The sequence below is a fragment of the Protomyctophum parallelum genome, assembly GCF_964188405.1.
Source record: "Protomyctophum parallelum genome assembly, chromosome: 6".
Taxonomy (NCBI): Eukaryota; Metazoa; Chordata; class Actinopteri; order Myctophiformes; family Myctophidae; genus Protomyctophum; species Protomyctophum parallelum.
The window spans coordinates 30,490,805-30,610,198 of NC_139701.1; the positions used below are offsets into that span (position 1 = coordinate 30,490,805).

General features: G+C 40.9%; 3 protein-coding genes across 6 annotated transcripts; 1 reads left to right on the forward strand and 2 right to left on the reverse strand.

The window, feature by feature from the left end:
- Positions 1 to 3,093: 3,093 nt before the first annotated feature.
- ano8b (anoctamin 8b) lies at positions 3,094 to 46,041 on the reverse strand. 4 transcript variants are annotated; one of them, XM_083767107.1, is made up of 20 exons: positions 45,718 to 46,041; positions 27,772 to 27,882; positions 27,012 to 27,144; positions 20,212 to 20,350; positions 19,739 to 19,835; positions 15,875 to 15,991; positions 15,449 to 15,576; positions 13,441 to 13,602; positions 13,190 to 13,342; positions 12,647 to 12,773; positions 11,006 to 11,061; positions 10,806 to 10,880; positions 10,442 to 10,573; positions 7,999 to 8,246; positions 7,623 to 7,764; positions 7,060 to 7,470; positions 6,551 to 6,742; positions 6,158 to 6,289; positions 4,992 to 5,102; positions 3,094 to 4,580 (listed from the first exon to the last, which is right to left on the reverse strand). In XM_083767107.1, exons 1-20 carry the CDS (start codon positions 45,884 to 45,886, stop codon positions 3,876 to 3,878), a joined length of 3,540 nt encoding a protein of 1,179 aa, XP_083623233.1. In that variant the 5' UTR covers positions 45,887 to 46,041; the 3' UTR covers positions 3,094 to 3,875. The 4 variants fall into 4 exon arrangements, with proteins under 4 accessions (XP_083623233.1, XP_083623232.1, XP_083623235.1 ...); XM_083767106.1 differs by having other exon boundaries at positions 7,605 to 7,764; XM_083767109.1 differs by having other exon boundaries at positions 7,605 to 7,764; positions 45,640 to 45,751.
- Positions 46,042 to 48,776: 2,735 nt separating this feature from the next.
- gtpbp3 (GTP binding protein 3, mitochondrial) lies at positions 48,777 to 84,731 on the forward strand. Its single transcript, XM_083768176.1, has 11 exons — positions 48,777 to 49,064; positions 49,396 to 49,664; positions 51,687 to 51,773; positions 53,700 to 53,782; positions 56,320 to 56,439; positions 66,910 to 66,982; positions 71,513 to 71,656; positions 74,964 to 75,129; positions 79,754 to 79,884; positions 80,058 to 80,244; positions 82,526 to 84,731. The coding sequence occupies exons 1-11, from the start codon at positions 49,003 to 49,005 to the stop codon at positions 82,755 to 82,757; spliced, it is 1,554 nt and encodes a 517-aa protein (XP_083624302.1). The 5' UTR covers positions 48,777 to 49,002; the 3' UTR covers positions 82,758 to 84,731.
- Positions 84,732 to 89,504: 4,773 nt separating this feature from the next.
- On the reverse strand, positions 89,505 to 96,339 carry plvapb (plasmalemma vesicle associated protein b). Its single transcript, XM_083767189.1, has 8 exons — positions 95,815 to 96,339; positions 95,359 to 95,544; positions 95,005 to 95,095; positions 94,500 to 94,701; positions 94,120 to 94,339; positions 92,499 to 92,648; positions 91,759 to 91,899; positions 89,505 to 90,373 (listed from the first exon to the last, which is right to left on the reverse strand). Exons 1-8 carry the CDS (start codon positions 96,016 to 96,018, stop codon positions 90,260 to 90,262), a joined length of 1,308 nt encoding a protein of 435 aa, XP_083623315.1. The 5' UTR covers positions 96,019 to 96,339; the 3' UTR covers positions 89,505 to 90,259.
- Positions 96,340 to 119,394: the final 23,055 nt, after the last annotated feature.

Here is a 119,394-nt window from a genome sequence, read left to right on the forward strand (position 1 = left end):
TTGCATTTCAAATTGTTTTATTATCTATTTTTCAGGTCTTACAAAAATATGACAAAATAAATTAAAAGAAATAAATAATCCCATTTCCCAGAATAATTTTTCTTGAAAGTTTTTCTTTTTTTTTGTACAGTGGTACATTGGAAGAGCATATGATGGACTTTCAGTAAGTGAGGCTTTCATTAGATGTCTTATTTTTTGTTTTGAGGTTAAGGTAGGGATTCTTAACCACAGATCTATTAAGATGAAAAATAAATAAAAAATATTACCTATCACTAGTCCTTCATTGATTCCACATTACAATTGTACAGTAGTACTTATGACTAGCCTGGAATCCACCCTGATTCGCTACGCAGTGTGGATCCCAGGCTAACTTATGACAAAGTTGTCCTTGGATAAACAATGGCATTGATAAGTTTATGCACATAACCTACATCTCTATAGGGAGACTGCCAATCCCTAGTAACAGCTGAACCAAAGTTATCCTTATAAGGTGTACCCTGATGCCCCAATTGTTAGAGAGGCCTATGGGTTGCTTGTGCAATGTATTAGTCTAATACATTTCACAAGCACCGTCTCTAACATTTGGGGCATCAGGGTAAGCACCTTATATTTTGCATTTGTACATGTTTGGAGCCCTAAGGTCTCAGCTGGTGTCCGTCCTTCTCCCTCAGGGAAATTAAGCCTTAGACTCTCGTAAATAAAAAATCAATCTATAAAATACATCTACGAGAGTCTAAATCTTAGGCTAACTGTGTAGATCAGTGGTTCTCAAAGTGGGGTTTGGGGACCTCCAGGGATACCCAGCTAAAGTTTAACCACTTTAAGCCTATATACATTGGTTATTTAAAAGAAATAGCATATCTACAAGCTCACAAGCGGCGTGAGCTTGTATCTATATGCTATTTTCCAAAAGTCTTGAACAAAAAGTAATATACCGGATGGGGGTCCGTGACCGTGACAATGTAAAGATTTGAGTACCACTGGTGTAGGGTATACCTGCACAGGGGAGAGTTTGATGTAACTGATAGATGGGTTTTGAAACTTTTGATAGATGCATTCTGATTTGGATGACAGACTTCCCACAGGTTTATGATTTTCTTGGGGGAGGGTTAGACATTCATTTACCTCAACTGACACCTGCTTTGATGAACATTCACCTACTCTAATTATCTGTACAATCGGGCAGATTTGTTGCTATGTTCAACGATCCGGCTTTGAAAGGAACAAGCACCCGTTCCACTATAGTTTCAGAAAATAATGTAGGTATATGGAGTGGATTGCCTCAAAGAATCGCCCATTCCTTGAAATCCAAATGTGTCAAAAAATGAACGAATATGCTCCTTTCTGCTTTACTAAGCCAACAAGCCATCTGCATGAAAGCCTCAAGCACTACTAAATGAGCATAATGTTTTACAGTGGAACGTCCCTCTTAACAATAACCCGCCTATGAGAATGATATTCTAACATGAAGACATAGCCTTGCCCTAGTCATTTTACATGAATGAGTTATGGTTTACAAATGAGCAAAAGAGCCTTCTTAACATGAAAGGACACAGTATGACAGTAAAAATGCTCCCACATGACTTATTCCTTATTGCATTTTACAAGTTATTTTTGTCAATCTGTGGAAGTACATTGTTTTTAACAATCTTTTTTTGTTTAACCAACATAATGGCATAGTTTTACTTTTATTGTTAGGTTGTACTGCTATTAATACACACAGTACATAATGAAAGAATAAGTACTAGTTGATGTTACGATCCACTCCTGTCCATATTTTGAGTAGCCTACTCACAGCGATAGGTGAGGGAACTTACAGTATGCCATCTGTGAGTAATAGTCTAAACATGGAGAAACTCTTCTGGAACTGCCTGTCTAATAGTTTCCTCATATTAGACAAGAGACACAGGTGATATATATAAATTAGATCCAGTCTATATTGAAGAGAGAATAAAAAGCTTACAGTGACTGTGGAAATGAAAGGTGCCAGGTAGAAATACTGTTGTGTGTTGACAACAGGGGCATGGTGCATAGAGTTCAGTTAGGGATAATGCAGCGTGAGCGACTGACTGTGCAAATTGCACAGGTCTAAACTAGATTACTACTCGTAATGTTATTGCAAAGCTCCTTGCTAGAGGTGATGGCATGAAGATGCATAGTTAATGTTTCAATTTTTTCACCTTGACTGCTAAACCCTGCAATGGTGTTATGCAGTGCTGTGCAACATTTCTTGGTGCTGTTCATAAAGGCGTATGTGATCAATCTAAATACCCAAGACATTCTGTAGTGATGGTAAAATGTGTTTCTTCCATTTGGTAGCCACTGTCCAGCCCAATGATTGGGGACGGAACTAAAGCGATAAATCTGACCCACTGAATAAGACAAAAGAAAAAGGTCAATCAACAGCTCTCTGACACCACCCTCTGGAGTCCCTGTGGTAATGAAATAGTATGTTACTGTTGGGGTTGTTTACACAAGGACACAATGTGCAGTGCACTATAAACATCCTTGATATCGATGCACATGCGTAACAGCATAATCTGTGTAGATCACTCGGGCTGACAGAAGATTCAGAAAGGTACTGCTTTGGTTAATAAAGGAAACTTCCCTCAATCACACAGGGTTGTAATATAATACAGCCAAAGCTTCACATAAACAATGAAATGTTGCTCAACATAAATCTGGGCAACTACTGTACATGAATACCTCATCTGAATGACCGGGACCAGCCCTCAGTTAACGAGCAGGAAGGGGTGAAAAAACAGTATTTAGTGTGAAATGGTTAAAAGAAATAAAAAAATCCAGCTTTTGCATAATGTAATGAGGCAGGCTGGTGTTGGCCCTCTCCCCTGCTGAAAGAAGTGTTTCTATGCAGGGTGTTAGGTTTTTAGTGCAAATGTTACTTAAAAAGAAAACAAAAAAATCTCTACTCTCGTTTCCCCAAGACTAGTTGGAGCTGTGCGTGGATGCGTGGAACAAAGTCCATATCTAACAACACACACGGAGGTTTGAATGCGGATTGATACTCAAGTTAGTTCCCCATATAAGTCCACATCTGCCCTTCTTGCTTTCACTGTATTGGTATACTACAACTTGCTCTCCTCTTTCTTCAAAATCTAATATCGAGAATCAATGTCCAATGAATATTCTATTGCCATCACGATAGGAGGGGAAAAAAATCAATAATGATCTGATGTCACCTCTGCTTTGAAAATAAAGCTGGTGCCATCTCAAGGTGCTTTTTGAGGGCATGTTCATGAGATGACAGATTAGACTTTTGGTGCTGTTTGTAAGTAAAACACTGATTGATATTGCTCAACTTCTCCAATCTTTCCACTTGATGTAAATGTTCCAAATGAAGGGCCGAAGAATCCCTCCACAATGAAATGAGGCATATCTAATGATCAATCTTTTTTTGTGATGGCTGAGAATGCACTCAGTAGCTAACTGAAGAAACTTACACCACTGTTGGCCACCAAGATGCTTACAATTTCTGACTAAAATAAATCAAGAAATACAGCTCCCCACTTTAAAGGCTTAAAAGTATCAGAAACGCAGCTCATGCATTTCTTTTTGTGTATTGCAGACAAGGAAGGGTTTGTTTGTTTGTTTGTTTGTATGTGTGTTTTGTGGCATGATATGACGGCATATGTCTTTCTTTAAAAGCCTGTATTTTGGTTCCCCGCAAAAAAGACCACAGACCACGGACTGAGTCAACAGCCGGCAATATTCCTCACTTTTATCTTTTCTTCACTCTTCTCCATGGCCACATACACATGGCCTGTGACAGCACGGAAGAGGGGAGGTCAGGCCTTTTCCTCACAGTAAATGCCTTACTTCTTCCATTAAGATAATCATTTTCTTTCTGGCACTATTTAGACTTTGTGGTCAAAATCTGTTGGATGTCCGTTCTCAGAGTCTTCCCTTCTAGGAGAGGGGATCTCATCGGGAACCCCGTTCAGGTCAGACCTGGTCAGCTGTCTGTCTGATATCAGTGATGAAGATCCTTCACCAGGCTTGGGCATCTGAGCCCCATTCACACATGTCCCCCCCTCTGACTTGCCAAAGTTAAAGAGTTTCCCGGGATTAAAGGCTTTGCTGGGTGATTGGGAACGTTCCTGGGAAACGCTACCTGATGATGATGATGCTGTCGTCGTAGTGTTGGCCACCACTTCCTTCTTGTTTTCCGGTGATTTGAGGAACTTGAAGCTCAGGAACCCGGGGAGCTTGGCCTCGCTACCGGTGGGCGACTGAGGCGATCGGGCGCCGCCCGAGGAGAACTTACTCTGAAGCGGGATGATCTGTTTTAGCTTCATCACATTGTTATTGGCCAGCAGAGAGCTGGGTCTCTTGGGCTTGTCTGAGCTGCTGCCCCCTACTCCCCCGCCACCCCCGGAGCGTGATTTGCTACCGTGAGCCTTGTCATGGTGGTGCTCTGCAGAGGATTCGCTTGACTTGGCGTCCTCTCGATCCCTCTCTCTGCGGGCCAGGTGGTGCTCCACCTGCCTCTGTCTCTCCTCCTCCTCCCTCTTCTTCCTCTGCAGCTGCTGGTAGTGCTGCTGTGCGTGCCGCTCGTGCTTCTGTAGAGAGGAGAGAGGGAGAATGTTACATGTACTGAAAAGAATCAGCTCTAAAGCCTGATTTAACTTTGTTGTACACCTATGTTGCGTGCCGAAAATAGCCAATCTCCATGCTCAGAGTCACAATGCGTCGCATCATTAAGCATAACCCCGGATCACCATTCACAATGCTGCAGTGTTAGCTACCCCCCCCGAAAAATCTTGCACTATTACTGCAGGGGCCTGTGCAGACCTTTTCAAGAAAGCCACAGGGCAGCAAATACAGCAGTAAAAATGGAACCTTCTTGTAAACTTCTGCATACAGTACATTTCCATAAACTGAATTGTCGTGATGCTGACTCACCTTTATCTCTCAATTTGCAACTAACATTATGACATTATGTAAAAGAGGATTGCAAATGCAACCTTTACCTTGAAAGCCTCCCTGCGCTGATACTCCAGTTTAGCCATCTCTTCTCCAACCCAGGTAGGAATGTCAGGTATGGCAACATGAATGATGTACTTCAGGAGGATAGCAAAGTGCTACAGACAGACAGATGAAATGGATGGGGTAAGAGAAACGGGTTAGAAAAGGTCACATCCATCTATAAATGCACCACGTCTCTGTACGTCTGTGTGTACGTCTGTAATCCACGTAACTCGAGAACCGTTCGCCCCACCGACTTCAAATTTGACACGCGTTCCACACCACCACAGGGAGTGCAGTGGGATATTGTACCGTAAATGCAGAATATGCCTAAAAATTCTCTTTCAGGGATTTTACCTGAGTTGATGCTTGCACAACCGTATTGGGGTCACACCATTCTCTCTCTGCCAGGCCCGACTTCATTATCAGGCCAGGTCAGAGCTGTAGGCTGTTTTACCTCCATCTGAATATAGACTCAAAGCTGTATGTCCTACACGGCACCACTACTGACAGTAGTTAAGTAGTGTCTCAGTATATACAAACCACAGTGTGTTTGACCTCTGGAGGCTTTCATGATAAGTAAAATACATCTCAAATATCAGAAACCCTTTGTTAACAGTTACATATACAGTTAGAGTATGTCTATTTACTCTAGCACTCCAACAAAACTGGCCCAATGTTATCTTACACCCGGGCCCTGGAGCAGGGATGCTCATACATCTGAGCAGATCTGAACAGCCACAGATACATAGGCCACTTACACATGTACACTGCTCATTAATATATCATCTTTCAGCACCAACAGAAATATATATAAAACTATGCTCTTGCTATCATCTCTTAACCTGCTACTTATCCATATATCAATTACGTAATAAATGTGACCTTATCATTCACATAAAGCTCTCCAAAGCAAGGATGCTCAATATCACATTGAGTTGAGATGTTGAACTGAAGCCTAAATAAATACAAGGTGATGCAAGGTCTAGTGCATTGGTTTGTGTCTATCTTCAATTGTGCTAGTTAGACGGCACATTATCTGGGTGCAAAGTAAGGCGCAAAGGGGTTGTGTCATGTGTTGTGTTTAGTCAAATTACATTGACACTGTAGAGATTGTTGAGATGCCTGGTGTGACCAGACAGAACATCTCAACTTGTGTGTGCTGTAGTACCTCAAGAATGACGATAGAGATGATGGCCATCTCAGGACTGAGCCAAGGGAAGAGACGTTGTAGTTGACCACACTGACCAATCAGGTAACAGTTGACTATAATTGCAATCAGGCCCATTGTTTCCATAGCAGTCTGCACAGAGACAAACATTTATGTTTATGTTGAAAATGACAATTTTATAATTTCACAAAAATGTAAATATCAAACCACCACTTCTCTCTAATTGCCTAATAAACTATTGGGAACAAAAGTGGATAATTAATATATATGACATGATGGAATACTTGGATGTTTTAACAAAACAAACATTCCAATGCAACACACAATTTTCACTGGATTTCTAGAAACAAATATTTGGAGCCCCTGCTCAGGTGTATGTAATGTGCCTCTGACCTGCCACTGGCCGATGCTCTCTACCCTGATTCCAAAAGGTCGCTGCAGGCCAGTGCACAGCTTGAAGGCATCACTGCGGATCTCAATGATGTTGTTGATGAGAGCACACATGGCAGCCAGTGGGAAGGCTGAGGAGAAGAGCACCACGTAGCCAAACTGGACAAACATCTCCTGGTAGTCCTGGAAGGTGTCCTGAGAGGGGGGGGGGGGAATAACATGGGGTACCCACATGATTATTTATTTTCTTTTGTAGGGTGCGGGGCGGTGCGGGGCGGTGGGGGGCGGTGCGGGGCGGTGCGGGGCGGTGCGGTGGGGGGCGGTGCGGGGCGGTGCGGGGCAGATGACAATGAAGTGACAATTTAAGGACTTAAGACCTCCCCCAACCCCACAGTTGTGACAGGATCAGGACAGGATGTCAGTTTCAATTCACTGGATAATTGATATCACATGACATGACAAAGCCAGCTATTAAAACAAGACTTGTTTGTTGGTGCATTGGTACGCCCTACCTCGTACGGCTGCATGCAGCTCTCTATCTCGGCCTGAGTGAGGGTGACGCTCTCTCTCTCTTCAGGCGGGTCAATCCATGAGTCCCTCTTGGATTTAGGCTCCACCCTTTCCAAGCTCCTGCCCCTCCGTCTGTGTCGCATGGTCGTGGTGCTCTCTGACCCAGAAGGCAGCAGGGCGGCGGTGGCTGTGACGGTGGCCGCGGCAGCAGCGGTGGTGGCTGCTGCAGCCAAGCCCTGAGACGCCGCTGCCGCAGCTCCAGTACCAGACTCCTTCATCTCCTCGTCATCGTCGTCACACATCTCGAAAACGGAGGCTGGGTCCATCCCTTTCTCTATCATGGTGGGGCTGCCCTCCTCAAGGAAGCTGTCCTCTATTGGTGGGCCGCTGCAGGCCGCTGCCCTCCTGTCCACCTAAAAAAGAGGAAGAAGAAAGACTTTCACTCATATAGCACTTTCCTTAAAAGAGTGTTTAGATCAACATCTTGAGAAATGTACCATATTCACATGGTGGCCAGTTTGCTCTTATGTCATGTGACACCATGTACCTTCTCTATGAAGCTGACCTTTCTCAACTTCAAACCACAGTCAATCACACTCTCCTCCTCCGTCTCTCCTTCACTGAACCTCCCACTGTCGGCCTCGTCCCTCTCTCCTCCCTCCTCGTCGTCAGGGACCCCACAGCCACCATTTAAACACTTCTTTTCCCTGAGATGGAGAGACAACTGGTTTGGTCTGATTCATTGTTAAGACAACCATAGCCTCTGAAATATAGTACTGTACATACTATGTCATTATTTGGTGTGTTTATTACTTGTTAATAATTTGTCATTAATAAATGCATGCTTTTATGTCCTAGCTAGGACAAGGAGTGTAATGGCAGCATTTATTAGCAAATGTATAAATGATATATTCGTTTTCATTGATTTGCATTATCTTCACCTCCTGTCCGGCTGTCCCAGACCAGGTCTAGTGCCCCTCAGGCCAGGCCCTGGCATGGTCTGGTCGGGGGTAGACGGCTGGGCTTTTCCTGCCGCCAGCCGGACATATTTGAGCAACGCCGACAGGAGCAGGTCCCACACGGCGCGTAGGGTGAGCTCACCCAGCTTGTGGCGCTCATACAAGTAAGGCTGAAGCACCTCCTTCACGTTCTGGAGAAACTGGCGCATGATGAGCAGAGTGGCCAGCATCTGACATGGCGAAGAGAAAAACAGTAATGTGATTGTGAAGACAGAAGAATGTACTGTGTGACAATGAGGACATCCAAAATAAAGTATTGTCTAAAGAGCAACAATGTAAACTCAAGGTCATGGAACAGGTGGATGGATGGTCAGCATGACAGAGAGAGGACAGATGACAAATTCTCACAGGGCAACTCACAAATGCAAATGCGGGGCACGACAAACCAGAACACACTGCATGTAAACTCAAGTCCAAGAAAACTACAGGCAACTGACATCAACATCTGACATACTGTAGGTGAACATGGATGACAAAAAACTGCTCAAAATAAATACAGTACATTAGTTTAAGACAACCTCCCAAAGAAAACCCTGGGGTGAGAACCCTTTGAACACATAATGTAGTACTTAAGTCATGCATTTTACAAAATTGCAGACAAAGTAATAGAGCTTTGCACAGTGCTTAGTTAGCCTCTTTCTATCATGCTTGACTGACATAAAACTCCAAACAATTCCTTCCAAGGCAAACAATACTGACACACTGTACAGTGTACACACAGTACACACACACACACACACACACACACACACACACACACACACACACACACACACACACACACACCACTGAGATAGGTCAACCCAGTTAACACAGCTAGCCTTGAATGAACATTAAAAATTATATAATTATTAAACCAAGAGTAAACAGAGTAACATTAAGACAATAAAACAATAGCAAAGAGCATAAAAACAGCCGCAAATCAGGCAGATCAATGAGTACATGAAAAAGAACACAGAGGTTTTGCCTAAGTCACACTTTTAAGGTTTTCACAAAGAAGAGGAAAAAAATCACTTTCAGCGTAAGTCATCTAGGTGACGTAGTCGTAGGCAATCACGAGGACAAAAACTTATTTTTTATATCTGCCTTTATTTATATCTGCCTAACTCTACTCTCCTAACAATGCTTATTCATCCTGCCTTATTGTCTATGTTCTCAGCCGATCAGAATGCTTTCTAAAATGCTTTTCTAAAATTAATTCAAAAAGTTCACTTAAAAGCAGTTTCTGTCATTTTGAAATGTAGGCTGAGGACAATATTGGCACAATCAATGAAGCAGCAGTGAGTACACACTCAGTGAAGTCAATAGGCAGAAGTCAATTTGGACAAAAAAGTATGTAGGCAATTATGCTATGAGACTAACGATATGAGTTGATGATGCAATTCTATTTTTGCTATCTACTTGAACCAACTGGTCCAGTCACCACACAGCACAGAGCTCAGACAAACCCCGTCGGATTACAGACACATAAGAGCATTAAAGTGTCAGCGCTATGAAGGTACATTGGTAGTGTTTCAGATTTGGGGATAGTAACAGAGATGGCAGGTATTAAAAGAGTGTTAAAGAAGCTGTGAGAACACAAGATTGAGTGTTTTGCAAAAACAAAAAACACAAGCAACGATAAAACAAAAACACAGAAAGAAGTATCGTCAAATCCATCTCGGCTATTAATCAGAGGTGAATTGGAACGCAGTCAAATACTTTTGGATGACGCGCATGGAGATAAAGTGAATAATAGATGAACAGATTAACAGAAAAACACTGGCAAGTGAAGTGTGGTCAAGACACAAATAAAGCCATACAAGCTAAAACTGCAAAGTCGACAGTACAAGATCCAGGCGGGCTGTATTTTCTGCCCGGCGCAGGAGAGCAGGACAGCGCCAAGTGGCAGCGCAATTATCATTGCTATTTTCCAAATCATGCAGTTGTAATGTTCATGCCCAGTGCCCATGTTGTATAAAAATACCAAATGATCTTGTGCCTATTTAGCGCCCCTGGGTGTGTCGGTCTTAAAACACCTGTCTGGGCATAGTGCTATCTTACACATAGAGATAAGAGTTTGCACTAAGACTAGCTTTAAGTTAGTCTTAACCAACAGCACAGAAATGTACTATTTAGAGACTGCATATACCCTAGCCTACTGGCAAAACACTAACTCACTAAGTTCAATTAAGTGACATGAACGTTTTAAATTCTGTATTGTATCCAACAGGCCACATATGCACACAAACGGGAAAATGTAGCAAATAGAATACACATTTGAGACATCGAGCCACGTAAGGCCAACATCATGCATGAGTGCTGGGGTGCAATGGAATAGACCTCTGACTTCCCACGCTTACAGACAGAGCGACCGGGGTCATACTTTGGACCTGAGAAAGTCCCTGATGACCCAGGGTGTGACCAGCAGCAGCTGGATCTGGAGGAAGAGATATGGCAGCAGGTTGTCCCTGAGCTGCCTGAGCAGACTCTGACACAGAGACAACACCAGCAGCATCTTCCATGGATGGATGGAGAAATGGATGTGTGGGTGGGTGGGTGGGTGGGTGGGTGGACATCATGTATGTATACAGTATGGATGCATGGGTGCATTGATGGAGGCATGGATATGTGTAGAACAGAGTGGAGAGAAAACAATACATGAGGAATGATTTACAGGAGCTGAGATAGCAAAATGATGGAGGTGAAGATGTATTTGTGTGGCTGTATAGGACCTTGCTGTTTCTTACCTCTTTCAGTCGCTCCATGTCTTTGAGGTAGAAACCAATGTAGAAAAGGCTGAGATAAGAATTTACAAACTGAAACTGTGACAGAAAATAAGTATTAGCTGCGATGGACAAAAGGCACTTGGTGAAACATAATTTTGAAACTTGAGTTTGGTTTAGTAATTTAGTTTAGATTTCACAGGTGCTTAATAAAGATCACTCACAAGGACCATTTTGATGATGAGATTTTTCTCATAGGCACTCTGGAGTCTGTAGTTTTCTGTGGAAGATATATTACAATAAACCATTGAGTCAGCAGTTAAGCATTACCAGTAAGACGCCCTGAGGGCGAGAAGCGTGCACGCATTCGCTTGGGTGACGGGAGACTGCTGGGCGAGCTAGATTTTTAATGGACAGGTATCAGTCAATAGGGAGACATCAAATATATGTACAGTAGATCTAGGTGATCATCCATCTTCTCCATGTATGGCTATCCAGGGTTTGCTGAGGTCAGTGTTGTGATCTTCATATATGGAGACGGCCATATTTGGAGCGTGTCACGAGGTGTGATGGACTGACGGCCATATATGGTGGCTTGACTGATGGAGCGATAGGTTTTGCAGGTTTTCATAGTAATCTGCGACCTATGGTCCCAATCACGGTAGTGTGCAGTAGCCAGTAGGCATAACAAACTTAGTGGCACAGCTGCGTCACAAATACAAAATAATCAGCTGTGCCAACTCTCTTGTATCATACCACAATATTTCTGTAAAAATACTTGTATAGACAGAAGCTGGCTAAGCCTGGCTTACAAGAGAGAGTAGAAGTACAGTAGTAGTAGACAGAAGAGCCATTGAGTTACGGCAGTGGTTTTCAACCCTTTTCGAAAAAATCGGTTACTAAATTGTGGGATAAAAATCTAAAAAATAAAACAAATATTGTTTGTTTATGCTTATACCATACTTATGGTTCATATATTTATTCTGGATATCAGGGTCCATATAGTCATTGTTATATTTCACTTTGGAGACACTTTGTTCATGACCTGAGGATTAAAAACATCTTCGAATATCTCCCTGGCACTTACCCTCAGTATGGAAATATTTCTAAGTGGTCTGTGTGTGATTGTGATGACTGAAGCCCATCACACACCGTCTGCGACCGCCGCGTGTCAAAACAGCCGCCTCCATTATTTTCAATGAACCTATCACACACCGGCTCCGTCCACCGCGTCGCGCCGCGTTGCCTGGCGCGCCGATAGAACCAGTTCTATTTTCCAGGCGGCGCCGCGCGGCAACGCACCGCGCCGCGTCGGACAGCCGGTGTGTGTTGGGCTTGTTTGGTGCCACACCAAACTCATACAGAACGTTAGTAAACCTTGTTGCTAGGCCCGGACGGTTAGCTCAACTGTCTGGTTAGTAAACCTTGATGCTAGGCCCGGACGGTTAGCTCAACGTTAGTAAACCTTGATGCTAGGCCCGGACGGTTAGCTCAACGTTAGTAAACCTTGATGCTAAACCCGGACGGTTAGCTCAACGTTAGTAAACCTTGATGCTTGGACCGGACGGTTAGCTCAACGTTAGTAAACCTTGATGCTAGGCCCGGACGGTTAGCTCAACGTTAGTAAACCTTGATGCTAGGCCCGGACGGTTAGCTCAACGTTAGTAAACCTTGATGCTTGGACCGGACGGTTAGCTCAACTGTCTGGACACCTAGACTGCTGAGCCAGCCTGACGGCGTGCCGTGGGTTCGACTTCCGATCACGACGGCCTTTGCTGCGTGCGTGCCTTCCCCCATCTCTCTCCCCATTTCCTGTCAGTCTACTTTCAACCTATCAAAAAAAAACCTTGATGCTAGAATCTCACCCATGTCGTTGAGCCAGCAGGCGATTTTCCTGTACACCTCGTCACATGCAGTCACAGTGATAGCTAGCATAATTTTGGGGATGAAACGCGCTAACCGAGGCATTTCCTTGATCCCCATCACGAACTCCTGCAGAAACACAAAAATGGACGTTCATGGGTCACTTCTTCCCCGGTACAGGATAGATTATTACAGTACAACTACTACGCAGTACATTCCTGTGTTAATTAAGGTATGGTACGGTATACTTTCTTATCCACTAGGGAAAATTTGTCCTCTGCATTTGACCCATCCTAAATGGGCAGCCACAGTGAGCAGCCACAGTGCAGCGCCCGGGGACCAACTCCAGTTGTAAATGACAGTACCTAGGTCAAGGGCAAAGGCAGGAGTGTAAACTATGTCTTCGTGTGAGAAGAAACCAGAGCACCCGGAGGAAACCCACACAAACACAGGGATAATATGCAAACTCCACACAGGGTTGCCAAGGTTTGAACCAAGAACTTGTGACAGTTCTATATGGACTGTTCTCCAGATTTGTGACGGACCTGCAGCTCAAAGCAGATGAGCATGGCGAGGAAGACGAAGCAGAGACAGAGGATGCAGATTGGCAAGCTGACCAGCCACCTGAACACACGCCTCCGCCATGGAGGGTAGTAGAACTCCTCACATCCTGTTATGGGACTGCAACGCTTCACTCCCTGCGTGGGAGAGAAGGGGAGACAGCACAGGCCATGTAAGAACAGAGTAGAGGGGAGGGGACGGGGGGGGCGAGGGGAGGTCATGGGAGGGGACTCACCCTGAACTGTGGCCGTGGTTCCTCCAGGGATTCGGCGGGGGTGTCCAGTGTTCCCCACTTATAAGCCAGCTCAGCCCCCCTTCTCTTCCAGCGCTCCAGAAACAGAGTGGCCCACACCACGTTGAACAGTGCAAACACTACACAGCAGATGTCACGGCTTGTCTGAAGGACCCCCCACACGCACGCAAGCACGCACACGCGCACGCGCACACACACACACACACACACACACACACACACACACACACACACACACACACACACACACACACACACACACACACACACACACACACACACTTTAGATAAAAATTAAGCCTTGGATCAAGACTATCATAGTATGTATTATCGAGTTTGACATTTGCTTACATATATATGATGTCTTGGTCTCTCTTGTTCCCTACAGAAAAAGTCATGCAATGCCTGTACTTCTCCGTACATGTACAAATGCAACATATAAAGTTCTGACCCCAGCACTGATGTTAACTCACCAGGAACTTCCGACACAGACGGGATTAAAACTATTATTTATTGAAAAATATGGACTAATACAGTGCACACAGGTTCCGATGGCAAGTTAACAGCGGGGCTAAAGGGCCAGTGCTTGATACTGTATGTTATTTATTTTTACATATACGAAGAAGTACAGGCTTTGACTATAGGGAGCTAGAAACCAAGACTATCAGAGATACAAATGTCTGATAGTCTTGATCCAAGGCTATTTTGATAAAGCACAATAGAGATTCAAAATTCAAAGCTGAGCACATGAATGCACTTCATATAGATCATCATATACAAAGCAAGGCGATATTGTTAAGATACTAAAGGCTCAGCTGCCATAAATAAGGCAATCTTTCACATTTCTTTATTGAGAGATGTCATAGCAAAGAATGTCACTTATTGCATGTAAACCTTTATGGGTGTATTTGGGTCTCTTAATTTAACATTTACCTGTGAATAATCTTGTTGGATAATCGTCAATGGTGAATTTCTGAATGTCTGACTGCAGTGACTTTTTTGGTCATTTTATTTTTAAACGGAAGCCTGTATGTTTCTGAACCAATCAGAGCGGCCCAATCCTTCAGGCTATGGGACGTTAAAATCTCACTCATTGCACCGACCTGTGTGTAGCAGGTGTACCTATTTTAGCATGCTGATTAAGTTTTAAATTAGTAATATACTGTACCAATTTTAGCATGCTGATTAAGTTTTATATGAGTAGCCTAATATACTGTCTGGATGTCATCTTGAATGAGATTTAAAATGGAGTAGTTCTGTAATCAAGCTGTTTGAAGGAATGTGAAGCTATGGGAATCAAACAGGTGAATGAAATCAAGACTCATTATATTCATAAGTGTAGCAGTATGTCATCACGCAGCCACGTGGAAGTGGTTCAAATTGGCTTTTTATAGACAGATAGAAATAACACAAAAATGTAGACAGAGGAACTGCTGTTTTCTTTACATGTGTACATTTACTAACAACACAAAGTACTGCAATGCTTTTTAAACAAGTTTATTTATTGTGTGATAAATGTGTGACTGTGTGAGGAAGGGGTGGAGGAGTGGTTGTTCATGGGTTAGGTTAAATCTTTTTAGTGAGTGGCGCACCATTTGGAAATTGTTTTGTAAAACAGTGTAATTGTTTAAGAAAACGTATGGGCCGTGGTTAGCCGTGTTTTGAGTTAATTGAATTGCCATTTACTCATTATGTTTTTCTTTGGTCCACCTGCTATATTAATATTATAGATGCTGGAAACGTTGAGTTCTGTTTTGGCTTGGGCTAGCTAGTAGACAACTCCATGGAAGAGCTACCAGGGCCAAGGTTAGAGTTGTTGGTTTGTTGTTTTTCTTAGTTTAGTTTTCATATGTCCATGTCTACTGCACGCACGGGAACTATTTGTGTTTTGGAGGTAAAATAAATATGCATTCTTGGACTTTGTCAATTCTTTGGAGACTGTTACAGAATGATATTTGACTTGAACAGTGAAGGTGTGCAGTCTGGTCACCTGGTCTGATTCAGTGAGCATCCAGAGGACAAAGCCAATGACTGCTGGATACAGCATGGAAGTGGTGTAGAAACCCAGCCAGGCAAAATACATAGCAATCTTCACCCCAAAGTAGTCACAGATATCATCTGTACACACCACAAGAGAGGAAGGTAAATTACAACAAGGACATAATTTATAATAAGTAAAGATAATAAAAACAATATTGAGGAAAGGTTATGAAGGATGACAACATTTCTCAGTTGAGTCCTAGTGGTTTATTGACTTTAGGTTGAATCAAGCTATTGTAAGTAAGATTGTGAATATGTTTACATCTATGTGAGAGAGTGTGTACGTCCATGAGTGCATGTGTGTGTGTGTGTGTGTGTGTGTGTGTGTGTGTGTGTGTGTGTGTGTGTGTGTGTGTGTGTGTGTGTTCCTACTGACCTAAAGGCTGCTTCTCACACACAGCCTGGACCCATGACTTCATCAGCTGACTGAGGATCCTCTGCTCATGTAGAGGAAACAGCTGCTGGATCACTCCCCGTGCCATCAGCTCTGGGACTAGAGGAAACAACCATAGAGAAGGAGAGGTAAGGAGAGAGACATGCATGCATGCAGAGGAGAAGACAGCAAGAGACAGAGATGAAACAATGACTCTCAGACATAACTGCCAGGTGCAACAAGCTCTTGTAGCGCCCGTTTTCGTTCGTTTCTGACGTTCCGTTTGTAGGTTCAATTGCTGTGTTTTATAATTGTTGTCCTCTAGCTCCAGTTAGCTTCTCATACCTCTCGCTCTGCGTTGCAGCATTCAGAGTATGGCTTTTTTGCCGTTCAGACTATCATTGGTTTAGGAGGCAGCCAATCATGACTAGGTCATCACTAAAGTCGCCACTAAAGTTGTCTTTACGATCGTCAGTGGTATGTGCAAATGTAGTCCAAGTGCTTTGCAAGCACCTGGCAAAAAACAATAGGGCTGTCCCCCCATATGTTTTTAATCGATGCATTTTGGTCTTCGATCACCAATATTTTATTCGATTAATAATGCGCATACGTCAATAGCCACTATTAGCCAGTAGCCATCAGTGTTCAGTCCTCAACCTCACCAACCTGAAAAGCCTTGTCTCTGCATGATCTAAGCAATGTAGGTATTAAAAATGACTGCTATTAATTGGTATCTGGTCTGACATTGACTGACAGTATACTATGTTTATTATAGATATTATAGATTTCCTAATATATATTATTAGTAATTTCTAGAGCTGGGACTCGATTAAAAAAATTAATCTAATTAATCAGAGGCTTTGCGATTAATTAATCTAGATTAATCGCATTTTAATCGCATATCAATATTCAACCCGAGAACAGCGAGAAAACTTTTTTTTTAATGTTTTTTGGTATCCCAGTGAATCAACGAATAGTGACTACAGGATACCACTCATTTTCAACATTTTACTGTCATTAATATAGCTGTTGTGGAAATAATAATAAAAAGTCACCCCATTCTGTGTTGCCTAGAACTGGAGGTCTGAAAAAAAAATTGTAACAGTAACAAGTACATCTAAGTGACATCACAAAGCTGTACTTACTTCATATTGTTACTGTTTTTTGTCAGACCTCCAGTTCTAGGCAACACAAAATGGGGTGACTTTTTATTATTTCCAGTTTTCAGTACTATAGAAAAGCGCCCAGTGAGAAACGTTCCGCGGTGAAAAAAAAGGTGCGATTAATTTATCTGTAGTTAATCGCGATTAATTTTTCTGTAGTTAATTAATCTAAATTAATCGCAATTAGTCCCGGCCCTAGTAATTTCTGCATTATTCATGTATCATCTATAAGGAAAACAGGTTATTGGGAACACAGGATTCAAAAATATAATAGTGTACAGTTATAAAGTCAAGTACATCATCCTCATCATCATCATCATACTATAATTAAGCCAATGTCTGTCTGAATGAATGTCTGTCTGTGTGTCACAGTGACTGCCGTAGCTCCTCACTGCCTGCACCAATCGCTCCCACTTTTCACACGGGCATTGACCATAATAATATGGAGGTCTTATCGAAGCCCTTTTTCCAATTTAATAAATGATAAATTAATAATGGATTTATTAGTGAATAAAAAATGTGAAAACGCACACAAGGCGCAGTACCTCCCGCGGCCACAGGGAGCATTACCCCCCCCCCACGGCCACAAGGCGGCAAGTATTTTGGGTAAGGGCTAGTAGTTATAAAGTCAGGCTAACTAGTTAAATGTACATGATGCTGAAGTTTGGTAGAACTTTGTTTGTATAACTACCTGGGCATGACATAAGTCCAAATATTGATCACAAATGCAAACAAAGCCAATTCCAGCAATATATGAAAAATAAGTCACTCCCTGTACTTAATTTAGACGCCTAAGGGCAAGGTCACGCGCACACATCCGCCTCTTTGACGGCAGATTGCTGGGTGAGCACTGGCACTTTGGCATGGGGGGTCAGATCAACATGGAATTAATTCTGTACTGGCCATATATGGAGTGTGTCTTGAGTGTACAGGGTTTGATGCGGTCAGATCAATTATGGAATGTCAGAACAGGAATCGGAGCGGCAGGGGCGGTATTGCAGTCTACTGTACCGCACTGTTGTGACGAAAAGAGAGTTGAGCCAGAAGGCAAAGCTCTCTGTCTACCGAGCAATCTTCGTTCCTACTCTCATCTATGGTCATGAAGTGTGGGTCATGACCGAAAGAATAAGGTCACGAATACAAGCGGCTGAAATGAGTTTTCTTCGACGGGTGGCTGGGATCTCCCTTAGAGATAGGGTGAGAAGTTCAGTCACACGAGAGAGACTCGGAGTAGAACCGCTGCTCCTTCGCCTGGAAAGGAGCCAGCTGAGGTGGTTCGGGCATCTGGTTAGGATGCCACTCGGGCGCCTCCCTAGGGAGGTCCTCGACGCATGTCCCACTGGGAGGAGACCCCGGGGCAGACCAAGGCGCAGTTGGAGGAAATACATCGACTCTCTGGCCTTGGAACGTCTCGGAATCCCCCAGGAGGAAGTCACTAATGTTGCTCAGGAAAGGGAAGTCTGGAGCTCTCTGGTGGAGCTGTTGCCCCCGCGACCCGACTACGGATAAGCGGTTGAAGATGGATGGATGGATGGATGGAGAACAGGTCAGCTCCCTATATGGAGATCTAAGGGTGGTAGCGGGGACATTCTCTTTAGTGTACAGGGTTTGATGAGGGCCCAGGTAGGGCCGGGTCTAAAATTTCGGGCCTGTTGAGAACTCTAGTTTTTGTCAGTTGCCAGGCACGGCTGCACTAATAACTTTGGGGCAGGCCCGTCTAGAGTTTGAATGGACAGTTAGTTATCAGTCAAAAGGGAGACATCGAAGAGGAAGGATGGATGGGGAAGGATCAATATATGGAATGTCAGAACAGGTTCTGAAATATATCCATACAGTATAATTATGGAAATTTAAGGGTTTGAGATTTGAGGTCAGATGTAGAGTTGCTGGTCAATATTGATGACATCTCCATCCCTGATGATGTCACATGATGTCATGAGACCATCTATGGGGATAATAAGTGACTGACTGAAAGGAAAAGGACATTTCATAGTAAATGAAAAAAGAAAAAAGAAATAATGAAAAATGAAAGGATTCGCTTTTGAAATGTTGGAAGAATCGGTTTTGTTCGTGTTTGTTTATGTGTGTCTGTTTCACCATACAATGACACTGAATGTAATTAAAGAAGCACTATTCTGGTTCATCACTCATACAGGCCAAACAGATAAAACAATAGAGGTTCCAAGGGGTTTGCGGAAGTTTTTCTATATGGAAGATTGGGTCATCTTAAAAACGTCTCATATAAGAATTGTGGTCCAAAAATAAACAAACTGTATCTCTGTACCGTTACAACAGTCACATTTGATACAGTCTGTTTCTAGCGAAGATTTAACTAATTCGACAGCAGTAACATTAGCATTTTCTCTCAGTCGGTTGATTCTTCATGTCCATATGAGTGAAACCGCCGGGATGATTTGTTTATTTTTCAAACACAGTTCTTATATGAAGTGATCTAAGATCCCCCTATGGGGATTATAATACAAACAAATAAATACACCAACCCGTGGGCTTAGCGCCCTCTAGCGATATTTACGTCAGACTTCGGTGCTCTATATTCAGACTACATATTATGGCCAAATATAGTTTTACAACCCACGGTTTTACATCACTTTAAGCCAGCAGGGTGCCCATTTCACACATGACAACTGTAATAACGACACGCACACATCAGCTGTGGGACACGTTAATGTGACATGATGCTTACTGATTGGCTGGCCCTCTAGGAAGTTGATGTTATGCAGCGTCTCCCCTTGTTTGGCACGTAGATTGTCCATCCAATACTTGATGATGCTCTGCCTTTCCTGTGGAGAGCAGGAGAAAGAGTAACACTGTAAGCTGCGTGCGTGCGTGCATGTGGCCCCCACATTTTGCTGGTCCTCACTTTTCACGGTTATTTATAGTTAGAGTAAAACTGGGCTCAGGTTGAGGTTAGGGCAAGGGTCAGAAATGTAGTGACGAGGGTTAGGTGCTGGGGAATGAATATAGTATATACTGCAGTCAGTGGACATCAACAAGTTTCTCAATCGATAGTACACAGAAAAATCGAATGTAACATGCATGCTGCCACTCACACGCACATATGCGCACACCCACACACACACATACACACACACACACACACACACACACACACACACACACACACACACACACACACACACACACACACACAGTCACCTGTGAGGTGAAGAAGCACAGCTCGCTCTCAATGTTCTCATAGATGTAGTCTTCCTCACAGGAGAAGCTACGTGCGCCTCCTCCGAAATCGGACTTGACGGCCTTCCTCAGACCCATCTCCTCAGCACCTCGTAGTAGACTGCAGGGTCATGCAAAGAAACATTAATATGCATGCACAGATTGCACATACATGTGCTCATAATATACACACTTAAGTAAACCCCAATGAAATATTTGGCACCTTTGACACTGAACAAATACATACAGTAAGTATAACCACTGACTGTTGCATACATGTAAACGTGTGTGCAAGACAATAATGAATTAACACACACACACACACACACACACAAACACACACGTCTCAGGCCTCTTTTAGACGGCGACCATCTCCATATAACACGTCAAAGTCCCGTTGCGTTCTCATTTTTTCTTACCCTTTACACGAGAATGCACACGTTATGATATAATGTGCTATTATGCTATACTGTCGCTAGGTGGCGATAACGGGCTGCCAAATAGACAGCTGGTCACCCACGTACAAGAAGAAGACGCAAGCGGCGCAACACTGCTCTGGGCGCTACGGGATGATATATATTTATTCAATAAACGCTGCTGCCGCGGCTGCCGTCTATCACAAGGCTTTTTATTTACATCATGGTTTTACATCACTTTGTAGGCGAGGAGGGAGGCTTGTTCAGGAACTCCATTATATCATAATGATATTGCTCTGCATCAATGTAATAAACATATGCGCTGTGAGCCAACGTGAGCCATGATGTCATAAGTTTTGCGGATTCACCGTTTTGCCTGTTTATATGGAGACCATAGGAAACGGCGTTCTCAAAGATTTCCACTCTGGGAGGCGGTTTCACTTCGTTGCGTTTTCACCTCCTGAGAACACGGTTCTCGTCTAAATGACAGCAGCAAACGATACTTTATTTTGACGTTTTATATGAACACCATCCTCGTGTAAATAGCACCTCAGTCTCTATGCTCCTTGTCTTGCCTCTCTCAAACTAAGGGGAAAAGGAGAGGAGAGATGAAGAGATAGAGAGAGTTATGATGTTGTAGTTTGAAACTACAACATCATAACTCTCTCTATCTCTTCATCTCTCCTCTCCTTTTCCCCTTCATTCCTCATTTGCACTCTCTCTCCCATCCAACATTCACCACCCGTCCTACTTTGACTTAAGTCTCCTTCTCTTTCCTTCACCCTTGCCCTTCTCCCCTCCAGTCCCTTCCTAATCTCCTCTCCTCTCCTCTCCTCTCCTCTCCTCTCCTCTCCTCTCCTCTCCTCTCCTCTCCTCTCCTCTCCTCTCCTCTCCTCTCCTCTCCTCTCCTCTCCTCTCCTCTCCTCTCCTCTCCTCTCCTCTCCTCTCCTCTCCTCTCCTCTCCTCTCCTCTCCTCTCCTCTCCCTCTCCCTCTCCCTCTCCCTCTCCCTCTCCTTCCTGGTTTATCATTATAATTTCTCCTCTCCTCCCAGAGGCTGTGTGCTGAAATCACAGTAATAATGCAGGGCCACACCCTTTGGTCCCTGCAGACTGACAGCTCACGTCTCTCTTACGCACACACACACACACACACACACACACACACACACACACACACACACACACACACACACACACACACACACACACACACACACACACACACACACACACACACACACACACACACATACACACGCACAGGGTCATAAATACACACACTGACGTCAGCATAATTGTGCACAATCACATTCGCACACACGCATGCACGCAAGCCCAGGCCTGTCTCTGTAGCGTCCATCCATCATACAGTCATAGCCACCAGTACAGTGAGCTCCACTGAACACAGTAATGATGGATTGCAGTAGGAAAAGTGTGCTGTAAGCTTCTACTATGCCATAGCTGGATACTGCTTAGCCTGCAACCCCATAACGCGTAAGAAAGGTCCTTGTAGGAATAAAAGCAAGGCTGTATCCATTCAAACCGAGTGTTTAGTGGCTTTCACAGGTGTGCCAGGAATCTTAATAAGCCAACACCCCCACTCACCCCCGTCCACCCAAGAACACCCACTCTGGCTCACAAGCCTTCATTTAATCACAAATTGTATTGCTCTTTATTTCCTCCCCTGTTTTCTTCTTCTTTTTATTATAGTCAATTGTCTTTATTTAGAATGTTTATTTTGCACTCACTCTCTTAACGGTCTGTCTAAATGTCTTCATGCTTAATGTTTTACATAAAGCACTTTGAGCACCCCCAACCCCCCCCCCCACCCCCTCCCTCTCTCTCTCTCTCTCTCTCTCTCTCTCTCTCTCTCTCTCTCTTTCTCTCTCTGTCAAAGTGGTCAAGAGAAGAAGAAAATCTTATGTGAGTGTCTGATACTGCTTGGGAGAGGTATGGACCTATAGTGAAAAAGCCACACTGCGTTTATGCAAATTTAGTAAATAATTAGTCCTAATGCAAAATTCAGCACAGCACAGAAGAAGAAAGGGCAATGTCAGAGACAGGTGGAATGTGGGTTCAGGTCTATGACCTGACCTGGACGGAGGCCACTGGTGCGTACATAACTGTATGTCGCTGAGTCTGATGTGGGCCAAATGAATGTGCTTACAACAAGTTTTCATAGATAGAAATGGAAGCAATGTGCCTGCTAATTTAAGTCCCCCTATAACTTGTGTACTTCAGGCCTACTGTTGTTCCCATCCTTGTTGGAAATGTGTGTAAAAATAATTTTCCACGTACCCAGCCTTTTACCCTGGGTGAGGGGAGTGATAACGAAGCTGTATCAGCGAATAACTGTGACCAAATTAAAGCTCAAAATATACAGCCATCGTGCACTGAACAGTAAAGCCTAATTTATACTTGTGCGGCAGTGTTGCCTAATATCAACAGTCACTGAATATGAGAATTAATGTATGGTCAGTGTCAATCAGCCTTCAGCAGTAAGTATCTGCACCCACTTTGAATGTTATCAATCAATCACTCGAACGCAATCGAGCCAGCAGACTCGCCTGGAGCCTAAGTAGGCTCAGGCGAGCCTGCTGGCTTGATTGCATTCGAGTGATAATAAGTAACCTACTGGTGATTATCGGTTGTTTTAGATTCAAATCCGCTAGTATCTGAATAATACTGTATATGTACAGTCTAGAAACAGTGAATATGAATATAATGAGTAAATTATGTACATTCCTATTCTATTGGAATTTGGAATATGAGTGAATATAAGTGAGTTTCCATAACAAGCTACGGTTACAGTTCTGTATTGTAATTTCGATTCAGTTTGATACAAAATGTGGTGGAGCTACACTTTCTAACCACCTGCATGCCCACTATACCAAGACATCAGAGACACATACAACAATGAGCAATACAACAATGTGTACAAATATTTAAAAAAAGAAAAAAAAGGAAAAAACATATCACATGCATACAAATCCCCACGTAACTTTGGGAAAGTGTCATAGTAGCTTGTTTACAACTGAAACGGACTTCCTGTGCATAACTAAACTTCCTCTTCAAAATTAGAGACACATGTAATGATTAGTCAACACTAGTTTTATTTCTAAGTCTACTTACATTAACATCACATTTGAGTTCCTTTTGAATGCCTGTCAGATTTCTCTACATAACTGTCTCAGCTGTTGGTGCCTTTGATCTACGCACAGAAAACATTTTGACGAATGCGCACTGGCGCATCGGTTGTGTGCCCCCCTGATTATTAATAACATCTAAACATGTAACATGTAAGCACAACATGAACATAGTACTCTTATTATGCATATTGCATTCTCGCCGAGAAATATTTTCGAATGGTTCAAGCCCATTAATTAAGATTGGAGTGCCAACCCTAACGAGCGAAGGTTCGAACCCTGAATGTTCGAACCTTCGCTCATACCTTCCTCCTTTTTCAACAGTTTTTTATTAAATTGCTTTGCTTGCTTTGGCAATGTAAACGTATGTTTTCTCATGCCAATAAAGCTTCATTGAATTGAATTGATACCAAAGATAAAGACAATTATATTTCAATTAGCACACTAGTACTAAACATATATACCGGTATACCTACTGTATACCATCACTATCAACTGACACCATAGCTTAGCAAAGCACCTTGGACCTTCACTCAGACCATCATTATTCTCACACATTCACTCAACGTATAACTTGCTCTACATTTTATGCTTGGCTTCAATATGCGGTGGAAATTACTGTTCAAGGTGAATTAGAGATAATGACACTTTCTGCCTACTTTCTGGGTTATCGCACAGATATATATATAGGTCAGCCTTTGTACCTGGAGAGGTGTGTGTGTGTGTGTGTGTGTGTGTGTGTGTGTGTGTGTGTGTGTGTGTGTGTGTGTGTGTGTGTGTGTGTGTGTGTGTGTGTGTGTGTGTGTGCGTGTGTGCGCGTGCGTGCGTGCGTGCGTGTGTCTGTGTTTACTAGGACACAGCCATCTGCCTTAAGCATTTCATTTAAAACCTTCTCCCTCTTCTCTCCCTCCCTCCCTGCCTCTCTCCCTCTCTCCCTTCCACCCACCCAGATCTACTTTTGTATTCCCATTCCATTCGCCACATAGGTTTTTTACTTTTGTTTTGAGAGTCTTTGAAAAATGAGCTGACAGCAAAGTAGTGGACAACAGCAAACAACAGATTGAAATACATTGTGGAACGTTGAGTCCCTCCATAACACTCCCATGTCCCTATCTCCTCCACTCTCAGTCTCACACACCCCCAATTGTATTCTTGTGCATTCATACTCTCTACTGTCTACATTAGCATCACATTGACCCTGAGTTCATCCTCAAATCTCCAGGGAAATTACAAAGAGGGGGAACCGATCATGTTAGAGCCCACTTTGGAACAGTATAATCCAAGTGAATAGAGTAACACTGCACTGGCTCTAACCTTCTGTTAGACCTCTCCTCTCCTCTAGTTCAGATTTTTGGACTTAAAGCTGTAGGAAATACTTGCCATTAATATAGTGGTTGCAAAGGTATTAATTGAGTCCCGTGGTGGGAGTTGTGGTCTGTTTTTGGTGAATATTAAAACCCTTTTACTACCGTTAACGGTTTTGACGTAGTGAATTAATTAATCCAGACCTCCCGTTGACGGGATTGACGTCATTGTTTTATTCCCTATAATCGGGGACTTTGTTTTAAATTATTTAGCAACTTTTAGCATTTTTTATTAACACCCGATGTCGTCCACCTAAAACCGGCCGAAATCCTCGTGTGCACGCTTGCGCACGCACGCAGTCTTTATGTGCATAGCTGCTCAAAATGCGATATTCGGGGCTTGATTGAATTTGACTTAAATATGCAAATAAACAACGATCGCATGGGACCGGGGACAGACCGGGGACAGATCACAGATCACTGTGTGAAATGACGACGGCCAGATTCGTTCAATTCAGTCAAAATCGGGATAATGGTGAAGTTACCGCCACCATCAGGACTGGGTGTCTAATACTATATGCTTGCCCTGTTAAAATGCAGATATATTGTGTATATCACGGAACTTTCTATTGGCATTCAAATGATGAATTAAAATCATGAATAGAGCTGGCAGAATGCACTGAAAAGCTGCTATTGGGGTGGCAGTCCAAGGGTTAAAATTCCGGTCATTTGGTGGGGCGCACTGGGGTCCACTCCTTTAAAATACATTGCTCCACAAAACTAGCTTAGGCCTAATTTGTATTGTTGATCTATTTGTACCATATAGCACAATTTTCACATGCCAGTATCACATGCTGGCATAGTGATACTGGATACAAAAATGATACAAATTACAATAATTTTGTTGATTCATTTATTTTTATTGAGACCCCCAGACCCCCAAAAAATGACCGGAACATTCACCAAAACAAGACCAACACCAGGATTATTGCACACGGCCCCCATAGACCTCCGTTCAATTGTTCAAAGTAGGATCTTCTATGCCTCATATCTCTGAAATGCGCTGTGCTTGGTAATCATCATCCATCCGAGGTTCGGATGTGATTTGTCGCATTGCTCCCGACATGTTAGCACTTAATTCTGGCGAAAGGTAAACAGTGTGAGCTAATGGTAAATGGTAAATGGTGCATTTATATAGCGCCTTTATCCAAGGCGCTTTACAGAGATTGTGCATTACATTCACCCTTTCACACACACATTCATACACCGATGGCAGCGGAAACCATGCAAGGCACCAGCTAGCACATCGGGAGCAATTAGGGGTTCAGTGTCTTGCTCAAGGACACTTCGACAGTAACTCTGGGGGAGCCCGGGTTCGAACTGGCAACCTTGCGGTTACCATCCAGGCACTCTACCCCTGAGCCACCGCCGCCCCATGCTAATAATGCTAATATTATCCGATCTTTACAATGGCGGTCTCAATGCCGGTAAAGCAGAAGATACCATAACTTGCCTGTACTATGCTATACTAAAAGAGAGCATAAAACTGCAGGATCGTTTACAGTTTTGGATAAGCAAATATTACGTTCCAAATAAGACTGTTAATTGATTAGCTAGCCATACTGTCGGAATTGCTACAATACTACTCTACAAGGTTAGTCTCCTTCACAAGAGTAATAGAGCAGTAGGATGGAGCTTCTGGCTTCATGTGCTATGTTGGTAGTCCTGCGTTCATTGTTTAATACTGGGTTGTCAGTCACGACAATACAAAGCAAAGTCCTTGTATGAACCTTGTATCGTGCTCCTGATCCGCTAACATGCTCCAGAGTTGAGAGTTGCTAACAATAGCCAGCCTGTGTATGATGCATTACACCCCCCCAGGCCCCAACCCGTCCATCTCTGGGCGGATTCCTTACTTCTCATATGTCGCCGTGACGAAGAATGCGTAGACACGCGTGTGCTTGTGATGTCGGATTTGGATGATGAGCTCTGGGATGCCCAGCCGTATGTGGTTCAGTAGCCATAGCAACGTGTGGTCGTCTATGGTTTCTGAAACAGGAAACAAACAAAAAAATATATATATTTACACTGATCATGCGTTGGAGCTGCCAGTATTTTACTACCATAGATACTACAGGGCAGTTCCACAGGAACTGGAGGTTAAGTGCTGCAATAAAACCTACTTTTATTATGTAATGGTTGAGGATAGGGAATAGAGTTTGTCATTTATTTTCTCCACTTAGATTTTCCCCAACTTGTGCTGGCATTTACTGCAGTAACCTGCAGTGTGTTCATACCAGGAGTCCCCCAGGCAGCCATACGATCCCCTATATGTTATCCCTCTGCACTAAATACAAAATAGCAAACAAATAGAAACAGACGTTCGCCTCACTTATTATGACATGCCCAGAATAGGGAAGCTAGGGTTCATAGGTTATTGTTAATAATGTGGCATGACTCCATCATCATAATCAGAGGTCCCATCCAGCACCACCGACTGCTACTGCTGTGGTATGTAACTATGTACTGTAGGACTAGTACTTTCTTCTTCTGGTTGATGCAGTTGATCAAATTCTTTCGTGTGTGTGTGTGTGTGTGTGTGTGTGTGTGTGTGTGTGTGTGTGTGTGTGTGTGTGTGTGTGTGTGTGTGTGTGTGTGTGTGTGTGTGTGTGTTACCTGCAAAGGTCATGAGGATATCACAGTTTTCTGTGGGCACCGATTTCATCCAAGACTTATGGGACATGATGTGTCTTCCAGCCTGTAGCAGCCGCTTCCCAAACAATTTATCTGAGACACCGAGACAGACAGACAGACAGACAGACAGACAGACAGAAAGAGAAAACAGTCGATCACTATCCAGTGAAGTAGAATACTTATAACACATAAACACACACAGACATTGGCACTCACACCCACACAGACTAGACAGATTTAAATGTCACACACCCCCACCGTGCAACATGAGAGTCCAAAACTGGACTTAACTCTGTCCTGGCAGTGGTGACATACTGTCAACATTGTGTGCAAGACCACATGCACGGCACGCACATGTACGCATGGAACACCACACTTTTATGTTGGTGATGCGCTGTGAGCTTAATCGTGGTGACGCTGGCACACATAATGGCCAATATACCTGCCTGGTCATGAACTGAAATAATGTAATGAAATACCCATGACGTCCTATTCCTAATGCCACATCAAACGCAAGCCAGAAATAGCCTCCCGGGTATACGCCTTCGGTTACAACCTGGTCATCCTGAATAAGGGGTCAATAGTTTAAAAAGTGAAAGTTTCCTTCAGTGTGAGAGAACAGTGTGATTAACAACTTCATAATTCCCCCCCCCCCCCCCCCCCACACACACACACACACAGACACACACACACACACACACACACCGAATTACAAGTTATAAAAATATATTTGCCCAAAATTGGGACACCAGGGTTAAAGTGGTTAAACGGGTCCTGAATACTGTAGTACTGGAAGGACAGAACACTGTCCCAGAACAAACCCATGGTCTTCAGAGACAAAAAAAAAAAATGGACCACGTTCCAGAGAACACGCACACATGCACGTTCAGTATCACAGCCATCATAATGGAAAAGGAATATATATATATATACTGTGTGTATATATATATATATATATATATATATATATATATATATATATATATATATATATATATATATATATATATAGAGAGAGAGAGAGAGAGAGAGAGAGCATCGGTGGTTAGCCGTGTGTGCATCACACACTCGGTCCCTTTAGGAACTCATATCTCCTCCATGGTTTGATTCTGAAAAAAAGGATATCTTTGTAGAACAAAGAAGAGGACCCGCACACTGTCGGAGCCAAAAATGTTGCTCTTTTATTAAGTCGACGTTTCTGTCACTAGACCTTCATCAGGACAGACAAGCTTTACATACCTTTCAAATCTATTTTACAATTGAGATAATTCCATGCCCACAAAGTGCACAATTTTGTGCACCAGTTCAGGTGGCCAAGTCATAGACTGTGAGAATTCCTCCGCACACTGCGTATGTGGAAGTGCCGTTCACGCCTGTGCTTTCTGGCCGTCATACGTCACTGACGTTACCTCTGGGTCTTCAACCCAGCTGGGTGGGAGTAGGACTACTGGCCAATCACAATCACTGGCTTTCCTACAAGCAGCTTTTGCAGTTCTCTAGCTCGGTGTTGAAAGTGAAAGTGAGCCCTTTTCTTTTTTTAAGCGGTGCAACCACTTCAAGAAACAGCAATGTACATCCCTATGTATGTATGTCTGTTTAGGGTACCAACAGGTGCAAAAGTGGCGCTGTTGAACTAGAAACAGAGAGAGAGAGAGAGAGTGTAGAGAGGGAAGGAGTGAGGCAGGGGGAGAGAGAATACCACACTTTTGTTGTGAGAGAGAGAGTGTTGTCTGATAATTCCCCCACACGGTAACTCTGTCATTTCTCGACCGTTTTGGACGCGGGGCGGCTCGCCAGAACGGGTCCGGCATCCTGTGGGTCTGGAAGTTCCAGGGACCCCCCGGTGACCCCCACACGGAGTTGCACCACTTAGTTCACACAGGTGTGATTTTGTTTTATCGCATCGAACAAGGGAAAGGTACCCAACACGGCCAAAAGACGGTCATTGGCATTTCATACAACTAAACTGAAACAACAATACTACCACGGACACACTTATTATTATCTTACTCTCTTATTCACGGAGGAAAAAAACAACAACATGGAAGTTGGAACAACACGGAAACAACACGGTCAGTAACACTATATTCACAGAGAAACAACAACAACAACAACATGGCGTTAGCCGCGAGCACGCCACAGACGCACAAGATTCTAGTACAAATACAATGTCCCATAACATGTCCCCAGAGGATAGAGATTCACACTAACAGCACAGTGGGTCTTTTACAGAGAACAGTCTTAACGGTACATAACAGACGTTACAAATATTTGGCTTGAACACTGCCAATAGACTTCCCCTCCTTTTAAAATCAATGCTGACATTGACCTTTTCAGGAAATTCACTTGACTTTTCTTTGTATGAGATTAGAGATTGTCTGTCATGACAAAACAACTCATGTACTGTAGGTGCTACAACTATTCCCCTTAAACTGGTTTGACTAGGAGCAAGCACTTCTTTTTTAGATGATCCATCACGTATCCTCTGTGCAGTACTTACAAAGAGCTTGCGCCAACCCTGTCTGGTTCCATGCCGCTCGCCCTTTCTGAAGGACGTTTTCAAACATCACAACAGACCGAATAGTAAAAGGAAATAAGGATGTTTGACTCTTTAATCTTGACATGTACTCCCAAATGCTCAAGTGTGTCCAGTTGCCTCGCTGCGTCTGGGATGAGAAACAGCAGGCAGTGGCAAGGTCTCTTAGCATGATCATGACAGGCATTCTAATGAGTCGTGTATTCATTGCTAAGGACATGAACAACATACAAACACTGTCTGTCTGACTGTATCTCTCACTTACATAGGCTCCCGAGCAGAGAATCCTGAGACTGCCACAATTATAATTTGCTTCAACAATAAAGACACAATTTGTATTAAAGTAATTTTTATACAGCTTCAGCAACAGACAACAACTATCAGTAACAGGATGTTACAATTACATGCATTAAAGCAATTATGTTTCCTCATAATAGGCCTACATAGCATCAAAGCCATATATTTCTTTCAAGCGACTCTCTCTGGCTTAGTGGCTTATAGATATTTTGTTCAAGCTGTTAATAATTAGGCTACACTTGGTTGGTAAAGTCCAGATAATATGACAATGATTTTGGAATTTATATTTTGCAGTATTTATATTAAATTTCTTATTAGTGTAGCCTACTGTCCAGTGTCCATACAGTATGTTCTCTGAAACAATTAGCCGGGGAGCCACTCACCCAAATTTTCAGAGGACCTATGATGTCATGACATACTTTTTATTTGTGTTTTTTCTATTAGGTTATGGCCATTTTTGTATACCACACCATACACAACCAAAATTTCCAAATTAACATCATGCTTTAACTCTTTTTTCTATAAGTCTATGTGCCTTTGTACTGCCGCCATGTAAAAGCTTCTGACTGAAGGTGTGCTTATTCCAATGATACTAGAGTGTGTGTAACGAGTGTGTGGGAAGGCAGGGGGGCGGGTGTATGGGGTTCAAAATCAAATACATATTAATTTGAGAGTCCTTGACAAGAAAATGTTTGAGAACCATTGATATACAGGTCAGGACTAAGCTATACAGAATGAGGATTACTGATAGGGTTTTCAGGGTTTTCCCATTGTATGTAGAGCAGTATTTAGAAGATGGATATTTAAAGGTTAATTTAGCTTTAAAACACATATTTCACATTTTTGTATGTAACCCAGACCAGACAGTTATAAAGTTGCTTGATTCAATATTGAGATATTTGACATCCTGCCACCCTAATTAAAAGGGTGTGCTGTAAATGTTCCCTTGCAGAATGTTTTCACTGAATGTTTATGCATTATTTGAAATGGACTATTTCATGTCATCTTGAAAGTCTTTTGAGTAGGACTAGTTAATTTGTAAGCTGATTATCGACAATTACAGTGAACACATTCTTGGAAAACCTTTACTGTATATATTTTGTTGACCATCAGGCCCCAGCTGTTCATCAGTCTTTCTTTCGTGCTGCCATTCTCGCTGTTTGTCATATCCACAAACAACCACTTTTTCATTGGGTTTTGATATATCTTTTTGTTAATTGCTGAGCCCTACCATATATTATAGGCTAACCCAGTCCCATGACATATAGTTATACTGTAGGGAACAGCCACATGCTGTAATGTACTGTAGACCAGCGACTGGTAAAACACTGTAAACTGTACTAGTTTGTAATTCCATAACATCAGAGCTTCCCGTCAATCTATCTATATTCAGAGCGTGAGTTGTAAAAGCTTTACATTACATGTCACTGTAAATCATGTCATGTGAAGAAACTGAACAATGTGCTGAAACAGCGGGCATTTTCAGAGGACAAGTCATATACTGTATACCTAGCAAATAAACAAACAAACAAAAAGCTATATATAGCCTAACTAATTAACTATAATGTGCCATTTTAGGACCCGACTCATTTATCATTTTTACATAACATAACAAATCACAAATAATCATATTTTGCAGTTACCCTAGATGTATTTGTCCTCTGTTTCTGCCAGGAAATGATAGTTTACCTGGCAGACTAGGGTGTAACTAACATCTTTAAGTGGGATAGTATAGACTAGAGGATCTAATCAGGTTCAAACATGATTTCCTCAATTAGAGCATCTCTCTGTCTGTACTGTAATGTTTGTCGCCTTCCTGGAAAGATGACCCCATGACACCCTGTTGTTCCCATCTTTTAGGTGCACACATATGGTACATAACAGAGACAAGCGGGGAGGGACACAATCAAACACAGGCACAAACAGGCACAAACAAGCAAACACAAACACACACATTCAGAATCAGAATCAATCATCAATCATCTTTATTGTCACATCACAGTTTTACAAGTAAAAAGATGGGTGAAATTCGTTTTTGTGCATAGTTCCCATCGTGTTATTTTTTCCATTTTAATCCTATCATTTAGTCTATATCATATTTATTTGTAATTATACAAACAATGTGCATAGTTACTATTAATAATATGCACTACAACTGTATGATGGAGGTGAAATGTGCACCCTAAACTATGACGCCATGCAGGAAGGACGTGTGCTTGTGTGATGCATACTAAGTGAAACTACTGTGGATACGAGTAAAATCTGCAGGATGCACGGCCTTCCCTGCATGTGCCTTGACACAAACATTTCCAGTCAGTTCCTCGTTTTCCTTCTCGTTCTCTGTCTCCACCTCCTCCCCACTCTCTCCCAAACACTGTCTGATGTGTTTTATTGCAATGGCCATCCCCTAGTCCCAAATCACACTATAAGAATCACACATACTGTACTATACTGTACGTGTGTAAGCATTATGCATTTTTGTAGAGATGCACACACACACACACACACACACACACACACACACACACACACACACACACACACACACACACACACACACACACACACACACACACACACACACACACACACACTTTATTGTCTCTTTCTTTTCCTCAGGCAGCTGTGCACACAGATCTGTTTTAGCTGATATGAAAAGTCCCAGCAGTTACCCCCCATTTCAATCTCGCTCTCCCCTTGTTGCACTCTGTTTTATTACTGCACATGCACGCACACATGCACACTAGGGCTGGGGCGGTATGGGATTTTTATTACCGCGGTTATTGCCGGCCCCCATACCGCCGGTATGGCGGTTATTGAACCTATCTTCATATAATAGGTCCTCACTAATAGTCATGATAAAATGGCACGTTTCTTTCTACTCGGTCTGTGTCACATAGGAGGCCTAATCTAATTGAATACCCCTGCCATAAAGCATTACACTTGTTTACAAGAGGGTCCACCATTTTCAATTCATCATATCATTTTGTACACTATGCACTTCTATAAAGCCAAAAACAGGAAATCATCATAAAGGAGGTAAAAAGGGGGAAAACGTATACAGTGAGGGGGGAAAGGGGTGGGTGGAGTCAAGGGATTTACATCTTAATGACAGTTGGTAGGGCGTTCCACATTTTTGTGGCATAGGAGTGAAATGAATTTAGGTGGACCCTCTTGTAAACAAGTGTCCACTCACAGTTAACAGTCTTTGTATTGAGTTGTGCTTGAAATGTAGTGTAATTCTGCAAACTGTTAATAAATATTTTAATCAATCAATCAATCAATCAATCAATCAATCCTGCCGAAAGCCGAATCTGGTATGCGTTACATACCGGCGGTATGGCGGTATTGCGGTTATTGCACCCAGCCCTAATGCACACATGCACACACACGCACACACACACACGTCATTGTGTCACTGTGGTGTTCATGTGGGCATGGCCTATGACAGCCCTCAAACTGACCAAGGCGAGGGAGGGCGGGTTGTAAAAGGTCATGCATTCTTGAATCGTAGCGTGCGCTCGGAAACGGCCAAAATGTGCTTGCTCTGTCCCAAATAGATCACGTTCATACGTCTGTGAAATGTTGGTGTAGCAAGTAGTATGATCCACCACTGACCGACAGAAATAACAATATGTAGGCTAATAAAAAAATAAGGTGTAGGCTATTATTATTATTATTATTATTATTATTATTAAAGACTTAGCATCATTAACTAAGTAATAAAGTGCCAAGAGCCAAATAAACACACTGAATGAGCTTGGACACAAATATTTGCTGACAATATAAGATCACTGACAGACAGAATGATAGACAGTTGAACAGACACGCACGCACACTGGGACTGCTACTGTCACATGAGATTTAAGTTCTGACATTAGACACTATTTACAAATGTGAACTGCAAAACAATAAAGAACGTCAGAGTTAAAGTGCAAAATATTAAACAAAAGAAGAAAGTATTGAGACATTAGGTTATTATTTTATAATAAAGTCTTGATTTGGTACTCAAACTATAGACTATGAACTTATGAAGTACTTATTTATTCAAATTTTCCTGCCAGAGTATAGCAGGATATACGATTTTACGTATAGGGTAGGGTCTGTATTTTCTGAATCTTTTAATGCTGACCCTGGAGCTGAGCTCCAAAATGTCCTATACACTAAAATAAAGTCAAATATTAAAGGCAAATAAAGTCTATTCTTCTATTCAAAGAAAGATAACTGAAAGATCACTGAAAACAGACTCATACCTGTATATTTTAAGGGGCTTTTAGAGGGGGCATTCATGCCTAGTGTTTCTGAGTAACAGTACAAGCAGTGCCAACTGCCAAGCATTTCAAGAAGAATTGACATTTAAAGTTGGGGTGTTAAGAAAATATCAATGACACTTGAGTGTTGCAATATTAGGTTTTAATGTAAACACACTCAATGAGCCACTGCCTGGACACAAATATTTGCTAGACACTGACAGTATAAGATCACTGACAGACAGAACGATAGACAGCTGAACAGACCGACAAATGCACGCATGTCATTCTAAACCGATAGGTTAAATAGGTCATTTCTTAACGTAAGGCAGCTTGATTTACAAGTAAGTAAACCGCTTGGACATGACACTAGTATGTGGGGCTTGCTTATAGTTCGCAACGCAAAAGTGTACGGAGGCCTAAATGGATGGATGGATGGATGGATGGATAGATGGATAGATGGATAGATAGATAGAAACACTGTGGCTGTTTCTCACTGGCTGCACCAATAGCTCTGGATTTTCACACAGGCATTGATCATTATATTATGGAGGTCTTAACGAGGCCCTTTTTTCAATTTAACAAATGTAACTCTGTTAATTAGATTTATTAGTCAATTTAAATTTGCCATCGACTTATATGGGAACATGCGAAAACTCACATTCAAGTACTTTTCTCTTAGAAACCGTAGGTTCATAATAATTCTTAAAATGAATGTAATAAATAATCAGTCTGCCTCATGGTGGCACTATAACAGCCCACTTTACATTTTGCCTTATAACTCTTCAACCGTAGCTCATAAAATCAACATTTCTCTTTCCCTGGATTCCTTGGGCCATGACGCATCTCCCCATATAGGCACCCATTTGCATCAGGATAGATTTTCGCTCTTCCACCTACAGATTTTGTCCTCACAAAAATCTGTATACACATTATCTCTGGACCTATCCGATGAAAACACCACAGGCAGAATTTTGATAGTCCGTATCGTTCGGCCGTAATCGGCTTCCAAAGTTAGTGGCCACAAAGTTAGTGGCCACACACTAAAAAAATGCCACAGATCACGAACGGAATGTCCAATCCGCCCCGACTTTTAATCACATGTTGAGGGTGGTTGAATCAACAGAATCAAAACATGATTTTTGAGGTATAAATCCCCTCCTAATTTCTTACACATGATCACAGGGGTGACTTGACATTGAAATTGGCTAGCTAAATCAGTGGGAGGTCCTATATTTCCGAAGGCATCTATGCCTTCGACCCAACCACACTTTGCAATTTCTCTAGAATTGCACCTTTCCTGTAGGCCTACTACTTGCCTGATAGGCAAGTGCCTCTGACACCAGACTGATTACACCTCAAAATACATACAATAATATACAATCAATAATATGATCTATTAAATCGCATTACACTCACTGTACATACTTTGGTGTTCATATATTCAAACAGGTAAGGACTAGTTGTCTAAATTAGTAGCAGATCGACAAGCTCACAATGCATCGCTATGTGACGTGTTGTAAGCTTGTCGACTGGCTATTTCAATGGATATTTAATGTAAGCGAAAACAGAAAAACACTAGCATAGAGCCCTGGCGGATTTCGCTCAGCAACGACTGGGGTTTAAGTGGCTAATCAAACTGCCTTTCTTTTTTCCCTCAACCATTATTACATGCAGATATGATCTATGCATATAACTTCCAATACAGAGGCAATGGAACCCTTCAAAAGAACCTAAATGAGTTTTTCCTTTTGGTACAGCAGGGAGCTCATTCTGACATTAATAGCTGCTGAGATGAGAGGCTGTCCTAAGTGACGTAATGCAGATTGAGACTAGATTGTCTATCTGCGTCAGGGTGGTTTGACGCACAAGCTCTCCCACTCTGATGAATGGGATGAAGATGTCAGTGCTGGTGGATATCTCAAGTCCATTTCCCTCATTAACGCACACAGAGAGGATAATGGGGACACGTCCTTTGCTACGACTTAACAATGATCACACGTGACACCAGTGCTGAGAGCCAAGGGAAGGACCATGTGAGACAGTGCAGGAAGGGAGAGACACAAATACTTGCATTTGGAATATTTTGGTGACGACAAGTTTATTCAACTTCTTCCTTACATGACTTTGTTCTTGTGTTCTCACTTCCTCACTTAATGTAATCCCTGTCTTTCCTTCTCTCTGCAAATAGGTAAAGTTTGAGGTTCATTCAAGGCTAGCTGTGTTAACTGGGTTGACCTATCTCAGTGGTGTGTGTGTGTGTGTGTGTGTGTGTGTGTGTGTGTGTGTGTGTGTGTGTGTGTGTGTGTGTGTGTGTGTGTGTGTGTGTGTGTGTGTGTGTGTGTGTGTGTGTGTGTGTGTGTGTGTGTGTGTGTGTGTGAGTGTGTGTGTGTGTCACTGCCTTTCAGAGCTGTGGATAAGATGCCAGCTACAGTGAAAAGACAGACAATGCAGTCTATTATTCGGCCAGGTTACAAAGATGAAAGAACTGCAGTGTTGAACTGCTTACATGACAACCTTCAAGCAGCAAAATCTGAGAGTTAAATTAAAGAGAGTTGACCACTTGAAGTCTTGAACCCCAACATCCATGTTTTGGGGAACATTAGCCACAAGCTCACAGTGTTACAAGTTCGCAACACAAGCATTGTAGCATTTTTGGTGAAGAGATTTGGTGTAGAGTAGATGGTGTAGAGTAGATGCCAATGCCGTCCAAGTAGAAAGCCAACTCAGGTAGAGTTTACTAAGTCTAGAGGGTTTAAGTATTTAAATTAAAACATTTCAATCTCACTGATCCTGTTTAGATAGGCTGGTTAACTAAATGGCTGAATTGGATATTATGGGGAGGGGGATTATGAATAAGTGAGCGGTCATGAATACAATCTGATGAATGCCTGCTTTTGTGTGCCAAACAGACCTGCTTGTCGGGCAGCAGGCACCGTCAAACTGAACTGCTGAATCTCTGGGCGCACGAAGGGTTTTTCTAATGAGCACACAGAACAAAGGCATGGATTACACTTATCATCAATGCCAACACAACCACGCGTGGTCATCTGGGGGCTTTAAGGAAGGGGTCAAGATTACTGAGGTATAGTCAGAGTTAAGCAGTTGAAAACTGAGATTTAAGTTTTGACGTTAGACACCATTTACACATGTGTACAAAACAAATAATACAGAAACTGGAGTTAAATTGCAAAATATTAAACAAATTAAATAAAAATATTTTATTCTGACGTGGTCAGATGGGAGGGCCACGTGCATTTTCAGAGCGTGTTATTTTAATAATTCATGAAAGGATGGTGTTCTGAACTTCTGATCTGGATCAGTATACTTAAAGTTCCTATTTATCACTCATTTTTCAAGATTTTTAAGAAAACTTATTTTTTTTCCTAAATCATTTGGGGGCCCACAATAGCAGCGGCCCACAGGTTGAGAACCACTGCGCTAAGCTATTCCTGGACAGGAAACACAGGAGGCACTAAGCCAGATCAATAGCCAGGGGGCTCACTCTGATGTATATTACTACACATCGGCATCCACTTCCTGTCTGCTCAATGACAAGCAGAGGAAGACATCCAGCATCAGTGATCATGTGGCTTTGATTTCTCTTGTCTTTGAAATGGAAGAATAGAATAGAATAGAATGGAAGAATAGCACATATACTGTAAGTGTACTGTAGCAGAGTAGACCTGATCTCCATTGGTCAGTGGGAAATCTCCAATTTGTGTGAGCGGGAGATGTTGGATTTACATGAATGCAGCATGTCAATAACATCGAATAACAGACTTCAACAGAGAAGATATATATAGTACACAAATGGAGGAGAAATTAAAAACAATGGACACAACACACAACAAACACAAATATTATAAATGGTAAAATGCTAATTATAACAAAGAAATGCATTGCATGGATGTGAATTAATGTATTGTGAATTAATCCAAGCTTAAAGGGCCACTTCACCCCTTTTGCAACCAGAGCATATTTTAATGATGTTTTGGACACAAGGAACACTTTCTTGGGGTGTGTAATATGTTTTTTTTAATATATATTTTAGTTGTGAAGCCATGTTCATGGGGTCATGAACATGGTCTAACTCCCTTCCTGGACTACAAAGGCACACCTCCATGCAGCCTCCTCCCTCTCCACAAGGAGGGGAAGTGCACTAAAGCATTATGTGCATTGTAGGAATTCAGCAATCCAGTCAAACCCTAGTCAAACACACAGACTTCATTATGTTTTTGGCCCTAGGGTGCAAATTTCAATTTGTGTTACTGTCTACTACAAATACTAATAACATTGAGTGACTGCAGTTTCTTCCAGCGGTGAAATGTCCCTTTAAGGTTTTCATTTCACAATAACATAATTTTAACCAAGCTAACTAACCCTGACCAACTGAATTTTATTCAAGAGAATTATCAGCATATATATAATTCTCCATATTACGGCTGCTTTTCAAAAGGGATGTGCACTGACTTAACGTAAACACTAAACAGGCCTTGACTTTCCTGCCTCAGTCAACAAGGATCAGAAGAGGCCCAGGCCGTAGCGTAACGGTCTGGGCACCGGACTGGTAATCCAGTCGCAGTGTGCCGCGGGTTCGACTCCTGGACCCGACACGGCCTTTACTGCATGTCATCCCCCCATCTCTCTCCCGTTTCCTGTCAGCCTACTGTCTGTCCCTTCAAAAATCAATAAAAGGCGTAAGCCGCAAAAAATATCTTTAAAAAAAGGATCAGAAGAGAGACAATCACTGGAAAGACAATCACTGGAAATAGTTCACATGTAAATAGTTGTACGAGAGCAAAGGTGACGTGTCTGACAGCCAATTTGTTCAACCGTCCTGTGCAACGCTCTGGGACTCTCAGAGCTCTGAGTGAACGGAGAATGTCAGAGAAACAAGAAACACTGTGCAATGTTCATGTTTGCCTGTCTAATTTGTACTTTGCTGTACCCCTGTATCGTTCACAGAAAAGAAGAGATTTTCAAGTGAATACAAAAAACTCTGTTATTTTAGGTCGTATGGTAAATTATATAGGACTAAAGACAATGATGTAAGCATGTCCACTGTCCACTATTACTTTAGAAATATTGTTGTTTCTGCCCATACCAGTGTTGGGGACATGACTTTATTTTTAATGTGTACTAGTGTCTAATCTCCATCCCCCACAATATCGATCAATGTATTTGGTCAAGGATATAGTGATATTAGATTTTTCCATATCGCCCAGCCCAGAGGCAGTACTGTACAGTAGGCCTACATTAAAATAAAACATGTGGAAAAAGAAAGTGACAAAACTTTGCCTGTAATTGCTAGAGTGGTGGGCTTTCATCATCTGTCAACATTGACTATACCTGTATGTATAAATGCAGTAGCTGGAACAGAATGTTCTCCTAGGACCCCTACTCTTTCTGTCTCCTTCAGTGTCTTAAACAGACTGCTGCAGCAAGTTTCTGTCTTTAAACAAACAAGTAAAAACAGTCTGATTGAGAACAGAAGAGAAGGGGAAAAATGTCTCAAGGGGGAAAGTGATAGTGTGGGACCAAACTTATGAGAATTTCCCTTGTCTTCACAACAAGCAAGACAACTGACTGAAAGAAAGAGGATAGAATGAACCAAATCAAGGAGAGAGTCTGAGAGGACAGGTCCTCATAGTAGCTCATCATCATTCATCAGTAACAACAGGCTCTACAGTAACAGTATGTAAATGTGTATCAGCTGGAACAGAAAGTACTGTATTATTTCATGCAGAGATGTAGGTTACACTCTCATGGTCCTTCAGGATAGAGTGAGGCTAATGCGGACAGATTTTGTTTCCTACTCTATATGCATATACATACTGTATCCTCGAAGCAAGTCCAACTCCTGCTGACTAAAATGGAATATACTTACTGAATGTAAGAAGAAGCTAAGTTAAAGCACTGTACTGTACTGTACTGTACTGTACTGTACTGTACTGTACTGTACTGTACTGTACTGTACTGTACTGTACTGTACTGTACTGTACTGTACTGTACTGATACACCTGAAATCATCATATATACAGTTAATATGGATGTGTGTGTTAGGCTGCACAACAGCACAACAGTGACACTTGGTTTTGAAAACCAACCAAATGCAAGTGCGTCTCTCTTTTAGTTGGAACAAAATGTGCTGCTTCCTATGAGACTTGACTGAGGTAAACACAGTGTAATCAGCCAGATATTGCATATGGGTAATGGAGAGTTGTTGTTCTCCTTCTTCGAGACAAACATAACAACGATTAAAAAAACCAATACTAAATGGGATAGCACTAGAGGAAATTAGTTAAAACAAAAGAGAGTGAAGAAGTCTGATGGGAAACATCATGGATGGAGTTGTAGCAGCAGTGGTGGACAATGTTTGCACATATTTCACTCATACTGGGCTGGCTACTGATGCTTAAGTACACTAGTCACTACAATTACAATACCTATGCACAGTAATGAGCGGGGGAAATGTCTGTCTAGTGGTTTACATATGAGTTATATGAGTAATAAAAGTATAATCTTTAAAACAATTGACATTAATTGAATGAAAACCACCACAAATGAAAAATTACAAATACTCAAGGTTCAAGGTGCATGGTCTAAAACAAAATGAAGAACCATAAGTCCATAATAATTATCCATAATTTATAATTATGGATAAAGGGGTCAGGAGTCAGGACAGATGGGACTTTTGGGGGAGGGGTCAAAATAAATTATGGAACTCTTCTAATAATAATAAATCAACACGCAGTTGCTTTGCTTTGCAGTTGCGTTGCTTACTTCATTATTGTACCTGGTGCTAAATTGTTATAATGTGATGCTGACATAATACAGGCTAAGTTTCTTGTTTAGATGGTTTACCCACAGTGTGTGAAGTGAATTGACCTAGATATGGAGCACTCGTAGTGCTGAATGTTCTGTAGATGGAAAATAGACAGAGCCCCAGCTGTGTTGTTTTCTCACAAGTGTGTGAATTGGATATGAAATGTCTGTAATAAAACAGCAACACCCTGCCACTGTTAAATGCATATATACAGGTGAAACAATGGTACTTAAACACACTGACATGTTTGTTTTGACGTGTTGATTTTAGCCTATACATTCAGAACTTGTTATTCTTCGCCAGAAAGTAAAGAGGGAATGATGATGGACTACATACTGGCTGAGACGAGAAGCATTCCTCACCATGGTCATTGCACTTCTCTTAGCTTTGCTTAGCAACTATAAAATTAAATCCCAACCTAGTGAGGATAAAGGACAGGGTGACTGAATGCATATCGTTTCCCCAAGCAATGCAATATCAGTTGCCAGCAGGAAAAGGCTTGGTATTGACCCTAGCTATAACCACAGAGAAAGACATTCTAAAGACATTGACAGGGTTTCTTCTACATGCAGTAGTTTGCTTCCATCCCATATCGAGCACAAGGCAGCAGAGCAGACCTGTATCAGTACTAGCAGCAGTTTCCCTCTGCTCAGGGTGCAGTAAGCTCTGGGGTATGGCATTACCATTCCCTGCTTACAATGTGTGATAATCTTCATGGTTTATAAAGTCTATTAAATTCCAGAGGGCATGAATGAGGATTCATAATTCCATTGGCTAGAAAAGAGACGGTCAATATGATTAAAGTCTCTAAAAGAAAAACCCTTGGGAATCTGGGACAAGCACATTGGAAGTCGGGACCGGGGGAGTGATGCATGGCTTTCAATTCCCCAACTGTATCATCAAGGACATTTGCAAATGATCTCTTTGTAATGGCTCTAGGGTAATTATACATGGGAGGTCCAACCATGTATGTTCAACTATAAAAATGCCATTTCAGGCATGGGCAGTGTGCCCATATCCTAGCCCTAGCCATGTACATTTTGTTGTTAGGTTGATGGGTTGATATTTTTTTGTCATCTCTCTTATACAATTCTGTCTCACATACTGTACTGTATCGTGTTTGACCCTTCCAGGTAACATTAACACGAAAGGGAACGCCCAACAATGGGGAAGGCATTAAGAGTATTGGAAATATGTTACAATCTGACAACTATCTTATTACCGGCAGCAAGGTCACCCTGCGCATAGACAATTTTCCTGTATTGCTAATGCAGGTCTGGAATGGGATATGAATGGGAGGAAAGGAAATATATATATAACATGCAAGAGAGAGAGAGAGAGAGAGAGAGAGAGAGAGAGAGAGAATAATGTATAGCTGAGGGGTGATTTCACCCAACACCGAGAGGCACAGACAGATAGCCATTAGGTTCAAAGTCATTAGACACCACACACACTTATGTCAATATATCATTGCTGCAGCATATTCATCACCCCTTCATCTATGAGGTAAGTTCATTGGCTCTGTGTGCAACTGCTGCTGGGGAGAAGAGGCCCTTCAGTTTGAAAACTTAGCCAGTCACCACTCAAACCTTACCTACCTTGCTGCATGGCTTTACACTGTGCTGTATTTATTTTAAACCAACCTGCTGTCTGACTAAATCTGTCTGAAGTAATGCAGACAGAGGAATTCTACTCACTCAGAAAGGAGAGAGGGGCACTCAGTCCTGACAGGTCCCTGCTTAATACATTTCACTCATGCATTTTGCACAATGTAAAGTGCCTTTTTTAATACCATGAATCATAGAAACCTGGTCTAACATGTTTAAAAATAAAAATAAGTCCAGAGTGGCTAAAGAAAGAGCTAGCTTTAGACAGTTTCATATTTGCTCCATCTTGTGGAACTCAAAAGAGTTCTGTTTAACTACAGTATCTAATGTATCAGATCATTTAAAAACACCAACCACACTGCAGGGCTGTGCCAGATACCATCTTACTTTTACACTCTCAGGGTTAAACACTGAGGATTTTGGGTGACCCGGTAGCCAAGTAGTACCACATGGGCTCTAATACCTGACAGTGAGTCACCGGTTCGACTCCCGGCCGGCCGGATACAATTTGCTTCATGTCACTCCCCTACTCTGTCCCTGTGTTTCCTGTCTCTCTCCACTGTCACTGAAAGATATTTTCTATGGACAAGCACATACAGCATTTGCAATGCACAACTAGGCTACATCAGCAGCAGCAGGTCCAATGTAATTACATAGCAAAAACTTCAGAGTTCATTTAACTGACAGATCCAAGTACATTCTCAGGATTTTAGATTAGTGTGCCAATCTTCCACATGCTCCAAGAATGTAACTGGACACTGACTTCTGAAGGGCTTATGTCACAGCAGCCTTTTACTGACACACTGACATGATTGATCACTGCATGTGACTAAAAGAAGAAGTTACTAACAGTACACTACAGTGACGCTGTTGTTGATGCTCAACTCAACTCATGTTAGTGGAACACAGCATAATCACACACACACACACACACACACACACACACACACACACACACACACACACACACACACACACACACACACACACACACACACACACACACGGCCTGGTTCAGAACTACAACACAGTATTGTATCAGCACTAACCTCAGAGAGTTGCAGACCTTTACATTGCTCGTTCCAATTATGTCTGCTTAATTAATCTTTGAAATGAAGAAGAACTAATGTCGAAGATGGCTGAGAGGATCAAAGTCATACTGTGAAGGGATTAGGAAAATATGGTGGGAGCCTGCAGATGATCAAACATCCAAGCCAATCCTTCCAGACTGGAACTAAAATCTCAGCAAGAAAATGCACCCTGCCTTGCTGTCTGACTGACACTAACACATGTGAGGACAGTTATATGATATAATCCCAGTGAATTCCTCATGACCAACCCATACTGTATCCTGATCCATGGAAAGAAATTAAGAATGATGAAGATGCAGAAAATGCAGAACAGGCTCAGATGGTACAATTCACTTTTTGTCAACGTGCAGTTTAATGTTTTTGCAATGTGTAGACAATGTAGGCTTTTGTCTTAGTGACTGCATGATCCTGTGCAGGACACAGTTGATTTATGTTTATTTTTCATTATTGATCTGTAAAACATGTGCTTTCTCATTCCCTCACTTCTGCAATATAGGGTTTCATCAAACAAACTTTGGCTACATGCTTAAGCCCATTGTGGTATAACTGTTATTACATAATATAGACTAACAATATATGATGCTTGCTTTGCTCCAGCAGCATTCTTAGATTACTTTCACCTGCTCTGGATTCTGGAATCGAGCCCTCATCCCCCGGCAACCCACTGCTCAGCCTCATATACTGTAGTACTGCATCACTCTGCAGCACAACTCGTGGGGATCAGAGGCTGGCTTTGCGGCCCCACACATGGGAAAACAATCCTATATGGCAGGCAGTTGCATGAGGCGCTGCTCAGACATACTCCCTCAACTAATATTATAACGTGGGATATTCCAAAAATAACATGCAATTAAAATTACAAAGAGGTCGCTATGATATCGCTAGACTAGAGCCAATTCAAATCAGCTATATGAAGCAGCGTGTCCGTTCTTTTAAGGGGGGAGCGCATCAAAAGCTTGAATGGCCTTAAAACCTCCGTCACTGAAAAGGACAATACATGCACCTGCCATCCAGTGACATATGGCTATTCAAATTTGAGTTTAATGTTTTTAACAGTGGAGGTAGCCTGGCCAAGGTCTGCCAATTAGTTTAAGTCAAGGCTACCCAGTTAGGCTAGACAACGGACGGTAAATGAAATCCCTGGATGACATCATTAAATATAGCCTAGTGTGTCAAAAAAGCTGTTCGGGAGACAAAAGGACGGTGCGGGGAGCGGGTGTGAGGCGTGCATCACATTCACCTGCAGCCTTGTGTATGTTGCTGAGTCGCTCTCAGCAGTCTCCGGCGTTTATATCGGCCATCGGAAAGGCAGACTCACCTAATACACCGTTGCCGCCGGACGACGTTTGTTGCCCCGGAGCAGCAGCGCCCATCTCGGGCTTTTCTCCCTCGCCCTGCGGACGGTGTCTGTGCCGAGAGGAGCTCTCGGCGCCGTCGGCGATACTTGCGGCACTGGCCGCCGCGGCTGCCACCCCCGTGTCGGGCATGCTGCTCTCTTTCAGCGGGGAGCGACGACGACGGATGATATTCTCCGGTAAATTCTGGAGCGGTATCGCATCTCAGGAAGGCAAAGCATTGGATCGAGCACTGTCCGGCGCGGGTCTGATTCAAGGGTTAAATGAGTGTGAAAGTGAAGTGAAGGTTGTTGTGGCGGCTCTCATCCTGGTTTGAAGCAGGATGCGCGACGCGAGCAGATTGATAGCACCCCGTTGGATCTCACTATAGAGGAGGGACAAAGACGGGGGGGGGGGGGGGGGGGACTGGCCGAACTGCATACATACACGGACGTAGGCTCCGAACGCACGCACGCACGCACGCGCACACATACACACACACACACACACACACACACACACACACACACACACGTGCGCGCGCGCACACACTTTCGCGCACTAATCCACACATGTGGCTAAAACCAGAAAGGGAGAGGTGAAGGGGAGAGAGGCGTTCATCCTCTTCCTCGTCATCTACTTGACCTCTGGCAGCTGTCAGAGTTCAATGGTTGCCATTATAGTCCATAACCATAATTTGAATATTCTAGGCAACAGCATAAACCCCAGCATTGGCTCTGGTAGCACCTACACTGACTAGATGAAAAGGAGACTGGTTGCATCTAGGCATATTGTAGTTATAAATACATGTTATAGCATATGCCTACAATAAACATTCACATACCTCAATGTTCAACAGCAGAATATAAAACTCTTGTCTGGAAGGTGCAGTATTGTAGGTTGCTTATAGCTCCTCAGTGACTCTGTGAGAATGAAAATGCACTGTCCTCTCCTGGAAGATTAAATAGATTATGATTTATTTATCAATGCAAAAATATCTTCATAGATTAATCTTTTAGTGAGTCTCTCGAGGTCTGGGGTCTATTAGGCTAATCTGTCTTCTCTCTTGTCCTTTGGACACGCTACAGTATAAAAAGCCTGATTTATGATTTATTCCAGCTACAAAAAATAACATTTTCTACTGAAAAAAGTGTTGATGCATGCTCAAAGAGCCACGTTTCTTATTCTTTGATACATACACTGCACATTGTGTTAAATCGTGAATTGTCAGTAACTTTGTGGGAAGTCCACCGTTTTGCATAATAGTCTTGACTTTTATTCAACTGAGAACAAATTATTATGTTGTAAAAAGACCAATGTTCAATCAATGGGCAAACAATTTGTACATTGAACCTTTACCGATGTAGCCAACATATGCTCTTACTTTTAAGAACAAACACATCCTCTACAGTAAACACTGAAGGCTTGCCAGATGATCCCTAATGTCAGGTATAGTGTGTTATGTTAGGTGTGGCCTGCCATGCCCTGTGGTATACATTACAACAGGTTCATTGTAATTTTAGTAATTGTCACACTTTTTGTCGTTCACGCAAAATAAAAGAAAGACAATATGTAAAAAAGGGGGATACATTTGCTCATTTCAATGGGGGCCCATTCATCCATTAGCATGGCTACAACAAATATAGTCCAGGGGTGCACACACTTTTTTGACTTGAGAGCCACTTAAAAACATTTGTGCACAGCAGGCCCTTTTGATGTCAATCAATCAAGTCACCTTAATTCAAGTGGCAGATGCCAAAAATTGTCTGTCCATTTGGTCAGAAGGGACTGGTGATGGCGGCTAATGACGTGCGTGCTTGGTGCGCACATGTAAGTTGTCTATAAATTATTAAGATCTCTGGTTAAGGTTTGTTACCCCTGGCCTCAGGTGCTGGCTCTGGCTATACAATCTATTTAGCTTCGCCACCCCATGCATAGCTATACTGATACCGTCGTTCTCTATACAGCAAAGCAGGCAGGAAGACAGCCCTCCCTTCAGTATGGCTCAGAGAACCAAGGTACCTAGTCGGTCTACAAGCATACATTCTGCTTACTCACCTCACCATTCACCACCCTGTCAGCTGACACGCACGCACGCACGCACGCACGCACGCACGCACGCACGCACACACACACGCACACACACACACACACGCACACACACGTACAGGCCTACACCATGTAAGTTCTTGTGCTTGCACGGTACAAAAATAAGGTATATTGGCTATGAACAGCTATACACCACATCACTGGTTCCAGAGTTGATTAAAAATGAATGCTTCGCTGTTTAAGCAACACATAGCCTAATGGCCTTAAATTGAAAAGACAGTTTATACTTTCACTGACTATTATTTGGCTAATACATTTTTTTATAGACATTTAATATTCATAAATTATTAATAATAAATAAGTAAAGTATACAGGCTTCATTTGATTCAAAACTATCAAAGATCTGTGTAGGCCTATACAAACATTTACAATTTTTTGTTATAAGCATTTTGCCTGTAACAATTTCAATTAAGGTAACAGACAGACAGACAGACACGCGCACACACACACACACACACACACACACACACACACACACACACACACACACACACACACACACACACACACACACACACACACGCACGCACACACACGCACGCACACACACACACACACACACACACACACACACACACACACACACACACACACACACACACACACACACACACACACACGCACGCACACACACGCACGCACACACACACACACACACACACACACACACACACACACACACACACACACACACACACACACACACACACACACACACACCAAAACAAACGGTACCAACTTGCATCAAGTAATAGCTACACGGACCAATTTTACCAGCGCACAATGGGAGGGTCCTAAAATGATGATCGACTTGCCTTGGACAAATTAGATCACAGACATTATTGTCATTGTAAAACCTAGACCAATGAAAACCAGCTGGCGGAAGAATTGTAAACTTGAGGTTGTACATGTTGTAAACATACGGCGTCGGGAACAGAACGGTTACCAAATGACCCGTTTGTTGTGAATATAACGTTTGAGAATGTATCAGTCTGTCAATAATTCTAATTGTTTTAACGTTAGTCTGTCGCTCTAAGGTCATTGCCCGTCGTGAAATGTGAAACTCGTGCGATAACCATAAAATGACGTTGTCAAAGACAGCACGTTCTGTGTTCAGTCTTTTAAATCTCTTTAGAGCTTTGTGAACATTTACGTTAACTATGCTGTTGCTATATATGTCCACTAGAATATGGAGATGTGGCATTTACACACCTAAGACAAGGTTTGTGTCAACATTTGTTACTGAACTGTATTGATATATTAGTGTAGCCATGTTCTTATTGTGTACTAGGCTACTCATGTAGTTGACATGAATCATAAAGAGGCACTTTTAGGAGTGATAACTGATAACCAGGTCCATTATTGTTTTCTGATAGGAATAGTTATGTAGCCTTATTAGCCTACCTTCACTTAATATATAATATACTGTAATATGTACATTACATTATTATTCTTTGTGTTTATAATTTGTTCTTGTATTTTGACAAGATTAGATATTGTGCTATATATTTACTACATAAGTATAATACTCTTTTTTTCCCCCATTTCCACAGACTAGTTCCAGTTAGGAGATGCTTAGGCACCTGCAGTGGTATCCTGGGTGCTATGAGTGACGCTGAGACCATCTTTGCATTATCGTCTGGCCAAGGCAGGTGTGGTGTGGCTGTAATTCGTGTCAGCGGCCCTGCCTCTTCTGCGGCCCTGAGGAGTATGGCTGGAATCTCAAAAGACCTGCCCACTCCCCGCACCGCCCTCCTGCGAAGCGTCACGCACCCCTACACCAAAGAAGTGTTAGACCGTGGGCTCATTTTCTGGTTCCCAGGTGGGATATACTTTGTCATTTGTTTACATTTACTAACTAGAAATGCACTCTCTCTCTCAAGATGCCAACTCGCGCCGTGCATACGTATGGCCTACTTGTGCGCAAGCAGAGCGCGCAAGTACTGCTACTAACTAATGTCCATTACAACTGCTGTTCTAAATCCTTCAGACCCGCTATTGACCTTATACCAACCTTGAAACGTACCTTAGTTACGTCACTATCGACAGCCAATAAGGGACAACCATTCTTACCCATACATACATACATACTGTACATACAAACCCAGCCAATCACTAAACCTACATTAGTTACATCATCAAGAATGGTGTTCCCTTATTGGCCAGTGGACAACACCGACATACCCAGCCTATCGCAGTACTTGCTCTTTAGTGCTTGTGCAAGTAAAAATCACACCCGTGTGAAATGAGGGGCACTCTTGTTACCATACATCAATTTATGTTAGAGGACATTTGACATTGCTACATAATGTACATAAGGTGGTCCCTTATTGGCCAAGCACTCCCACCAACATGTGATTTGCTTGTTTACATATGACGTACGTTTTCCCTTCAATGTCAATGGTGTTTAATGTTTTGATTTTTAATTTATGTCATATTTAGCAGAATTATCAGCTCTTATCATACATCATCATCTCATACTGGCCAATCAGAATGCCTGTTGCATGTGATTAGTTAGCTGATTTGCTCGTTTACACATGATGTAAATTTTCCCTTCAATGTCAATGGCGTTTAATGTTTTGATTTAATTCTCATATTTTTAAGTTCATATTATATTATTATTTAGCGGAATTCTGACGTAATTTCTCCGTTTATTGTCAATGGCAAATCTTGAGACGTGTGGGGACAAAAGCTGTTTATAGAAGGGGCTAGCGCCCCTTATAAATCACACTTTATCGTCAGACATCATATATCACGTGAGTCACAAATCCATCATGAGAGATGGATTTTGTGTCAGAATTGGGGATGCATTCCTTTACTGTCAGAATGAGGTTTGATCAAGATATGATGCAATTTAACCCATTTAGACCCGAGTTAAAAACATTCACTTTGAAAGAATATATATTCAAAGATCGGCGCCACATTTGTACGATAAAAAAAAAATAGCAGACCTACAAGCTCGTAGCGCGCCACCGAGTGGCGCGCTACGAGCTTGTAGATCTGCTATTTTAACACCAAATGGGGTTCCCGCCCAAAACGGGATTAATAATAATAGGCCTACAGATTTGTCTGTCACCATTATATTGTAGTTAGATTAGCAACAAAGAAGACAGATCTACATACATCAGAAAATATATAATTCCTGGGCACTTCAGGAGAGACTACCCAAATAAAACAAACTGGAGCACTAGACTGGTCTGCACGTTCTGTCGAGGGCCTAACCACCGCAAAAGCTCCTGCAGGAGACACACTGCCTCGACGACTTCCAACAACATCAGCAGCGTGGAAGCAGGAGTGGTAGTCATCCGGGCCCTCCCGCATCCATCGCATCTGGGACCCAGGAGATGGTGCTATAGGAGGAGACGACCTACCACGCCGGCAATGGACCACACTGATTGGTGTTGGTCGCTTCCAGGCATCACTGCAGAAGTGAAGTGGGGCTTGGCGGACAGTGCAGTATGCGAGTGCCTGAGTGACCCTGAGAAGACATAATCATGTAATAATATACAGACCACCCTCGGAAGCCAGCGTCTTCGACCTGGAACCAGAGATGTGGGCGTGGCTTCACCGAGTTGGACCTCTGACGTTACACGAAAGAAGCCTGACTATTGTTGTACTTATATCACAAGGCCTACACAGTTGTACAGTATTTTTGTTGTACTTATATCACAAGGCCCACACAGTTTTACAATAGTTTTGTTGTACTTGTATCACCAGGCCCATACAGTTTTACAATATCTTTGTTGTACACCAGGCCCACACAGTTTTTGTAGTATTTTTGTTGTACTTTTACGACCAGGCCCACACAGTTTTACAGGGTATTTTGTTGTACTTGTATCACCAGGCCCACACAGTTTTACCGGGGAAGACAGTGCAGAGTTCCATATTCACGGTGGCCCTGCTGTTGTCACCTCCATCTTACAGGCATTGGGTAAGAACCAGATGCGATCTGTTACAGCTTGATTTAATAAAGTACAACGCATACTGTAATAGGATATGACATAACTAACTGTGAAATGTGATACAATCTGTATCACATTTCACTGTTATATAAAAAGTTTTCAAGTGAGCATTAGATCATAGATTGTAATTTGTTCTATACAGTATATGGGTTAGCAATGCATGCACACAGCTTGCAATCAAAAAGCCATACGAATTCAAAATAACAATAGAAACTGCAGATACCCCGGCGTCTAAATAGCACACATGATGATGAACACTGTGCCATAAATTCTCATTAATTATGTGAGTACATGTTTGATATCACACCATTTTATTATGCAGTACTTGAGTATACACTGGACGCGTTTTTCGGAAAACCGATGGAGAAACGCCGCTAAAAATCTGAAAAATGCGCCCGGTGTGTGGAGACCTTTACAGTATGCCTAAACTATACTTGGTTATGCATCTAAAACAGAGACACTACAAGCATGTTGCAACATAAACACATTTTTGCTGAGAGGAGGATTCAGTTTCCATAAATCCTTTGGAACCCTTACCCTATATGACATACATTATGATTTGTATTTTGTATGATATCAAACAGGATACAGCACTATACTACTCTATTCTTTTTTTTTCTCCTTCATACAAAGCCAACCCCAAAAGCATCAGGAATATTTGTTTGCCTCTGCATTCTTACACAATCAGATTGTAGTTTGTTGTCTTATAGACCAGTCTCTATAGACTTGATATACATGAAGCTTCTACATCTACAGTACAGCTACAGTACAGTATAACATTTTATGGTGCTATAAATGGTCTGCATTGATATTGGGCATTTTGTGCTTTGATTTAGGTGTTACATTCACTCATTCCCTTACACATTAATTCACATACTGTACCAAGTTCTACCAACAGTAGAGACATGCAAGAGCAAATGCTGCCTATACTGTGTATACGCTGGCAATTAAGTGTTATTAAGTTGTCACAGTAGCACTCTCATTCGGTATGGTTCCTGTTTAGAAGAGAATGCATTACACACACTCTGCAGCTAGAGGGCAGTATTGTATAAATCAAGGATTGTTCACACTTATCATTGGCATGGTCTGCAATATTCACAGTGGTGAAGTGATGAAAAGTTGTAAGAGTTACATAACAGTACTAGTACTAGCCTATATTATTCATGGGCAACTCGAGCATTAGCTGTAATTAAAGGTACATGACAGTTATAGATAACAGTCGCTTGTATAATATATATTGATCAAATAATAACAATAGCAGCAGCACTTTACTTCATTTTATACTTTAACTCCCAGGGGTACCTGGTAGCATCTACGTGCAGGAAAACCCCATGTGCTGAATGCTATTGTTTTTAGTATCCTCCTCTCCTAATTAACTTTGAAGAATGTCAGAAAACATAACCTCTTTAACCCGCCCATCAGTGGCTGTTTTCGTCATTCAAAGTGAACTCTGGGTGACCCTTTGACCCTGCATTTGACCCTGCCAAAGTTTGTTTATGTGTGGATGTGTGTTCTAGGGATATCAAGTATTTTCTTACTTTCTTAGCGATTATACTTTCGATTACTTTTTCGACTAATCGAATAATCAAGAAACAAATGTTTTATACTTAAAAAGTTTATTTATCAACGACTTGATTAGCCACTTAAGCATTATTTTACACTTAGTCACACAACTGTGACATGCAAACATAGTGACGCACGACACATACAGTAGCTAATCTACAATCTCACTTGTGAGCTTGTAGATCTGCTATTTTCATTATATATTTAAAACCTTTTTTCCACTAATGACATGCCCAAAATAGGGATTGATTATTAATCGATTATTTTATGAAATGAGTTTGATGTGGAGGTGTATAGGGTTTTCATGTTTGTACGGTGTGTGTGTGTCTCAGGAAGCCTGCCCAGCATGAGGCCAGCTGAGGCAGGAGAGTTCACGCGGAGGGCCTTCCATGCAGGGAAACTGGGTCTAACAGAGGTAAGACACAACAGAAACACGTGCAAACAGTCACGTGCGCACGCACGCGGAGCACATTGTTTGGACTTGGCATTGTGGGTTCACAATGTGCATTGCACACATTGATTGCAACACTTTGCGTTCAGCAAATTGAGGAAGCGCTTTCTTCATTTATCCTAGGGGAAGTACAAGAAAAAGTTGCTGCTATGTGTGTCAGATGAGTAGTGATGGAAAGAAACGAAGCGTATGCATAGTTTACAGTAGTTGCACGCCATGCGCAGCAAAAATATATTATTTACGAGCTCACAACGCGTCATGCTGCAACACGTTAGCTTGTAGTAGATCTTCGGTGCCGTTTTAGCAGCAGGTGTACATATAAAGTAGAAGAATGTGTCTCCACTCCGTGTGCACTGTGCATTTTGGAGAATGCATCTGGAAAAAGAAAGAAAGGGAGAGCCATCTTCATGCAGCTGATAAAAAGAGCCTACCTCTTTTAACGTAAGAATGTGGTGTGTAGATTGCATGCTTTCACTTCATGCACGAGAACTTTCGGTTTCTCGCTAGAAAATCATTCTGGGCATCTTCAGCTCTCTGCCACTTAGATAGGACTGTGCCTCACGCTGGTCGCAAACCTGGTTCTTAAAAAGGATGCCACCTGACATTCTGATTCGTTTTATTAATGTGACACAAAACACTCTAATTCAGGTCTTTAGCGGGTACACAGTGCCCACAAACACAACCCCCACCGTGCAAGTTAAGCCAAGCTACAAAGTTCCGCCGTTAAAATAGGGCCCTCATAGTTAAATAACCATGTAGAATTTACAGAACTAGACATCCAGACAGTTCATACAGTAGTAATATAAGTCCAGATAGTTCAATAGTCTACGCAGCCCTCCCACCTATGTCACACCACCGATATATCTGACTCATAGGGCTCCATTAAGCAGTTCAATATTATTACTAATCATATTACAGTTTTATGAGCTGGGGGCGTGTGGTATGTCATATTGCAATTTTGGGCATGTTAAGAAGCGCTTTCGACACCCCGTGGATTGCGCAAAACGGCCTTGAATTAGTCATGGGTGTGTTTAAGGAGTGTTTGAGACGTACCCAATCAACATGTCCGTACTATTCTCTTTACCAGTCAGCTGATGTCACATACGGAATGCGCACTTTGGGGATCGTGGTATTACATTTCTTCAGGCTGGCACCATAGAAGACATGACATGACTTTGTCACATTTGGGTTAATTATTCCTATTGCACTGCATACTGTCTTTCTATTTAAAAACACCAGTAAAATAACGTTTATTATATTTTATTTCATTCAAGTCATGATGAAGGAATGAGTTGAATGCTGCTGCTTAATGCTGTGCCTGTGGCCCCGATGGTATATGGTCTTCGCTCTTAGCATTTTATTGAAGAAGACTTGAATCGGGTGTGATACAGCATATGAAAGCAAACCTCCCACGGATTATGGAGATGTTTTTATTTATTTTTAAGGTTGAGAAATGAAAGAATTATGGCCGTTTCTAATCTCAACATTTTACAAAAAAAAGACGCAAAAAGAGGCTGTTGCCATGTCTCATAGAAACAAGTAAATAGGTCTATAAAAATAAGCGCATATAACAGGGGTCTGTAACCTATTTTAAATGAAGTGCCATGTTTTTATTTTCTAGATAGTGAGTCTGCCATATCCAGATTAATTTTAATGACACCACATTAAAATAAAAAAACATATTTTGATTGTCCACAAATATATAGTTCTTCCTTCTTTTTAAATATGTTCTTGCACATTGTTATAATGATCATTATATATATCCCCCTGCAGTCAGAGTTCATAGTTTTAATGAATGAATGTGATGCATTGTGAGCTGGTATAGATCTGCTATTTTCAAAAGTAATCTTGGAAAATTTTAATTAAATTTTTGGATTAGCCGTCCTTAGTTGGGCAAATGCATTAATCTGGGGATCCTTGACATGGGAATGTGCTGTGTGAGGATCACTGGTTTAAACAACATTAGGAGAAAAGCCCAAATAACCACTTTAGAAACAAGAAAAGCAACCACAACTAGTAGGCTACAACTACCAATATTTACAAGCAACTTTACAGAAAAAGAAGCCGCTTATAATAAACAGACATGGCAACACTCCAGCAGCCTCCCAGAGCCGCTCAAGTGTAAAATCAAACAGTGCTTTTTGCGTTTATGAGGTGGTCAGACCCATGTCTAATCGTTATGCGCTGAGTGTTTTTAGGTCAAGGGACTTAATAGCAAATTGCGCAAAGCGAAAATAATTAACATATGGTCACTCCCACAATGCTAAAATATTCAGGAACGCCGTATGCCATATGTGTGTGCGTTCAACACGGGCCGATATGCCTTTCATAATACGATTGTGCGCAGAGCGAGGGCAATTTATGTATTACCCCATTGTAAAACGGATCTTCAAAATGGCACCCTAAGTCTTGATTTTAGATCCCAGTAAATGACCAGGATTTCAAGCAAGTGTGAACGGGGCTACAGTGAAATTTGTGAATTTATGCTCCTTTTTCCTTAGGTTGAAGGTCTGGGAGATCTAATCCATGCTGAGACTGAGGCCCAGAGGAGGCAGGCTCTCAGGCAGATGTCTGGTGAGCTGGGACAAATCTACCAGGACTGGAGCTACAGGCTGAAACGGGTAGGTAGCAATAATGTACAACGCTTGATAGTGTGGCAAACTACATTTACGTCATCTTTTTCATGCCAGAAATAGTAGATAGGCACTTTTTCAATAGAAAATGTGTCATTATTGCTTAGTGGCATGTCAAGAGGGTTGTGTGATTGAGTGATTGAAATGTTTATTTCACAGTATGTAGAATGAGTACATTTCAAACGAAAGCTATTCTACGTCCGAGCATAGACATGGTAACGCCCCACCTGCCTCTGATTGGCCTACCGACACTGCCCGTCTTGCCTGTCCTCCGAGATGCAAGGGTATTCCGTGGTGGGAAATAGTACAAGGGAATGGAAACAAGCGTAACTTGTAACTTTAATTTTTGTAGAAGAGGCCAGCCGGGGCGCCTGATGGAGGGGAAAGGAACTGGTTGGAATAACGTGTTCCTTCCACGCACTACGTCCAACAAGGGAAACTCCCCCCTGTCAGCTGTAAAGGAGCAACTTGGACAATCAGGCATGAAGGAAGCATGAGTTCAAGTCCGTTGCTCTCCCCATGTCCCCCATATATGGGGACTAGGTTGGCGGAGGGTGTGTAGAGCCCAGGATCACATTAGATAATTGATACAGGGGTAAAAAATGGGTTAGAAAATCGTGGGATAAAAATGTAAAAGCAAAAAAACGAAGAAGCAAACTAATATTGTTTGTGCCATTTGCTTTGATTGAATAAAGTGTTAGTGTTGATTATCGTGTATTAATCTAATTATAGTAAACTAATACTGTTATACTAAAAAAGATAAAGATCAAGGGAAAAGAGACCTTTTTACAGTACAATAATGTTTCAAGTTTACACATGTATACAAATAAACAGGCCAACGGCTTAAACAATATTAGTTTGCCTCTTCTACAAAAATAAAAGTTACTGTCGTGCGTGCCAAGCTGTCATTCTCTATAGCCGAATATAGGAGTCGTACTTGTATTATTTATTTATTTCTCACCACAGAGTAACCTCGCGGCATGTATCTTCCACCTCGGAGGAAACTCTGGTAAGGCTGGCAGTGTCTGTAGGCCAATCAGATGCAGGCGGGGGGTTACCATGTCTATGCTCGGACGTAGAAAAGATATACGCATTTTTGTTTTGGGAAGTCTGGGGCCTTGTGATAAAGTTGATGCTGATCTCATGGTGCCGTAATTGCAGGCCTGCCCCCAGCAATTGGAGTTCTAATGTGTTGTTGGTAGACGATGTAGAGCAGTAGCAGAACAAAACTAGAAAAAGTGCCCTTCTGGGCACAGGTCTCCACCAGGATACCATCAGGCTGTTGAAAACTGTCAAGTGGCATTTCTTCCTCAGCCTAGTGGGAATATGCGTGCACAGTTTCATCGCAATCCGACGCTGCGTTGAGGAGTTGTGGCGATTTGTACAAAGCGGGCTACTCCTGAAAACTGTAGGAGCCAATCGTGGCCAATCAGGATGGAATATGAGAAATCAAACAAACCTGTCTTGATCACATGACTATGGAGATCATGTGTACCGATTTGCGTGAAATTTGGATAAAATCTGAAGGAGTAATAATAGAAAATGTGTTTTACATATGTCGGCCTCCTGGTGGCGCTATAAAGAGCAGATGTGAAAAATTCCAGGCAAAGGTTTTTCCTTGGCCTCTAGGGAGTTGGCATACAAAGTTATCCACAGATCCGTGCAGTTAGAGGTAAAAACACTTTCCGGCCAGTTATAGCGCCACCTTGAGGCTGAGTTGAAATTGTTCATGTGGCATTTCGTCCTCGGCCTAGTGGGAATGTGGGTGCACAATTTCACGGAAATCACGCAATGTGTTCATGATTTGCAGCATTTTGTTTGAAACTGAGCACTCCTGTGAACTTTGGAAGCCAATCTTAACCAATCAGGATGGAGTCTGAGAAATCTGAAAGACCGGTTTCGTTGAATGGCTCTAGAGAGACTGTGTACCAATTTGCGTGATGTTTGGACAAAATCTGTAGGTGTACTGTGCAAAAACTTGTTTTGCACAAAGCGGCCTCCTGGTGGCGCTATAACAGGCCGTTCTGGAAAGTTTGGGGCAGAGGTTCATCGTTGGCATCCAGGGAGTGTGTGTGCAAAATTTGGCATCGACCAGGTTAACGGTGGCCGAGATTAGCTGCTCACGGACACACACACACACGGACGGACGGACACACGGACACACACACGGACGGACACACGGACGGACGGAGTGCAAAACATACTCTCCCCCCATGCCTTCGGCCTGGTGGAGACAATAATAATAGAATGGAATCAAATTGAGGTGAAATTACAGATTTTGGATGAGTATAATAGTTGCCAACTGAAAGTCGTAATAAAATCTATAGCTGCAACTATTGATTATTTTATTTACGGTTATTCTATCAATTACTTTCTAAATCAACAGTCAACAACAATATACAACAATATAAACGAATCGACACAAAGCATTCCAGTCAAAATATATATTTTGAGCGGTGCCTCCGCTCCATTACACAGCTATGTATGTCCATATGTATGTATGTGTGTCCGAGCACGGAAAGCTGCAACACGGTAACTCTGTCATTTCTCGACCGTTTCGGACGCGGGCCCCCTGGTCGGTCTGGGTGAAGATTCTTTCCAAAGATAATCAAAGTACAGTACAGAGCACAGTACACTACAATGCAGTACAGAGCACAGTACAGTACAGTAACTATAAAAATCCATGTATAGTTGCACCGCTCACTTCACACAGGTGTGATTTGTTTAAATAAAAAAATTGTCCACTTTACCAAAGTCTTTGTGAGGTGCTGGTACTGGCAGCAGTTTTATGAAATCATAAAAAATACTGTACATTCTACATATCTCCTTTTAAATTATTACCAACATTTCAACAAGCTGCCTTGGCTGGTGAAGACAGCTTGTTGAAACATTGGTAATTAAAATAATTGAAATGGAGCTGCAAATAGAGTATATTACTCTATTTGCACCCCTATAATTTAGTCCTGCATGTCTGACTCTGAGAAAGATTAGTTTCCAAGTACAGAATATTGCTCTCAAGACTCTGATGTTTTCACACAATAGATTACAGAGGCTGGAGTTCATCCACAGTGAGTGTACTTTATGTGCAGCCAGCAGTGATACTCTAGAGAAATTAGATTGTTACGGGAAAGTCGCTGGATTGAATTTCCATAAACCACATGAACCTAGTCCCTTAATTCTGCTCAGAGACAGAGGTGTTCGGTGAATATAGACCATGGTTGTGTGTAATTCTGCATGGTCTTCTTGGCACCACACCTTAGCCGAAGTGCCAGAAGGAGTCCCTTGAGAAACCATGTGCAGATCTCCATCTCTATTTTAGAATGACGTTTCTCAGAAGAAGGTGTTTTGGACTGGCTTTTTTTGCACTTGGCTTTTGCACTGTTGTGAAACGATAACCGTATTGGAAGGCAAAGCATCCTGTTTTTGTACAGCTTCTAGTGCAATTGTGTGTTGGCTCCCGATTCATGTAGTGTCAATTAAGGCACTGATCTGTATCTGTTGCACTGATATGTATTTTCCGTCATTATCAGAAACTGAAAAGGGTCAACAAACAACAAAACAGAAGGAGTAACCTAGAATATACCTGCTAGAAATTAAGTTTGACTTTACTTTACAAATATAGGACATAATTATGTCGTGGCCTGCCTGCACTCACATTGTGAGACTTGTCCCGGGACTTAATCGGTTTGACAGCTGGTATTGATAATTTCCATTTGTTCTGCCAATTATGGCAGTTACTTTATTTACTTGCGTACAGGAATGTGTTTTTATGGAGTTCATTGAGTTTTTATGGAACTAATCCTCAATGAGCCACTATGGTGACAATCTTCCTTGGACAATCATTGCGGAGGATACAGTCAAGTTGAAATCTTACAATAAATGCACCACATCTCTGTACAATCTGTGCAGTCCACGTAACTCAACTTTGACACGCATTCTACACCACCACAGGGAGTGCGGTGCCCGGCCTTGGGTTGGGTCGGTCGGATACACAGTTGTCGAGAACCACCACAAAATGCACTGGTCAGGCTCTGCCAGTGGACCGAATGAGCCCAAGAACCTGTAGATTTCCCAACCTCTGCCTCAGCCAATTGATTGCCATAGCAACCCCACACCTGCCAATTCATTACTTAGCCAGTCCACTTTTCACAGTCAGTTTGCACTCTTCAGACACAGGCAGACGGACAGATACAGAGATTTCCATATGGATAAAACGGGTGCTATAATGACGGGTATTGCGGGTATTACGGGTATTGCATACTAGGTTCCCAACTTGCATCGTTCCCAAGTAGGCCGGTGGCCGACGGGCACAAGTCTAGTAGCCTATATTAAAGTTTAAAGTTTAACGTTCACTGAACTTTAGTTTTACTACTACTGCACAACACCATTGTATGATGAATTACACTTACTGTAAGTAGTAATTGATCGTGATAACACATTTTAGAAATATATACATGTATATATATATATATATATATATATATATATATAAATAACGCTTTTCCGTTATTTGATTAATGAAGAATAGAATAACTGCTACGAAAATATATATAGTTTATATATAATAGTTTTCAGCCATCATTTTTGGCAATAGCAGCAGTTGTAGAAATCGTAGTAATAATAAATAATACATTTTATTTAGAACACACTTTACATTTTTGCACATCACAAAGTGTTACAGGGTTTAAACATGAACAAAAAAGGGTTTGCAAAGAAGTACTGCTTAATTCCCAAAAGGTGTGTACTGCAGACTCCATTTTTTATGAAAAAATATGAAGGGTTTATTTTGAGCAAGGCAACCATTATGATCAATGTGTATCGACCTAGCAGGTCTTCATCAGGGTCTTTCTGTAGATCAGATCGATTCTCTGCAGTCCACACCTTTAGGGAATAAAGCAGTACTTTGTCAGGTGAAACCTAGCCTCGGTCCCAGGCTTACTTATCTGCGAAAAGAAAAGCCTTGTCACAACCTAAGGCTGAGAAGCTATTGGCGGTTGTATCCTCCGGAATATCCGTCAGATGTATTTCCCCCGGATACGATATTTTCCCGACCAACACTTTTTTCATTTGCGGAGAATGTAAACTAATTTGTAAAGCATCAACGTCATTTCCTTCGGCGATACTTCCGCTAAAATCCCGCACTTCCGCTGATAGTCTTTTCAGTCGCGGTCTTGCCCAGGGTGGGTGAAACCTAACTAATGAAAGCTCATGAAATGTAGACGACAAGATCACCTAGTCATACTGACTAGGTGATACTGACTGACCAATGGGAGTGTAGTATGCTTGCCTGCCTCCTAAGCTATGCCACACGCACAGTGAAAGGGCTGATTTCCGCACCGCAGCGTGCAAGCTGTACGACCGCAGCCTCGAAGCGACAACAGCTGCTAATGTTATGAGCTGGACAGCAGGAAAGACACAACAAAACACAGTCATTGTTTGTTCCTAATTATGTTCCCACTTGTATCACCAATGAGCACCTATCAATAAGTGCCACTTTTTTTCTATTTTTAAATGGTTTAAAACAATGGCATAAGAAAATCTAGTAGTATTACCACAATGAATAAGTAGAGGTCAATAACCTCACGTGAATAAAATACCGGTGTATATCCTTGCACTACCTTGGCTTACACTCCAAAGTCTTGAAGAAACCTTGTCCAGTTGAGCTGATAATTTGGACCTTCCTCAGGAAGGAGGCTCGTGGCCACGCAAAGACATATCTCTATTTTTGACTTTCTTACTAACGACTCGTAACAAGGTGTTTGGAAAAAAACTCCTTCCGTATTGTATTGTATTGTACTTTACTGTACTACACTATAGTTCCGCCCTGACTAATAATGACACCCAAACAATGTTGTTTCTGAACAGGTGGCTTTTTACTGTTACAAGTTGTAGCATGCATTGATCAATTGATTCCAGTCAAGAATATTTTTTTATACTATACCAATTGTACTACTTTGAGTCAAGTATTCTGAGTTTGTTTGATCTATAAATTCACGTATCTCCTATTTATAGAGCCTGTCCTGAGTTTTGGCTCTGATCCCGATTTTGGGTCATAGCCCTCCGATGTTTTGAACGATATTTTGCCAAAAAGTGCAACATTTGCTAATGAATTTAATGCTTTTGTCAGTTTTGTGTTTCTTTTGAAACAAAAATGATTAAAATCTCTCTCTCTTTCGTGTTTCGTGCTCTCTCTCTCTCTTTCGTGCTCTCTCTCTCTCGTGCTCTCTCTCTCTCTCTCTCTCTCTCTCTCTCTCTCTCTATATATATATATATATATATATATATATATATATATATATATATATACCGGTAATATATTAGTGGTGGGAGAAAAAAATCGATGATTCAATAAATCTTCTTTAATGACACTTCAGTAACTGAAAATTAAATCCCTGAATAAGGAAACAAAGAAAAGCACCTTTTAGACAATTAGACAAAGAGTGCTGACCTCAACCGAAATCCTGCCCATGTGTTTCTTTATGTCATTATTAATATATATTTGTTGTATGCTGGTACAAATTCATTATTCTTTAAAGAAAGCTTAATGTTTCTAAGAGTTTGATGGGGAGGAGCTGTGTGTTTGATTAATCTGACGATTTCCTATATATCGGCCAAACATATTGGTTGGGGTCCAGCTCTAACTGTATAATTATATTGGGTTTTTTCCCAATTTAGTCTTATACCAATTCCCAATTTTCCTCCCACACACGTGTAGGGCCTGTCCCTGCCAACACGTACAGTTGGTCACGTGCAAGGTTGTAGATGAGCACGTGTCTCCTCCTTTACACATGAAGTCACCTTGCACTTCTTTTCACCTGACACTACGGAGATTCACTGGGAGGGCGTAACACTTCCTACCCTTAAACATTGCCAATTGTGTTTGTTGGAGTGTCCAGCCAAGCCGGATGCACCATGGAGGATTCAGACCTCTACGGTAGACTCTGTGGTGTTGGGCAGGACTTTTCCACTGTTTCACCACACCTTTATAAGGAATCTCCTCTTTATGAGAGTGCATTAACTCAATATGTTCTCAGTCACATCCGACCCACTTTTGTAGAGCATGATACAGTATGCTATCAAGATTTATTCATATTTATTTATTCTTAATCAAATTAACAATGAAAGCAAGAATAGGTCCTGAATCAAGGCTGATATGTATCAAGGGTCCTATCGACAGTTGGGCCAGTCCTTTTCACACATCATGTTGCGGTTGATTAGAGAACAGGGTGATTGACCCTAGGTGACCAATGCCCTGGCCAGCGGCCAATACGGCTGCTCTAACTTTGAAGCACTTTGTGCATAGAGACCAATTGCATGTGAGATCTTGCATTGCCTTGGCAGGAGATCTGAAGCAATGATCACCCAGGTGTTCCCCCATGAGAACCCCCCTCAGCTGTTGATTCAGACCTTCCTGAGGAAGACTGATACATGTCATTCCAAAAAGCCCCTTTATTTCTGTCTGAAGCTTCTAAGAACCCAGTGTTTTGGAAAGAAAGCCCCTCTTCTCTGCTATAGGTCAAACTAATCTAAGTGGTGCCCAAACAATGAAGATGTCTTTCTCTATATACAGTACAGTTGGCTTTGCACAGGGTGTGAATGGATTAAGTTATGGGAAACTGAGGCTTCCTGTTTTTGTACGTCTTTAGTATTGTTGTGTTTAGAATTGTGTTTACAATTGAATTCCACAGTGTCAATCAAGATAGTGATCGGTGTGGTGTGTTTCAGTGTTATTTGTCTGCCTCTATTTAAAGGTATCCCTCAAAACATGACACAAGAAATGCATTTGCGTGGACCCGGTGGCACAGTGCCAGTCGGTAGCGCTGCCTGTCGCCTCACAGCTAGACGGTCCTGGGTTCGATTCCTGCTGGGGACGCGTGTCCTCTCCTCTGCGTCATCAGTGTTCATACCCTAGGTGGGGTTGGCGAAAGGGCCTTTCTGTGTGCAGTTTGCACGTTCTCCCCGTGTCCCCTAGGGTTAGGGTTCCCACGGTCATGAAATTCCTGGAAGTACTTTGAAATTAGAAAAAAAACATTTTCCAGTCCTGGAAAAGGTTTGGAATTTGTCAAGGATCCTGGAATTTATCAAGGGTCCTCGAATATTAGTAGGCTATGCATTGTTTTTGCTATTGTTTTTGTTAATAAAAACCTTTTTCCAAAACATGTATAACATTACACAAAATATGTAACATAAGTCGTTATTCGCCAAACAGGCAGCGTGATTACAGCCTAATGTGTACCAGTATGTGACAAAAATAACAGATCTACAAGCTCACAATATGCTGCAGCATGATCCTATGCCAATAGGATAGGTGGTGTAGCAAAACATTTGGCACAAAATTTGGAATAGAATTTTAGACTAGTCATGTAGTCTGTTACAAAATAAATTTGTAAACGCTTCAAAATTATTAGAGATGTCCCGATACACACAACATGCGATCACGACACTGGTATCGTTATTCGGTATCGGCTAACACAGAAATTGAGGTATCGGGATCGGATCGATCAGAAGCGAAAAAAGTGCGGTACATCCCTAAAAATTATACTGACATTTTTAGCTTGCGGCCCTTGGACTTTTGGAATTTTGCTGAGTGGCTCCTGAGGCATCTTAAGTTGAGTAGCCCTGCTATATTCTATGCTTTATTGTTGCTACACCGCCTGTCTTTGGGCATTGCACATAAACAGTAATCCTGGTCTCTAAACTGCCTCTCCCTGGCCCTGGCCAGCCGGGGCACCTGATGAAATACTGGAACTGGTTGGAATAACGTGTTCCTTCATGCTGTGAAGGAAGTATGCGGTCAGTCCGTTGCTCTCCCCTGGTTGGCAGAGGGAGTGTAGTGCCCAGGATTACATTAGATTTGATAATTGACACTGGGTGAAGAAAATGGGGTTACAAAATCGTGGGACAACATTTTAGATTAAAAAAAATTATAATAATAATAATTACTACATTTGCTCTCAGATAACATAAAATGGGGATACAGTGAAACATTCGGTATAGCTGTCGCCTCACAACTAGAAGGTCCCGGGTTCGATTCCAGGATGCTGTGGGTGCTGGGGCTGTCCTCTCTCCTCCACAGCATCAGTGTCCATACCCTAGGTCGGATTGGCCAAAGGGCCTTTCTTTGTGGAGTTTGCATGTTCTCCCGGACCCCGCCGAGGGGCCTGATTGAGGGGAAAGGAACTGGTTGGAAGTACCACGTGCTACGTCCTACCAGAGTGATTAGATGTAGCCTGCTCACTCCTCATGCATTGAAGGAAGCATGAGCTCAGTTTTGGGCTCTCCCCAGGTTGGCAGAGGGAGAGTAGCGTCCAGGATTACACTGGCGATTAGCACTGGGTGAAAAATGCGTTACAAAATTGTGGGATAAAAAAATTGCTCAGATGAAAATATAGTCCAACTTAAAAATCACGCCTGTGTGAACTGAGTGGTGCAACTCTGTGTGGGGGTCCACGGTGGGTCCCCGGAACTTCCAGAGTAGACGCACAGGAACGTGCCCAGGGTGCCAGCCCGGTTCCGGCAAGCCGCTCCAGAGTTACTGTGTGGGGGAATTAGCAGACACCTCTCCCTCTCTCTCTCCCTCCCCCTCTCCCTCTCTCCCTCTCTCTCTATAATTAGCAAGCAACAGTGCAACACTATCTCTCTCTCTGTTTCTAGCACAACAGCGCCACTTTTGCCCCTACTGGTACTCTAAACATAGGGACACGTACGGAACATGGACAGGGACATTGCTGTTCCTTGGAGTGGTTGCACAACTCAAAAAAAGTGCATACATCTTTTAAATAAAGAGCAACAATCCTACAGCTGAAGGTAAAAAATTATTCTCTGTGAAGTCAAGAGAAAATATGAACATGTGGCTGTTTAAAATATACATAGATGATGATGAATCTGATGATGATACATACATTTCAGCATAGATGTGTAAATAGGGCTGGGCAATATATGTAGTAGTATGAGACTTCTTTATATCATCTGGAATTTTGGATATCCTATTGTGATTCCTGGTTGTAGTCACCTAAGCACTAATTTAATGTTTTATTTTATTTATTGGGAGAAAAAAAGAAGAAACCCAAAATAATGATAATAGCAGATCTACGAGGTCACAAGGCATCACAGCTTTAGTTTTCAAAGAAAATTGTATTGTCAAAATATGATATTGTCATAATATCGATATTGTCACAATATCAACATTGCGGTATTTGGCCGCTAATAGTGTGATATTAAATTTGGGGCCCTATCTTGCGCCACCCTTGCCCTTCATCCGTAAACTTATTTGCCATTTTTTTAATATTTTGAAAAGCATTTTAAAATAGTTCAACTAGCCAATCTACACCGACACGTGCTTGTAGATCTGCTATTTCTGCTTTTTTAAGTATGAACATTTTTCAACATGGACACGATTATCACGAAATAATTATAGTGTGTGTGTGTGTGTGTGTGTGTGTGTGTATGTTCTCACAGTGCCTGGCTCATGTGGAGGCCTTCATAGACTTCAGTGAGGATGAGCTCATAGAGGATGGGGTCTTAAATCAAGGTAAGTGTGCACTTTGCCCACTTTTGTGCACAACGGGGGGCAACAATAACAAGACAAGACATTTCTGGGGTTAGTGTGTGTGTGTGTGTGTGTGTGTGTGTGCGTGTGTGCACGTGCGGTTGTGGGTGGGTGTTTGGGTGTGTGGGCGTGGGGGGGGGGATGTTCTCTCACATGCGAGGGGAATCCGGCTGGCTTTCCTGTTTGGAATCTTTACCAGACGATGAGTTAGTACGGCACACTGTAAGGAGAAGCGATGGACATCAAACTGCATAAAGAGCTGCTTCCTTTAGGAAGTGTAAGGAGAAGACCATGGGGACACTGGAGCCATTCATCTTACCTTCAAAGACAACACTGATGTCAGCAGCATCCACTTAATTGCCTCAACCTACACACAATGTGCAGAGTGTGTGTTTATACAGTATACGGTATATACATATATACCGTGTGTGCGTGCATGCATGCGTGTATATAGACCGGCCGACTTTAAACTCAGCATGGGTATTGCCAAGGAATGCGCAAAGTGAGAATTTATATATTCTAGTAAAACCTAGAAAAATCACTATGGCGGAGGGACCTTGTCATCGTTCTCACGAGGAACGATGAGGTTTTTATGGTTAAACCAAAGGGCGCTCTTGGAAGTGAAGGTCTTCACCAGACTGTGAAGACCTACCCAGGACTGTGTCAGTCCTGGCTATAAATCCTTGAAGCCAACAAACAGTATGTTTCATTGTCAAATGACTTACAAGACATTTGTACATAATTTGACAAACCCTTCAGTTCAGTTCAGTTTTATTTTCGGAATGGTGGACATACAGTTCATACATAAAGCACATTATTTATTATTTATTTTGAGTGTCAGTTGCTTATGTCCTGTCCGATATCCGAAAAAGGGCTAGGGAGAAGCCATAGGCTTGACCCTAGGCAGGAAGCAAACCATAGTCGCAGAGACCTCAGTGCTTGCAATCCCCCAAGAACACACAAGGCAGAGAGAGCCTCCTGTTGTCTCTGGCATGAGAGAAAGGACAATGGGCGAGTCCACAGGGGGTGCCCTGGGCGCGGTGGTTGCTGGGGTGTGGTCTGCGCTGGTTGGCTGCACCTGGCCGGCAGGGCTCTGCTCCATGAATGCGGTGCCCTGTTGGCCGGTTGTAGCTGATTCTGTAGCTGGTGATGGTTGCGCCTCACTGATGGCTGCGCCTGGGGCGCCCCTCCGTGGATTAATCTATACTGTAGCTGGAAGCCTGGATGAGAGGGAAGGGCAGTGATTTGACCAATCACTGCTCGACCCGCCAACTGGAGTGTTGAGGTTTAAAACACTCTAAGAAGGTTGCTGGAGACCACCTGATGACCTCTCTTCCAGGCCAAGACTTTATCAACAAGAAATGTCGAGCTGCCAACTTGTGCTTTGCACACAAGTAGGCCATGAATGGCCTACTTGTGTGCGAGCAGAGCGTGTAACCTACTGCTGACTTGTGTCAACTTAAAAGACGAAAGCTGGCCTGGGCCATGGCTCAATGGTCTAGGCACCTTGGCTGGTAATCCAGTCTGGCAGTGTGCCGCGGGTTCTACTCCCGATCCCGACGGCCTTTACTGCATGTCTTCCCCCCATCTCTCTCCCCATTTCCTGTCAGCCTACTGTCTGTCCCTCCATAAAAAATATAAAATAAAGGTGAAAGCCACAAAAAAAAAACATTTAAAAAGACGAAAGCTATAAACAAACATTTAAAATAAAACTTACACCTATAGAAAATAAAATTCCTTTCCTACAACTGTCTAAAACAGGTGTCAAGTCTTGTTAGTGAGTCTCTGTAAGTCTCTGTCCCCTGCCAGGCCAAATAAAGGCAGAAAAGCCAAAAAACGAATCTTTAAAAATAAATACACAATCCCTGATTGGCCGAGCGACGCCACCGGCATACGTGGCCGAAACCAGTAGCCTGGCTAAATAAGCCAGACTCAAATCACACTGTCGTGTGGTATTTGAGTCTGGAGATGCTGTGTATGGATCTTGTTTCCCGGGGGGGCGGGTTCAAACATTTTCTCTTTGACACAATTGGTCAGAGCTACTGTCTCAAGCATTGAACATCACTGTACCAAAGCCCGCCCATATTGCATACCGTGTCACGATTGGCCACACCAGTAATCTGGTGTAGGAAATGGGCGTACAATTGAGCCTCTCCAGAACGTAATGCGCCGGCAGGCAATTCGGTCTGGCTGATTCGGTCTGGCTTATTAGCCAGGCTACGAAACCAGTACTTGCGCTCTCTCCGCAAGTAATTAGAAATGTATTTATAATCGCATCTTTGTATTTTCAAACTAAGTGCAACAAATGTATGGCACCCACCATTTTTGACTGGTGCTAGCCCCTCCTATATTCAGCTATTAGTGTAGATTTTCGTTTTGCACAATTGACAATGAATGGAGAATTTACATCACTAGTCCTTACCCGTTGTGAGATATTTGCCCCCCCCCCTTGTGGCCGTGAAGGGTACTGCGCCTGGGTGCGTTTGTAATTGACTAATAAATAAATTAATAATCATTAATGTGTCAAATCGAAAAAAGGGTTCTTACGCCCTCCATATTCATATGGTCAATGCCTGTGTGAAAAGTGGGAGTGATTGGTGCAGGCAGTAAGGAGTAACGGCAATGTTTCTGACAGACACACACACACACACACAGACATTCGGTTAATTATAGTATGATATGATATGTGAACGAGCAAATCGGCTATTTTCGTCCTATTTTACATTCCCTCTGACAATGAATGGAGAATTTTCGTCATATGTGTCTATGATGATGTACGATGATAAGAGCGCCCCTCACTTCACACGGTGTGATTTTTAATTTTTAAAGAATCTTTTTACATCCCCACAAATGTGTGTTTGTCAGGGTGTAGGGCAGGGATTTCCCCTCAACGCCCACGTCAGACAGCTGTCTGACGTTAGCAAGGAGCGTGATCTTGTTAACACAATATAGCCCGGGAACAGATGTTTGTTTTGGATGCATATAGATGCATCTTCCCGTTGGCGCTGGCATGAGCCGACACATATTTATAGACTAATAACCATAACAGGAGCCTTACGGTATTTTGCACTGTTATCAGTCACCTGCACAGTTAACATAAACATACACGTTCAAATCCTTAATGTAAATTTAACTCTGATTGTCCACTGACTGTTATATGGTTGAATTAACATTGAATAATTTACTGTGTATGAAGCGATAATAAACTAGTAAATTAGTGTTCTTTTCACCCTAGACCTACAGTAAAAGATAAATTCATATTTATACGGGAATTTATACGGGAAACCAATTTACCTCATGAAATTATCTTTTGCTCTGTTGTCGGGTAAGGAGTCTAGAAAAATAATGTTGCACTATGTTTTGGCAACTATTCCTCTGAACAGCAGAGACTGTTTCCAAGGCCAGGAAAGTAAAGTTTAGCTACTTAAACCCTATAGAGCGTTGCAGTCCCGCCCCCTCGAGAGACTCGGAAAAGTAATCCCCGTTCATTTTCCTCATAGACTTTTCAGAAAGTATTTATTTAAAGACGTTTACGCCGCGGACAAAGCCAACTCTTGTCGTGACAAATCATGACAACAAACTACATTTTTCGGGCCAAACAAAGAATTCGAAAGTAGAAAAAAATGGCAGGTTACAACACATTTTTTGTTGTTTTTCTTCTTTGTAATTATTTGTTTGGTCCAAAATATTGTGTGTTGTCATGATTTGTCACGACAAGAGTTGGCTTCGTGACAAAAAGGTCAAAAGGTCTTTAAATAAATATGTTTTGAAATGTCTATGGGAAAAATGCATTGGGATTCATTTCCTGGGCCTGGCGTCGTCATGAAAGGGGGCGGGACTGCGACGCTCTATTGTATACGTAGTTGACCGGGGTCATTTTTGCGAATACCAACGAAGTCGCCCTTTTACCAACTCGCTCCGGGCGTATAGCCGGCGGAACTGTTCAGCCTGGTATTCGTAAAGTAACCTAAGTAAATTATGCTTAAACGGTTAAACCTTAACCGTTATTCCTAACCTTAACCTCAGTAAAACGGTGCCAAAACATAACCCTATTCCTAAACTTAACCCCAGTAAAACTATGCCTAACCCTAAACTTATTTCTAACCTTACTGTCAGTAAAACAAAATAAAGAACCTCCGCATGAGCGGTCTGTGTGAAGCTGGCGGAATAAAACGAGGGCGAGATGGATTATGGGTGACAGTACCTGTTACCCTTTTTGCCCGGCCAGAATAGGGTTCCTGGGGTTAAATGACATTAAACAGGAGGCAGTTGTGGCCTAAAGTTTATAGGAGCATTTGTTTGTTTGTTAGTTTCCCTGGACCGGCAAAAAATATATATCTGGGTAGGGAAGTGAATAACCAACCCTCCATCAAGTGCACGGAACCTCCAAAGGAGCTGCTCCAACTGTATGTGGTTGTAACTGGGACCCAAGTTTTAATGTGTATGTCGGTGTGATTGTGAAAAAAGATTAACAACTACTTGGTATTGTCCTCTGTTCCTCCGTCCATATAGTGGACAGCTCACTTAGAGATCTGCAGGCAGAGATAGAGAGACACCTGAAGGATGAGAGGAGGGGCGAGAGGCTCCGCAGCGGAGTACATGTGGTCATCGCTGGAGCCACCAACGCTGGGAAGAGCAGCCTCCTCAACACACTCTGTGAGCACCTACTGTACACACACGACTGCAAAACCATTAGTGTTACCTTAACGCTGAGTGTAACAGGCTTTTACACGTTTTTTTATCTCACGACTTGATTCTTAGGACATTTCTTAGGACCCACGTTCTTTCTTTACATTTGTCCCTTTTGACAAACCTACAGATTAATTTAGGTTCCAGAGCTTTAATTTGGGATTGGGATATTTTTATTAATTTCCACAAATGTAGCACTTATAATGTGGGAGATTCTCGCACACATTTTCAGCAATATTAATAATAATCATCAGCCAACGTGAATACGGGGGGAGGAGTGGCTGGAAGTGCTCTTGTTTTCCAAGCACTCTGTCCTTCTCTCCAGAGTGGTCTGTCTCTCTCTACAAGGCCAGAGGATCAAAGGACGACACACATCCACATACCATTTAAAGGCAGGTGCTGAACTTCAAACGACAAACAGAAGAAAAAGTTTGCACACTGTAGCTCCCTTATGAAACATTTATTTTGGTTACCACCTGAGTGGGCTGAGCAAGCACAAGTCCCCCCCACCCTCCCTCAGTCTCTGCTTGTGCGACGGTGTCGCACAATGAAAATAGCACATGTATACTATAGTAAAGCTTTCCATGCGCTGTGAGCTTTATTGTCCATTAAAGTTGCATAAAATGGATAGAATAAGATCGCGGATACAAGTAACCGTAGAGTTTTCTTAGACAGGTGGCTGGCGTCCCTCTTAGGGATAGGTTCAGTCACCAATGCGAGACTGAGTATAACCGCTGCTCCTTCACATGGAAAGGAGACAGTTATGGTGGTCTACTACAAATATATATATATTATTTTATTTAGGGTAGCCAATACATTTTTCTGTTGTATAATCCTACTGACACACCTACCAGTGAAGAGTCCCCACCAAGAGGACGTCAAGCCTCCATCCTACTCCTCCCACCCAACTCTCAATTATAAGACTGATGGAAGTGAAAAACACTTCACTTTACCTAGTCTTCCTGGAAATAGAGAAATATTCCACCAAGAGTACTCAAACGTATTCAACCCAAAAAAGGTATTTCTCTCTGGTGAAACCAGAGAGGTAAAAGACTCTGAAAGAAGTTGACACAGGAAACCGTGTAAGCAAAATCAGAACTTTAGTAAATTCTTCGGTTCAAGAGTTGTTACAAGAAATGACAAAGCAGCAGGAGAGAGCTTCTCCGTGCGGTAAATGTTCAGAACCCCGTTACATCATTTTTCACAAACATATATACTCGAATACAGGTCATAGATACAGAATTCAGTTGTCACATTGCAATAGGTTGACCGGTGATTATCAGAGTACAGCGTCATGAGCGTCCGATTGTGTGAATCCTGTTTTTGACTTTAATCAAGTCTTTGATTATAGGATTCTGTTGTTGACCCGATATCTCATAGGGTGAGAGGGTGTTTTGGTCCTCATCTTTAGAGCAAAGTTTGTTTGTCAGGTCATGCGTCATATTTTTCCATCTGGAGGGATGACAGCTGATAATAGAATTAATAGCAAGCAAATATGGATATAGAATCACACTGGGTGACAGGGCAGTCCTGTCCCCAAATACAAGGTCATTTTTAACATAGAAATAAGATGTGAACAAAATACCAAAGGAAAATATCCATCAAAGACAAACACACTTAGAATGGGAAATAGTAGGGCAAAATGGAATCGGTATGTTGTTTATACTAGTCCTTACCCGTTGTGAGATATTTGCCCCCCCTTGCGCCCGGGTGCGTTTGTAATTGACTAATAAATTAATTAATAATCATTAATGTGTCAAATGGGAGTGATTGGTGCAGGCAGTAAGGAGTTACGGCACTGTTTCTGACAGACACACACACACACACACACACGGACACACACTCAGACATTGTTAGAATTATAGTATGATATATTTGAACTTTGTAATGTTTGTCTGCAACGCTCTTGAAAACAATGTATTGCTTTGTGGGTTTGAGCTGACAGGTCCTTTTTATGTCAATCAATCAAGTCACTTTAATTCAAGTGGCAGATGCCAATTATTATAATTATATTATATATTTTAGTAGCATGTCATGTGGTCTACTTGCACAGCCTATGTGATCTACTGGTAGATCGCAATCTACTTTTGTGCACCCCTGGTGTAGATGTTCGACAAAGCCGGTTGCACCACGTTGGATTCGAACCCACATCCTCCGCGGTGGAGGGCAGGCTATTTACCTCTGTGCCACTCGAGTGCAGTACGAATGCTTTCTGAGCGTCTCCCTAGGGCGGTCCTCTGGGCACCTTCCACTGTGAGGAGGCGTCTGGGTAAACCAAGAACCAGATGTGATTATATATCCACGTCTTGGGATCCCCCATCAAGTGGCTAATGTTGCCCGGGAAAGGGAAGTCTGGAACTGTTGCCTCTGCAATCCAGCTCCGGATAAGCGAATGAAGATGGATGGATGGGCTTTCCAAGGAATAGTATAGGAAATACAGTAGGAGACAATGTACTGTAGGAACAGAAATGCACTGTAAGCACACTGGCGATCATTAATCATGAAAAAAAAAGGTTTTACAATCATCATATTCATATATCCATATAGCACACCCAACTGCTTACACTCTTTCCCCACGTGTTTGAAGAAATGTAATAGCCTCCCATATCCTTGATACCTAAAAAATTACAAATGGGGTCTACCAACTTATGCATTTGTGTATACACATTTCATGTTTACCTAATGAAACTTGTATACATGTTTACAAATGTATGAAATGTGCCTCTACATGTTTGAGATATTACATCCTGAGGTCATTTGGCATGCATTTAAACTAAATGAAGTGGTGAGTTGGCGGGAGCACCTCACAGCTTCCTATCAGAATAATGGGCATATTTATCAGACTTCAGATAAAATCCTGTTATTGTTTCCTATTTCACTTACTCTTCCCCATGGCCCAGGCTCCCACTTGGTCAGCACTGACAAGTATTAATGCATTGCCTGTGTAGTCTTGTGTTGGATGCTTGTACTGTAGCCAAATTGCGTAGTTCCTGATAATAGCTGAAGCGGAAAGGTCAGTTGAGCATAACCTGTATTGTATTCCGAGTTTTAAGAACATTAGTAGCATTACATGGATGGTTTTAAAAGGTGTCTTTAAAGGTTTATTTTGTATATTCTAGAAGAAAGTTGTTTTCATTTACTGATTGATATGGCAAGATTGTACAGTTCTACTACTACTATTTCTTCAGATTTTACTTTTACAGGCCATTGTATAGATGTTGCCCTAATCTATTTGTACTTACTTACTCATTTTATTTTGATTATTTTAATTCAGGCCAGCGGCCAGCAGCAATCGTGTCCCCCATCGCAGGAACCACCCGGGACGTAGTGGAGACGTCACTGGACATTGGAGGATTCCCTGTCGTCCTAAGTGACACCGCTGGTCTCAGGGATAGTGCTGACCTGGTGGAGAGAGAGGGGGTCCGCAGGGCTCGGGAAAGGTAGAACTTAGAAGATATGCCATGTCTGACCATCCTTCTGTCTATGTGAGGAATATAGTACTCAATCACTTTATGTGATTCATTTGATTTCTCAACATTTAATTGTCTCCACCAGGCCGAAGGCATGGGGGGAGAGTATGTTTTGCACTCCGTCCGTCCGTGTGTCCGTGTGTTCGTCCGTCCGTGTGTGTGTGTGTGTGTGTGTCCGTGAGCAGCTAATCTCGGCCACCGTTAACCCGGTCGATGCCAAATTTTGCACACACACTCCCTGGATGCCAACGATGAACCTCTGCCCCAAACTTTCCAGAACGGCCTGTTATAGCGCCACCAGGAGGCCGCTTTGTGCAAAACAAGTTTTTGCACAGTACACCTACAGATTTTGTCCAAACATCGCGCAAATTGGTACACAGTCTCTCTAGAGCCATTCAACGAAACCGGTCTTTCAGATTTCTCAGACTCCATCCTGATTGGTTAAGATTGGCTTCCAAAGTTCACAGGAGTGCTCAGTTTCAAACAAAATTCTGCAAATCATGAACACATCGCGTGATTTCCGTGAAATTGTGCACCCACATTCCCACTAGGCCGAGGACGAAATGCCACATGAACAATTTCAACTCAGCCTCAAGGTGGCGCTATAACTGGCCGAAAAGTGTTTTTACCTCTAACTGCACGGATCTGTGGATAACTTTGTATGCCAACTCCCTAGAGGCCAAGGAAAAACCTTTGCCTGGAATTTTTCACATCTGCTCATCCTGGTGGAGACCTGTGCCCAGAAGGGAACTTTTTCTAGTTAATTTGTGTATTGAGGGTTTTTTCATGTTTTTCAAACTATTTGTTAGTTTGTTTTGTTGTTGTTTTTTGTGTACGAGAAACACACAAACAAATTCGCTTTGTGTCTTCAATTATATCCACCAGGTCACTGCCCTTGGTTATGAACATTTGAAACTACAGTACATAAATGAAGGCTGAAATCTGAAATCTCTGACTTCCTCTAAAAGTCAGATCTTATGAGATTGCAATGTAAAGAATCGATATCCGGCCCCTTAACGGCACGTTTTCTTTTGTTGAATTTTCCTGGCAGTACAGAACAAAAAGACAATGTCCTCGAAACAAAGAAAGGAAGAAATTATTCAATGTTTCTTCCTCATATAGGGTTATATTTTGAAAATCCCTGTGACATAACATCCAATGTTTATATTTACTAAGTCTCGGTTATAAATACCTGCTGAGGATAAACATGTCATGGGACGTCACGCGATGAAGTGCAAAGACTCGGTTACATAATAATATGTAGTAACCTTAAGTGGTACAATATACGCCATACATTTTCACAGATATGTTAAACAAAAATGGACATATCTGACTGACCATTCCTTGACCGCTGTTTCCACTGTTTACACCAGGGAAGAATAACAACATTTTTGAGACTGGAGTCTCACTCCTCCATCATAGTACATAAGCAGGAGAACACTCAAGACAGACAAAAGAATACACCCAGTGACACTTTTAACTTGACCTTTATACAGACTTATACCCCCCCTGACCAGGGAAAATGCTCCCATCTGATTGGCTGTCAGGTGTATATTAAAACATTAAAATCTGATTCATAAATCACATCTGTAGTCCTCACACTTTCAAGATTAATTATTTTTTCTTCAAAATAACAGATGTAAAAGCTTGCAGCGCAGCACAAAGTGACGTGCTGTGAGCTTGTATATCTGCTATTTTTGAATAGCCAACACAAAAATATAAAATGACACAGATACTTTCCGGTTATAATGGCTTAATATTGGATAAAGGGGCACTTCAAACATTGTCCCAGTTAATTTAATCTTAAATAAGGTGTACTTGTCGCATGTGGAATATATGTAAAAAGACTCAACAGAAAATATATTTACTATAAAAATATAATTATCTCCATTTTTCCAAAACAAAGAGAACAGTACAAGCAGCTACAGTAAACGTTGGTTTGGCATGTTCCACAAGACCACTAACGACATCAATGCAATATAACAATAAGACAATGATAATGATAATATAGGATGTAATAAACGAGGACAATAAAGATGAAAAAATAAAATGTTGGCAATAGTACAAAAGAACATTACTTTAGCAATGGCAAATATCCAGAATATGGGGATACGGATTAGAATGTGCAGTGAAATATACCTTACACAAAAAAAACACATGCACACGCACACACACACACACACACACACACAGGCACACTCAGATGCGCTTGCGGTCTTACACAAACAGTGAGTAGTAGTACATTGGTCCAGCATGCTGACTGTGTTCCACAGGCCTAGCGGGGGAGCAGCTGCTGCTCCAGGGTAGGAAGTGCTGGAAGATATTGTGCTTTTGGGGACTTTCTGTCTAGCCCATTCTGACCTGAGATCAGATCTAAAAATGTCTTCTACATCCTGACAGTTTTCTGAAAAAGCTGTTTCTATGTCAGTCGTTCTTCGATTTTTCAAAAATAGCAGACCTACAAGCTCGTAGCGCGCCACTCGGTGGCGCGCTATGAGCTTGTAGATCTGCTATTTTTCAATAGCTAAAGCATAACATAATGCTAACACCAAAAGGCGTTCTCGCCCAAAATGTGCTAGGCAGCAGCAGGTCATAGTTCTTGTGACCCGGGCTAGGACAGGAAGGAGGTGGTAAGTGTAAGCATCCGCTGTTGCCACTGACGTTCCCTCGTGGCGGGGAGGGTTAGGGTGACATGGGGAGGGGTGGGGGGGGGGCTACCGCCGTTCCGCCCAACCAAGGAATCTCAGTAGTGGTCATATTCAATCAATTAAAAAGAAATTACATTTCATAAGCGTACATGTGTGTGGCACACAAAAGTACAGAATAACAGATCTAGACGCCCAAAGGTTCAAGACCTCTGATCCACGGTGTCATGCACAGCCTGGAGCTGCTCCTGTGAATGACGAACTTACTTTGTGGATATATATAGTATAATCGTTTTTTGGCATGCACAAGAAGCTGACCGAAATGTGCGTCAACCATATCAGCGCCACATGTCCAAGTAGAATCTAACTGGAGTCCTGTACTGTCCTTCCATCTCTCTGCCCTCGCTCATACCTAAATAAAAACTCAAAACTGCGTAATTATAGTTGCTGACAATTTAACATACAGTAGAACTGAGCTTATCTCGACAGAACTGAGTATTATAGCATTATCAGTTATGAAGCAGAATCATTCAATCTGTGTCTTATTTCAAGCCCTGATTTCAATATAATGATGCATTTGCACTGTCCTATGTTTTAGTATTTAAGAGAGTATTGAATGGTCTCCACTCTAGAGACCAGTCCACTCTCCACTCTCAGGGCATCACTAGAACATGTTTGCATACTGACAGTCCTGCAGTTCTCACGTCCCCATACTGGGGCAAACATTCCACGGAAATAGAATATCTAAAACACCTTGCAACGCATTGTGAGCTTGTCGATCTGCAATTTCTTTTGCCAAATGTTTTGGTGTGGAGGGTGAAAAATCACACTCGTGTGAAGTGAGGGGCGACCACTGTATTTCTATTGGCCACATGACTACTGCCCTAAACAAACATTAAAAGTCCATAGACTTGGCTACCATTCGATGTACGTCATAAGTGCTCTAAACAAAAAAGCCCATAGACGCAATCTTCAAAAGTCATGCATTGGAGGTGGCCTAGTATAGCCCCCTGGGAAACTCCAGTCAATGTAATATATAGTGTTTTAAGTGGTTAAGATAAACAACCAACACAGTATAGTATGTGCTCATGAGAAACACTGCTCAAAGACAAAGGGCATGTCACTCTTAACAAGTGATATTATGTAAAATACATCCATCTATAGTACAGTTCTATACTGTACTTTAGATGGATGACGCAAACACTCAGACATTCTGTTTTGGACCTCTGCAGTATTTAATCAAAGTGAGCTTACAGTACATCAGGAAGAATGTCCTTGAAATAGAATAGGTGGGACCTCAACCCAGAACCCTTCTCTCTCATTAGTCTTTAAAGCAAACAGATCCTATTTTTCTTCATTATTCCATATCTAAATAGTGATTTATTCAATTAATTAATTTGTCTGATGTTTTCAGTTTTGTTAAACCAATCATTGAAACTGTTTGTTTTAAAACCGTTACTTTTTCAAATAGGGTAGGCAAAATAAGTCTCAGCTTCAGACTACACCTTTTCTGGCCACTAACATCTATAATGTAGACTTAACTGTATGATTGATTGATTGATTGATTGATTATTTATTTTCGTGTCCTGCACACAATGTGCCCAACCCTCATGGGTTTAAAACAACAAGTGAACCTCGTTTTCAATTTCACCAAGTTCACGGAACAAGCAATATCTCTCTTCTTCAGGAGTGGCATTAAAACTGCCAGTCTCCAGTGCTAATGGTAATGTTCCTGACCGTATTTGTGCACAGAGAGATTGTTGTCTTTTGTTTAAATTATACTTCACATAAGGTTCTATATGTATATGTCTATATGTCTATATGTATATGTCCATTACATGTCCTGTATGTATGTATCTGTTAAATGGACTGAAATAAATAGTTGAACTAATCCATAGGTGCTCATGAATTAAGCTGTCAGAAACTCAGAATACTGTCTTTCCCCCCAGGGTGGAGCAGGCAGACCTGACTCTGGTTGTGGTGGACGCCACTCAGCTTGGTGCTGACATCCAGCGGGCTCCAGCCTTCCTTCAAGCCCACATCAGAGGAGTCTTGTCCAGTCAAGAACTCTCTGAGTCTGGTACTGTTGTTTCCCCACGCATTTTAAATCATTAACTACATTTTGTGTCTAATGAGTTTTACTAATAGCAGACACACAAGAACCTTATCAATAGTAGTATGGCTACAATAGCCCTCTTTGGGGGGGTAACTTTTATTCACAACAGTATTGTTTCCATTATACATTTTATGAAGAGATTCCCTCAGAACGGTGTGTCTTGGTGCTGAACAAGACTGACCTGGTTCCTGAAGAGCAATGGCAGAAACTGGAGACCGAACTAAATCAAAGTGCTGGTCTCCCTCCCGTCTGTCCGCTCTCCTGTCAGACTAAAGCAGGAGTGGAGCACTTCCTCACAGTGTTGCACCGCAAAGTCAAGGCTCTGTGAGTACACTTATGACTCATCTCATTCATTTAGAACGTAAATGTGTCCAGTTACTTATGGGGAAATTATATATTATGTTTGTTAAATGTATTGTTTATAACAAATTTGCTATTTTGACAAATATATATTTTGTCTTTGTCATTTAAATCCTTTATGACAAATCTATTGCTTACATTAAAATGGTGCAGTTCCATTGTTTGGTGCAGTTCCTGTTATTAGCTGCAGCAGTATGAATTTTGGGTTAACTATCCTAGAGTTCTCAACGGGTTTGAAAAGTTAAACCTGACCCTTAACCCAAACTGAGTGAATTGAAGCTAAAGTATGGCTGCAAGATTGGTTCTGACATCGGATCACTATTTTTTAACTGTTTGGCATGTTCAAGGAAGTGCTTTTCTGTCTGGGTTCTGTAACATTATCTGGGTTTTGTGTGTGGTCAGCTGTCCTCCTTAAATGTAATTCTCTTTAAAGACTACTTCACTCATTTTCATATAATTGGTCGCTTATTATAATATGGTACCATTTTTGTCTATTCACACAAGAAGACAATATTGGTTATGAACATTAGTGAGGACTAGACCAATTATATGAAGATAGGTTGAAAATGTGTGAAGTGGTCCTTTAAGTAGTTCATTTTCAATAAGGTCCTTTCATGTTCTCTTGTTGTGTCTGGAATAGATCGGTTAATTTCCATAAACATTTTGCATTAGTACAGTTTATTTTGAGACACTTTGATGTGACTAGCCTTAATGGGGCAGCTGGGGATCAGGGGATGGAATCGGAAGGATCCGCCATTGTGTCCCACCCTGACATTGTGACGAAGTGCATGTCCTTGAGCTGACACTGAACCTCTAACTGCTCCCTGAGTGCTGTTCAATATCTGCCCACTTGACTCCACCTAATAGTTAGGTTTGGTCAAATGCATAGGACAAATTCCAGTTAGCTTTTTATTTATGTGTTTATTTGCTATGGACAGAGCATAGCTGTTGACACTCAGTCGTGCTGTGTGGACTTCGGTGACACAACCGGTGATTCACACATGTGCAACAAGGTTGACACCTCGATGTCCCGGAAAAAGCAAAAATGTACGTCATCGTGCTGCTCAGAATTATTTTTAACAAGTTAACATGGGCAGGACTAGACGTTATTCTAGGAACAGTGTTCAGGAGTTTTAACATATATTACAGGAGAGAGGTGGGGAACTTTGACACAGTGGCATCAACAAGACCAAAGAGCAACAACTAACTAACTAAATTCAGCAGTGCATTCAAATGAACTCACTGCGGCTGTGCTCCTTTACTAAATACCCTGTTAAACTGAAAACTTGCAGCAAAGTGCAGAGAGGTTTGCAGCCCTGGCAGTTATTCAAAGCTATGCTTAGTAAATACAGAGTATGTATGTATGCATGCACTATTTTGTGTAAAAACAACTGATTATAATACATACTGGGATGTAACAGCTGTCAAATCATTACTTTTCTCAATTTAAAAACTTTAACTTTAGACGTACAGTATGTATTAGAATAGATACTGTAACATTGAGCGCATAAGCAAATTACTCTCTCTTTGACTGTATGTGCTCAGTCGGTTGCTTCTACTGTTTGTATCTTCATAATCCACGCATTCATCACATCCCGGATTGACTACTGCAACAGCATACTCAATGGCACCACCTCCAAAGTCCTCAACAAACTACAACACTTTCAAAACTCCGCTGCCCGCCTGCTCACCAGTACACGCTCCAGAGACCACATCACACCCGTCCTCCACGACCTACACTGGCTTCTCGTCAAACAAATAATTCACTACAAAATCCTGCTCACCACCTACAAAGCTCTCAATAACCTGGCTCCCCCCTACCTCTCCGATCTTCTTGAACCATATGTTCCCCCCCGCTCCCTCAGGTCCCTGAAGGTCCGCAAGGCCAAGTACCGTACCTGGGGGGACAGGGCCTTTTATGTTTCGGCCCCCAAACTCTGGAATGAACTCCCCAACCATCTCAGAGCTGCTCCCTCTCTCCTCTCTTTCAAAACCTCACTTAAAACCCACCTCTTCAGAATAGCCTTCCCCAGTTGAGGTCTCGTTTATCTTTTTATCCTTTTAACCCTGTATCTGTTATGTTTTAGCTTTGATCTTTTTTTTTCTTAATAAAGTCTGTTCCTGGTGTTCCCATGTAAAGCTTTGGGTATTTAGAAAAGCGCTATATAAATCTGAGCTATTATTATTATTATTATAATATGTGCATTGTGCAGAGTCCTTAAACTACTGTACTTGACCTCTGTAGGTGTGGTGACCCTCTGTCTGGTGCTCCCAGTCTGACCCAGGCCCGCCATAGGGCCCACCTGCAGCAGTGCATCGCCGCCTTGGCTCAGTACCAGCGGTACCGAGACACAGACCTGGCACTAGCAGCAGAGGGTGTCCGCTTGGCCCTCACCAGTCTGGGCCGGATCACTGGACGGGTCGGAGCCGAGGAGATCCTAGATATCATCTTCAAAGACTTCTGCATTGGGAAATAGCCAGACGAAAACAGGAAAATCGACTTATCATGAACCTCGGTAAGGGGACACAAAGGAAGGCTGTATCAAAATCAGCATTCTTGTCCCAGAATATCGGTGAAATTGAAAGAGAATGGGTGCAATGAGTGCCAGTATGTGTCAGTGTAAAAAGGGGAAAAGGCACATTCTTTGCTGTAGGAACACTCACTGTTCACTCAGGATGAAAGAGAATGTAATGGTTGGTTCTTTCTTTGTAGATGATACTTTTTAAACATAACTACTTGAACCCTAGCGTTCCTTTGTGATGCGTTGTGAACTTCGTAAATCGTTATTTTAACGAAGATAATTGGTGTAGGAGGAAAAAAAGACGTTGGGCAAGACAAGTACAGACCCCTGGGGGACACCGATCCCAAAAGGGGCTCCACATCCCAACAGTAGGTTGTGTGCTAACAACTTATAAATATTAATAATTTACGGTTAGGAAATATTTGTGGTTTTGACCTCAGTGGCATTTTATTTATACTTTCATATATACTTTTCTTTCATGATAGACACTTTTACTGTAGTGTTTATTTGGCTGCAACATTCAAAACAAAAACAACGTTTACTTACTCATCACAAAGTGTGCTGAAGCCGATGTAGTACTTTGTGTAACATTAGACAGTGTTCTACTACTTTATGCACAGTAAACATTTATTCCAGCAGTCCAACAGACTAGTAAAACCATGAGTCACCCTTACAGGTTCACTTTTCACACTCAGAGTAAAAATAACACTCAGGATTACAGTGTACTGTACATCTGTACAAGGCTCTCTATCTCTTCGCGCCACCTTCCACCATGACTATGTGACGTAAGGACCACAAGCCAAGGTGACCCTGCTCCTCTTCGTTCAGAGATCCACTGTGTGGGAAAGAGACATTGTTGGAGGCAGTGCTGTCTGTGTCCTTTGTTTCCCTGTCAATCTGGCCTTGATTAAATATTTATGTTTCCTTGTTGAACTCCTCACCCTTTCCCCCGGTTGGCTCCTTCTCTCCAAGACTCTGACGACATTGGTTACCTTGTGCACCACAAACCTTCAGCCTCTCTCCGTCTCTGAGACTTGAGCTAACCTCTCGTCCTCTTTCCACACAGTTCTGTCACCGCTTTCTCCCCCTTTCATCTCTTTGCAGATTTATTACAGGACAGGAGGGGTTCCAGCTAAAAGTAGTACCTGGTGCTTTTAAGGGCATGCCAACTATGGCATAAACCACACGCAAATGCCAAGATCACACGCTGTCACTGTATCCCTCCCTCTGTATCCCAATACACTGGAAATAAGTTGACTGGGCTTGACATCAAACTCAATAACATTGTGACAGCCATATTTCCAGCCCTACATTTTACACGTGTTGTTTGCTCTCACTACCTGTCACAAATTACAATGGCTTGTAATTGTGATATGTAGCTTAAGCTTACAGTTTCATTTCAATCTGAATGTCATGCTGTATGATTGCATCTTTCAATGTGACGTGTAGATGATGATGATATTGAATTATCTATCTATTATCTAATCTAATGAACAGCTGGTCTTTTCAATATGTGTAGTAATGCATTGTAGCTGATGAAAGCCCATTGAAAGCACTGTTCCTGCATGCATTCATCATTAGTGTCTTTTAATTGCCAAAGTCCTGACATTTATTGTTAACCAAATGTGAGCTCAACTCTGAAGTGTTGACAAATAAAAATTAAGTTCCCCTGTTAAGTTGCACTTTTATGGGGGTTTATGGTTTTATGGGGAGGGAAATGCCATTGTCACAAAGCTAGAGTGGGTAGATACATTTTCTGCAGAGAGTACTGCTCTAAAACAGAGAATTCACTCTACCCATTCAGCATGCATGGTTCCTTCCCACCCATCTGACCACTTAACACGGCAGCCAGTCAGCCGCCGTGTTAAGTGGTCAGATGTGTGGACTACGTGCATTTTTCTTGCTTCCCATGAGCAGGTTGGTTCATTGTGAAGTGAAGTGTCCGAAAGATGAGAAAAACGCTATAAAAATGCTGTACATTTTCCATTTACGATCTACACTCTACAGCACTCTACGGTAGTGTAGAGCAGGAGAGGTAAAAGGGAATGAAACAGGATTGAAACAGATCAGATAATGGAAGATAGATACATACATAGGCTGTGTTGTAGCATGTATGTACAATACATGCTGTTTAGAACATTAGCATCATATGCAGTTGTGTACAGAAGTAAACACACTATTGTTATTGAAAACATTACATTGATTTAAACCTTAATTTAAAGTTTTACATTTAAAATTTTTAAGTTGATTTAATTATTGAAGCCAAATTACAGCCTGAACTATTGTGGCACTCAATTGGATGATAATGGGAAATCCTCATTTGAGGATTGAACTTGAATGGTTACGTATGGATAATTAATTATATTTTCCGATAAATACAACTCCATATATACTGTATATATGATTATATACTGATGAATACAACTTTATACACGTGATTATATTTTCATAAATTAAACTTCATGAATATATTGTGATGAATTAAACTTCACATCATTTGGTGTATATATTCTAATAAATCAAACTTCATATTATGATTATTATCATGATAGATTAAACATCAATATGATTATATTATTCAGACCGTTTAATATATTCTGATGAATCAAACTCCATCTATATGATTATATTCTGATAAATCAAACTTGTTATATAATACATCGATGCTGTCAGGCATAAACCTTGTACACTATGTATCTCCAATGGTCATATAATGCTTTACTTCGTCATACTACAGTGTCACACAAAAGTAGCAAAAACTACAGTTTTTTTCTATTTTTGAGGGGCGCTAGTCCCTCCTATACAGGTTTAATGTTTGTTTTAAGTTCAATGTTTGTTTTAAAAACGGCATTGACAATGAAGGGAAAATGTATGTCATCTCAAACATTAAATGCCATTAACAATAAAGATAATTTAATGTTTGTTTTCACACCGTTTGTTTTACATCACCACTACATCACCTAATCAACATGAGTTAGACTTTAATATATTAGCGACCCTCACTTCACACGGGGGTGTGATTCTTTTTGTTGCTATATTTAAGTGAAGGTAAAAGAGGCTAAGTGTGCCTATGGGTTTTTTGAAATATTTAACCAAACGTGTCCCACACAGCCTCCGTGCCCTGCCCTGTGTCATGACTTGGACCATGGTTGAGTGATGAGTGGATGTTTAGGTCTGTGTGGTTGCACTGTTTCCTGTGGGCTTGATTCATGGCTGTTCCGAGGAGGCGGAGGCCTTACATAAGTACATCACTGAGTCAGACACTTGATGGGGGATGTTGTTATCATGGATATCATGGTTTACATACATGTGAGGATCTACACTGCACTCACCTTTGTGTGTGTGTGTGTGTGTGTGTGTGTGTGTGTGTGTGTGTGTGTGTGTGTGTGTGCGCGGGGGGATGGGGGGGGGGGGATGTGTGTGTGCGTGTGTGTGTCTGTGTCTATCCATGTGTCCAAGTCCATACAGGGGATGAAAAACACTCCCAAGTTAAACAAAGGATTTCCTGAGAACAGAGGACAGACTCCCTCACCTGCAGTGAGGACATTTGTCAATGTACTGAGCCAGTCCGGTCTAGCCAGCCACCCCAGATTGGGCTGCGTTGAGCACTGATGCCCTGTTGCAAGCAGCTTGAATTCATCTGAATTAAGCTTGTTTGCTTATGCAGCACAGAAGGGTGCTTTCCTCTTCACAAATAAATATAGGAATCCAAAACTCATTAAGAGTCAAAGGCCACCAACTACTGTTTGACTCTTGAGTTATGGCTTTTAAATCCAAAGCATTAGAGCATGATTTGACTTTAACCAGTGGTATGGTGGGAGTGTACACATAGAATTGTGTTGGCATTTATTATTGCACTTGTACCCATTCTAAATCATTATGACCAGTAAGACGCCTGAGGACGAGAAGCGACCATCCGCCTCATTGACGGCAGACTGCTGAGCAAGCGCTGGCGCTTTGGAATGGGGGTTCAGATCAACATGGAATGTACTGGCCATATAAGGAGCGTGTCTTGAGTGTACAGGGTTTGATGAGGTCAGATCAACATATGAAATGACAGAACAAGTCAGCTCCATATATGGAGATCTAAGGGTGACAGCGGGAGCAGTGTCTGACTGTTTGATGAGGGCCCAGGTAGAGCCAGGCCTTAACTTTCGGGCCTGTTGAGAACGTAACATTGATTACATCAAGGATCTCCGTATATGGGCTTAATTGTGACCGAAGGTCACATTTACTGTGACATCAGGGATCTTCATCACTGATGATGTCACGACCTGGGCACCATGGGCTTTCCCATGTATGGGGATTTTGAGTGATACACTGACGGACAGGAAATGCACGATTCCATAGTTAACTGCGACCTTCGGTCAAAATAAGATAGAGTTCTGTGTCAGGCCCAAATATGAAGTGTTTTGCCTAATCTCAATATGACGTCATGTAATGTACAGGTGAGGTCCACTGGCAAAGCCTGACCAGAGCCTTTTGTGGCGGTTCTGGACAACCGTGTATCCAATCGACTCGCCCCCGGGCACTGCACTCCTGTGGAGGTGTGGAATGTGTGTCGAATTTGAACTCAGCAGGGCGAACAGTTCTCGAGGTACGTGGATTACAGACATACGTATATGTACACACAGAGACGTGGCACATTTATAGATAGATGATCATGACTGAAAGCCTTTCTGTAATCCAGTTTCACAAAACATACATAAAATGTGTATACCATAAATGATTAGGAATACTCAAAAATAATTGTATACCCACCACTGTACTGTACATGCATGTGTTCCCTTCAGGATGCTTAGAAAGGTCAGTCTGGGCATAAACTTTACACAGAATTTGCTATCATATTATTTAGTGTACCGTTTCATTTTCTATAATGTTGGGAAATTATTAGGCATACAGCTTCAACATTTAGATACATTTAATTATTAAAAATTACTTCCATACCATATTTCTGCCAATCATGGCATGCTCAGAAACTGACGCCTGATTCATTCTTAGCTGCCTGCCAGACAGTGTACAGTATCTTACCGAAAGTAGCAGATGTGTTGCGATGCGGTGTGTGGGCTTATACAGTAGATTCTATATTTGGTGCAAGACATGAAGTGTTTTTTCCTCTATATTTCTCTTATCAGCTGTCGCTGGCTTGACTGAACCTGAGCAGGGTCCAAGACCTATGACCAAGTGTGCGTGTTTCACATCACATTTGTGCAAGTGCATGATGATCTTTAGATTGTTTTTATGCACTGGTACTGCATTAGCCATTGTTGTTGTACTATAATTTCATGGAACAGTACATCCATGTGTATTTAGAAGCCCCAGGGATGGAGCTACATGGATATGTGATGATGTTTTTACTGGCAGATGAACAAATATATAGATTGGTCTGGATGTATGGATGTTCACCTCTTGTCATCTAGAGCAGTGGTTCTCAAAGTGGAGTCCAGGGACACCCAGGGGTTCTTAAAGGGATTCCAGGGGGTCTCCAGCAAACGTTCAATCCCTTTAACCCTATACAGGTACATTAGCCATGTGAAAATAGCCAATCTAGAAGCTTGCGAGCTTGTGGATCTGCTATTCGTTTTTTCTTTTTTAAGATTTCTTTTTGGCTTTTTGCCTTTATTGATAGTTATTAGTGAAGACAGACAGGAAAGTGGGAGGGAGAGAAGGGGAAGACATGCAGCAAAGGTCGTCATGAACGGGACTCGAACACGCTGTCAGGCCAGAGCCTATATGTGGCATGCGGCTGGACCACTAGACCAGCGGGCGCCCGGATCTGCTATTTTCAGACACATCTTCTAATGCATCTCTGGCACAAAATATGTTACATAATATAAATTTTGGGAACTAATTTGAGAAGAGCTACTGATCCAACGTATGGTGGAAGTGTGACATTTGACTTAATATTCCTCTACTATACTGTACTACTATACAATATTTGACTTTTTATTTGCCTTTTATTTCCATATTCATCCATTATGACACCGTGTTACATAGACATGTATACACAGACTGTGATGATCGATCCAGTTGAGTGCTCCATTTTATTTTATTTGGGTAGTCTTCTCAAGTGCCCAGGTATTATGTTTTTACTGTGATGATATATCAGTATAGCTTTACCTTACCATAACTGAGCCCTCCTGTACCTGATAGAGAACTGACACAGACCAGTGCAGAACATTGGGAGATGTAGCTAATTTGCATGTATTGAATTGAACATGGTTGAGGACAGAGAAAGCAAAATGCTTTAATAATTGATACACTATTTTGCTGTTTGAAGAGAGGTTCTAAATGAGCAGACCAGACCTTTTTTTTTGCAACTTGTAAAGTTTATGAAGTAAATAAGTAAGCTTCCCAAAAATATACAGTATAAGATACGGATAAATTAAGTTGTAATAAAGTGTTGTGACACCAAACTACGGAATTTGAATACCAATAGATTTGGATATTTTATAACAGACATGGCTAATATTGTTTATCTAGACTTACTTCAAGAATTACTCAAAGGAAACCTTTTGAAGAGTGGTTGGGTTATTTCCTATAGACAGGCAGGTGTTAGATTTACAATATCATTATCTTGTATTTATTTGTATGTAGCCTAAATATGAGTTGTTTTTTTCTTTTTTTACATTGAGAGACTTGAGAGTCTCTCAAGAGACTTTTAAACACTAGAGCAAAAATAAGAATGAGCTAAGATGAATATTCAGTGTAAAGGTTTATTATCTTTCATGCATATAAGCAGAATTCATTTTATTTTAATTCAAACATAAATTAGCAAAAACATTTAGCATTTTCAACATTACTAAAATTCACTGAAAAACAGCATTACAATATTTACAAAAGTTTGATTCATTTTTACATTAAGATGAGAATGATTCTAAAGATGTTCACAGCAAAATCTGCAATTTTATTTCCAGGGGAACTCAGCAATCATTAATTTAACAACCATTCCTCATAGTTACGCTAGGAATATGAAAGCTTACTGTTTGTGACAAAATGATACATCAATCAAAACACTATGTACATGTTGTGTTTGATAAAACACATGGCATCAAAAATATCTCTCCTTTCCATTGCATCACACATAGGAGAGCAAGCGGTAATGATGACAAAAATAAGAGCAAGTAGACTATCAATCAATATCTAAAAATATTAACCTCCACTGTTGAATGCATACTGTACATAGTAAGAATGCCTATTCCAGTGATTCTCAACCTTTGCTCGATCAGGGCCCACCTGAAAATCTTGAACACGTTCGTGGAATCGTGGCCCACCCATGGTGGGTCTCGGTGGAATCGTGGCCCACCCATGGTGGGTCTCGGTGGAATCGTGGCCCACCCACGGTGGGTCTCGTGCATTTCCAGAGCATGTTTATTTCAACGATCATTCAATGGATTGTGTTCCGGCTTGGACCAATGAAACTAACGTAGTATACGTTGAGTTGGAACGTCACATCATTATACTGTTGGAGTTTTGCTGATGCCAGGTGCACCAATAGAAGGACCGTTAGTCACAATTGATCTTTTCTGACGTGGAGCCTGCAAGGCAGCAGCAGGCGGAGGAACGGCAGGCTAAAAGAGAGAAACGAGAAGATGTTATCTGTCCTCAAACACCTTCACTGCTTGGATATAGTACTGTACATTCCAGATGCAACAATGCACATATTCCTAGAAAATGTGGGTTTTTCACTGGACATTTTTTGCCCTTATGACTTCTGACAAAAATATGCTTCTGGTGGCTTCCTCTTGTTATCTTGCCTGTCCATCCCTTCCTCCCGCTGCCCTCCGATACCTCTGTTCTGCTGACTCCTGTGCACCTTGTCACTGTCACCAATTAGATCACTGGGACTCACTAGCATCGTAATAAGGAGTAGCTCCACAGTGTGTGAAATATGTGTACCTTTCACTACCGCAGTCTATTGCCCGCAGATGCGTGTTCTTAGTAAACTTGACAGGCTAACTACGTGTAAACCACTTAGTCCCCCAGAGGTCTATAGTTGTACCCCTCCTTTTTCCCTTATACACCAAATGCTGTATTAGAAAATGTTTTGCCTATAGACATAGGGACAATAGGGATTATAGGGTTTATATGGTTAAAAGGCTGAGGGGTGTCATGACTTCTCTTTTAGTTTAAAATGTTTCTTTATCTGCTGCTACAATGCATTAGCATTCAAAATAAATTGTTTATCTTCTATTTAATTATTCTTCATATCAATTCAACATACAGAAAATCCATTGATGAATGAATGATGAATGAATGATTTTCATATATTACATGCTGTGGTTTGTCATTTACTTCATTCAATTAACTGCTTATGCTTATTAATGGTAACGCTTTACTTAAAGGTCGGGTCTATAATAATTCATTAGAGTTGTCCCGATACTGTATCGGTATTGGCCTTTTTTGGTCACATCCAGGTCATATCGGTATTGGCGAATATGCCAGTCTAACCACAGATCCGACACAGGGGTAAGGGGTTGACACTATGGCAGGTAAAATGATGGGGCATGTGGAGTTTGCTTTCGAGTTGCCCAAACGGCACAGTGCACATTTGAGTGAGGAGTCTGCTATTAACAACACGAGATAAAATAAGTAATTTTCATTTTTTTATTATTATAAATATAATTATCTGGTGTCGGTATTCAGTATCGGTATCGGCTAACACAGAAATTGTGGTATCGGGATCGGATTGGGAACGAAAAAAGGGACATCCCTAATTATAATCACATTATACTACCATACAATAGTATTATCCCTTATAAGTACATTATAATGCATTATAAATGCAATTAGAAAGCATAATACACCCAACCTTTTAAGTCAAGTTTTACCCTTTAGAGTTTATGTATGGTCTTTATTTTGTAAAATGTTTAGGCATTTAACATTGCTTTTCCCCTTCATTCTGTGTTTTATCAGTTCATTTGAATGTTCTATACTCTACAAAAACATGTCTAACCTTGCAGTTGGCCAATTGAGTGGTCAACATCTGGGCGCTCTTTTTGACGGTCGCAAGTTCGTTCTCCCTCAGAGAGAGACGCTCTCCCTGAAGCCTCTTCTCCTCTCGCAGTCGGTTCTGCTCCATCAGCAAAGTTTCCACCTGAATGAAACATTCATTAAATAATTTGTCCAGGGAAGCAGTTTAGATAGATAGATAGATAGATAGATAGATAGATAGATAGATAGATAGGCAATTCAGTACCCAGGCTTTTATTTTCGTTCGCATCGGCTCAAAAAATTAAAGCATGCTGGCTGGGCCATATGTGACCTATAAAAGTAATTTCATTATTATATGAGCAGATGGAATTTAGATGATAGATAATTAGATTAGTAGATAAGTCCTTTTAAAACCACACCATATAGGCCTAGGATAATGTAACACACACGTTTGTATTACTGTACTGAGGACATCAACATTTTCAACTGCAATTTTATGAATGCCATTCTTTGACCATTTTTGGCCATTTTTAACCCTAACCCTAAAGCCCAAAATTGCGAACTACGAGCTAACAAAGCCTGGCAGCTGTGCAATGCACAATGCGTTGTGAGCTTGTAGATCTGCCATTTGTCTAGTGAGGGCCATGAAACAATGTCCATTTCTCAAATTCTACTATACTTGTGAGGAGGTGTGGCCCTCTCACGCAAACACACACACACACACACACACACACACACACACGTACAAGGCAAGAACTCTACCTGTTTGTCGTGTTTCTGCTGGTTGGTCTGTAGCAGCCTGCTGGCCTCAGCTGCTGTCATGCTGCGGTTGCGTGAACACAGCTGCAGGTCTTGGTTCAGATGGGAGTTCTGCACCTCCAGGCGACTGGACTGTGACTGGATCTCTGCCACCTGGAAGAAAAGCGGCAGGTGGATAAATGTTCTATAAAGTCAAGTGCAGTGCATGGTTCTCAAACATTTTCATGTCAAGGATCCCCCAAATTAATGTATTGGCTGCAGATTCCCATCTGAAAATGTTTTTTGCCTACTGCCTAGATAAAAATATTTTAAATAAATGAAAACAATTTCCAAACTTTTTCTACAAGTTCACAATGCGTTGCATTTGGACATGTTAAGCTTTTATATCGTCTAATTTCATATAGCCAATGTTAAGTCTGATGTATATTAACTCATTTGCCTGGGGACCATCTGGATGAGTTTGAGAAGTGTCCTTAATCTGGGCATGTAATAGGAGTGCAACCTTCAACGATAATCTCACAACAAATTGTATTGTGACGCGTTGTGAGTTTGTAGAATGGCTATTTTCTGAAAGTAGATTTAGTAAAGAGGGGAAAAGGGAGAGGGCCAAGTATAGACCGCTGGGGGTTGCCAGTCAGCAAAGTACAGTAGCCTACTGTATGGCTTTCCCCAACATTTTCCTGGAGAACACCACAGCTTTATTTTAAGTTTCAAATCTACACACTAACATATTGGGTGAAGAGAGACCGATGCTATTATGTTTTATACAATACAAATTTGAATCAGTCAAATTAAGCCAAATAGTGAACAGAATTAGATGTTGCTTTAAAGTAGCCTAAACTTGTCGTGTTCATATTGTTTAGCTTTGACTCATTTTTCCCATTTGAAAAATGAAATTATATAAATCAGCCATGGTGAAAACACATTCTAGGGCCAGCAAATGTTGACATTTGTAGATACATGGAAGCTTATGTCTTATGAAGTTATTCTAAAAACTGTAAAAAGACATTGCTGAGGACAGGAGTTTAATTTGGCCCTACTGTTACTGATTGTATTGTACGGTGCTGTATCAGCAGCGGTATATGATTCGCCCCAGCGCTGACCCTGCCGTCGCCTCAGAGGTCAACTGTCTCTTTAGCCAGACTAGATCATGAACAATGCTGAGGATGGACTTCCTCCCTGGAGAAACTGGTTTCCCAGCCAATTTGCTCTCTGGAATATTCCATCAACTGTACAGGAAGGCTTCCTAGACCACAGTAACGTTCCTTGTGGTCTATTCTCAAACATGTTTAAACACTTTCACTGTGGCATCCCTACAATTTTAAAAACGTTCCAAAAATGTTTAAAAACATATATATTTTTGCAGATCTACAAGCTCACAGTGAAGCGTTTTGAGTTTGCATTTGGGTTATATTGTATTAGACTTATAGTAAACTGGACCAGAGTTAGCTTTGTACTTTTTTCTGTCTACACCAAATCTTTTCGTCAAAGATAGCTGATCTATTCATATTTTTGGTTAATTCCTCCCAGAATATATGGATGCTGGGGTTTTAACATTCAACACTCTATACCATGCACATTGGTTACAATAATGTTGTTTGTTTTTCCACACAGTATACGGTACCTTATTGCCCACGTTGTTCAAGTATTTCTGGAACTTGTCTTCCACGTCCCTGGAGAGGTTGGTGCAGCCGGTTCTGATCCTCTCCATATTATCCTGCTGCTTCTCACAGGTGAGGTGAAACGTGGGCTGGGTAGAAAACAGGTTGTTGATCCTGTCCAGGAAACCTGAGGTGACAAGCTGGATACCCTCCAGAGCCTTGGCAAAGTCCTCTTTACACTTCCTTTAAAAAAAATATATATATAAAATGTATCATTATTTTGGACACATTTTAAAAAAACATATTTTTTATTTATTTCACAAATATCAGAAAATAGCAGGTTTACAAAAAGTCTCGATTTCTTTGACACTTTTTACAGAGATCAACGCACACTCAGACAGACCTGGTATAGGTGTCCAGCTGCTCCTTCAGGTTGGTGTTGTCCCGGCGCAGGGTGATGACAGTGTGATGGTGAGTGTCACGGTCCTTCAGGGCATTGTCTCTGTCCTGGCTCAGGTACAGAACTGTCTGGGTGAAGTTTGCCTCTATGAGTTTTATCATAGCTCTCTGCTGGTTGTTCAGAGTCTGCAACGTATCCATCCCGGCTGTACGGTCCAGTGGAGAATTAGTCAAATAGCCAGCTATCAATCACTGGCTTAACATTTAACTTTTGAGCTGTAGTCAGAGATCCATTACTGATGAAAATGTAATTGTATATGTCGAAATGTAATTGTATATTTGGAAAACATTCATTATGACTACAGTACGTAAGTGTTCATTCTATTAGATCACAAATCACTTATTAACCACTTTAACATGCCATTATGTATAAGCTGTGATCTGCAGGTTCACAACACAACTTGAACCAAATATGATGTAAGTAAAGTACTGATCATTAGAGTACATACTTGTAGCAGGCATTCGGACAGAGGGGGTAGAACACTGTAATGTTGGTGGGGTTCGTGTCATTGCCTGCTTCTTATCAGCTTCACATTGGGTCTGGAATGGACAAATACATCACTTACGTCATTTTAATGTATTGTGTACTTTTTTGCTCGATTCAATATTTCGATATTTGATATTCTATATACTGTAAACCCATTGAACTCTAACAATGTTAGACTCACTGAAAACCCATGTTCGAGGCGCCATTCACTCAACAAACTAAACAAGTAATGTTCAAATATTTTAATTAAATTCTGAGGCCAATAAATAAAAACTAATAAAATACTAATTATAACAACCTAGCAATATGTACTCACCATTTTCTTCTGCAAAGCTAGGAGCTCATGGGTGGTGATATTGGCTGCGGTCTTAAGCGTGTCCAGCTCTTTCTGCAGGGCTGCCTTCTCTCCTGTGCGAGCTCCCAGCTGCGCTCCCAGGTCTGCTTTCTCCTTCCTCAGCTTAATGTTGTTCTCACTCATCCTGTTATAGGTCTGCTCCAGTTCCTATATGATGACAATCATTTGTATGCTCATCACTGTTTTTGTATTATACATTTACATCACACTTTCAGTTAGAAAGCAGAAACGGATAAAGATGGCATATACAAACAAATCCACAAACACATTGTCATTCATAATGATGTCAAGATAAGACAGACAAACTGGAATATTGATATGTTGTTGTTTCTTTCTGGGAGTGTTTAAGCTTAGTCATAAGAATATAAATACTTTGTCATAAAGAGACAAAAAACGCATATGGTCCAAAGGACTGACCTGGGTCCTCTTCTCTTCAGCAGCCCTCTCTGGTTGTCCATACACCAGGAATAGCACCAGGCTGACAATGATCAGAGACTGGATGAGAGAGGAGAAGAAGAAGACGATCCTCATGTAGTAACCGCAGCTCTTCCCTCTGGGCCGGTGCAGAGGTTCTCTCGCCTCCAGGCCAAACTTGGCCCGGGAGTAGTTGTGGCTGTACATGGCTGTTGGGGGCGAAATGGTTGCGGATGAAGGGAAGCAAAATAGTAAAAAAAATATATATATATAGCACGTGAAGTTCCTCGGTTGTCGAAACCTGTGAAGTTTCCTTCAAGCGCGCTTTTCTTTCCTTGCAGTTTACCTCACACGGTGTTGAAGCCTGAATAATATGGTCACTGAAAATCTCAAATGAAAAAATAACCTAAAAGGTGTTTGTTTTCCCCTCTCTTCTTGCGTTCCCAAAGACTTTTGTCCGTCCTACAAAGAGACTAATATAGAGACAGTGATGACATGTGAGGATGGATGTAAACACTGACCCTTAGGTGGGCCGTGTTTATAAGTTGTACTGGAGGCACACTTCCTATCCACCTTGGACCTCCCCAACATTCTCCCTCCCCCTGTCCCTACGCTGTCACAAAGAGCTGTCTTTTACCGCCCCCTCCCACACACACACACACACACACACACACACACACACACACGCACACACACAGATATATGTATGGAAATAAAACAACACGTGCAGATTGACCTTCAATATGTACTCTACATGTGTTTCATGAGCAATGCACTATACAGTATACTGTTCAACCTACAAGTGCTTTATTTATGAACTTATGAACTCCAAATGATGGGCTACCATCAATTAACCATATGAACCCTAGCATCCCTATCTGGGGCAGCACAATAGCCCCCCCCCCCCCCCCCACACACACACACACACACAGACATCACCAATTATCTTTGTGTATTCCATGCACGTGACATAAAAGTGACCAAAAAAGATAATTCCCTTAGAGGTACGACAAATATAGATGCAGCAGAAACACTGAATTCCTGATCACATTCCATTGGCAGTGGATGGACAATGTTGTGCATGTATATTTGAGGAGAAAAAGGGGAGAAAAGCTCCCAGCTCCCACCATATCCTGTCCCAAGTAAGCACGGAAAGGAGGCATCACAGCGGAGGAGTGAAAGAGGCAAACAATGGGGAGCTGTCATTCTTTTGGGACAACGGAATAACAAATACTCCCTCTAGTACAGGAGGCAACCCCCCCCCCCCCCCCAGCAGCCACACACACACATACTGTCATACACAGACTCCCACCCATGCTGTTGTTTGTGGTGATGACGTTAGGAGCAACCAGGCCCATCTAGGAGGAGTCTGAAAGGGGAGAATCCTCTGAGCCCAGCGTTTTCCTGCTCCCCATTGTTTCACTGCCAACCTGTTCTCACCGGAAAGCCTAATTTATGAACATACTAAGCAATGTTTGACGCAGATGCCAGTGTTAATTTACACACTTGGTTTGATTTTTTCATAATCTAGAGCCGTAGACAGCCCATACATCCGGATGGAAAAGTCCTACCTGATTGTATTCTCTCATCGTCATACTATGATCCACCAATGACCATAGACAAGACATGTTGGCTACTTTCAGTGTCGAGTTTGGAAGCGCTCATTGGTAATCACTAATCACTCAACGGTCCTACAAGTACATACCACCTGATTTGAAATTGCACATAATGCAAGAGGCAGCAGGAGGTTGCGTTATAGAAAACAAGCGCTTCCAAACTCAACACTCCAAATTCCAACACAAATAATCACATGCACAGAATTTCTTGACACAGAAAGAAGCTCATAATTATGTCTATTGTCTACAGTGGATTTTTATGAAACAAACACTTTGCAGGTAGAGGATAATTCAAGCTTTTCGTACAGCTGCAATGTTGGTGAGTTTAACATGGTTTAATACAATCAGATAGGACTTTTCTGTTTGGATGAATGGGGTGCATGGTGTTGCAACTCTAGATTCAACCCATTATACAAAATCTTGTGTTGCAAATTGTGACTAATCTGAGCAGTATTATACAAGTTCTTACAATGGACAGTTCAAAAACGGCATGCTTAGTATGTCGTTTTGCAGTGATTTTCGTCTTCTTTTCAAATCCTCAAAAAATATGAAAAACGGCATGCTATATATAGTATGGCGTCCGAGGCCATGGTCTCTCAGTGATTTTCTGCTTTTCTTTCAAATCCTCAAAAATGATGAAAAACGGCATGCTATATATGCCTTGCGAGACCATGGGCTATAGCCATCAAAAATTATGAAAAACAGCTTTTCGTCACGCTTTTTCCGTCACGCTTTTTCATCACGCTTTTCCGTCACGCTTTTCCGTCACGCTTTTTTATCACGCTTTTTTTAATTATTTATTAGGTCGACGGTCGATTAGACCTTCATCAGGACAGACAAACATTGTAATTCGTTTTTTCACTGGTGTCGAAATTCATGAAGACTGACGTATGTCGTCCAAAAGCATGATTTTCATATTTTTGTCATCGAAAACCATGAAAAACAACATAGGTCTACTATATGTAGGAGTGCTTTAGCCTATAGTTATTTCACTTGCTTGGTGATGGGTGTGGGCTCCGCATTGACGCTCCATTATTGGTGGGAGCGTCTCTGTCATTACAGTTTGTTTTTAGCTCCCAGGTTTAGCCTGCCGGTTGAGTAATTTAATGGAAATTATTATCAGCCATTACACTATAGTAGGTCCTTCGAAAACCATGAAAAATGACATACTATATAGGCCTACTGTATAGTTAGTCCTTCGAAAACTGAAAAATTACATATAACTCAAAAAGCAAAAGACTTTGGTATGGAACTCCTGGTTTACCAGGATGGGGTTCAATTCCCTGCGGTGTCCTGCTGATTGTGTTAGAAAAGTATAAAAGGTGAAAGTCTTTAAGTGTATTGTATTAGTCTGTCAGACATTGGCACGTCAAAAAAGCACTTTCACCTAGAAACTACATTTATTATTATTAAACTACTTTTATTATTCAGCTTACTGTGGAGACACATGCTGGAACGTTTTACTTTGAAATATTTTGTAGTTTCTGAGTTATTTAACTTAAACGCTCAATGCATTCTCTATGGCAATAGCACAAACTTTGGCATGCTACTAGTTTACTAGTTTTTTACATTTAAAGAAAAATCTTAGACCATTATCAATAATCATTGTGTTTATGCTTTTAAAGATAGGCCTATATGCTATTTGAACCTTCTTTTTACATGTAAAAGTATGCTATTTCTGTTAAGCTCATGAATAAGCTCATGAATGCTTTTATATGTATACTCCATTGGATTGACTATTTTTTTTCTTTTTTACCTTTTCTTAATTCATCAAGAATACATTGTAAAGCATTATTCATACATTACAAATCATTAGTAGACAGTAATACTTTACTTACTTTATTCTGCCACTTTTTGGGCATCGTACTACTTCCACATACTTTATTCCGCTTTATGCAGTTATTTATGCTTATTCTTTTTACAGATTTTTATACATTCTTTTTTTAACTTTTCCTTCAGCTTTAATACATTTTCTACTGTACATTATATACATTGCGTCTTTTGGCGAGCCCACGCAGTTTCTGCAGGGAACTGCTTTCTAGTTCAACTTAAACGCCCAATGCATTCTCTATGGCAATAGCACAAACTTTGGCATGCTACTAGTCCTACATACTTACACCTAGCAACCCCATTCTAGCCTACTTAGGTTCATCTTACGGTGGACATGTTTGCCTGAAAAGGAATCTTTGAAATGTTTCATAGTTTTAGAAATATAGTGCTTTCAAATTTGAGACATTTAACATGGGGCTCAATGGCAGCTCTATAGGCACGTCAAAAGTCACATTCACCTAGAAACTCCATTCACACTTTTTATTATTCAGCTTACTGTGGAGACACATGCTGGAACTTTTTTTTATTTTTATGTTTTGTAGTTTATGAGTTATTCAACTTAAACGCCCAATGCATTCTCTATGGCAATAGCACAAACTTTGGCATGCTACTAGTCCTACATACTTACACCTAGCAACCCCATTCTAGCCTACTTAGGTTCATCTTACGGTGGACATGTTTGCCTGAAAAGGAAACTTTGAAATGTTTCATAGTTTTAGAAATATAGTGCTTTCAAATTTGAGACATTTAACATGGGGCTCAATGGCAGCTCTATAGGCACGTCAAAAGTCACATTCACCTAGAAACTCCATTCACACTTTTTATTATTCAGCTTACTGTGGAGACACATGCTGGAACTTTTTTTTATTTTTATGTTTTGTAGTTTATGAGTTATTCAACTTAAACGCCCAATGCATTCTCTATGGCAATAACACAAACTTTGGCATGCTACTAGTCCTACATACTTACACCTAGCAACCCCATTCTAGCCTACTTAGGTTCATCTTACGGTGGACATGTTTGCCTGAAAAGGAATCTTTGAAATGTTTCATAGTTTTAGAAATATAGTGCTTTCAAATTTGAGACATTTAACATGGGGCTCAATGGCAGCTCTATAGGCACGTCAAAAGTCACTTTCACCTAGAAACTCCATTCACACTTTTTATTATTCAGCTTACTGTGGAGACACATGCTGGAACTTTTTTTATTTTTATGTTTTGTAGTTTATGAGTTATTCAACTTAAACGCCCAATGCATTCTCTATGGCAATAGCACAAACTTTGGCATGCTACTAGTCCTACATACTTACACCTAGCAACCCCATTCTAGCCTACTTAGGTTCATCTTACGGTGGACATGTTTGCCTGAAAAGGAAACTTTGAAATGTTTCATAGTTTTAGAAATATAGTGCTTTCAAATTTGAGACATTTAACATGGGGCTCAATGGCAGCTCTATAGGCACGTCAAAAGTCACATTCACCTAGAAACTCCATTCACACTTTTTATTATTCAGCTTACTGTGGAGACACATGCTGGAACTTTTTTTTATTTTTATGTTTTGTAGTTTATGAGTTATTCAACTTAAACGCCCAATGCATTCTCTATGGCAATAGCACAAACTTTGGCATGCTACTAGTCCTACATACTTACACCTAGCAACCCCATTCTAGCCTACTTAGGTTCATCTTACGGTGGACATGTTTGCCTGAAAAGTAAACTTTGAAATGTTTCATAGTTTTAGAAATATAGTGCTTTCAAATTTGAGACATTTAACATGGGGCTCAATGGCAGCTCTATAGGCACGTCAAAAGTCACATTCACCTAGAAACTCCATTCACACTTTTTATTATTCAGCTTACTGTGGAGACACATGCTGGAACTTTTTTTTATTTTTATGTTTTGTAGTTTATGAGTTATTCAACTTAAACGCCCAATGCATTCTCTATGGCAATAGCACAAACTTTGGCATGCTACTAGTCCTACATACTTACACCTAGCAACCCCATTCTAGCCTACTTAGGTTCATCTTACGGTGGACATGTTTGCCTGAAAAGGAAACTTTGAAATGTTTCATAGTTTTAGAAATATAGTGCTTTCAAATTTGAGACATTTAACATGGGGCTCAATGGCAGCTCTATAGGCACGTCAAAAGTCACATTCACCTAGAAACTCCATTCACACTTTTTATTATTCAGCTTACTGTGGAGACACATGCTGGAACTTTTTTTTATTTTTATGTTTTGTAGTTTATGAGTTATTCAACTTAAACGCCCAATGCATTCTCTATGGCAATAGCACAAACTTTGGCATGCTACTAGTCCTACATACTTACACCTAGCAACCCCATTCTAGCCTACTTAGGTTCATCTTACGGTGGACATGTTTGCCTGAAAAGGAATCTTTGAAATGTTTCATAGTTTTAGAAATATAGTGCTTTCAAATTTGAGACATTTAACATGGGGCTCAATGGCAGCTCTATAGGCACGTCAAAAGTCACTTTCACCTAGAAACTCCATTCACACTTTTTATTATTCAGCTTACTGTGGAGACACATGCTGGAACTTTTTTTTATTTTTATGTTTTGTAGTTTATGAGTTATTCAACTTAAACGCCCAATGCATTCTCTATGGCAATAGCACAAACTTTGGCATGCTACTAGTCCTACATACTTACACCTAGCAACCCCATTCTAGCCTACTTAGGTTCATCTTACGGTGGACATGTTTGCCTGAAAAGGAAACTTTGAAATGTTTCATAGTTTTAGAAATATAGTGCTTTCAAATTTGAGACATTTAACATGGGGCTCAATGGCAGCTCTATAGGCACGTCAAAAGTCACATTCACCTAGAAACTCCATTCACACTTTTTATTATTCAGCTTACTGTGGAGACACATGCTGGAACTTTTTTTTATTTTTATGTTTTGTAGTTTATGAGTTATTCAACTTAAACGCCCAATGCATTCTCTATGGCAATAGCACAAACTTTGGCATGCTACTAGTCCTACATACTTACACCTAGCAACCCCATTCTAGCCTACTTAGGTTCATCTTACGGTGGACATGTTTGCCTGAAAAGTAAACTTTGAAATGTTTCATAGTTTTAGAAATATAGTGCTTTCAAATTTGAGACATTTAACATGGGGCTCAATGGCAGCTCTATAGGCACGTCAAAAGTCACATTCACCTAGAAACTCCATTCACACTTTTTATTATTCAGCTTACTGTGGAGACACATGCTGGAACTTTTTTTTATTTTTATGTTTTGTAGTTTATGAGTTATTCAACTTAAACGCCCAATGCATTCTCTATGGCAATAGCACAAACTTTGGCATGCTACTAGTCCTACATACTTACACCTAGCAACCCCATTCTAGCCTACTTAGGTTCATCTTACGGTGGACATGTTTGCCTGAAAAGGAAACTTTGAAATGTTTCATAGTTTTAGAAATATAGTGCTTTCAAATTTGAGACATTTAACATGGGGCTCAATGGCAGCTCTATAGGCACGTCAAAAGTCACATTCACCTAGAAACTCCATTCACACTTTTTATTATTCAGCTTACTGTGGAGACACATGCTGGAACTTTTTTTTATTTTTATGTTTAGTAGTTTATGAGTTATTCAACTTAAACGCCCAATGCATTCTCTATGGCAATAGCACAAACTTTGGCATGCTACTAGTCCTACATACTTACACCTAGCAACCCCATTCTAGCCTACTTAGGTTCATCTTACGGTGGACATGTTTGCCTGAAAAGGAATCTTTGAAATGTTTCATAGTTTTAGAAATATAGTGCTTTCAAATTTGAGACATTTAACATGGGGCTCAATGGCAGCTCTATAGGCACGTCAAAAGTCACTTTCACCTAGAAACTCCATTCACACTTTTTATTATTCAGCTTACTGTGGAGACACATGCTGGAACTTTTTTTTATTTTTATGTTTTGTAGTTTATGAGTTATTCAACTTAAACGCCCAATGCATTCTCTATGGCAATAGCACAAACTTTGGCATGCTACTAGTCCTACATACTTACACCTAGCAACCCCATTCTAGCCTACTTAGGTTCATCTTACGGTGGACATGTTTGCCTGAAAAGGAATCTTTGAAATGTTTCATAGTTTTAGAAATATAGTGCTTTCAAATTTGAGACATTTAACATGGGGCTCAATGGCAGCTCTATAGGCACGTCAAAAGTCACTTTCACCTAGAAACTCCATTCACACTTTTTATTATTCAGCTTACTGTGGAGACACATGCTGGAACTTCTTTTTATTTTTATGTTTTGTAGTTTATGAGTTATTCAACTTAAACGCCCAATGCATTCTCTATGGCAATAGCACAAACTTTGGCATGCTACTAGTCCTACATACTTACACCTAGCAACCCCATTCTAGCCTACTTAGGTTCATCTTACGGTGGACATGTTTGCCTGAAAAGGAATCTTTGAAATGTTTCATAGTTTTAGAAATATAGTGCTTTCAAATTTGAGACATTTAACATGGGGCTCAATGGCAGCTCTATAGGCACTTCAAAAGTCACATTCACCTAGAAACTCCATTCACACTTTTTATTATTCAGCTTACTGTGGAGACACATGCTGGAACTTTTTTTTATTTTTATGTTTTGTAGTTTATGAGTTATTCAACTTAAACGCCCAATGCATTCTCTATGGCAATAGCACAAACTTTGGCATGCTACTAGTCCTACATACTTACACCTAGCAACCCCATTCTAGCCTACTTAGGTTCATCTTACGGTGGACATGTTTGCCTGAAAAGGAATCTTTGAAATGTTTCATAGTTTTAGAAATATAGTGCTTTCAAATTTGAGACATTTAACATGGGACTCAATGGCAGCTCTATAGGCACGTCAAAAGTCACTTTCACCTAGAAACTCCATTCACACTTTTTATTATTCAGCTTACTGTGGAGACACATGCTGGAACTTTTTTTATTTTTATGTTTTGTAGTTTATGAGTTATTCAACTTAAACGCCCAATGCATTCTCTATGGCAATAGCACAAACTTTGGCATGCTACTAGTCCTACATACTTACACCTAGCAACCCCATTCTAGCCTACTTAGGTTCATCTTACGGTGGACATGTTTGCCTGAAAAGGAATCTTTGAAATGTTTCATAGTTTTAGAAATATAGTGCTTTCAAATTTGAGACATTTAACATGGGGCTCAATGGCAGCTCTATAGGCACGTCAAAAGTCACTTTCACCTAGAAACTCCATTCACACTTTTTATTATTCAGCTTACTGTGGAGACACATGCTGGAACTTTTTTTTATTTTTATGTTTTGTAGTTTATGAGTTATTCAACTTAAACGCCCAATGCATTCTCTATGGCAATAGCACAAACTTTGGCATGCTACTAGTCCTACATACTTACACCTAGCAACCCCATTCTAGCCTACTTAGGTTCATCTTACGGTGGACATGTTTGCCTGAAAAGGAATCTTTGAAATGTTTCATAGTTTTAGAAATATAGTGCTTTCAAATTTGAGACATTTAACATGGGGCTCAATGGCAGCTCTATAGGCACGTCAAAAGTCACTTTCACCTAGAAACTCCATTCACACTTTTTATTATTCAGCTTACTGTGGAGACACATGCTGGAACTTCTTTTTATTTTTATGTTTTGTAGTTTATGAGTTATTCAACTTAAACGCCCAATGCATTCTCTATGGCAATAGCACAAACTTTGGCATGCTACTAGTCCTACATACTTACACCTAGCAACCCCATTCTAGCCTACTTAGGTTCATCTTACGGTGGACATGTTTGCCTGAAAAGGAATCTTTGAAATGTTTCATAGTTTTAGAAATATAGTGCTTTCAAATTTGAGACATTTAACATGGGGCTCAATGGCAGCTCTATAGGCACTTCAAAAGTCACATTCACCTAGAAACTCCATTCACACTTTTTATTATTCAGCTTACTGTGGAGACACATGCTGGAACTTTTTTTTATTTTTATGTTTTGTAGTTTATGAGTTATTCAACTTAAACGCCCAATGCATTCTCTATGGCAATAGCACAAACTTTGGCATGCTACTAGTCCTACATACTTACACCTAGCAACCCCATTCTAGCCTACTTAGGTTCATCTTACGGTGGACATGTTTGCCTGAAAAGGAATCTTTGAAATGTTTCATAGTTTTAGAAATATAGTGCTTTCAAATTTGAGACATTTAACATGGGACTCAATGGCAGCTCTATAGGCACGTCAAAAGTCACTTTCACCTAGAAACTCCATTCACACTTTTTATTATTCAGCTTACTGTGGAGACACATGCTGGAACTTTTTTTATTTTTATGTTTTGTAGTTTATGAGTTATTCAACTTAAACGCCCAATGCATTCTCTATGGCAATAGCACAAACTTTGGCATGCTACTAGTCCTACATACTTACACCTAGCAACCCCATTCTAGCCTACTTAGGTTCATCTTACGGTGGACATGTTTGCCTGAAAAGGAATCTTTGAAATGTTTCATAGTTTTAGAAATATAGTGCTTTCAAATTTGAGACATTTAACATGGGGCTCAATGGCAGCTCTATAGGCACGTCAAAAGTCACTTTCACCTAGAAACTCCATTCACACTTTTTATTATTCAGCTTACTGTGGAGACACATGCTGGAACTTTTTTTTATTTTTATGTTTTGTAGTTTATGAGTTATTCAACTTAAACGCCCAATGCATTCTCTATGGCAATAGCACAAACTTTGGCATGCTACTAGTCCTACATACTTACACCTAGCAACCCCATTCTAGCCTACTTAGGTTCATCTTACGGTGGACATGTTTGCCTGAAAAGGAAACTTTGAAATGTTTCATAGTTTTAGAAATATAGTGCTTTCAAATTTGAGACATTTAACATGGGGCTCAATGGCAGCTCTATAGGCACGTCAAAAGTCACATTCACCTAGAAACTCCATTCACACTTTTTATTATTCAGCTTACTGTGGAGACACATGCTGGAACTTTTTTTTATTTTTATGTTTTGTAGTTTATGAGTTATTCAACTTAAACGCCCAATGCATTCTCTATGGCAATAGCACAAACTTTGGCATGCTACTAGTCCTACATACTTACACCTAGCAACCCCATTCTAGCCTACTTAGGTTCATCTTACGGTGGACATGTTTGCCTGAAAAGGAAACTTTGAAATGTTTCATAGTTTTAGAAATATAGTGCTTTCAAATTTGAGACATTTAACATGGGGCTCAATGGCAGCTCTATAGGCACGTCAAAAGTCACATTCACCTAGAAACTCCATTCACACTTTTTATTATTCAGCTTACTGTGGAGACACATGCTGGAACTTTTTTTTAGTTTTATGTTTTGTAGTTTATGAGTTATTCAACTTAAACGCCCAATGCATTCTCTATGGCAATAGCACAAACTTTGGCATGCTACTAGTCCTACATACTTACACCTAGCAACCCCATTCTAGCCTACTTAGGTTCATCTTACGGTGGACATGTTTGCCTGAAAAGGAAACTTTGAAATGTTTCATAGTTTTAGAAATATAGTGCTTTCAAATTTGAGACATTTAACATGGGGCTCAATGGCAGCTCTATAGGCACGTCAAAAGTCACATTCACCTAGAAACTCCATTCACACTTTTTATTATTCAGCTTACTGTGGAGACACATGCTGGAACTTTTTTTTATTTTTATGTTTTGTAGTTTATGAGTTATTCAACTTAAACGCCCAATGCATTCTCTATGGCAATAGCACAAACTTTGGCATGCTACTAGTCCTACATACTTACACCTAGCAACCCCATTCTAGCCTACTTAGGTTCATCTTACGGTGGACATGTTTGCCTGAAAAGGAAACTTTGAAATGTTTCATAGTTTTAGAAATATAGTGCTTTCAAATTTGAGACATTTAACATGGGGCTCAATGGCAGCTCTATAGGCACGTCAAAAGTCACATTCACCTAGAAACTCCATTCACACTTTTTATTATTCAGCTTACTGTGGAGACACATGCTGGAACTTTTTTTTATTTTTATGTTTTGTAGTTTATGAGTTATTCAACTTAAACGCCCAATGCATTCTCTATGGCAATAGCACAAACTTTGGCATGCTACTAGTCCTACATACTTACACCTAGCAACCCCATTCTAGCCTACTTAGGTTCATCTTACGGTGGACATGTTTGCCTGAAAAGGAATCTTTGAAATGTTTCATAGTTTTAGAAATATAGTGCTTTCAAATTTGAGACATTTAACATGGGGCTCAATGGCAGCTCTATAGGCACGTCAAAAGTCACTTTCACCTAGAAACTCCATTCACACTTTTTATTATTCAGCTTACTGTGGAGACACATGCTGGAACTTTTTTTTATTTTTATGTTTTGTAGTTTATGAGTTATTCAACTTAAACGCCCAATGCATTCTCTATGGCAATAGCACAAACTTTGGCATGCTACTAGTCCTACATACTTACACCTAGCAACCCCATTCTAGCCTACTTAGGTTCATCTTACGGTGGACATGTTTGCCTGAAAAGGAATCTTTGAAATGTTTCATAGTTTTAGAAATATAGTGCTTTCAAATTTGAGACATTTAACATGGGGCTCAATGGCAGCTCTATAGGCACGTCAAAAGTCACTTTCACCTAGAAACTCCATTCACACTTTTTATTATTCAGCTTACTGTGGAGACACATGCTGGAACTTTTTTTTATTTTTATGTTTTGTAGTTTATGAGTTATTCAACTTAAACGCCCAATGCATTCTCTATGGCAATAGCACAAACTTTGGCATGCTACTAGTCCTACATACTTACACCTAGCAACCCCATTCTAGCCTACTTAGGTTCATCTTACGGTGGACATGTTTGCCTGAAAAGGAAACTTTGAAATGTTTCATAGTTTTAGAAATATAGTGCTTTCAAATTTGAGACATTTAACATGGGGCTTAATGGCAGCTCTATAGGCACGTCAAAAGTCACATTCACCTAGAAACTCCATTCACACTTTTTATTATTCAGCTTACTGTGGAGACACATGCTGGAACTTTTTTTTATTTTTATGTTTTGTAGTTTATGAGTTATTCAACTTAAACGCCCAATGCATTCTCTATGGCAATAGCACAAACTTTGGCATGCTACTAGTCCTACATACTTACACCTAGCAACCCCATTCTAGCCTACTTAGGTTCATCTTACGGTGGACATGTTTGCCTGAAAAGGAAACTTTGAAATGTTTCATAGTTTTAGAAATATAGTGCTTTCAAATTTGAGACATTTAACATGGGGCTCAATGGCAGCTCTATAGGCACGTCAAAAGTCACATTCACCTAGAAACTCCATTCACACTTTTTATTATTCAGCTTACTGTGGAGACACATGCTGGAACTTTTTTTTAGTTTTATGTTTTGTAGTTTATGAGTTATTCAACTTAAACGCCCAATGCATTCTCTATGGCAATAGCACAAACTTTGGCATGCTACTAGTCCTACATACTTACACCTAGCAACCCCATTCTAGCCTACTTAGGTTCATCTTACGGTGGACATGTTTGCCTGAAAAGGAAACTTTGAAATGTTTCATAGTTTTAGAAATATAGTGCTTTCAAATTTGAGACATTTAACATGGGGCTCAATGGCAGCTCTATAGGCACGTCAAAAGTCACATTCACCTAGAAACTCCATTCACACTTTTTATTATTCAGCTTACTGTGGAGACACATGCTGGAACTTTTTTTTATTTTTATGTTTTGTAGTTTATGAGTTATTCAACTTAAACGCCCAATGCATTCTCTATGGCAATAGCACAAACTTTGGCATGCTACTAGTCCTACATACTTACACCTAGCAACCCCATTCTAGCCTACTTAGGTTCATCTTACGGTGGACATGTTTGCCTGAAAAGGAATCTTTGAAATGTTTCATAGTTTTAGAAATATAGTGCTTTCAAATTTGAGACATTTAACATGGGGCTCAATGGCAGCTCTATAGGCACGTCAAAAGTCACTTTCACCTAGAAACTCCATTCACACTTTTTATTATTCAGCTTACTGTGGAGACACATGCTGGAACTTTTTTTTATTTTTATGTTTTGTAGTTTATGAGTTATTCAACTTAAACGCCCAATGCATTCTCTATGGCAATAGCACAAACTTTGGCATGCTACTAGTCCTACATACTTACACCTAGCAACCCCATTCTAGCCTACTTAGGTTCATCTTACGGTGGACATGTTTGCCTGAAAAGGAATCTTTGAAATGTTTCATAGTTTTAGAAATATAGTGCTTTCAAATTTGAGACATTTAACATGGGGCTCAATGGCAGCTCTATAGGCACGTCAAAAGTCACTTTCACCTAGAAACTCCATTCACACTTTTTATTATTCAGCTTACTGTGGAGACACATGCTGGAACTTTTTTTTATTTTTATGTTTTGTAGTTTATGAGTTATTCAACTTAAACGCCCAATGCATTCTCTATGGCAATAGCACAAACTTTGGCATGCTACTAGTCCTACATACTTACACCTAGCAACCCCATTCTAGCCTACTTAGGTTCATCTTACGGTGGACATGTTTGCCTGAAAAGGAAACTTTGAAATGTTTCATAGTTTTAGAAATATAGTGCTTTCAAATTTGAGACATTTAACATGGGGCTCAATGGCAGCTCTATAGGCACGTCAAAAGTCACATTCACCTAGAAACTCCATTCACACTTTTTATTATTCAGCTTACTGTGGAGACACATGCTGGAACTTTTTTTTATTTTTATGTTTTGTAGTTTATGAGTTATTCAACTTAAACGCCCAATGCATTCTCTATGGCAATAGCACAAACTTTGGCATGCTACTAGTCCTACATACTTACACCTAGCAACCCCATTCTAGCCTACTTAGGTTCATCTTACGGTGGACATGTTTGCCTGAAAAGGAAACTTTGAAATGTTTCATAGTTTTAGAAATATAGTGCTTTCAAATTTGAGACATTTAACATGGGGCTCAATGGCAGCTCTATAGGCACGTCAAAAGTCACATTCACCTAGAAACTCCATTCACACTTTTTATTATTCAGCTTACTGTGGAGACACATGCTGGAACTTTTTTTTATTTTTATGTTTTGTAGTTTATGAGTTATTCAACTTAAACGCCCAATGCATTCTCTATGGCAATAGCACAAACTTTGGCATGCTACTAGTCCTACATACTTACACCTAGCAACCCCATTCTAGCCTACTTAGGTTCATCTTACGGTGGACATGTTTGCCTGAAAAGGAATCTTTGAAATGTTTCATAGTTTTAGAAATATAGTGCTTTCAAATTTGAGACATTTAACATGGGGCTCAATGGCAGCTCTATAGGCACGTCAAAAGTCACATTCACCTAGAAACTCCATTCACACTTTTTATTATTCAGCTTACTGTGGAGACACATGCTGGAACTTTTTTTTATTTTTATGTTTTGTAGTTTATGAGTTATTCAACTTAAACGCCCAATGCATTCTCTATGGCAATAGCACAAACTTTGGCATGCTACTAGTCCTACATACTTACACCTAGCAACCCCATTCTAGCCTACTTAGGTTCATCTTACGGTGGACATGTTTGCCTGAAAAGGAAACTTTGAAATGTTTCATAGTTTTAGAAATATAGTGCTTTCAAATTTGAGACATTTAACATGGGGCTCAATGGCAGCTCTATAGGCACGTCAAAAGTCACATTCACCTAGAAATTCCATTCACACTTTTTATTATTCAGCTTACTGTGGAGACACATGCTGGAACTTTTTTTTATTTTTATGTTTTGTAGTTTATGAGTTATTCAACTTAAACGCCCAATGCATTCTCTATGGCAATAGCACAAACTTTGGCATGCTACTAGTCCTACATACTTACACCTAGCAACCCCATTCTAGCCTACTTAGGTTCATCTTACGGTGGACATGTTTGCCTGAAAAGGAATCTTTGAAATGTTTCATAGTTTTAGAAATATAGTGCTTTCAAATTTGAGACATTTAACATGGGGCTCAATGGCAGCTCTATAGGCACGTCAAAAGTCACATTCACCTAGAAATTCCATTCACACTTTTTATTATTCAGCTTACTGTGGAGACACATGCTGGAACTTTTTTTTATTTTTATGTTTTGTAGTTTATGAGTTATTCAACTTAAACGCCCAATGCATTCTCTATGGCAATAGCACAAACTTTGGCATGCTACTAGTCCTACATACTTACACCTAGCAACCCCATTCTAGCCTACTTAGGTTCATCTTACGGTGGACATGTTTGCCTGAAAAGGAATCTTTGAAATGTTTCATAGTTTTAGAAATATAGTGCTTTCAAATTTGAGACATTTAACATGGGGCTCAATGGCAGCTCTATAGGCACGTCAAAAGTCACTTTCACCTAGAAACTCCATTCACACTTTTTATTATTCAGCTTACTGTGGAGACACATGCTGGAACTTTTTTTTATTTTTATGTTTTGTAGTTTATGAGTTATTCAACTTAAACGCCCAATGCATTCTCTATGGCAATAGCACAAACTTTGGCATGCTACTAGTCCTACATACTTACACCTAGCAACCCCATTCTAGCCTACTTAGGTTCATCTTACGGTGGACATGTTTGCCTGAAAAGGAATCTTTGAAATGTTTCATAGTTTTAGAAATATAGTGCTTTCAAATTTGAGACATTTAACATGGGGCTCAATGGCAGCTCTATAGGCACGTCAAAAGTCACTTTCACCTAGAAACTCCATTCACACTTTTTATTATTCAGCTTACTGTGGAGACACATGCTGGAACTTTTTTTTATTTTTATGTTTTGTAGTTTATGAGTTATTCAACTTAAACGCCCAATGCATTCTCTATGGCAATAGCACAAACTTTGGCATGCTACTAGTCCTACATACTTACACCTAGCAACCCCATTCTAGCCTACTTAGGTTCATCTTACGGTGGACATGTTTGCCTGAAAAGGAAACTTTGAAATGTTTCATAGTTTTAGAAATATAGTGCTTTCAAATTTGAGACATTTAACATGGGGCTTAATGGCAGCTCTATAGGCACGTCAAAAGTCACATTCACCTAGAAACTCCATTCACACTTTTTATTATTCAGCTTACTGTGGAGACACATGCTGGAACTTTTTTTTATTTTTATGTTTTGTAGTTTATGAGTTATTCAACTTAAACGCCCAATGCATTCTCTATGGCAATAGCACAAACTTTGGCATGCTACTAGTCCTACATACTTACACCTAGCAACCCCATTCTAGCCTACTTAGGTTCATCTTACGGTGGACATGTTTGCCTGAAAAGGAAACTTTGAAATGTTTCATAGTTTTAGAAATATAGTGCTTTCAAATTTGAGACATTTAACATGGGGCTCAATGGCAGCTCTATAGGCACGTCAAAAGTCACATTCACCTAGAAATTCCATTCACACTTTTTATTATTCAGCTTACTGTGGAGACACATGCTGGAACTTTTTTTTATTTTTATGTTTTGTAGTTTATGAGTTATTCAACTTAAACGCCCAATGCATTCTCTATGGCAATAGCACAAACTTTGGCATGCTACTAGTCCTACATACTTACACCTAGCAACCCCATTCTAGCCTACTTAGGTTCATCTTACGGTGGACATGTTTGCCTGAAAAGGAATCTTTGAAATGTTTCATAGTTTTAGAAATATAGTGCTTTCAAATTTGAGACATTTAACATGGGGCTCAATGGCAGCTCTATAGGCACGTCAAAAGTCACATTCACCTAGAAACTCCATTCACACTTTTTATTATTCAGCTTACTGTGGAGACACATGCTGGAACTTTTTTTTATTTTTATGTTTTGTAGTTTATGAGTTATTCAACTTAAACGCCCAATGCATTCTCTATGGCAATAGCACAAACTTTGGCATGCTACTAGTCCTACATACTTACACCTAGCAACCCCATTCTAGCCTACTTAGGTTAATCTTACGGTGGACATGTTTGCCTGAAAAGGAAACTTTGAAATGTTTCATAGTTTTAGAAATATAGTGCTTTCAAATTTGAGACATTTAACATGGGGCTCAATGGCAGCTCTATAGGCACGTCAAAAGTCACATTCACCTAGAAATTCCATTCACACTTTTTATTATTCAGCTTACTGTGGAGACACATGCTGGAACTTTTTTTTATTTTTATGTTTTGTAGTTTATGAGTTATTCAACTTAAACGCCCAATGCATTCTCTATGGCAATAGCACAAACTTTGGCATGCTACTAGTCCTACATACTTACACCTAGCAACCCCATTCTAGCCTACTTAGGTTCATCTTACGGTGGACATGTTTGCCTGAAAAGGAATCTTTGAAATGTTTCATAGTTTTAGAAATATAGTGCTTTCAAATTTGAGACATTTAACATGGGGCTCAATGGCAGCTCTATAGGCACGTCAAAAGTCACTTTCACCTAGAAACTCCATTCACACTTTTTATTATTCAGCTTACTGTGGAGACACATGCTGGAACTTTTTTTTATTTTTATGTTTTGTAGTTTATGAGTTATTCAACTTAAACGCCCAATGCATTCTCTATGGCAATAGCACAAACTTTGGCATGCTACTAGTCCTACATACTTACACCTAGCAACCCCATTCTAGCCTACTTAGGTTCATCTTACGGTGGACATGTTTGCCTGAAAAGGAATCTTTGAAATGTTTCATAGTTTTAGAAATATAGTGCTTTCAAATTTGAGACATTTAACATGGGGCTCAATGGCAGCTCTATAGGCACGTCAAAAGTCACTTTCACCTAGAAACTCCATTCACACTTTTTATTATTCAGCTTACTGTGGAGACACATGCTGGAACTTTTTTTTATTTTTATGTTTTGTAGTTTATGAGTTATTCAACTTAAACGCCCAATGCATTCTCTATGGCAATAGCACAAACTTTGGCATGCTACTAGTCCTACATACTTACACCTAGCAACCCCATTCTAGCCTACTTAGGTTCATCTTACGGTGGACATGTTTGCCTGAAAAGGAAACTTTGAAATGTTTCATAGTTTTAGAAATATAGTGCTTTCAAATTTGAGACATTTAACATGGGGCTCAATGGCAGCTCTATAGGCACGTCAAAAGTCACATTCACCTAGAAACTCCATTCACACTTTTTATTATTCAGCTTACTGTGGAGACACATGCTGGAACTTTTTTTTATTTTTATGTTTTGTAGTTTATGAGTTATTCAACTTAAACGCCCAATGCATTCTCTATGGCAATAGCACAAACTTTGGCATGCTACTAGTCCTACATACTTACACCTAGCAACCCCATTCTAGCCTACTTAGGTTCATCTTACGGTGGACATGTTTGCCTGAAAAGGAAACTTTGAAATGTTTCATAGTTTTAGAAATATAGTGCTTTCAAATTTGAGACATTTAACATGGGGCTCAATGGCAGCTCTATAGGCACGTCAAAAGTCACATTCACCTAGAAACTCCATTCACACTTTTTATTATTCAGCTTACTGTGGAGACACATGCTGGAACTTTTTTTTATTTTTATGTTTTGTAGTTTATGAGTTATTCAACTTAAACGCCCAATGCATTCTCTATGGCAATAGCACAAACTTTGGCATGCTACTAGTCCTACATACTTACACCTAGCAACCCCATTCTAGCCTACTTAGGTTCATCTTACGGTGGACATGTTTGCCTGAAAAGGAATCTTTGAAATGTTTCATAGTTTTAGAAATATAGTGCTTTCAAATTTGAGACATTTAACATGGGGCTCAATGGCAGCTCTATAGGCACGTCAAAAGTCACATTCACCTAGAAACTCCATTCACACTTTTTATTATTCAGCTTACTGTGGAGACACATGCTGGAACTTTTTTTTATTTTTATGTTTTGTAGTTTATGAGTTATTCAACTTAAACGCCCAATGCATTCTCTATGGCAATAGCACAAACTTTGGCATGCTACTAGTCCTACATACTTACACCTAGCAACCCCATTCTAGCCTACTTAGGTTCATCTTACGGTGGACATGTTTGCCTGAAAAGGAAACTTTGAAATGTTTCATAGTTTTAGAAATATAGTGCTTTCAAATTTGAGACATTTAACATGGGGCTCAATGGCAGCTCTATAGGCACGTCAAAAGTCACATTCACCTAGAAATTCCATTCACACTTTTTATTATTCAGCTTACTGTGGAGACACATGCTGGAACTTTTTTTTATTTTTATGTTTTGTAGTTTATGAGTTATTCAACTTAAACGCCCAATGCATTCTCTATGGCAATAGCACAAACTTTGGCATGCTACTAGTCCTACATACTTACACCTAGCAACCCCATTCTAGCCTACTTAGGTTCATCTTACGGTGGACATGTTTGCCTGAAAAGGAATCTTTGAAATGTTTCATAGTTTTAGAAATATAGTGCTTTCAAATTTGAGACATTTAACATGGGGCTCAATGGCAGCTCTATAGGCACGTCAAAAGTCACATTCACCTAGAAATTCCATTCACACTTTTTATTATTCAGCTTACTGTGGAGACACATGCTGGAACTTTTTTTTATTTTTATGTTTTGTAGTTTATGAGTTATTCAACTTAAACGCCCAATGCATTCTCTATGGCAATAGCACAAACTTTGGCATGCTACTAGTCCTACATACTTACACCTAGCAACCCCATTCTAGCCTACTTAGGTTCATCTTACGGTGGACATGTTTGCCTGAAAAGGAATCTTTGAAATGTTTCATAGTTTTAGAAATATAGTGCTTTCAAATTTGAGACATTTAACATGGGGCTCAATGGCAGCTCTATAGGCACGTCAAAAGTCACTTTCACCTAGAAACTCCATTCACACTTTTTATTATTCAGCTTACTGTGGAGACACATGCTGGAACTTTTTTTTATTTTTATGTTTTGTAGTTTATGAGTTATTCAACTTAAACGCCCAATGCATTCTCTATGGCAATAGCACAAACTTTGGCATGCTACTAGTCCTACATACTTACACCTAGCAACCCCATTCTAGCCTACTTAGGTTCATCTTACGGTGGACATGTTTGCCTGAAAAGGAATCTTTGAAATGTTTCATAGTTTTAGAAATATAGTGCTTTCAAATTTGAGACATTTAACATGGGGCTCAATGGCAGCTCTATAGGCACGTCAAAAGTCACTTTCACCTAGAAACTCCATTCACACTTTTTATTATTCAGCTTACTGTGGAGACACATGCTGGAACTTTTTTTTATTTTTATGTTTTGTAGTTTATGAGTTATTCAACTTAAACGCCCAATGCATTCTCTATGGCAATAGCACAAACTTTGGCATGCTACTAGTCCTACATACTTACACCTAGCAACCCCATTCTAGCCTACTTAGGTTCATCTTACGGTGGACATGTTTGCCTGAAAAGGAAACTTTGAAATGTTTCATAGTTTTAGAAATATAGTGCTTTCAAATTTGAGACATTTAACATGGGGCTTAATGGCAGCTCTATAGGCACGTCAAAAGTCACATTCACCTAGAAACTCCATTCACACTTTTTATTATTCAGCTTACTGTGGAGACACATGCTGGAACTTTTTTTTATTTTTATGTTTTGTAGTTTATGAGTTATTCAACTTAAACGCCCAATGCATTCTCTATGGCAATAGCACAAACTTTGGCATGCTACTAGTCCTACATACTTACACCTAGCAACCCCATTCTAGCCTACTTAGGTTCATCTTACGGTGGACATGTTTGCCTGAAAAGGAAACTTTGAAATGTTTCATAGTTTTAGAAATATAGTGCTTTCAAATTTGAGACATTTAACATGGGGCTCAATGGCAGCTCTATAGGCACGTCAAAAGTCACATTCACCTAGAAATTCCATTCACACTTTTTATTATTCAGCTTACTGTGGAGACACATGCTGGAACTTTTTTTTATTTTTATGTTTTGTAGTTTATGAGTTATTCAACTTAAACGCCCAATGCATTCTCTATGGCAATAGCACAAACTTTGGCATGCTACTAGTCCTACATACTTACACCTAGCAACCCCATTCTAGCCTACTTAGGTTCATCTTACGGTGGACATGTTTGCCTGAAAAGGAATCTTTGAAATGTTTCATAGTTTTAGAAATATAGTGCTTTCAAATTTGAGACATTTAACATGGGGCTCAATGGCAGCTCTATAGGCACGTCAAAAGTCACATTCACCTAGAAACTCCATTCACACTTTTTATTATTCAGCTTACTGTGGAGACACATGCTGGAACTTTTTTTTATTTTTATGTTTTGTAGTTTATGAGTTATTCAACTTAAACGCCCAATGCATTCTCTATGGCAATAGCACAAACTTTGGCATGCTACTAGTCCTACATACTTACACCTAGCAACCCCATTCTAGCCTACTTAGGTTAATCTTACGGTGGACATGTTTGCCTGAAAAGGAAACTTTGAAATGTTTCATAGTTTTAGAAATATAGTGCTTTCAAATTTGAGACATTTAACATGGGGCTCAATGGCAGCTCTATAGGCACGTCAAAAGTCACATTCACCTAGAAATTCCATTCACACTTTTTATTATTCAGCTTACTGTGGAGACACATGCTGGAACTTTTTTTTATTTTTATGTTTTGTAGTTTATGAGTTATTCAACTTAAACGCCCAATGCATTCTCTATGGCAATAGCACAAACTTTGGCATGCTACTAGTCCTACATACTTACACCTAGCAACCCCATTCTAGCCTACTTAGGTTCATCTTACGGTGGACATGTTTGCCTGAAAAGGAATCTTTGAAATGTTTCATAGTTTTAGAAATATAGTGCTTTCAAATTTGAGACATTTAACATGGGGCTCAATGGCAGCTCTATAGGCACGTCAAAAGTCACTTTCACCTAGAAACTCCATTCACACTTTTTATTATTCAGCTTACTGTGGAGACACATGCTGGAACTTTTTTTTATTTTTATGTTTTGTAGTTTATGAGTTATTCAACTTAAACGCCCAATGCATTCTCTATGGCAATAGCACAAACTTTGGCATGCTACTAGTCCTACATACTTACACCTAGCAACCCCATTCTAGCCTACTTAGGTTCATCTTACGGTGGACATGTTTGCCTGAAAAGGAATCTTTGAAATGTTTCATAGTTTTAGAAATATAGTGCTTTCAAATTTACAATGGGGCTCAATGGCAGACATTGGCACATCAAAAATCACTTTCACCTAGAAACTCCATTCACACTTTTTATTATTCAGCTTACTGTGGAGACACATGCTGGAACTTTTTTACTTTGAAATGTTTTATAGTTTCTGAGTTATTTAACTTAAACGCCCAATGCATTCTCTATGGCAATAGCACAAACTTTGGCATGCTACTAGTCCTACATACTTAAATCTACCAACCCCATTCTAGCCTACTTAGGTTCATCTTACGGTGGACATGTTTGCCTGAAAAGGAATCTTTGAAAGGTGTCATAGTTTTAGAAATATAGTGCTTTCAAATTTGAGATTTTTAACATGGGGCTCAAATTCAATGGCAGATTTTGACACAAAATCACTTTCACCTAGAAACTCCATTCACACTTTTTATTATTCAGCTTACTGTGGAGACTATGGTTAGGACGGACATTGCTGTTCTTTGGAGTGGTTCCACCACTCAAAAAAGGGTCGGTGGGGTGGGGGGGGCAGGGGTGGGTTCTGGTTCTGGGAGTGAGGCCAAGTAGTAGCCCAGTTTGTTTTGGGAAGTCTACTCTGGAGCCTTGTTTTAAGGGCCTTTGAGGTGCATGCATAGTCCACTAGGGAGTGGGACAGAGGGAGAGGGGAGTTGCACCACTCAATTCACACGGGTGTGTTTTTTCACCAGTAAGGAGATCCTGTACAGGAATCTTGTTCTTTGGTTGACTTTTTGAGTGGTGCAACCACTCCTACAACCAGCTTGCAATGTCCTCGTACCTGTTTGTGTGTGTGTCTGTGTTTGTGTGTGTCTGTGTAAGCACGAGTATGTGACTTAATAATAGCAGTAGGGGGCGCCAGAAACAGTGAGAGGGGTAGTGACTCTAATGAGAGAGAGTGAGAGAGAGAGAGAGAGAGAGAGAGAGAGAGGGGGGGGGGGGGAATTGCACCACTCAGTTCACACGTGTGTGATTTTTTGATTACATTGG

What these genes read in the sequence shown, in the direction of transcription:
- ano8b (XM_083767106.1), bottom strand. Translation starts at nt 45,886, where the DNA reads ATGCCCGACACGGGGGTGGCAGCCGCGGCGGCCAGTGCCGCAAGTATC. An exon ending in GTGTGAGAAGCAGCCTTTAG is followed by an intron (nt 15,577 to 15,874) that starts GTCAGTAGGAAC and finishes TGGTGTGTACAG; the next exon opens with ATGATATCTGTGACTACTTT. An exon ending in GGGACTTTCTCAGGTCCAAA is followed by an intron (nt 8,247 to 10,441) that starts GTATGACCCCGG and finishes TCGCCATGTCAG; the next exon opens with ATGCTGGCCACTCTGCTCAT.
- gtpbp3 (XM_083768176.1), top strand. Translation starts at nt 49,003, where the DNA reads ATGCTGTTGCTATATATGTCCACTAGAATATGGAGATGTGGCATTTAC. An exon ending in GCTCATTTTCTGGTTCCCAG is followed by an intron (nt 49,665 to 51,686) that starts GTGGGATATACT and finishes TTGTATCACCAG; the next exon opens with GCCCACACAGTTTTACCGGG. An exon ending in CACCGCAAAGTCAAGGCTCT is followed by an intron (nt 80,245 to 82,525) that starts GTGAGTACACTT and finishes TGACCTCTGTAG; the next exon opens with GTGTGGTGACCCTCTGTCTG.
- plvapb (XM_083767189.1), bottom strand. Translation starts at nt 96,018, where the DNA reads ATGTACAGCCACAACTACTCCCGGGCCAAGTTTGGCCTGGAGGCGAGA. An exon ending in TAGCTTTGCAGAAGAAAATG is followed by an intron (nt 95,096 to 95,358) that starts GTGAGTACATAT and finishes TGTCCATTCCAG; the next exon opens with ACCCAATGTGAAGCTGATAA. An exon ending in TGAACAACGTGGGCAATAAG is followed by an intron (nt 92,649 to 94,119) that starts GTACCGTATACT and finishes CTTTTCTTCCAG; the next exon opens with GTGGCAGAGATCCAGTCACA.